Below are 144,179 nucleotides of genomic sequence, written 5' to 3'. Positions count from 1 at the left end.
CTATTTAAACAAACTGAGTGCAAATTACATTCAACATATGGCATACTAACACAAATTAGGCAAGATTGAACATAGCTATAGGTAAGTATCTTAAAATTGATAGAACCTGTAAGCTTTAAATTGTGCATGAAACTTCATTTCTACATAGACAAGAATGGGCTCTATGATACTGCATATCCAGAATAGTACGCTGATACAATTTCTCTTTTGGCTGCTGGGGAGAGAAAAAATGTCTGAATGATGGTTGTATGTATAAATAGATATCTCGACAATGAAATTAGACTGACTTGAAATCTATTGACAAAATATTGACTTAAAAATTTGATACCTCAGTCAAGCTCCACTACCCATAATAGCATGCATGACCAGATAAGATGGTAAGTCCACTATGTCTTTGACACATGCTCATTTAATATTGCATTATTATATTTATTTCTGTTTATTTTTAAGTTTGGTATTTTATTTAAAGCGTTTGGTAAATTAATTTCACATAACTGGATTGTTCCCTCCAGGTTATCTCAAAATATACATTGCAATTTGATTTTTATAACATATAAATACTTATTTCCCTTATTATAAAACAAATCTTCAAAGTATTTCCTTTCAACGAAAATTCAGTTTGTTAAGGCATCAATGGAAGTTTTTTAGCTGAAAAGAATTCGCTAATTTGCAGAACTAATAATTAACTATAGGTGGGAATAATATTAAAATAAATTTTACACATTGTTTTATGATATTATATGGCAAAAGTTGCAACTCATTGACCCAAAGATGTTACATTTGTGGAGTTTGTTCGGAGGAATTCAAATGTCTTGAGAAAATACAAGTAACACAAGTTAATTCATAATGTAGCTATGGGAAGAAGGGCTGATTCAATTTGAATGTTGAGTTTAGCTCCAGTTCACCTTCCTTTTACTGCAGCATCTGGTATCTGACGCTGTCTCATACTTGACTTCTGGGATTTTGAGTTACCCTAGTCTAAAGAGATATATGCACGTAAGGTACCCAAAATTGAGATTCTTGGACATTGTGGTACGGAATATTTACAGTAGCTGAAGGAATAAAAATAGAATGGCCGATTTCTAACATGATCCAACGAGCCATTTGCTCCGTCACCATAATATTTAAGGAATAATATAGCGCAGCGAGCCTGTGGGTAACTTTTATATATGTATAAAATGTATTACTCACCTGCTTCTCTCATATAATAAAAAGATGATGGTTTGAACTTTCCAAACTTTTTAAAATTTATCTTATATTCAACAAGCAAATTTCTGAATTAATCGTTATATCAGTAAAATACCATTTGTGGGTGTTACAACAGCTCTGTCAGCGTTACAATATTGATTTTGAGCTATTTTTTTTATCATAGTATATGACAATATTAACATTACTAATTACAAACAAAACTATATCGACAATATTTCACAACAAAATTAACATTCCTGTGAGTGAAATTTCAAGTCTGATACCGTACCTTTCTTTTGAAGATTTATTGCTCAAAACCAGTAACTGAAGGCCATGTACTGATGAATTTCTACAAAACTCCTTGCATAACTTTTTCATTTTTTATAAAAAATTATTTGTCCTTAGAAAATCGAAACCGAACTGAGTGAAAATTAAAATGTACATTCCATCAGTGTTGCTGGTTAGTTTTTATTGATTCATCCATTACTCACTCGTTATGTGAATTGGAGATAAGAAAGTACATAATGGCTTACAAAACCTTTTAGATAAACTAGGTGTTGTCATATACTCAAGACTCTTCACTGACAAATCAAAGATTACACGAGTACACTTTAAATCAAAGGTAACAACTGATTGATAAACTGGAAAATATTATCATTTTGTGTTATCTATTAATTGTGTACTCAAAACATTAGATGAAACAATCTCTTCGATTATTGTACATTTTTAATCTACCTATTGCAATGTGTTTAAGTAAACAATTTTTCTGTCTTATTATCATTACGATTCTGAACACAATTTTGGATCTTTACGAAAAATCAAGATAAACTTTTTTTGATTATTAGAAAGATGTGTGTGAATATGTGCTCACATATACTTTCATGTGACTCCCGATTATTGTTCATTTTTAATCTACCTATTTCATTGTATTTAAGTAAACATTTTTTCTGTCTTGCTATCATTAAGATTATGAACGCAATTTAGGATCTTTACAAAAAATCAAGATAAACTTTTTTGATCACTAGAAAGATGTGTGTGAATATATGCTCATATATACTTTCATGTGAATGTTTAGAGGTGGTTTTTGGGCAAGCGTTATTGCCAGGCTCAAGTTCGTACTTGAAGACATTAGTACAAAAGGGGCAGAATCCTAGGGCTACCCTTTTCTTCGCAGAGTAGAAAATGTCTTTTTGTTTGGTGGATTTCAACCAAAATTGTATTTTACCATAATTTTACCATACATTGTTATTAAGTTTCTTCCTACTCAATGAATGGATACTAATCAAAACTGGGATAACTATTTTTTAGAATCAATTAATGTTTAACAAAGAATGTTATGAAGACTTTGGCAACTAAGAATCTAAGGCTAAATTAAATAAAAATCTATTGTGTTCCTAAGGGTTCAGTTTTGGGACAATTTATCTCATTTACGTAAATAGGTTTAACACATTAATTCAAAATAATAATTAATTTTTTATTGCTGTAAGAAATTGACAAAATTGTATTTTAAATATAATTTCTAAAATATTGGCTTAAAAGGGAATGCTACATTAGTAAATCATAGGCATAGGCAGTAACAACTCCTTTTGTATTTATACAATATTGTTGCCAAGCTGAAAACTGCTGAGGTGATCATTTCAATTCTGCCCCAGCGACGCACTTTTCAAAGACAAGTCTGAAAACAAACTGTGCCAAAACCAACATATTTAACTTCTATCTCCGGCAACAGAAATATGAATACTGAATTATTGTGATGACGGAAGAAGCTATTCTATCTGAAACGAATCCACCAAGTTTCTGGGGATACACCTGGAGCGATCACACGAACAGTGTTTGGTCAAAGGTTGCCTCAAGCATTTATGTATTACGCAATTTAGCAAAGATCTGCGCATTGGAAAGAATGAAAACAGCCTACTTTGGTTCAGTATATGCATTTGGCATACGGTTTGAGATTACGGGGGAGCTGTTGTAAATACAAATTTGATAGAGTATTAAGAATACAAAAGAAAACGTTCCATCACAAATAAATAATTTAAAAATTAAAATGTAGAGAATTGTGTAAAATTGCCTTCGAGGAGCTTGGATTGCCAACCTTACCCAGCCTCTATATTCTTTATGACACCATGTAGTACCTATTCAAACGCGAACTGGTTTAAATCAGGGATATCCACCAATACGAGAGAGAAGGACAACTTCAGAACTGAACAGCAAAAACTGACTATATTCAAATACTTGCTTTCTTAAGTAGGATCAAAGATAATTAATAAGCTCTTTGGAGATACTAGACAAATTAATGAACACAAACAGTTCAAATCTCCATTAAGAAATGTTTTGTTGTCAAAGGCATTTTATTCTGTTAATGAGTTTGCAATGCCGCTGGGATGAAAATCAGCATTTCATCATTCTTTTCTGATATCCGAAACATGCATACATACTAATATGTCGTTAGGTTCACACATTAACATGTGGAATTGGCTGTGACTATTGACATAGGATTACTTTATATACAGGGTGAGGCAAACCACCTGTACAGTACGTATAGCGGCCAAACCAAACGAGGTAGATTATTCGTAACAACTTAAACCCCCCTATTTCCACCCCAAAGAATTTGGATAAATTATTTTGAAATCTCTAAAACTCCCCAAAAGGGTGGTTTTTGGAAAATTTTCAAATGTAAAGGTATGTTGAGTTATACCTCATTTTAAAGGTATTTCTTCACTGATTATTTTGATGGAAAAAGTTTGAACCTATCTTGCCGCTTATGTACAGGGTACACCAAAACGTTAAAAAATCAGGGGTTTGTGGGTAAATTTATTGTAACTACCTGCACAAACGTAAAGAGACGATATTTTTATTACAAAATAATGATGAGATGGCTTATCGAAAAATATCATCAAATGCCACCCTACCCCAAAATTTACACATTTTAAAAATACATAGAATTTTGAAATACTTAACAGCCCCAATCTAAAAAAAAAATCAAATAGCAACCTAGGTTGTGTTGTACATAATTAGAAAGGTCTTTAAAAAATAAACATTTTCTACATTTAAAGTTTGTCTCTATCTCGAATGGTTTCAAAACTGTAGTACAAAAATAGATTTTTTAAAATAATTTTACTAAGTTAGTTTGTATTAATATCAAAATCTAATGAAACAAATGGAAAACAAGTTGGACTTTTAAGTTTAATTTGTTTTTAAATAATGTAGTAAAAAACACATCAGGATTTCTATCAGTGTAACATGTTTCAAAAGCAATCTAACCGTGTTGTTCATGTTTTAACAATCCCAAATACATGAGTTGCCCCTGGAAGAACTTTGGAACCAATTCCTTAGTCTCTTATCTAATCTCTGTTATTATCGTCTCCCTATTCAGTTGTTCTTGTGACCACGTGGTATGAGGTAGATATTAATTTAAATTTTTTAAAGTACGTAGTGTTTTGTTTGTTCTAAAATGCCGTTCTCAAATGAGGAGGCATTCCACATGCTTTTATGGTGTTAGGGGAATGTTTCCAAAATTACTCAGCTGCCGCTCTTCTTTATGCCCAACGTTACCCTGACAGCAACATCACTCCAGGAACGTTTTTCAAAGACTTGCTAGTCGAGTTCGTGAAGCAGGTCATGTTCAACATGACCTCAACAAAGGAAAGGAACTCGCTAGACCCGTGAGAAGTGATAGGGCACCCGAGGTTTTGGCAGCCTTTGAACTGAATCCGCATGATTCTACACGAAGAGTAGCTGAATCATCTATATTCTGTATCTATATCTGATACCAGAATATATAGATCTACAGTATATCTATATATTCTGGTATGAGTCAAAGATCTGTTTTAAAAATCGTTCACGATCATAAAATGCACCCGTATAGGATGTCATTACATCAAGAACTCCATGGAGATGATTAACTTCATAGAATGAACTTTTGTTTGTGGGTTCGAGAAAAACTACAACAAAATCAAAACTTTCACCGTAACATTCTGTGGTGTGATGAGGCCACGTTTAGGAGTAATGGAGAAGTGAACCGTCAAGATATGAGATACTGGGCGTTTGAAAACCCACACTGGATGCGAGAAGTGGACAACCAAAAGTACTGGACACTAAATACCTGGTGCGGTATTATCGGTGACAAAATTGTAGGGCCATTCTTCTTTGACGATCGCCTAGACCGAGTAGTTTATTTATTATAGTAGAGTATTTAGTATAGTAGTAGAGTATTTATTATAGTAGTTACTTTCTCATTGGTCACTTGCCTAATTTATTGATCGAAATCCCTGAGGAAGTCTTACAACGTATGTGGTTTATGCACGATGGGGCATCAGCTCACTACGCCGAAGATTCTCGATTAATTCTAAACGAGCAATACCCTGACAGATGAATTGGAAGAGGTGGCCCTGTGAACTACCCAGCGAGATTTCCTGATTTAACGTGTATGGACTTTTACTTGTGGGGTAGAGTAAAATAACTAGTGTATAAATCAAGACCAACAACTAGAGAGGACATGATGCAGCGGATAAGGGAGGCTATAAACACGATCAGTAGAGAAGAGATAATTAGAGCTGTAGATAGCTTCACCTCAAGGATTGAACTCTGTCTGAAAAACAATGGGTTGCAGTTTGAGCAGTGGTTTTAACTCTTCATGAGGTCAGTTACTAGGTTATTGTTGGTTTTAGTTTGATAATTAATCATTGTCATATTGATAATTTACCATGATGCTGCTGTAACATGGTAGATTTGTTTTCAAAGCCAGTTTGAAGTATTTATTTTTTTTAATAATGACAGGACACTCCTTCCTTCCATGGCACTCACATCAATGATTAAATAACAACAGTTTTTCTCCTACATTTTGTGTAATTTAAGTTTAAAACTTTTTATAATTGAAAATGTACTAATTTAATAACTGGGTAATTTTCCTGTTTCTTGAGAGAACTCAGCACTTATCGTAAGACATTTAGGTTACAGTGTTTCAATACTTTTTTAAATTTTAAAAGACTTTTAAAAATTGGATACAGTATTTTTTCAATCATAAACATAAGAGACGAGTTTACTGTTGGAACTTTTTTCTTACTTGCACATTGCACTGACTTTTATAATGAATACATTGAGTAAAATTATTAAAAAATCTATTTTTGTACTACAGTTTTGAAACCATTCGAGATAGAGACAAACTTTAAATGTAGAAAATGTTTATTTTTTAAAGACCTTTCTAATGATGTACAACACAACCTAGGTTGCTATTTGATTTTTTTTTTAGATTGGGGCTGTTAAGTATTTCAAAATTCTATGTATTTTTAAAATGTGTAAATTTTGGGGTAGGGTGGCATTTGATGATATTTTTCGATAAGCCATCTCATCATTATTTTGTAATAAAAATATCGTCTCTCTACGTTTGTGCAGGTAGTTACAATAAATTTACCCACAAACCCCTGATTTTTTAACGTTTTGGTGTACCCTGTACATAAGCGGCAAGATAGGTTCAAACTTTTTCCATCAAAATAATCAGTGAAGAAATACCTTTAAAATGAGGTATAACTCAACATATCTTTACCTTTGAAAATTTTCCAAAAACCACCCCTACCCCCCAAAAACCACCTTTTTGGGGAGTTTTAGAGATTTCAAAATAATTTATCCAAATTCTTTGGGGTGGAAATAGGGGGGTTTAAGTTGTTACGAATAATCTACCTCGTTTGGTTTGGCCGCTATACGTACTGTACGGGTGGTTTGCCTCACCCTGTATTTTTAGTGTATGTTATGAACTGCTATTTCCATTACATTTTTTTCAATTTCTTTACTGCAATCAAGGAAAAATTATTATTACTAAAATGAAAACATATGTCTTGTATTAATTAATTTTCATCCTTCTTTGTGCATTCAAAGTCAAGTCAGTCAGAGACCTTCTTAAAATATTGTCTAGTGGGTACGAAGTTTCAGGAATAAGTACATTTGAATTGGAGTATTTTATAAAAAGTTTCTAATAACAAAGTGAGTACCTCACTGTATACAGTAGCCTGATCTATGAAATGAATAACAGAGTAATGAGTGCAAAATTAAACAACTATTATAATAAATGTCACATTTAATATTACAATATGAAGTAGGTGATGTAGCAGCGATGATTGAACCAGTCCAGTGTGGTTTGCAAGATTGGTGGGCGTGTGTTCACTGGCCAGGTATCACACATAGAGATAAGAGTAAAAGATTGGAAAACATCTGAAGCACCTGAAGTTTTTTATAATCAACAAGAAGAGTGCATGAAGTGACGATTATTTTACTTTGAGCCAATGTGAAAAGATAGTAGTAAAACAAATATTCTGCACTTTGTCTGTTCTTTTTCTGGAAATTAGTTTATATCTTGATTGTATTTTTTAAGAAAGTGAATGTTCATGTATAGATTAAAGTATAAAAATTAAAAAAATAAGTTTATTTTTTCCAAACGTGATAATTAACATAAGCGAAGGCCAAAGCACCTGTTATCCCTTGTCCTACTAACACAGTAATTTGCATGTGCAAACCTAAAAATGCGCTATAGAAGAAACTGACAGCTGATGCTAAACTCTGCAACAAACAAGTTAAATATTTTTAGTCATCACACATAAATAAAGAAAGCTACTTGTATAGTAAATAAATAAATATACATACACTGTGTCATTTAAAAGGCATCAGCTGTTTTGCACTATTTAACAAAATTTACAAGATTTCAAATATTTTTCAATCGTCATATCAATTCCAACAGTACTTATTTCAAAGAAATCTGTCAACATATATGCAACCAAGACCACTTTAAAGGTATGTTTGGACAAGCTGAGATGAACAAACATGTCACAGTTAAGAGGCATCAGCCGTTTGTTGCTTCTGGCTTGTGCAAGCGTATCTTTAAATTGGCCGTGCTTGTTTGTACTTTGACAGATTTCGTTTAAAAAGGTATCTTTAAAACTTTGTTTTAAATAACAAAAAAGTTTTTACAGGAGATATACTGTATCAGTTAGATATAGGTACTGTGTTTTTTATGGTATTCGACATTAAAAATTTTCAACAGATGCCATTTTAAATATTAAAGTAAATTACACAATTACTTCTTTCAGTTTTCTTTTCATTTGTCATAATCTATGTGCAAAGCTTGTGCCTAGCTTTATTAGTTCTTAAGATAACTTTTTATAAAAATAAACAAAATTGCGGCTAGCGGATAAACGACACATTTTTTTACCTATGTTTATAGAACATTTTTTGTTTGGAATCATGAGTACTATCAGCTACAGAAGTTTGTGACGCCTTGCTGTGAAAAACCTGTATATTGGTTAAGTTTAAAGTTTGTTTATAAAAAATTTTTACTTTTCTGGAACATTTTTAGCTCCACCATTTATATTCTCTTTTTTATTCTAAATCTCTATATTCTTATTTTTAATACTGAAATGACACGGTTTGGCTAAGTGGTATAAAACTTCACCAAAATATGAAGTTATTCATAATATTCATTCTGAATAACTGAGGCTGAGTTTTACTAAGGCTTATTCAAATCCCTTTTTTAAGGAAATTGAGTCTGAAGGTCGGAGATTCTCTCACATCAGTACCCTAGAAGGTAGTTTATGTACATAGTTACATGGTGGTGTAATATTAAAGATTTAACTAAGAGGTATTCGTAACATTAGTATACAGGAACCATTTGCTTCAATAGGGCAACTGACATGGATAAACTTTGTTCAAGAACTCTGACTCCAAGGGTACGTTTTTGAGGGATGGAGACATATATGCACTATGAATATTTTCTCAATGTTTGGGGGAGCCAATAATCAATTAATAGTCACCCTAGAACCCTCTTAAATCCAGACATATTTATAGCAATCACAAATAGAAACAGTATGCCTACAACCATAATTATTATACATGCAGTAATTTTAAATCATTACACACTCTCACTAAACAATCTCTAATGATTTGACAAGACACAGTCAATAGGGATTAGCATCACTAATTAAATTAGTGTGCCCTATAAATTTGTTTGGTTATAATAAATTCTATTTTAACCTCTCCTGTATGTTGTTCTGACAAGATGTCTCAACGGTAATGCCAAGGTTTACCTTATAATACCAACATTTACAATTACAGAAACGAAAAATCCGAGTTCCTAAGCTGGATAAAAGGTATGATTTTGTAAAAGCAAAATGAAAAGTTATTGTGCGCCCTAGATGCTTCGTGTTATAAAGTCTCTATGGTTATTACATATCGTAGTTGTAAAATATGTATTATTATGTTAGTTATATGTATCATATTGGTTATAAAAACCTTGTTTTGTTTTGATTGTAAATTTTAGAATCACACTGATAAATTACTTATTGTTGGGAATTTACTATAGTTTAGTGATTTGTGATGAAAGAAATATCATATAAAATGGTGACATGACTACTAAAATATTCTGACCATTCGTTATTTCTGAATGACTGAATATAGAATATAGATTAACTCACAAAACAAAAAGTGAATGTAATGAAAGCAGAAGCTGTTGCATCAGATACATCTTTCCAACCGCAGATATCAGCATTAGCATAAATATTCCATCACTGAATATAGAATATAAATTCACTCATAACACAAAAGTGAATGTAATGAAAGCAGAAGCTGTTGCATCAGATACATCTTTCCAACCACAGATATCATCATTATCATAAATATTCCATCACTGAATATAGAATATAAATTCACTCATAACACAAAAGTGAATGTAATGAATGCAGAAGCTGTTGCATCAGATACATCTTTCCAACCACAGATATCATCATTAGCATAAATATTCCATCACCTAATATAGAATATAGATTCACTCACAAAACAAAAAGTGTATATAGTGAGGGCAGAAGCTGTTGCATCAGGATAAATCTTGCCAACCACAGATATCAGCATTGGCATAAATATTCCATCACTGAGCCCAAGTAGCAGAGCTATCACCATGGCTATCCAGGATCTGCAGACAGAAAAATTAAAATTCATAAGTAATCAGATGTTCCGTTCCTGATAAACTTTTAAAATAAATTTCTTTCTTTTACATCTTGAGTTAATTTCAATAAGGGTTAAATCCCAAAAAGTATTTGCTGCACCGGAACTCGAACCTAGATCTCTTACTAGTCAGAAGAGCATGCTACCACAGTTAACAAAGTAGCTTATGATCGGAAGACCAACTAACACATGATAGCATGCTCGCCTGGCAAGTGGGTGATCAAGGTTAAAATCTTGGCAGAGCAAGTACTTTTTGTCATTCAATCTTTCTCAAAATTAAATCAGGCTATTGCCATTTATACAAATTTAATGAATGTAAAAAGACATCTTGATTAATAATGAGTTAAATCAACGCTAAAACATTATATGTGTTTTGAACATTCTAAAAGTTATATTTGTACAAGTTTTGAGTTATTAACTCACAAGAATATTATAGTTTTAGGTGATGTGTACAATACTACCCTTAATTGAGAGACATAATGTACAGGGTGAGTTTTGAATATCCCTTCTCCTAATTTTTTCTACATTTTATAGATATGAACTTCGAACTACCACATGTCATCGTTGAGTAGCAACTACTTCATTTTGATTAAGTTCATGTTTTTGATCGCTATGTTGGATCCACCTTATTTAAAATAGATCAAACATTTTAATACAAAGATTGCGTTATGAACCATGATTTCTGTATATTCCTTTGCACTGAACCCGACAGTTACTAATATGTCACATATTTAAATCTCATATGATTGTGCTGCATTGTTTTCCAATTCATTTAGGTCACTATTTTTCATGGCCATCACGATTGGTCTTAAGGATATAAGATCAGCATAAAATATTAGCTAACGCTCAGCCAAATCCCATGGAAAGACATACACGTCATTGAACTCAATTTTTCTTATATAGAAATGAAGCTTTATGCAATATTTCAAATCTATAGATCAGTTCGTTTTCAAAATATAGTGTGGACAAACAGACAGATAGACAGTATAAAAATGAAATTGCCTGTCGAGTGATAGGCTTTGTTAACGTTTAGCCAACAATAATATGTCTCTCAATAAGAAGACTCTTCGTAGAAGAGATACATAGATTTATCATAACTTTAGATTCCATACACAAACAAATTATCTGCAGTATGTCACTATTACATTGTTATAATCCTTGAAAACTTAATCTCATTGTTTACACTCCAAACATAACATTACATTTCACCACATGTAAAAACACACTTCTTCACAACCGCAGCACAACCATTACTCTTATATAAATATTCAATTTTTTGCATATACATCTTAGCCATACAACAAGTACCGGCACGTCATTAACCGCTCTAAAACCTTTATTCAATTTATGGGGTCATGGAAACCAATTATTTAAGCATATCGATTTTTTATGTTTAATACTCAATGAGGTTGTTTTGGACTATAATATGCTGCTCTTACCAATTAAAAATAACATTATTAAGGTTCATAAACCCCAGATTGATCAGAAATTAGTATGAAAAATAAATAACAATAACAGAAAGAAAGAAACAATCAGCTGAATCAATACCTATAACGTTTTGTTAGTTATAATCAATAAAAATATTTATATCATGTTTTTCTATAATTTCCAGACAGCTAAATGTGGCTAAAGCCTCACCATCAAGGCCATAATTTCCGCTGACAAGTTTTTAAGTTAGGATAAGCTCAAAATGGATCATTAACACTTAAAATGTGTAATCAATCATATCAAGTGGAATTAAAGAGGGTAGGATAGGCGAGGCTGGTCTCTACCTAGAAGTGATGATGGTGGAGTCACTCGTTGGCCCAAAGATTGAATTGTCAGCATACATTAAGTAGGAGAGAAGGAATGCAATAAAATCACTGATCATCCCTAGGAAGACAATGGCGGTACGCATCCAAGGCCTGTTTTCCAGGAAGGGATTGATCAATATCAGAAGTACCTGAGCTGTCGACAAAATTCATAAATGAAACAAAAACTAAGGCTTTATTTTGTGTATTAAATGTTTAAGAACCACCAATGCAATGTATTTACCAAAAACTTTTCTTACCCAGAACTTCACCAATTCCCGTAGAGAACCCAGTGACAGCTACCAACTGGTTGGGAGAAAACCCATCAGAGTATGTTGTAAATCCAACTGCAGCACCAAATACCCCTGACAAATAGGATATTTGCAAACCTATAATAAACATTTCACACTATATTATTCAATAGCAGATAAGTTCTTATATTAGTCCTGTCAAGCATTTGGCCTCATCTCTCGCTCAGCTGAATGGTTAGCAAAATCCATGGAGTGACATGCACCATCATTGTCGCCTGGATAAAATTGCGAGTCTATAAGTAAGTTTGTTTTAGAGATTGCATGTGAACAGACAGAGAGACAAACAGAACGAGGCTCATCTTTTTCTTTTATTATTTTTGGAATGACATTTTCTTTTAAATACCTTTTTAAGCTATTTAATACCTTAACTATATAAATAGATTTGTGTATGTGTCTTAATTATTAAGTGAAAAACTCTTTTATACAATATTTTATACTACCATTGAGGGGCTAAAAATATAGGCCTTGAAAGTGAACCTTTTGTTTTCTATACATTCTTAGGAGAACATAAACCCTAATTAATAATAATTGAAATTGGTAAAAAATAAAGAATCTAAATCTTACAGTAGTAAATAATGTTAAAATACTAAGTTAAAACATTACTTGTGGTGTCTTACAAGAGCAAGAATATAGGCAGGACAAAATTGGAGGGGGGATACAGACAGTTTTCCCCAAGTGGACAAAGAGTAAGAACCCATTTTGTTTCTTGAAAAGTTCTTGGCCCATTTCTTTGTTGAGAACGATCTTTGAACAGTACATGTCAGTAATACTGAATTATTTAAATAATAATAATCGTTTAGTAAAAAAAGTAATTGGAAAAATTAAAAGTTTGGAGGTCCGGACCTCTTGGACTCCCTTGCTGGCTACGTCCATGTACAAGAGAGAGCAAGTTAAAACAGTTATATTACCAGCTATTACTTATTAGTTTTATTTAATCTGAAACTGTAAAAAACTTTATTTCACTTCTTGGCAGAAACAACCAGCAGAATCTTCTCATAAAATTCACAAATAAAAAGTTAATTATATCAATATGAAGAGCGATTTAATGAATAAACTGATTGAGAAATACCAATCGTTTGGAAAACAGGAGCAATGGAGACTGAACAGTGTAATAAGTAAATAGGTATATTTAAATAACTTATATTAACATACCGAAAACCCATTAGGAAGGCATGCATCACAATTACACATTAGTGTATTAAGAATGAAATTGTACATCATTATTGTAGCCAGATAAACGATTTCCGATAGTATGCAAGAAATGAAATAGATTATGAACATGAAAAATGTAAATAGTTGTACTACATAAGAAACTGTACTGCGTATAAATATTGTTTTATTACATTTTCCAATAAATGTATTATAAATATAAAACACCATTCAGGGTGAATGAGATTCTTCGCGAAGTTGCAAATTGTTTAATTTAATGCAATTAATAAAAGTATTACATTTATTACATATTTCGTTACACTTTCCAATGTAAATTTTTATTTTGTGCCAGGCATTTACAAATTAAAGATATTATTTTATTTTCAGGCCACACCACAAATTTGTGGAGGGCCTGAAAATAAAAGATTTGATTTCTAAAAGCCATAAAATACAAATTTACATTGGAAAATTTTCTGTTCTTGTTATAGTATGACAAATACCATTTCTAGCCTGGCCATTAATTTGGCTTTGTTATATATTGACAATGTAAAGAAAACTGAGTAATTTTATTAATAGTTTTATTCCAAGAAATTATTCTTCTATAGTCATATGAAGAACAAACAATATCTCAGCCCTAAGAGCATTAAAAAACAATTTATTTGCCACAACAAGGCTTTCAATGATATTTTTCTTTCTATAGTTGCATTACCCTTAAGATCAATTTATGCCATTTCTTATCTATAAGATTTTTATGATTTATCTGTTGAGTCACAATTTAAATCTTATTTCATGCATTTTAGTTTATAGTGGCTATTTCTCTACTGTCCAGAAAAATACATGCTTTGTGATGACCATTTTTAAGTTTATTTTAAAACATACCCAATAATAGTATTATAATTATTTTACTAATTAAATTAAACTGTGCTTTTATGAAATGCTTTAATTTTAACTTAAATATAATTATGGGATTACTGACAATTTCTCTATGGAAACAATGTATTTATTGGAAATACAGGTATGTTGTCTTTTGAAATGATTACCTTATCTTTCCCAGATATGAACTTAGTTATAACGAGAACCCACCGCAATAAAAGAACATTGGACAAAGAATGAGCATGTGTGTGGAAGTTGCTACAGCCCAGGACTTGTGGATCGCCTGCAGGACCCCAACACGTGGCGAAGAGCGTTCTGATGCATGGACAGGAGAAGGCAGTAACAACGCTAATATAACAGCCACAACAGTCAGGCCCAGCAGCACCCATATCACCAGCAACTGGGCTGATCTGTCAATACGCGTCTTTCCCTCAAAACTGATGTAAACAAAGAGGTTCCCATAGAGCATTCTGAAAATCATAATAAAGTTGTTAGTTTAATTTTTAATCCCAAATTATTATAACGGTATACAGTATGCATTATTTAAATCAAGATGAGTTTAATTTTAGTAATATGTATTATCACATCTAAGTAATAATTTATGATAGTAATGAATGAATTTATGATAATAATGATCCAAATTGCATAATTCTTGTTCATTAAACCATATGTAGTGGAAACAACCAATACATATATGTATATATGTATAATGCACGGTTGGCTTCATGAACGCTAACCGTGCGGAAAACCAACTCATGGATAACAAAAGATATGAAATTAAAGGTAATATTAATTGTAATTTATACAATATTATTTACCAGTTGAACTCTAAACATTGTCCAAAGTTTATGGTAAAACCAATAATCCCCTTAGAATAAGGATGACTAACCATCCCTCTGACATTTCCCACAAAAAATATGTAAGTCCTTTGTCTGCACATGCTATGGCACATGAATAAAAATGTTTTGACAATTGTTGTAAATTGAAAGGAATGTATAGTAATCAAACTAATGCAGTATATTTTTCATCTTAACTTTCATAATGTGGTGATCAAGCGGCATTCTTGCCCTTAAACACGTGCAATATTGCATCGGCTTTATATGCTGAGATTTTATATTCAACGGTAAATTAAAAACCCTTTTAACCCATAGAGACAATCGTCATACTTTTCTCTTGAGATTAAAACAACTTAAAACTACTACTAAAAACTCGTGCTACTTATCAATACACAAAATTGTTGCTCAAGCCCCTTTCTCATCATACTTTAATTCAGAGTATGTAACTAGTTTAAAGTACCAAGCTTCAGGTAACAATCCATGTTCACCAAATACAAGCTCCTGTGTCCCATGTGGGACTAATTTCGTGTATATAAAGAGTACTATGTTTGCTTGTAAATTCTGAAATAAATTTGATTTGATTTATGTTAGTGGTTTTCTTGTAGTACACATCCACCTGCATTTGAATCTGTTGTTACTATAAATGGCTTGCTAAAATTAGCTAACTGAAGTATAGTGGGAATAGCTAATAGTGGGTTAATTTAGTGTTATTTCTTCTTAGTTTGTTTGACAGAGCACACATATGAACACAATCTTTAATAATTTTAGCAACAAATCCTGTAATTCCCAAAACGTTTTTAACTTGTATATCTTTTTTAGGATCTTGACATTCCTGTATACTCTCTGTTCTACTCTGACTGTATGATATATCATTGACTGCAGTGATTACTGACGCTCCTATGACTGGGGGGACTATAGTGGAATGAGTGGACAGGGAACTTAAGTACCTTTGTCAGTCCTATTATATACCACATTAAATAATAATTATTTATTATATTTAATAGTACTCAAATATTGTCCACACGTATATTTTATTGTGAAAATCACAAAAGAGTCTTTATTTTAAGCGCATACTAAACCACTCAAAATTATCTTTGGATAAATCCTTTGGGATTGTATGAATTCTAATTTTACTACTTTGTTAATCATTTGTGACCCAGACCCTCTAGAATTTTACTCTGCAAACGCACTGTCTCAACAGGTGTATTTATTTCGTCACCATCAGAGCGTGGCAGCACTAAAGGTGAGGCTGCCTTCCTTAGGAATAATGGCCAGAAGCACTAGTAGATAAAATGGTGTGAAGCATATGTAGTGTGAAGGTTTCATATACAAGACTTTACAAGGTTTGATGTGGGCTAACAAAATATACCCACTTAAGATATGCTTGGTGAAAGTTACTAAAGCCTTTTGAATGGAATTTTTGAATTAGGAAAGAACTTACGATGAATGACAGAGCCCAGAGAATATAGCAGTGTTTCTTGTGATAGTAGCAGCTGTAGAGTTGAGGATGATGTAGACTCCTTGGCAGGTCCAAATGAGGGCTGCTCCAATACCATTGCAGGCAGAGCCGAGATACAACACCCAGCTTCGCTCAGCCAGGAATGAAGCCAGGTACAAGCTGTTCTAGTTTATACAGTGATGCTGAGTAATTTGTTATAGTGTATAATTGAGTTCACTTGAATATATGTATATTATAATTATATTATGAACAAAATCCCAAACTTTTTCATTTAGATGATGGATGTGGCCAGTGAACAACATATAAATCAATTACATAACATTGATAAAACTCTGTTACAGTTTAAAGTTACTCTATCAACCTCGATTTTTCTTCAATCAACTTGAAAAATGTTTTTCAGTGATGGGCTACATGCACTAAAATAAAAATAATTGTGACACAAACGTCTTTTTATGTTTATTACCTATATATTCTAGCAGTGTGAGAAAGTCTTCACTTATGTTTGTAGTGAGAGGTCATTCATTCCTGAAAGCTAATGATGTATTTGGCCAATTTGAGAAATATTTAAAAAGTCCAGTATAATTAACAAGTCTTTTTCTGAGCACCTCTCCTGTGTATGAAAGATGGAATAAGCCGTCATAGTTAAACACTTTTAAAAACACGACAAATAAATAAATAAATAATAACTAAAACACAACATTTGATACGCCTACCACACGAATATTAAACATAATTTATTATTAAACATCAGATGCTGTGTTTCTCATATTATTTATTTATTCGCTGTGCTGTGTGTTGTGTTCGTAAACTTTAAACTATGACGACTCAAGATGGATAATTCTCGCTTTTAATATTTACTGACATCTACACAAGGAGATAACTTATTAAAAATAATTATGGTTGCCTGTAAAGTCGGTTTTACGGGCGAAGATTTTACGTGACAATGTCTTTTTCTCGGTAGAATATTTATTGATATGAATATTATTAAATTGCATATAGGAACAAGGAATTGAATGAAAATAAGAATTGCACAAATTTTAACTATAGAAATATATTTTGTTTACTAAAACATTGTACATAATTTGAAATTAATTAAAATTTGTTATTGTAAATGGTAAAGTTGAATAAAACATTTACTAAAATTGGAATTTGAAATTCTTGCTAAACACAGTTAAATTCTAACTCCGCGCGTGGTGATTGGTCGGTTTAGTTCGTTTGTTTGGTCGCACTGTTATGACAGGTTAGAGGTTATAATTTGTTATTTTAAATGTTTGACTAGCAATACGCGCTGTTTCTTCTCAATCGACTGAATTACGATTGATTGCAGAGTGATTTAAACTAATAATTTACTTAACACTATCAACATTTGTCAATAGTATGACATAACCTATAAACTCAGTTTCTCAACTTTTGTGTCAATCTAACAATTAATCAATCAATCATAGTTTACGATAATGAAATATCAGTGTACAATTATTTACCTTTATTGTTGTAGTTGTTGTAAATGACGAATCTAAGCACTCCACATTTTCACGAATAAACATAGTTATCTGCTTTATCCCGTGCGGCGGACCCACAGTTATCTGCTTTATCCCGTGCGGATCCCGTGCGGCGGACCCACTGGACGGGCATCGTAACGTTACCGGGCGTTACACTTTTTCATGAGTGACTCCGAGCCGCAACCTAATTTAAGACGTTGTCACGTCAAAATCAAAACTATAGTGGTGTTATGACTACAGTTTGAATTTTTTGACAACAATACGTTATTATCGTCGTTAGTCATTTATATATCAATAATGCTTAAATGTAAATAAAAAAGTATCATTGTAATCATAATATTAAAATCATTCTAAATTCACTATGCAAAACACAGTCCTCTAGATATACATGGAAAAACCTGACATGTCCACTTTAGACTTATATTTTAGAGGATAATAAACTTGTATATGAATATATTAGGATCAAGAACGTAGATAGGAAAAAGAATTGGGGGGGGGGGATCCAAACAACTGATATTTTCGGTAGTGAAATTTTTTGGACAGAGAGTAAGGCACAATTTTGTTCCTTAAAAAGTTCTTGTTCCGTTTCTTTGTTGAGAACGATCTTTCAGGAGTATGTCAGTAATACTGAATTGTTTACTAGAAAAGTAATTAAAACGTTTAAAAATTGATAAAGGGGTCCGAACCCCTTGGACCCCCTTGCTGGCAACGTCCTTGATTAGGATCACTCAAGATACATTAAGATGCTATTGAGAGTATATTGGTGTTCTAAAATGTAATATTTGAGAGGAGAGTAATTAAATTTTCTCGTTCTAATGAAAAAGGAGAAAAAAAATTATTGTAGTTTAAATTACCAGTTAGTCAGTATGTTTGTTAAATATAAAAAAGTAACGCACTATGACTACAATAGTAATAACTGTAACATACTCTGGTTAATTAGTGTGGATAACAAGTAGTATAATATGACTATGTACCTGAACCCAACTGCTCCCAGGGTAAGGGCACATTTTGGTCCAGTAACACTCATGACGGGAGCCACACACCACATAAATACAGCAAACGAAATGTACAATATGGATAAACTGACAAAACCATCTCCACCATACTCAGGCAGTTCACTCTGTACACTGTGCAGTATGAGTTTCTGAAATGAACAATATGATCAAAAATACAAATCATAAAAACAATACCACATTTATAAATTTGAATGATTTGTTAAACATTTGGATAAAATATAGTATAATAACGAGTTATTTGTGAAGGAAACAGGATTTTCCCGGACATTTGCCATCGTTCAGTGAAACAAGAAATCAGTAACACCACGTTTTGGAATTTTAACAACGATTTATTGTTTCACTGAACGATGGCAAATGTCAGGAAAAATCCTGTTTCCTTCACAATCCTTCCATCGTCAAAAATAACCTTCAAACAAAGAGTTATTTGTATGTAGAACACTATAATATAAATACCAAGAACTGGTACAACTTCTTTGCTTAATATGATTGTTAATGGCGATGAATGTTTTGAAGAATAATATGGTTTCAGACATTTGTTATGGTTATATGTTACTAGATGTATAACAAAACGTTTCAAGAATTTAATCTATCCTCTTCGTCAGTTATACTGCCTGAGAGGAGGAACCCCTTGCCTTTACATCAAATTGATTTCCTTGTTAGTGTCCCACTTTTGCCTGTGCTGGTGAGACTTGTGATAGTGCTCTTGAATTTTTGTGCTCGTGACTTGCATACTGTGGGTTCATTTTTTCCTATCTGGACTACAAGCATTTTCGGGTACGTTTCACGCCTCTTTTTTCTTCCTTTTTCTTTTTACCTTTTTCTTAAAATAGTTTTTATCCTAAGAAGATAGATTTAAATACTTCACTCATAAAGTTATACATCTTGTAACATATAACGATGGAAAATTTCCATTATCCTGCTATTCCTGTACAAATTATTAAATATTCAGAAAAGTATTTAGTTATTATCGTTAATTATTGGATATCAATGTGACATTTTAAAAAGTCAAAAAGTATATCCTATTACATTCCAAATTGTAGGTTTTAAATCTTGCTGTCACCCCACTTACAGTTTAAGCGTCTTGCTGAGCTTTCTGACATCCTTTTTAGAAGTTGTTCTTGTCATAGGATATTACAAAATGTTGTATTGAATCGTTCACAACTTCCTACCTTATTCATACACCCATCTTATTCATTTTGGTTCCGTTTATTTAAAAGATCTGTTTCTTTTGGTTGGAATTTTGTATGAATCATTTCAATAAGAAGTTTCATACAGTTGTTACTATAAAATGTTTTTATTATTTTTAATAAAAAAAACTGTTAATTAAAAACTCTGATAACACCGGAGTACCGGAGAATCCGAAATAACGCAATTTAACGTACGTTAGTATTGTAACCACCAATCCAACACAATAACTTACATACCTGAAAAATGTCATATGATTGTACTCAGTCTGTTTATAAAGTTGTTTATTCTAAATTTGTATTGCTGTCATCATGGTTTAATTATCCAAAAGATATTGGAATTCAGTTTTAACTATTAATTTTTACTTTTTTACCACAGAACCAATACAGTTCTTCCTCAGCCAAAAAACAACCTATGTACCAAGTTTTAAGTTTCTACGATATATGTATCAAAAGTTATTCTACGGGCAGACAGATACCGACTCGATTCTGTCGGGGTTAGTTCCAGATTGGACCAACACGAAGCAGCACCAAAATGTAAGTTTGTAAAACAAATAATCATTCAAATTTGATGTATAAAGGCAAAATTATTGACCAGAAAATATATTTACAATTTGCAGGGAATCATGTAATATTAATACAATGCCTTTACTGTGGAACGCTTTCAGTTTACACTGATTTACAAATATACTCCAGCCATAAAAAGTAAAATTCTAAAAATAATATAAAAACAGAATAAAAACAACTAAATATTGTGCTTCATGCTGAACAACTACATACCATAATACGGAACCACTTACTATTAAAAAAATATAGTAACACATAAAATAACAAACATAAAACATTAATATAATAGGTTTAAAATACAAAATAAAATACCTATACAATATAAATAACAATAAAATAAAGTTATTAAACAAAAATGTGTATTAAATGAAGTTAATATAATGATGATTTTAATTTCCTTTTAAAGCCAGTACACGCCAACCGTTAGGCTATATGAGAGGCTGTTGTACAATCTAGGTCCTAAGTAATTGAACTCTCTCTTGTCAAGTTCAAGACGAATGCTAGGAGAGTGAAGCTTGATATCCTGGCATATAAAACGCCTTAGTCTCATCTCGGAACAGAAGTCGTTTATATAGGTACTCGGGCTCTTTAACTGCCAAAGTATTATTAATCATACAGCATTTCAGTGCCCTACACTTAGCATCCATCGGTAAAATTTTGGCAGTTTCACGGCATGCGGATAAATAATTGTGTTTTGCAAATTGTAAACAAAACGCATAGCTGCATTATAATTGTCTTCTGAATGCTGTCTCCATTGCTGGAAAACAGTAATAAAACAATGACCGAACATTATACTTCAACAGCTGCTGCTTAGCCGCATCAGGCAAGGTTTTGTATCAGTACTGTAATCTCAACTTAACCAGACCTCGGAGGCAAGCACCAGTAAAGCACTCACATGATCAGTAAATGAGAGAGTGCTGTCCAGCAATACTAGTGTTTTCAGGGTGTCAGACACGAGCAGTCTCTCACTCACGAGCATCACTTGTACTAGACATTCCCTGATAGTTTGTAACAACTACTGTGTTGCTACATTAAGTGCAGCCTACTTCTTTACATTTAGCTGAAGATCAAGGCTGATCGACCATTTATGAATGCTATTTATGTTTGCTAGGATCAGTACTAATTTCAAAATGGGAACGCCCACTAATTAAAGTTTGTAGACGAATTGTAGTTGCAAATCATCTGCATATGCGAATGCCTAACGATGTAGTCAGACAAATCAGCTGTGTACAAAGTGATCGGCCTTAAAGGGCTGCTTTGAGGGATACCTCTTACTTTCTTGGAAGGTCTTGAATGTATTCATCTTGCCACCTGCCTCCTGTTCTAAGGATAGGATTAATCCAGCTCACTGCGTTGTCCCCGAATCCGAAGTAGTGTAAGTTCAACAGTAGCTAGTCATGATCGATAGAGTAAAACGGCTAAGGATAATCGAGCATTACTTGTCCATTTAATCTTTGCTGGTCTCATGTGCTTTCGAAGTTCCCTTTATTGTGCACACAATTTAGAACACACTGTATAAGGACACTACTTTAATAATGTGTTCCCTAAAAGAAACTTGTTATAGTTATTCCAAGAAGAAAAATTAATGAACGCATTACAAGACAGTTTCCTGTACATAGTAAAACCTAAAAATGTAGCATTATTTACATAGCTAGCAAGGTTATTAGGTCCTTAGATTCTTCATTGAAATAATGTGTTGAATCTTATCTAAGCTTAAGAAGAACATTAATAAGACTATATCGTAATATACCTTACCCTACAACATCATCCATACATGCATTTAAATGTATGACACTTTTACTGGTACAGAAAGAAATATTACACCATTTTGATGTAGCATAATTGCTTACTTATTAATCAAACAGAAATAAAAATTATTTAACAACCGATCGCTGTGGTACTTGTATCATCATTTATAATATCTCTCGTCTATAAAACGTTTTTGTTGCCAATGTAAGAGATAGGATTGAATTAGTTAATGGATTTCGATTCCAAATACCTCACAATTTAAAAGTATTTTTCAACAGAATGTCGCAATTAACATAGTCAAAATCCTTACTTAGATTGCATAAGATAGCACTAGTTGGAGCACATTTGTAAAACCCAGCAATAACATGCAAGCTCAGCCTATCAACTGCGTAAAGGTCGGGACACACGTACCCGCACCGCGCCCGACACGTGAGTCGGCCGAGTGTCGTGCGGGCTCGGCTCGGTTATCTTGAGGCCACACATGTCAGTACTCAGTCCGGGTGCAACAATCTCACTGTTTGACAAGAGCATATATCTTTTGGGTTTCGAAGTGACAGATACTTAAAAAATGTTCAGCAAATTAAGTATTGCTTGAGTTGAAGAATGTTAATTTTAATGCTGTTATTTTTGTTATTCGCTGTGATGCAAGGAACATTGCAATGCTACAGTAATGCTTGGTACTAGAATTTGCCATGTTGCAAGTCGTTTTATAATAATTGATAAAACACCTACTCTGAGACAGTCATTAAAACATATTCGCAATGGAAAGTAATAACTGAGATCCACTGCTTCATGAGATGATTATATATGTACAAGTAATGTATATCTTTAGATCTACTACACTTGAACTGAACCTATAAATGACACGTAATAACTTACAAATAATGACATCCTAGGAGGAAATAGTAGATCACTTTAAAAACTACATTTACTGGTTTGTGTTCCGCAGTAGGTATATACGGTATGTTAAAATAACGGATGTAAAAACAATTGAGCAATTTTTAATACTTTAAGTTATGATATTTGTAATAAAAAATTTTCAGGAACATCCTAGCATAAGTAAATAAATCAGAGATTCTATGTATAAAAATGAATATTATATCAATTAAATTTTCATGTTGCTTATTTAACTTTAAAGAAATTCTCGTAGGGATGTATTTATGTTATTTCATTTGTATTTGTAATACTTACGTACTGTAAATATTTGAAATATAATTAAATATTTTGTGAAGGAATTAAAAATTAATTAGTTTTTATTAAAAATACTGTTGTTAGGGACATTAAACTCTCATTTCCCTATATTTCTCAAATTCAGTCCCAAAGCTTCCAATAGGATTCTTCTAAAACTTTCCATGTTAAGGTATGCACTTTATTACATATGCGGGAACTCCAACAAAAACAAAAGCCATATTTATAATATGTAAAACAAATGAAAAATGTGTATTTTATTGAAATACAAAAATATATTCATTCTCTATTTTACTTTAGAAAACATTGGTAACTCTACCTATTATTATATGATACAGTTAAAATTTGCAAAATTTTCTGTAAATTAGTACAAATGATGGTACTTACCTCCAAGTTAGACAGAGTATAAAATGCAGAGTACAAAAACATAAACGTCAAATCCTAACAAAGCCGAATTGAGAACCTCTCTGTTAACTTTGGCTAATTTCATGGCGATTACTGTCGTGGGCACACTTTACTCGAGAGTGCTAAATTGAATTGTGGAAACTGATATAGTGTCGACAAGCACTTTATTGTGACAAGTAGAGATAAAAGTATTTTCACTATCGGATCACAGGAAGTGAGCCCTACACGTTTCTGAAAAAGACATTTAGATTGTTTCAGTTGAAACAATCTAAATGTCTTTATGTTTAACTACTTAGTTAAGTAGTTAAACAATTAAATCCAATCAATATAATAAACAAGTATTTTATCCTCATTTATTCAGAGTCTAGTTGGCCAATGCTTGTATCATAAAAACATTATAATTACATTACCTATATGCAGGAGATTTGTAATAAAGCTAGGCGTAAAGGCGCGTAGAAATGCAGGCATAGTAAATAATTGCAACTTAGCTGTATAAGAAATTGAGTATTATGCGAGGCTAGTGTATATTAAAAACACGTTTCTTCAATCAACTGTGCCCACACTAACTCATTGGATCATGTAACATAATTTAAAGGTTGTAGAAGTATGGAGTTTATCGCTGGTATAAGAGATTTTAAAGCTTCAAAATACAGTCAAGACCAGAATGACAGGTTTTGACTCCACATCGAACCGAAGATGCATTAATTAAACCCAATTCTTTGTCAACTTTATAACGTTTTCAGTAATTTGTTAACAAATTTACATAAATAGTTGGGTAGGGCATCAGTTGTTTTGGGTAACGCTTGGAGTTTTGTCCAGAAAGTAACTCTAAAAATCCTTTAAAAGCTGGTTCTGGTAAACGTTTTAACACCCAATACACCACACAGCAACAGAAATTTAAAACTTTTTTAATAATGGCCTAAGTCAAGAGACCACACCTTTACATATGAAAATGTCCCAAAATGACCCGCCTCCTTCAAAAAATACTCTTTACATATTTGAGTTGCTAAAAACAATTGTAACTTATTCCTTTGTCACAAAACAGGAAAGTACTGTTCACAGTCCAAATAGGTTTATTTATGCAGCACGTATGGGAGTTAGAAAAAACATGCATTATATATATAAAAAATGCATTATATATATATATAAACATGCATTATATATAAATACACTTTTAAAATTATTTTCATACGGCTACTAAACAGTGCAATACTCCTCCTTTTGTTATACCAGGAAAAGTCCACTTTATAATTTAATTACATTTTACAACGAATAGTAATAACAGTAACAATTTAAAACTAACGAATAAACAGTTTTTAAAATAAAACTATATTCCGAGACAAATTTAGTAAATACTGTTACAACAACACAATTTTTTACTAAAAGGCACTCTATTGATTCGAGTCGCATGTTAATTCTCCTAAGAGTGTGCAATTATATGTGTAAATAATTGAGTAAATAAATAAATAAAACAAGACGAACAACAATAACTAACAATAAACATCTAAATTCATAACAACAACAAAGATCAACAATAATAACAAATAATACACTTTTGAACAGTTGAAGGATTCTCCATTTTGTATTTGTTCAATTTCAGTTGTTCAGGCATTATTTATATTCTCCCAGTATACTTCACAAACAAAACTAAGAGGCATTTCGTTGTGTATTAAGAATATAGATATTTCAAAATACATATTTCATATATTCATTCCTCCCAAAGTTCTACAACCAAAAATAACGGGTTTAAAAGTCTTTTAAGTTTAACATTATTCTTGTGTCCGAAATCATTTACTTCTCCAAATTACTACATCAATAAGTACAGAAAATATGACAAAATACGCTGACGGCAGTACCCCAGAGTCAGCAAAAATAGCCAAATCTCAGAGCTTTTCTTTTTGCAGGCGAATTCAATATTCAACAGTTTATCTATTAATAGGGTCAGAAACTTTTTTCATAAATACAAGTAAGTTAATTTCCAATAATGTAGGAACTTGGAGTGGTTTATGCTAAAATGTATTATATTTGTTTTTTATCTGTTAATGTTAAACAGTTAATATTAAACCACTGGTTAACTTGTCAAAGTCCTTATCTCAAGTCAGACAAACTTCAGCTGAAGTACCAGATATTTTTGACCAATCATTTATAAAAAGGAGAAATAAAAGAGGCCCCAGGATGGACCTCTGAGGAACTCTGCTCGAAACTTTGGCTAAGGAAGAAACAGTGAAGCGCTGATATGTCCAATAGCGTAATAATAATAATAATAAAAAAACAATATACACTTACTTGGATTATAATATGGAATTGCAATAAAACAATTTTTAACAGAAAATACTGTTTTGTGATAATGTTACTAAATGTAGAAATGATAATGTTACAGCCGTGCCAAGACTATGTATGCCACGGGTGCAACCAAGCGTTATGCAATAACCAATTGTATGAAAAAAGTAGAAAAAAGGTAGAAGTGACAGGACCAAATTTATTTCATGCATTATAATTTTCTAAAAATTGAAATTTTGTGTTCAGTTTTGGAAGTGTATTTTTTGTAGGGCGTATAACTTGTTAAATTTGTTTCAAGCATGGTATTCCAATATATAGATCTGTTTTAGAAGACCCTTTTTAAAAATTGTTACTGTGAAATTTGATCAAAATTATGCAATATATGATTGTTTAACAGTATCTTTTAATTTAATTGTCCTTTATCAGGCCTGTGTCAATAAAATAATGTTAACAAGCAATTTTAAACTCTTCTAATAAGGTAGTACCCTCTATTACACTTATTTGTTCAATACAATAACGTAATTTTCACTACTTACTGTTTTTAATGTATTCCAGCAAGACATTAAATGTATTTTACAAATATAACACTGTTAGGTGACGAACACAACCATAAGATAATAATGAACTGTTGTAATACTAAATGTAAGACCTGTACTCATTGTGGGGCCATATTTCGATGAGTACATATCGTTATTGTGGGTATTGTATGTAGTAGAACAGTTACTTGTTTACTGTTGCAAAATGTATGTGGATCATAGATGCAAATTAGAAATAATGATGCCATGCATACTAAAAGACGCATTCTATTAAAGTAACTATAATTAAAATTCGATTTTCTCATTCATTTCATTTTCTTTTTTCTCTTCAATAGTGATTCATTTTGGTATGTATGATTTAAAAAAATAATATAAGATTATTGATTTGAAATTGACAGAAACCCGTATCATGCAGTACTGTTGATTCATACATATGGGGAAAACGTTTTGGAGGAGAAGGTGTCTTTTAAATTGCTAAGATTACTTTTTAACTTTGTTGTCAAATCATCACTTGAAAGTTCTAAGAACATCATAAATTGTAGTACTTCCTATGAGCTTGATAGTCTAGGCTTGTTAAAAGCTGATAAAATTATAAGAGTAAGTGAGTAAGAGTAAGATAATTTATAAGAGTTTCCTTGATGACAATTTATACTTGTAAATACTAAAATAATTGAACTTTTGGAATTACTGCAAGATATCTCTAATTAGTCTATATAGGGTGTTAGTAAAACGTGTTCTAACATTTTAGGACGTTATTGTACTATTTATTGTTTTCAAAAAAGGTTTCTGTGGACATATATTCTAAATCTCATATATTTCTGTATGCCTATATGTGTTTTCTTACGTATTTCAAATAGAACACACATACATCTTGAGGTATCAATTTTAAACTTCATCAGCTTACCACTTGTATTATCAGCATCCAGAATGAAATTAAATAAAACATAACGTTAATAATCAACATAATACCTATCAGCACTATATTTTATAAAATGTGATAATAATAATATATTTAAAATTGAAATGAAGACAACTACAAATAAAAACCCCCTAATAGAAAAAAGTATTGTATATATATATATATATATATATATTTATTTATTGTAAAAAGTGTAAATTTGTCTTATATATTTAATAGTTAACCTTAATTCCTTACGATTGAAATTAAAAGTGTAACATAATTTGAAATGGCAACAAATTTAAAAACCCTTTAATTTGTAATAGTCATATTTTAAGCATTTCAAAAACTTTAATGGGGCATTTTTTCATTGTAGATGATCAGACAGTTGATTATAAATTCGTGGCGGTAAAAAAATTGAAGAGTTTTATAAAAACCATGGTTTCTTCTACTTTTCTTAGCATTTTATTGTACAGATTACTTTGCTGCGAAAAATTTCTACTTCTACTGTAGAAAGATTGCAAAAGAGAACTTTGCAATCAAACAATTTCTTTGGAGTATAGTTTTGAAATGCAGAAATAACAAACGTAAACGTTCTTTTTTTGACGATTTTGAGATTTGTCTTAAAAATTATTTGAAATATTAATCCTAATTATTTTATTTTATTGGTCGACTTCCTTACAAAGTCTGTCTTTGAACATATATTCTTTATATTTGTAAATAATGGTTCCGAAGCCGGGAACCTCTCATTACACTTAGTCCCAGTTTTGTCCCAACCTCTCCAGTCAAATCAGGAAAGAGTAACAAGCCCTTTTGGTCAGGCTAGGGAACCCTACCAACTCCAACAGTCACCCTTCACAATATACTAGACCTATCTATCTATTCTTGGATTCCAATATTCGAACTTTACGGTTAAAGATGTACCGCTCCTGGGCATCATAGGTTTATTCAGATTAAGTGACATATTTGCTGTAACTAGTGTAAGTTCGATTCAAGAAACAACAAGAAAAAAAACAATTTTTGGGAGGGGAGGAGGTCCAGACAACTGAAATTTTTTTGTAGTAGACAAAGCGTAAGCCTCATTTTGCTCCTTAAAAAGTTCTCAACCCCTTTATTTTTTGAAAACGATCTTTTAGCAGTACTTGTCAGTAATACTGAATTATTTAAACAATAAATTATCGTTTATTAAAAAAATAATTGAAAGAATTGAAAATGTGTGGGGGAGGTCCATACCCCTTCGCTGGCTACGTCCTTCTTTAATTGGAAGGTATTACAGCCAAAAGCGCATGTGTTTGTGACACAGTTGATGTGACATCAAGTGAAAATTAATTGTTACAAAATATACAGTTATAATTCCTGTAAAAATGTAATTTTGTCCTTATGGTGATTGCCATTCTTTACATTATTATATAAGAATACAAGTTTAAATTATGCTTACTGGAAGTTTAGAAGAAAACATTCTTTTACATACAGATGCATTGTAATTATTCAGAATTCTCAATCTTACAAAAATACTTGTATATTTAAATACCTATAGTGTGGCTTGGATTATCTTTCGGTATAAGGGAAAACAAATCGGATAATTCTTAGGTTGTTTTGGAGTAAAAGAATGTAAAATACTCATGTTATCATAGTACACGTTTGTTCTATGTATGTCTCTGTGTATCTACGAGTATTATGCTTTATATATATAAAAAAAACATTATAACATATTACACCTAATTCAAGTTACAATTTTATAAATTTTCGTGAAAGCTTTTTTTAAAAGTGCATCTTTTTAAAATATTGAATATTAAATTTTATACGAATTTATCAAATACATAAATACTTGATATTAGTTCTATATGAACTAATATAGATTGTGTGTATCGATACATTTAAGATTATTAAAAAATAATTTATGCAATTCATTTCTCAAACATGTTCAGAACTGATTTATTGTGATAAAACAATAACATAAATTAATAAATCATTTAGATATATTACATAATTCCTTTCAGTTTCAAAAACACGCAATAAAGAAGAGATCTTATGTAGTTTTAAATATTATAAATCTTGGGTGGTATAAAAAGAATATTAATTTAACAAAATATATATATTTAAAATAGAATTGATTTAAATGCAAAATTGGGTAGCGTGACTAGAGTGGAGGGCCTACTCTAAGAATTATATACTAACTTAATACTACCGTTTATTACAAAAATACCTAATATTAAAGACTTGCAGTAAATTCTCACAATATACCCAGAGTTAGGCTAGGTTATGTTAAGTGAGGTTAAATTAGGATAGGTTAGGTTAGATAATTTAGTAGCCTAATCATTGGAGGTACAAAAAAGTGACTAGACATTTTTTCTAGGAAATTTAGTTTTGTCATTAAGATTCACTAATCTCTTGATTAGTTTGATTTTCACCAATGAGGATATTTCAGGAACAACACGGCTTTCCTCCCAAAATCATTGGTCTAGGCGTTGATTTTGTTTAATTATAAACAATGACCAGATATAGTTATGTACTTGCTTTCTATGATTTTTATATGTTGCTGCATGGAGATCTTTGATGTGGAAAATCTCATTGTTTAATGATAAAATATTTTATTCACTGTTGAGTAACCATAAAATAATATTTCAAGGTTTCTTGCAATTAGATGGAAGACATTTTATACGTTATTTATAGAAGGAAATTCTCTTATGATTGTTGGATAAAATATAGCCATAAACAGAAGGATAAAATAGTGAAATGTTAAGAAATGGTATTGTGCATAGATTTTCCGTACGCTTCAAATGTTAAAGAAGCTAACTTCGTAACAGAATAGATGTAGCGTATTTAATAAAACAATTTAAAGTTGCGTGAACTCATTTGTATACAAAATTGAGGAAATCGAAACGAATGATGAAATAAAATATTTCATAATATAGAGCATGTACCTGTGTACTAATAATTTAGGATGATTAGCTAAAGTTTTGTCAGACAAAATATGAATACTAATATCTTATTTTTGAAAATTTGGTATAAAGTTTTTATTTATCTCTTAGAGAAATCTACTCGCCTTTCACTCAGTGTTTAATATTTACAGTATGTCCAGTAGAGTAGGTTCTCGTTTTTAATATTCAGTAGTAGACTGCTTTGTATCTTTAAGATAATTTAGGACATTCCTATGCCAAACTCAATACTGTTCAGCTTATCAAAGTGACCGTTGTACCTATTGCCCGATTTGACGGCCGTCTCTCATTGGTGGACACATCGTCTGGTTCTGTCTGTCTGTCTGCCGTCTAGGAGCGTCTTATCAGTTGTAACATGTCGGAGCCCTTCTGGAGATGTTGTCCGACCGCGGTTACTCCAAAGTCTTGCACTGTTTTCTCTCGGGCCAAGTAGTTTATCGTACTCGTTAGCAGTGTATAGTTGTATCGTAGAAGCCGTTTTAGATGGATAGTCAGGTAGTGGTTGCTCATCCCTTTGTTCTCTCGGTAGTGGAAGTGTCGTCCCGGGTCTATGCCCTCTTTTCTCGTACTCATGGTACAGTGTCTCGAAGCTCTTGTCAGAGGTGACATGGTCCGATTGCTGTAGTCTACCCCTCGTGATGGTTTCTCTCTACACTTGTTCCTACCACGATGCCAGTGAAGATTTTCAGTGAAATTGACTCTCTTCCGTGGGTCCCACTGCAGCCCTAGAGGCCCTGGCCGAGCTGGAAGTTCAACCCTTTCAAATATAGGCAAGAACCAAGATCAGAAATATTTGATGGAGAGAAATATGTTGTTGTTTCACTTATAGCATAAATTAGAGGTTGAGTTTTGTAAATAGTTAGTAAAAATTAGTGTATCTATTCCTGGGACCTGATCATATTTTAAAAATATTTTACTTTTTCAATCGCCCTTTTTATGTTCGTTATTGATAGTTGGTGTCTTTTAAAGTAATGGAAATGTTGTAGAAATTTCTAAGCGTTATTTTTAATAAGTTTATATTCTTTTAACTAGCTGTTACCTGCGTCTTTTCAAGCTAATTTCAAAAGTCCTTGGCCTACTTAGTAAAAACACTTATCACATAATATGATGGATCACTACGAAATGTTTCAAAGGCAAGTATGTATTATAATCGAGAATTTTTGTAAAAATTGAAACTGGTGGTTTTACGATACCTCCTATACTCTTCAACGTACTCTACTCTCCCTTCAATACATAGCTGGATTCATATTTTCCACTGGAGAAGGCTGTGTTGGAAGTCCTTTAAAACTTGTGCCGCATTCTGTTTTAGCTCCTCAAAAGTTTGAAAATAAATTCCCTTCAGTCGACTTTTGATCTTGCGAAACAGCCGAAATTCACCTGATGATAAATCAGGAGGATAGGCTGAATGTTTGCAATTCTGGGACCTTCTTTTCAGCTAAAAACTCAACGGATAAGGTGCTACGGGATGGTGTATTGTCTTTGGTGCAGAATGCACGAGCTGTTTTCCTACAGTACTACCGATAGTATTTTCCAACTCACTATTTGAGCTTTGCAATAACCTGTAGGTAGTAAACTTCATTCATTGTTTGACTCTCAAAAATCCACAAAGCCATAACAAAGCCATTACTATAGAATAAAACGATTAACATGGCTTTTACTTTTGAATTCCTTTGACGCGCTTCCTTCAGTTTACGTGATAAGGGTGTTTTCCGGGGCATCGATTGTTTTTCTTTTCCAAGTTTTACTTTTTTACAAACTTTATCCAGCAAATTTTAATCTCTTCCAAGGCGATCTAAAACCACCATTTTGGAGCATATTTGATATGTTTAGTTTTTTATGTAAAATCTGTCTCACAGTTTCCTTATCAATGTTAACTTGATCAGCAATTGCTCAAATACGTAAACGACGATATTTTTCACGATCTGGTTAGTTATTTGCATATTTTGGTCGGTAGTAGAAGTACAAGCGCAACCGACCAACCAACTCGTCATCTACCACCTATTATCGGCCTTCACGAAATAAAAGTAGTATTTATTTTCCATATTATAAATGAAAAGGACACTACTTATATGACGTTCCTTACACAACTATTAACTATTAAATATTTTTAACTTGTGAGCCTAGAAAAAAAGGGATTATTAATTTTGTGTTTTGTTTTATAGCAAAAAGAAAAATTATGCCTTTTATTGTTTTTTGAAACTACGTTTATACACTCCAGCTTATTAAATAAATATTTTTGACTTTTAATACTATGCCAGAATCCAATATTATTTTTCCTCTAAATTTATTACGCTGATTACGTTTTTTAAAAAGGGTTTAACATATTTTTATATAATAATAAAACGTTTTATAACATTTTTAGTGTGCTTCTTGGTGTCTCAAGCATTCTATAATACGGGTGAGTTTATGGTATTCGACTGGGAGACCGCCCAATTAGAATAGTGACTCTGCTGTACTAAGTGGGTCGCTAAGTGAGATATATTGTTTGTATGAATGCCTGGAATTTTAGAAAACCCGTATTGACGTTTGCCATACAATGTGTCTATTGTCGCTGCAATAAAAAAGATTTTGATATCAACGTGAGATTAACCACCTTAATGTGCTCTGTCTGGCTGTTATATTTGTCATTTGAATGTTCTTAAACGTATTTCATACATTTATTACTTTATACTAGTTTATTATTTACTTCAATTGTAAATTTAATTTCATTCACATCATAACGTAATCAGTTGGCTGACAAAATATTATTTAATTTTATGTATATATGCTAATGTAACTGTTATGTTGTGTTGTATGGGTATTTATTGTTATTATTGCTATTATTAGAAATATAATGATATCATTCACCATATATTTACTCACCAGATTACGAGTATTAAAAAGTTATATTTGTTAATTTGGGATTTGCCTATATTCTAGCATTGAAATAAATAAGCAGATATAGAGGTTTATTTACTCAAGCACAGTGTAATAAAGGTATAAACAGACAAAGAGTATTAAAATAAAATCCACAATTACGGTTAATGCCCTGTGATTTTCTTTGATATTTTGTTATTTACTATACAATTTGTTTCAACTAAACACTTCTCTAGTTTTCAAATATTTCATCACATGTCCTTATACTCAAATATTTGTTTCAGTATAATTATATATAAATTAGAAATATAAATAGAAATTAATTATTTGTTTTGTAAATGGCCTTCGTGTAATTTTATGTAAACAGCGAAGAGTAGTTGATTTAGTGATAATTGTGTCCATGCTAATAAAGTAGATATGTAGCAGTATCTTTCTTTACCAACAATTATAATTCCATGCCACAATAAAAGTCTTAAACACCACACACGCGCTTACAAATTTGAAGTAAAGATATCAAAGTTACATGACTGTGTGGAAATTTTGTGTAGCTCATCCGTCACCAGGCAGTGACAGAGGCTCCTAGATCTTCTATCAGCTTCTACAAGGCAGCAGTGTGTGGATCTTGGACAGACGACATCCGTTTTCTCTGTGCACCTTACAGTAAGTTTACTGATATCCTCTCATTTTTGAAACCGTACTAATAGTTAATTTGACAACAGTGCTATTCAATCTTCAATTACCTAAAAAATGGTGCTTAAATAGTGAAAGCGATAAATATAAACAATTGTTAATGGGCCTTACACAAACAATTGTTAACAATTTGTCCTTATACGAGTAGGCCTAAGTCAAAAAGAACATAGTCAAGATTTAAATTGTTTTAAAATTTCATATTACTTATATACTGGAGATTGCATGAAAATATAGTTTATTTGGAAAGAAATTTAATGTTGGCCACCATACTGAAAGTGGTGACAAAAGTTAGAGATTTTAAAAAGGATTGACAAAAAGTAGTAGAACATTCTGTACATTTAGTCACTTTTTAGCTAAAACATTTACCATAAAAATTATCATACAATTAATGTAAACTATATAATAAATAAATATATATTATTAAATTAATAAAAGATTGAGTTTCATTGAGTAAATTAAATGTCCTTAACTAAAATGTTTCAAAACCATTTTATCATGTAAGTGTTGGAGAAAACGTAGTATGATTGTTTTGAGCATTATTTCTAGATGCATAACTGCCTAAAGCTACTATTTATTTTAGTTAGAGAGAGCTTTGACTGTAAAATAAAAATAAAAAACCGATTGCCCCATTGGATTAAAATGGTTTTAAAATCTCATATTACTTATATTTTGGAGGTTGTATGAAAATATATATTTTTTGGAAATATATTTCAAGTTGGCCACCATACTAGAAGTGGTGACAAAAAGTTAGAGATTTTAAAAAGGATTGACAAAAAGTAGTAGAAAATTCTGTACATTTAGTAACTTTTTAGCTAAAAATTAACTATAAAAATGGTGTTACAATTTATATAATAAACCTATATGATAAATAATTATCTTATAATTATTAAATTAATAAAAATGTAGTTTTTGGATCGAATTTCAATGAGTAAATTTCATTTCCTTACCTAAAATTTCTCAAAATCATTTTATCATTCTTATAATATGTCATATAAATGCTGGAGAAAATATTGTATGCTTATTTTGAGCATTATTTCTGGATGCATAATTAATTGCCCAAAGCTACTACTTTCAAGTTAAGTACATATTTACGAAGCGACCCAACTTTTTATTTTACGTAATCAGAAAAGAGCTTAGGCTCTGAAATAAAAATAAAATCCAACAAAAAACCCCATTATTGGGCTCAGGCTTTTTGGAGGTCTACAGAGAATCTTTTGTTGCGCAACAAGCATGCATGATCGTTACGTGTAAACTGTTATCATTGTCATGTGTGTTTGACGTACGTAATTATATAGACATAGCTGTATTCTACGGAACAAAGATTAGCAACTATAATCTGTGTAGTCTGACGATTCCACTATAGTGTGTAAAATATTGTCTGCTACATTGTAGACATATTGTCAGCTAGTAATAAAATAAACTAGTCGATAACTTACAAACCAAAAAAAGAAAATATATGTTAAAAACAGCACCAGGTGTAAATTAAAACATCTAAGAGATAACTGTAAGTACAAAAATCAGTTGTATAATGTATTATGATTAACACATATAAGACTCCTTTGAATGGAATATTCAGTGCAAGATTTAGACTTACGATTGATTTTTTGGAGACAAAAGACAGCTTAAAAAGTTCTATATTGTTATTCATTATGGAATTACAGTAATTAGCTAATATCCCTATCTTTAAATGTAATTTCGTGTTGTGAAAGAGGGAGCCTCTAATTCTTTAAAAGGCATATTAATAATAATTACTCTGAAATAAGAGGTGGTTATTGGAAGACGTATCCTGATCCTTTACGGTTCTTTAATATTTAAGTGTAATGACCATTGCATTAATGTACATGAAATCTAAAAATTAATCAGATTCTATTAGCACCAATCATATTGTTGGAAATCTATTCAAAATTTAACAGTTTTTGGGTAAAATCTTTGTTCTAGGTATAACTCATTCGGTGCTATAGATTAAGGCACAGTGACTTGAGCGCTCGGAATGCCATCTGTGGAATGTGAGGCTCAGGTACCTCAGATAGTAAATATTTGAACGGTAACAACCAAAATTCCGTGGCGCAGGCCTAGGATCGGACCTCAGAACTTACTAAAATAATCCTGCGGGCCTTAGTTGACCTCGTCAGCTTGAAGGATTCTTTTTTACTTCATACATAATACTATTAAAGATAGGACATATAATTCCTCCTTTGTAGATCTATTTATCAAATTTCTTTAAAGCTTAGACAAACAACAGATTGTAAGATTACGAAAGCGCCACTTTGTGTGTCTTTGTTTCTAATCTCTCTTTGTTTCTTTGTTTTATTAAATTGAATAAAGTTATTAGTAGCAACAATCGTAATAACATATTTGATAATGCTTTCAATGAATTCTCAGTAGTTAAATGTTAGTTTTGATTATTCTGACCTTTGGTTCTGTTTTCAGTTACAGAGTCATGATTACTCCTGAAGAGCGTAGTTTGAACGGGCAAGTGAGTATCATGTAAAGTTCACCACTATACACAACCATTCACAGTAAAAAATCTTTTGACTTTATTATCATATAAGATTTTACGCTGATGTGTCTTAACATCTTGGCACATATAAGTAGCACACTTAGTAGTAGTTGTTTTAATTTATAATTTTGCATTGATAAAATAATATAAATCACTAACAATGAACAATTAATAAAAAAAGATACTATAGAGAAAGTGTTTAGGATAAACAATTAATTAAAATTAATATTCTATTCGTGTATAACATTAGTAATTTTAATTGCTTTAATTTTATGGTTATTATAGTTAATTGAATCATAGTGTATTATTAAATAAAGCAGAATTTTCTATCTCTATATATTAGAAAAATATAGATCACCACGTTTCGATGATTGACACCGACCCTCTTCCTCAGGTGAAGCCGAATAAAAATATTCAACATGGGCAGAAGATTTAAACCAAAACACAAAACCAAATTTAAAAAACTGGTTAAATTCTAACCTTTGTTAGATGTATTAAAACAAACTAACTAATTTGATTTAATATGCAGTTTTAACATACTATGAATTCAATCCTTGGTACTTGTTACATTTTTATTACATTTAACGATGGTAATTGTTAGAAATCCTGCTAAAATTTTAGGTTATAATATATCGTACATATTTTACGATTATCATTACGAAATCCATTAATGTAACATACATAAAAAATCTATATCTTGTTGTTGAGAATGTCTACTTACCACTATAAAAAGAAGCCATAATTATTAATTTATAAATTCATTTTAGACTCTGAATGTTTTAGCACTTAAAGTGTAGTAGACCCATTACTTTAACGATACTACTGTATTAAGGAGTTTTCTCATAAGCGATTAGTAATTTTATATTACGATTTATTTACGTTTTCTTTGCAAAATGAACAGAAAGACAAGACACAATGCAGTGTAATGTTCTGTATATTTCCAATGAAATTACAATTTTTAATTCATGCTTCATAGTAATAAAACAAAAATAACTTAATTAACTACATAAAAAACACTTATTGTTAAAATTCTGCCGGTGTGTTTTGCTCCATTTTACTATCATAAACATGTTTTCTCACCAGGGGAGGGACCCTCAGTTCATACACTAATGTATAAGAAAATTATTCACGAAAGTTCCTTAAAAAATGAGTCCACTGATAGAAGTGACCTTGAACAGCTATGTTCATAAGCTATGCAGAGCAGCTGAGGGAGGGCATATAGACATGAACAACTAATAAAGTTGCTAGTATATTAGAAGAGCTAAGTAAATTCTGTGTCTATGATTTGTGTAATGGGTGTGATAAGTAAAGGAACGGAAACCTCCTAAGCCAAAATGAAACATGAATGGAACTTGTATTGCTTCTAACAGTTTAGTAGTATAAAAGAAATTTGTTATGTAGCAACATTAATATAAACAAAACAGGGCCGTACTCAGCTTGGGCGCTCCCCGGAAAAAGATATTCGGCGGGGCCCCTTCATGCCCTACTACCGCGTCGTTCGTGGAACGGTCCCTTCAAATAGACGTAAAATTGTCCGAAATTGAAATCTGAGTACGGGTCTGCATAAAATACATAAATTCCAAGCAAAATCAAAGATCATATTCACTCTTAATGTGTACTGAGTTGGCAAATTTAATTAATTTGAACTCGTAGTGATTTGTATCGTGGCTTTTACTATTAATACTCGTGATAGTGTCCGTAGTTGGGAAAAGAAAAAAAAATTATGGGGCAAATAAGAACTCTAACAACTGTAACAACATTCACAACTGTAACAACTCTGAGGCAACAACTGTAAGATTTGGAAGCAAAATGGTAGTTAGATATATTTAAGTAGTAGTTAATTTGGACACGATTCCAGAAAGTCCATTCTACCTCCAAGAAGGATGCTTTGCTGAAGGGAGATCTAGGGAGCGTGGGACTACTAATGTTCCTGTACATGCTGCAAGGTATACCCTTGGGTCTGGCAAGTGCGGTGCCGATGATCCTGCAGAGTAAAGGCGCCAGTTACAATGATCAGGTGAGGAATAAATTTGGAATGGATGTGATATTTTATACACCAAGTTCGTAGTTTGCGAGTATAACAGTTTTAGCACACTTTCTTTCGTTCCCAGTTTAATATAAATCGCTATCATGTGACGTTCTAGGCTATGTACAGCATCACTACTTGGCCTTTCAGCATGAAACTCCTTTGGGCTCCGATCGTCGATTCGGTCTACTCGAAGAGATTCGGCCGCCGGAAGTCATGGCTGGTTCCTATCCAGGTAAATATTGAGTCTGAATTTGTACATAGGCATTCGTCTTTTTAATGATATGCTCTATATCAAAGTAGCTGAAATTGCTTTTATTTTATGTTTGCTAAAACTCGTCACATTTTTATTTACTTCATTTCAAAATCATCAAACAAATATACTTTACTACATATGATTTTGAAACAAAACTGAATCGTCCACCGAAGCTACACATACTTCTTTAGGTGATATTAAAAACTGAAAAAAATAAAAACTAGGCTCAATTCGACATTACTAGAATTAAAATGAAAAATTATATATTTAATATATTAACCCCATCATTTGTTAAGTTCTTGATCGGGGTGTTCATGTTGGGTCTCTCGTCCTACGCTGACGCCTGGTTAGACGATCCTGCAGGACCTCGAGTGGTCATTCTCACAGTGTTCTTCTTCGTGCTCAAGACCTTGACGGCCACCCAGGATGTGGTAGTTGACGGTTGGGCGCTTACCATGCTCAGCAGGTAGGAGCTTCAGTCGCCTTAACTGTTACACAAACTGTGTCCTAATGAATTGATTTCGCTTTGTTACAACACAGTAGTTGTAGATTCTTTGACACTCGCCATAAATTTATTTCGTAAACCCTCATTCTCATATTAAATATGAAAGGATGATATTATGGTCGTGAAATTCGTTTTCGGTCGGAATAATAAAACAAATTAAAACAATTTTGGTCACAGACCTTTCTGAAGACTCATTTTGATATAATGCAATTTGATGTCTGTTGGAACAATTAAAAATAAAATGTTTCTCCATTTCTGAAAATTCATTTCGGAACCCGTTATAGAAGATACCGTTTCTGACAAGAGGAAAAAGTAAAACACACTTTTGAGTATTCCTTGAGAAATGACACGGATGCGATGCAGAAATTTGGTTCATCTTAAAATACGGCCCAAATTCAACTTTTCAAGACAGGTATTTTGAATTTTTGTAGTATGTACATGAATATGACTGTAGAGAGTGATATGTTTATTATATTAACTTATTTAATTTTCATAGAAAAAAAGTCTAGTATACAGTAATTAAAATAAATGTGTCAAGAACAGTATTTCCTTGTGTACGTACTGTAATAAGTTCTAAAATTTGTATCTTCAGCTATAAGTAGTTTGATTTAACTATAACATTTTCTACTCATCTGTATTCAATGCAGTTATTTTAAAGGGTTTTGAATTTAAAGTAAAAAATGCAACTAAAATCATGGCACCACATTATATCGGTATTATGAGATTTAGTTCTTAAAATAGTATAGAGTATTCCGTTATGCATTATTATCAGCTTACAATATTTATCTTATTAAATAACATAAATTAAAATTTTGATTCATAATTTTACTACTACAAGTAGTCAAAGTGTGAGGTCCTTACTCAATTTACTGGTTAGACTTCAGTAAAAATATCAACATGTAAAAATCAGCTATAATTGTTTATGTCTTTTGTCTTGCGATTAAAAATACCACGTGCTCAACAGAGAGAATATCGGGTACGCAGCTATCTGCAACAGCATGGGTCAAACAGCAGGTTTTATCTTGAGCTTCTACGTCTTCATCGCTCTGGAGTCTGCAGACTTCTGCAACGCATACTTGCGGTCTGAGCCTCTGCCTTACGGTGTTGTCACTCTCTCCAGTGAGTATTCCTAACCAAATTTCCGCTGTCAAAAAAATACAGTGAAAGACTGACTTAATAACAAGTTTTACCGAACTTCCGAACTTCACAGTTAAAAGTGGTTGTTTGTGCGAAGTAACAGAAACATTATTTATCGTTAGTCATTCGTTTAATTAACGCCAACTCCACCAATTGAGTTTCGGAAATATATATCATAAGATATGGTTAAACCTTCACTTGGATTGAGTCCAGTTTAAAACTAGATTATTAGAAATTAAATAGTCTTGACAAAATATTGTATCAGGTCCTGCTCTTCTTTATAGCTGTTTCTGAGAATTGATGGACAGGTAGATTGTATGATCACCTTCTGATTCAGAAATTAGCCTCTAGAGAATTTGTAATTAAACATTCAAAGAATCCTGTCACTAATAAACTTAGAATACTTAACGTTCTCTTTAATTTCAGAAATATTTATCATTGAAGGTTACTAAATAATTTGAAATTCAAAATATTTATTTATTTATCATTCAGTCAGTTACTAATGAAATTAAATAGACCGATAAAGTATCACTTATTCACTTAATTCATAACACTTTTTAATTATTGATACTGCAAACTTAAAACATAGATATGAGAAAGCTCAATTAAAATAGTTGAATGAAAATATTACGACTTTAGTGCCTTATACCTTATGTTTTAACACAATTTCTGACATTTGAAAAGAAAAAATGACACATATGAATAATGAAAAGTATTTTCTTAATGAACCATTGAAATATGGGTATATTTTGTTAATTTACTTCTCTTGAATATCATAGTAAATTTTGAACTATTTTATTGCTTCTTATTACTATGTATATTACGTTAATTTTCTAATCTATAATTTATAATTAATGTTAAATAACAGTTACTGGTTTCTTAAAAGGAGGAGTAAAATAAGATTTTTCTTGATTCAATAGAGTAATATTTTGGTCTAACTACTTTATATCAGCGCCTCCTAAAGCCCAAATTCTCTATCCAGTTATTTTATTTTATTATTTCCTATTTTATATTTTAAGTCGAGCTGCAGTAAATATTTGACATGTCCAAAAGCTTTTTCACGCCAACAATTTAAATATTTCCTTATAAAAAATAACTATAATGAAAAAATTATTTAACAATATTTTAAATTCTAGCAGTAATACAAAATGTCACATTGTGTAATATTATTATCGTTTAAATAACTTAACTTAAGGACTTAAAATAGTTCGCAAGTTAGCGTGGCTCATGAGGTAGAGTTATAGAGAAACTTTATTTGGTTAGAGTATTTAGAGTGGGAACTTTAGTTGTAAAGTTTCAAAGGTAAAAAACATACTCCAGTGAATAACATTAAAAAAACCGGATGATTCGGTCTGCAGTTTTTTGTCTTTAAATTAGTTAATTACGCATTTATATTCCATTTTGGACCATTGTTGAAGATATTCGTACATACGCATACCTTTCCCTAAAACTCTCTTACGAAAGAGTGGGAATATTCTTGGATCAAAAGGTATTGATACCCAAGTTTGAAAGTTAACCACAAACTGACTAGCAGAGCTACGGGAACTGGAGTGACATTAAAATTTAGGCAGTTTATTTCTGAGTTTAGAATTGTAAAAATTATTTACAAGCAATTACTTCCAGTGTTTGTGTCGATATCAATCGAGAATGTACAGGTTTTGGTGCTTTTTAACCAAACTGCAATTTTAAAAATTCACAACTAGTGACTCCATTGAGAGTAAATTTTATACAGTCGAGTTTTTAAATTTGATTATGTAATTACATTATAAAACTGTTTTTGAGTATGTAATTTTATAATTAAGGAGATATCGAGTTTGCTCCATTTTCCTTCAGCTCAGTGCAATGTCTGAAATCTGACACTGCCACAGACTTAAATCTAGGAATCTGGAATTCACGTCTATTTGAAAACATATATAGATGAAGACGTTCAAAACGAAATCTTCCCATCGTTTTAACATTAGAGTCACATAAACCACATAAAGCTCTAATTGGGTTCCCAGCAGCCACCAGTTTTATCTAGACAAAGAGATGTTCTCATGGAGGTGGACTAATTAATATCACGTTTTATCAAAATTTACACACGAAAAACTAACCTAAATTGTAACTGGATAGTAAATTCCCAGTTTTTCTGTGGTCCTGTAGTTTTGTGTAATTATGAATTAATTAACTCATTATTTTATTATTTTTACTGTATGAATTCCACTAGTTAGACAATGTAACGCTTTTTTTTAATTAGTTGCAACACATGTTTGGTGTGAATTAATGTTGTACCACCACCAGTTCAATATTACTCTACAATCAATATATCAGAGTGCTGCTCTCAAAGGTTTCTTGCATTACTTCGGATGGGTGTTCCTGGCAACAACCACACTTGTTTGGATACTGAAGAAGGAACGTGCACCACCACCAGACGAAGAACCTGTCCTGGGCATCCTGGAGACATACAAACAACTAGTTCGGATAATGAGACTTCCTGCGGTCCAGAAATTTGCAATTTTCATGCTAACTATGAGTGTAAGTAGAAGCATAGCAACAATATAACGACATATTAGTTTTGGAATAGTTAGTAATTAAATCATATTTATGAAATATTAAATAATTAATGTAGAAACGATATTGATCTTTCATGGAAATAATAAATATAAAGCACGATTTAAAGATATTCCTCCCTCCCTTTTGTCACATTTCTAAAGATATCGAAAATCGGAATACCACAGATCATTGTTGAGTAGCAAGTAGTAATTTTGATTCATTGAAATATAACAATATATTCCCTATAAGTTCTTTACCAAATACTCTGAAACACATTACCCTACCTCTATGTTAAGTTGGACTAAAAATATCTAAACTTACCTCAAAAAACTTAAAAACCTGCAAAACAAGAATAGACGCACCACCATTAAAAACAAAATCCAACGCACACCTACTGCTTCCCCATGAGAAATAGAAGCTAGACATACAGTTTGCGATTTTCGCCACTTGAGTGAAGCACTTAGCAAATTAAATTCTTGAAGTTTCCTCAATACCCTCGTTTCCACATTTGCAACCCTTACTCTACTAAAAAGCCTAAACTCAAAATATAATTCTCCTCATAAAATTATAGCTCGTGTAGGCTGGTAATACCGGAAGCTCGTAAACATTGATCAACGTTGAATGAGAGTAATTCTAATATTTATTTTATTAATAATTAATACGTAATATATTATATACTAATATTAATATATAAATTAATACATAATGTTACTCTTAGATAAGCAATACAGGCAATACTTTACCTGAATAATTTCTGAACCCATGGTTCGTTCTATGTGGCAGAACGAATTCGTCGTAATCAACTGAGCAAAGGTGGTTCGTAATAAATAATATTGGCTAAACGTTTCGTGAAGTTTGACATTTTACAGTAACTTATCACGACATGTATTGAATTTTATTTGTGAGGATTATCATGGAACTCTCACATGTAAGCCTATATCATATAATTTCAAAGTTATTCATTATTACAACATAACGCGGCAAATCACACAAGACTTACAAATGGTTGCTGTTTAATAAGATCAATACTGACCTTTCAATATCCACCATTTTGTAAAGGATAAACGTTTTAGGAATCAATGTAGCATCAAATAGAGCACTTTGAACAATGGTAGTGAATCTGAAAACGTTAATCCTACCAAAAAAGGTGCCGTTGAAAGGTTTAATATTGATGTTATTTAACCAGCCATCGTATTTTTGTACTGAATAAAACCTAGGAAATGTTGTTTACATCGTTATGTTCTAATAATAAAGACCTCTAGAATTATAAAAATACTAACCTACAATACAGTCAAATAGTTAAGATAGCCAGATAACACTGCAAAGTTTGTAGATGTTATCTGCTATAAAAGTAGCAGATAAAATATTAAGGTGTTTCCAAACATATTGCGCACCCTTTATCTCAGTACTTAAACTCGTAAACACGTTACGATGACATTATAATCCGAACTTGTCTTTCTTTAATATATTCCTCAAACATTTTGGCTCTTTCAAAATCCATAAAAGAAAAGTTTAAAATGTCATACAAATTAATGACGACTTGACCAAAGTGACTTGATGAAATATATTTTATTTATTTGCTTCTATATTACACAGTATTATTTGTAGGCTACCTTAAAACTAACATAATGTAGCGAAATAATTTATTAATCGTAGGTAGGTGATTTTACTTTTCATTGATAATACTGCTTGTAGCAGTTATTGAAATAGCATCACAGTTCACCGCTCTAGCGCCACTGCTCAACAATACGGTCTATGCAAACTGTTATTGCTCTCAAAGTTCCGATCACCGCCCAGAGAGAGCGTTGAAGTGCCTTTCCAGCGCTGCCAAGTCTGCCGCAAACTGCTTGATTGGGACATTCTGCCCATTTCTTTTTCTGTTGAAGCCTTAGGACTAGCCAGTCTTCAGCGGTTCAAATACAATGGATAAACGCCTCCAAGTTAACATCGTCAAGGAAGCACATAGACGCAGAACAAAGAAGAGTACTAAAATTTCTTATCATCTTGTGGATGTCAAGAATGTTTAATGAAATACAAATTGGGAAGTGATAGAAAAGTGTTGATAAGAGCTTAGACCAACTGAGAGCTTCATATCTATTGTGAGGGTTGAAAATAGCGGTCGATCACTCACACAACAGAACCAATGACGTTTCTATTACATGCCCTCAGTTATACGTTCGATTAATCAAATACGGCGTATTTTTAGGCAAGAGTTTTATATTTTGTATTTCTGGTTCTCCCACAGATTATTAAAGTCAGTGAGCACATGGTACATGGAGTGCACTATTATTAAATCGGTCACTCACATGCAACCATTGCCACCGAAAGATATTGTGCAGAATGTCCGTGAAAAGCCGAGCCTATATATATTGTTATAAAATACATTTTCTATAATTAGATCTAAAAATGTCCAGTGATTCATCCAAAGTTCTTTATACAGTGCCAATATCAGTGAAACAGAATTTTAGGAGTTTGTAGCTTACTAAGAGTCTAAATAAAAAAAAAAAAAATACTCAAATATATTTGAGTATTTTAGTCTATAATAAAAGTGTAAAAACACCAGAAAATAAAGTACTAGAAATGCAAAGCGTCTGTTATATTCGACCCTCTAAGTACGTAAGTTTATTATTGACAATTATTTATTATTCTTTCTGTGTTTCTAAGTAATCTATTTTTCTGATTTGTATCAAGATATTACTCAAATACATATTTGATTAATTTAGTGTATAATTAGTTAATGAATAAATAAGTTTATGATTGGGTATGTTTTACATATTTTTTATTTATTATGTTTTTTGTTTCTAATTAGCATATATTTAATGAATACAACATATCTTATGCACTAATGTGTTAGTCAGCAGTCGAGTCTGAAACTGTTTCCCCACCACTTCTGGATTTACAGTTATATTATCTTTGTTTAGTCATGTACTTTACACTAGCCGTTTCCTGCGGCTTCGCATGCTTTTCGTAAGCTTTGCCGGTGTTTGAGCAATTCTGGTTCAAGTGAATTATATTTCCAACATCGATGTAGAGTTTACTTTGTAACCACGATCATGAAAATCTGTTAAAAGTGTGTGTTTATAGCCACTGTACAAGTACCTTATTATAAAGCGGTCTAACACCTCAACTAGAAATTAATATAAAATTCAAATATACATAGAAGCTTAGCGCCTTCAAATAGTATTTGGCTATTAAATATATTTGTATTTGTCTCGTAATTGCAGTTTATCATGTGCAGTCGCTTTGATAACTATATTTTGCAGCGCCGCCTGGTGGCGAGTTACATCAATGAGCGTAGCATATAAACCTTCTACGTGGAAAAATAAATAAACATAAATATTTTCATCATGATCGGTCAAATAATTTCTGAGTTTATAAAGGACATACAGATAAATATTCATTTATTATACATTTATTCATTATTTTTTACACTTTATTATAATTATTATTGTTGTTAATTTAACAATATTTTTTAACATTATTCAAAATCTTTGATTTTTTAGCTTTAAAAATGCAAAATATTGTCAAACGTAATGTTTTAAGTACAAATTGGCTTTCACCTCCTGGTCTAAATGAAACCACACAATTCTTAAATAATTTAGAAAAGCCCTACCCAAAGCTCATGAATATAAGCTATTTATTGAATATAAGCTTCATGAATATAGTGCGTCTGGCATTTTTTCAGATTTAGTGAATAAAATGAACCGATAACGTATTATTTTTCTAAAAGAAAGCTCCAGATTCAAGTAATCCTTATTTTATTTCAATACTACATTTGAAATTAGTGTCTAATTTTAAATCAATTCAATTGGTATTTACTAAATGCGTTTGTTAGATCAGTTTCAGTGCCTGTGATTCCATCTCTTGGCTCAAGCTGTTGAGAGTGGGGTTAGCTCGGGAAAAGTTTGCGTTAGTCACAACGGTCATCATCCCGGTGAAACTCTCGCTTCTTCTTATCTTCAGCAAGCGCTTGACGGGCGAAGAACCGATGAATACGTTCATGAAGATCTACCGATTCAGGTACAGTAATTTTTGTGTAGAAATTAAGAAAGCAGTTTGAAAATAATTACACTTTGCTCCAATAATCACCCAACTTACATTTTTCGCATTGTGACTCTATCATCATGGGTATGAATGTGGAGCTGGCTAACCAATCGCAGCGATGCCAAAAGCTGGGATCGAATTAAGTATTACTGAACAATTTTACATTGATCTTATGGGTAGTCACGCGGGCAACGAGAATAAGCACAAAAAATAAAATTATAAACATAGTAAAACGATATGAGATTTTAACACGTAAAATTTTAACAAATGTAGCCTAACTATTCGAACACGTAGCCTACAACACAATTTTATGGTGATTTGGCGAGTAAAATTTTATAATTTAATTTAATATGTAATGAAACCCAATGTGGGGTAACCAATGCTGGAACTAAGCTTTACATGTTACTAAAATTAACAATAAAATTAATGTGAATATTTAATCTTTTTATTTAATCAGATAAAACGGTCAATGTTATTACTGGATTACTGAGTGTAAAGGAAGAATGAGTTATCGATTGTACCGTGTGTAAACATTTACTGTAGGATAAAATTTGTACTTTTCACTACCAAAAAAATATGATACCTAATTTATGAGCAAAAAATGTGAATGTAATAGACCTATGCGGCAAGATATCTCGAAAAAGATTGCATATCTACTGACTTTAAATTTTGCAAGGAACTTCTTTTCTACATACAGTAGACAAGACTGAATCCTGTCTTGGTGCATTTCCACTTTGGAATTTGCTGAGCGTCGATGAAGCCCGTCACTCAGTTTGCTGGGATTTATATTTTGTTACTGTGAACGTAATTTATTTTTCATTTAATTTTCTGTCTTTCCATCTGTGAGTAATGACATTTTGCATTAAATCTCAGCTAAGCCTGTTGCGCGACATATGGTATGCCCTATTCCTGTCCATTAAAAAAATAACAAACCCGATTGACTGCATGAAATGTAACGAAGGTTTTACTAACCAATTCACCAAATAAACCTGTTAAAATGTCGAATGAATGCTTCCAAATCTGTTTATAAATTTGTTTTTTCTATGATTATATCAATACTATCATGGTTACCTATAAGACCAATTTTAAATGTTCGCTAATGCTTAGCCAAATTCCATTGGCTGACAGCGATTATTATCGAAATAGATGTTTCTTATATACATACGAAGGTTCATTCAACATTTCAAGTTTAGAGGTTAGTTAATTTTTTTGGTATTTACCAGACAGACACAAATGAAATTTAGAAACTTAGCGAGTGATATATTTCGCTTATGCCCAGCCAATAACAGTTTGTTGTTTTTTTTTTTTAGAATGGTAATCAGTTTGTTCGCGCCTGTCTACATATGGGCTTCTCCATTCATGATACGGACGAACGAGATTCCTCTCTACTTCTATGCTCTACTGATATTGATCTACGGAAGTATACATGTAATTCTCCTTATATAATTTTTAGTCTCAGGGTTTGTTGGATATTTTCCTTGGTTTAGTGGCAAAAAAAATAATTGTTGTGTTGTTGATTTTTTTTATCACTGGTTGATTGAAAAAGTCTGGAAAATGGTACGTTTTGTGCATTATAGTGAACACACTTGGTTATATTCTGATAAAAAAATTAGAGGGAAGTTAGTTACAAAGGGGAAGTTATTATTGTGTATATTTTGCTAATTTATAACATTTTATCGAAAGTCTTAATTATGTTTATTTAAATAATTCTTATACTAGTATGAAGTTTTGGTTCGTTGGGTTTACAATACTTACTTGCTCACTCTCTCTCTCTCTGGTTTAAACTAGCTTACACTGATCGTGGGATGCTTTCATGATCAGACCCTATAAACTTTCAGTAATAAATACTCCTATATTCAAAAAAGTTACAAATTACTTCCATCAATGTTATAAATGAAGAAAAACTAACCTAATCACAACATAACCTTTTACTACTTTCGTATCTAGGCCTAAATACAACCAACACTACTAGACGACACTGTTGTTTTATGTGAATCCGTTAAGAGGTCATAACTTCTAAGTTGTCTCATTAAACATATATACTATGGTTTAATATGGATTCCACTGTCTTACTGTAGGAAACTTAAGACTTCCTCCATTTTTACATACACGAAATGCGATCAGTGTAGTGCATAACTAATGCATCAGCATAAGTGAATTTTGGTCTTCACAAAATATAATAAATAAAAAATATAATCTGGTTTTAATGTACGTTTTAATCTCGTATGTATTATCAATTTCAATGGTTTTAGTATACATATATTTTTATAAAGGATAACATTGGCGAATTTTCAAACGAAATTTCTTATGCTTACTAGACTAGTACTTATACAAAACGAGGGTTCAGAGACCAGATTAGAAAACATGAATGTGTTTTTTATAATTATACTTCTTGACAGATTATTTAATACACAGGTGTTACAATATTCCATGTTTACAGATTATTTAATACACAGGTGGCAGTATTCCATGTTTACAGATTATTTAATACGCAGGTGTCACAATATTCATGTTTACAGATTATTTAATGCACAGGTGTTAGTATTCCATGTTTACAGATTATTTAATACGCATGTGTCACAATATTCCACGTTTACAGATTATTTAATGCACAGGTGTTAGTATTCCATGTTTACAGATGATTTAATACGCAGGTGTCACAATATTCATGTTTACAGATTATTTAATACACAGGTGTCACAATATTCCATGTTTGCGGCCAAGTCTGCGTTCTTCGCTCGTTCCAGTGATCCTGCGGTGGGCGGCACCTACATGACTCTCATGAACACTCTCAACATTGTGGGGTATTCCTGGCCGAACTCTCTGGTGCTTCTGTTGGTGGACCCTCTCACATTCAAGAGTTGTTCCACAGACAGCGAAAATACTTGTGCTACCAAAGAATTAGCCGAGGTAATTTCCATTGCATTGACTTCAGTAAATTTCTTTGCGTACTCGAACGATTGTGGTTTGTATTTAGGTGCACAAGCAGTGAGTATAGGTGGTAAATTCCAAAACTGTAAGACTTTTTACATGGTTTGAAAATAAAAAGGAATACATGTCATATATATCTTTCATGATTAAAAATATTTAGTCAAAATATGACAAGTTTTAAAATGAGAGGATACATTTAATTCAAGGGATGAAACTTATATTATATATTTACTACTGGGCATAAGAAAAAAAGTTAAAAACAATGATCATGGACTTTAACCCTTAACTCTCAAACTCTGGGTGTTAAACGTAAAGAAAACTGACGTGACTTTTATATCTTGTATGGCGATCCTCTATCGATTTAACGGAAAACTAGTTTGATTAGGTAGGTGTATTCTTATACAACGGACACTGTCTTTTTCCTTCATTATGCTTGTAGTAACAAAATGTATTGTATTAATCTGGAATATTACTTGTGTGAATTTATTGATGACTAGGTTGATGGCTAATATTTGCTAACTGTTCCAGGAATGTGCAGGGGAATGTTTGACTCATGTTGATGGCTACTACGTGCTAATAGCAGCTTGTACGGTGTTCGGTCTTCTGTGGTTGAGATGGGCACTCCCCACAATCCGGGAACTCCAGAAGAAAGATCCTCAAGAGTGGAAAGTGAAGAAACGACAACAGGAGAAGTTAGAACAATCTGATTCTAGGAGAACAACAAACAAAACTGTAACACAAAAATTACTGAATGGAGCATAAATAGTTTCAAATAATTTTGGCTGTGATTAAACAAAATAAGTTAATGAGCTTGTGAGATTCCTTAGATCCACAAAGGTCTAAATACCACAATACTATAATTTGGAATATCAATATCTGTTCTGAACTTCTGAACACGGTATGAAGGTAACTGAAACATATGATATACTGCTGGCGTTCATTTCACATAGAACGTAAAGTGTATATTATTTTAAAATACTTACTGCTTGAATATTTAGCGAAGCCTCTACTACTACCAGTTCCTGATGAATGATTTTCGATTTCCGTGTGTCTGTGCGCAATTTTGTCGAACGAGTTGGCTTAGAGAGTTGAAATTTGCTGTGAAACAAATATCTGCTACCTCTAAATTGTTGTTGAACATGTTAACCATAGTTTTTTTGGAAGTCTAGATTTATATTTATCAAAAATATTACTCTGGTTACATTGATTTTAAGTGTTATATTGTCAGCTCGAAAAACATAGAGTAATATATTTATACTTGGAATTGTTTAGAGAAAGGAAGTGTTGAAACCGAACATCGCCGCTCGCACACCCACAGCAAACCATCAGGGAAGCGCGCCCCCATGGTGGCGAACGGGAAGCCGGATCAAAACTAAACTAGGTAAAATAAAGAACACCGTGGTCAGTATACTCAGGTTCATTTACTATGACATAACATAGGCCTATCCAGCGAGAGAAAAACAAAATTTTTCAACAAATTTCACACCAAAATGAACCTTCCTGTCAATATAAATATATAGGCTATAAAATAAAAATAAAAAAATAATAAAAAAAAGGTGCCTGCAGTAGTATATACCTCAAACAATCCTTGTCAGGTGCACCTGCATACAAAAAATTAGAAAAGCCATAATTTGAAACAAGAAATGCCAATTCCACCCGGTATCCTTCGGCTAAGGGCGGGCTCCTAATGAAATCCAAGAAATAATATCTAAAACTAACTTAAAATTAAATAACAAAATATAAACTATATAAATGGCAACAATAACAATAACAAATAAATAAAGAATATGAGCAGGGTATCACAGATGTTGACTAGAAGATATTGTCCATCATGGTGGCCGTCCTTCAGCAGAGCGCAAAAGCGAAGGTTCTCTGGGACCACGCATGATGGAGAGATGACAGGAGAAAATCAACTCATCTCTTGGACCTCATCAGTGAGGGGCCGTAAACTTAGCCGCACATGTCAGAAGGAAAACAGCTCAGTAAAACTAACAAAACAACTTAAATAAACAAAATTTTCAATCTGGAGCTACTCCTAACTTGTACACCACGGTTCGGACTCTTGACGCCACCCTCCCGGAAAGGCCAAACGCCTTCAAATGGTCAGTGGCCTCTGCAGCCAATAAACCACACACACACATACACTATATAAAACACACATGAGCCGGGGAGATATAGGTATTGAACCGGCTCAGACTCCCCCCCCAAAAGGAGGAACTCCCCTCTTTTAATTTCTTCAAAATGAAGAACCAAACGAAATGCCTCTCCCCCCAATGGTTGAAGAATTATAAACCGGAAACCCTGAAGTCTGCAGAAGGGAAAACCAAGAAAATCCAGTTGGAGGCAAGAAATCCCTCCAAGAGTTGCGTGGGTACAAAAGAAGAAAACAGGAACCTTGATCAGGAAGAAGGAGCAGAGGTAGATCAGGCCTCTGGACCTAAAACCCTCCCGCACCGACTAAAGAGAAATCACGGATGACTCCGGCAAGGCTTCAGATGGGATATGTGCGCCTTTCTGAAAATCTTCCCGGACTGAGGATCTCCCAGTCGGGCAGTCACCGGAGTCAGAAACTTCAAGATGCGGTGGGGACCAGTCCACCTGTAGCAAAGTTTAGCAGCTCTTTTATCCACAGCCGAACTGACTGAGTGAGCCTTGCAGTAAACTAGATCCCCCACCTGGAAGGGATTGGCAATACGACCTCGGTTGTACTTCCTCCTTACTAACTCCCTAGCCCGAATGAGATTCCGCCTGGCTGCCTCCCAAGTGGCTTTCACATTGGGAGTACCAGGAGGTGGCAGAAGATCGCTAATTTTCCAAAGGTTCGCCAAAGGGTTGTTTGGCGGAAAGCCAAATAATAACTCGAAAGGTACCGCCTTGTGACTTTCATGCTGGGCCGTATTAAAGGCAAATTGGATCCAAGGTAGTTGTTGATCCCAGGTGGTCTGATTTTCCGCATGAAAGGCAATGAGAGCAGATCGAAGATTGCGATTAAACCGTTCGGCGTGAGAAGGCTGAGGATAGAAAGGGGAAGTAGTCACATGGCGGATTCCGTGCCCAAAGCACATTCTTTTAAAGATATTGGAGACAAACTGTGAACCATTATCGGAAACTAAGGTGCCGGGGATTCCAAAGTGTTGAAAAAAAAGGTTACGAAGTGCTTGCACCGTGAGCTGCGCGGTAGCACTCCGCAATGGGAACAACCAAACAAACTTGGAGAAGGCATCCACACAAACAAGTAGGAACTTATTTCCGGACTTGCTACGCGGGAGAGGCCCAACATAGTCAATGAAAACCTTCTCCAAAGGTTTTTCCGCCACCTCAGATGACAAAAGACCCAACTTGGTATTTTGAGCGGGTTTGCTTAGCGAGCACAGTTCACAAGAACGTACTCGAGCTGCAATATCCCGGTCCATACCTTTCCAGATGAACTGATCCCTAATCTTCGCGATGGTCTTATGAATTCCTAGATGTCCGTCCACAGGAGAAGAATGAAAATACTAAAAGACCATCGGTACAAGAAAGCTTGGCAGCACTAACTTAGGTTTTCTCCGCTGCTTGTCACGGCAGCATAGAGCACCTCGGTACAGAAAATAAGGAGGGTGGGCACCTCCGTTTTTAAGCTCATTGATGATAGCAGTCAGCTCGGGATCCTTAAGTTGGTGTGGAACAATGTCCGAAAATGCCAGAGGAAAGTCTAGGAGCACGCCACAACATGGCGGCTCTGATAAATTCTGGTGGTCGTTGGGTAAGTGATACATGCGTGACAGAGTGTCCGCTATGATATTTTGGGTGCCTCGCACGTGCTGCACTGTGAACTTAAGGGCAGAAATTTGGACTACCCAGCGACCAATCTTCCCGAGCTGACGGGGGTGGGCAAGGAGCCAAGAAAGTGCCTGGTTGTCGGTTTCCAACAAAAATTCTTTATGTTCTAGGTAACGCCTGAACTTGTTAATTCCAAACACGACAGCCAAACATTCCAGCTCATAAACAGAACAACTCTTCTTCTCACAAGGGGTTAACGTGCGTGAAGCATAAGCTATGGGCTGCCGGATACCATCTACTTCTTGCGATAAAACAGCAGCAACGGCTAAGGAGGAAGCATCAGTTTGCAAGACGAACTTACGACTGAAATCAGGCATAGCCAAGACTGGAGGCTGCATCACTGCTTCTTTCAGCTGCTCAAAAGCAGTCTGTTGCGCTTCACCCCACTCAAACTTGGCACCCTTTTTCCTAAGAGAGTTCAGAGGGGCCGCCACCTCAGCAACATTGGGGATGAAACGACGATAAAAATGTATCATTCCCACAAAACGGGCAATCCCCTTGGCATCCTTAGGAGGAGGAAACTCCCTGATTGCCTGGGTTCTCTCTGGATCAATACCAACACCTCGAGAAGAGACAAGATGACCCAGAAACGATATTTCAGGCTGAGCAAAACTCACCTTTTCAGGATTGACGGTAAGGCCAGACTCTCGCAGCCTAGTTAGAACTTCCTCTAGATGAGCCAAGTGCTCCTCATAACTCTCACTGTACACAAGCAGGTCATCCAGATAGTTGAACACGAACTTAAATTTGACATCATGAAAGATAGAATCCAGGAGTCTGGTGAGTGTTTGGGCCCCCACAGCCAAGCCCATTGGCACTCGGGTGAACTGGTACAAATTCCAAGGCACACAAAAGGCAGTGAGAGGTCGAGACTCGTGTTTTAGAGGAATCTGATGGTATGCCTGATTAAGATCAAAAATGGAGAAATACTTGGCCTTACCAAACCAGTCGAAAGCAGAATGCAAATCGGGGAGAGGCACGGAGTCAATTTCTATCTGAGCATTGAGCTTTCGATAATCCAGGACCAATCTGAACTTCCCATTAGGTTTCGGCACTAGAAACGCTGGACTGGAAAAATTTGAGCAAGACGGCTCGATTACCCCACTCTTAAGTAAATCATCAATCATATTTCTCAGAATTTCCATCTTGGGCGGAGCAAGCTTATATGGATGGGAACGTACAGGACGGGTGTCTGTAAGACGAATCTCGTATTCCAAGAGATTGGTCGTGCCCAGTTTGTCAGTTAGGACTTCAGGAAAACTGGAACAAATCTGCCTTATGTCCTCAGCCTCTTTCGGCGTAAGATGTCCTAGTTGGTCAGGAGGAGTCAAGCTCTTATCTTCCATCTCTAAGGCAGCAGTCCCACGAGACTCGACATCTGAAAAGGGAACGTGCACCCGCCTGGCGAAAGCAAAGAAAACATGACTGGAGGCCAAATCCAAAATCATGCCAGTTTTTCCGATAAAATCTGCTCCCAAGATGAAAGGAAAAGTCAGGTCCTTAGCCACCAAAAAGCTCCAATCCCAAGAGAAATAATTAATTTTGATGTGAATCTGGGCACTACAGATAATAGGTAAAGGTGTGCGTGAAGCAGTCCAGCAGATAAGTGAACTAGGCTCAACCTGCCGTATTAGCCCAGAGGATTTTAGATCTTCAAAAAACGACAAAGAAATCAGGCTGCGTGCTGACCCAGAATCAACCAGGGCCTTCTGCACCACATTCCCCACAAGCACATCCAGTTGTGGGCAGGTTGAGCGGGCAGCCCTTACTCCCTGCGCAGCCAGAGCAGCAACCTCCCCTCTCGGCCAACGATGATAACTGTCCCCAAGTCTATTTCTTTCTGTTTTCTTTCTGTTCTGTATTAAACCAGCTACCTTTTTACCATCAAAATTAGGTACATATTTGCCCTCAAAATTACCTTTACGGCACGAGTCGGGCTTACTCGTCCGCAAGCTTACTAGTTTTTTTTTATTAAGTGGACAAAACGGTCTAATATGTCCCACTTGCTTGCAGCCATAACAGGTAGGAGGCTGCCTACGGGAAGGAGCAGCCGCTGGCTCAGACTGCACCGGAGCATGGACCGGCCCCGGAGGCAAGTGAGGAAGATGCCTCAACATGGCCTCCCTTTGATCATCCGCATCCTGAACCCCTCTAGAGATGATGGAGAGGCGGTCCAAATCCGCAAAAGATGCGGGACGGCTACAAAAAATCAAACGGGAGCGTTCTTCAGGTTTAATGCCCTCCAAAATAAGGCTCACCAACTCCGTTTCGCTCAAGCTCAAGCGCAACACCCGGGCTACATCCCGTATCTCCCCGACAAAATGGCTCAACGTCTCGTCTGGTGCCTGAGGACGGTAAACGCGTTCCACCCGCAAACGATCCCTAACCCGAGCAGGTACAAAGAACTCCAAGATCTCGGCGTGGAACTGGTCAAAAGTGGCACCTCTCTTAAGGCAGTCTAGAAGGCGATCAAAAAGCGGCCTTAAGGAAAACTGCGCTAAAATCTGCATAAGCATGGCATCTGTCATACCAGGAAATTCTCTTAGCTTAAAAACTTCCAGAAGGAAATGGATAAGTAAGTTAGTGTCAAGCCCATCAACTCTGGGGAAGTGTTGTAAAACACTCCCCAAAGGATGGGGCAGTTTGCCAAAGCTAGAAAAGGAAGGCACAACTATAGATGATGCCTCACCAGCCGCTTCAGGAGGGCCACTACCCATCGGAGACATAGTAACTCTGGGAGGCTCGAAAGAAAGAGCCGGTGGATGGTTAGCAAAAGTAATAGTAGTGGGAACCTCCGTTGGAGTGACAGCGGTAAATAGTACCCCCTTCTCTTTCACCGAGCGCACCTCACTCAAACCATCTAAGGCTTGTTTTAATTTGTTACTGGCCGAAAAAGCCCAACTTTTAATATCAGACTCCAAACTTGGAGCTGACATAAGTAAAACTATTCTGTCACGCCAATGTAAAAGCTGAGATGCCAATCTAGCCTTTGCTGACCCGGACATGGGAAGTGACTCAAAATTAATATCGTCTTCTAATTCTTCCATTCGGGTTTTACAAAACTCAAATTCTGTATTAATGTGGAACTCTGCATTCCAGCTGCGGTCCAACGCTATACAAGCCCGTAATTGAGCTCTTATTGCCCTCACATCTCCCTCGGGCTTCTGTCCTCTCGCCAGGACCTCAAAAACCAACTCGGGCTTGCGTAGATGTTCAGGCACCAGGGAAAACGCCATACCAAACAATTAAGACAAAATAAATACAACAATAAAACAACAAAGCGTACGCAACAATTACTTAGTAACCTAAGTGGACTCAACTCACAAAGGGCTTACACTGACGAGGTCCAAAGTGAAGAACTTAATACCTGCTACCTAATAGAAGGATACCCTGCAAATATACACTAACCTACACCAACAAACAAAACAACAACTGAGAGACAGCTGAGAGAGCAGCTAACCACGCTCTGCTACCATTGAAACCGAACATCGCCGCTCGCACACCCACAGCAAACCATCAGGGAAGCGCGCCCCCATGGTGGCGAACGGGAAGCCGGATCAAAACTAAACTAGGTAAAATAAAGAACACCGTGGTCAGTATACTCAGGTTCATTTACTATGACATAACATAGGCCTATCCAGCGAGAGAAGAACAAAATTTTTCAACAAATTTCACACCAAAATGAACCTTCCTGTCAATATAAATATATAGGCTATAAAATAAAAATAAAAAAAATAATAAAAAAAAGGTGCCTGCAGTAGTATATACCTCAAACAATCCTTGTCAGGTGCACCTGCATACAAAAAATTAGAAAAGCCATAATTTGAAACAAGAAATGCCAATTCCACCCGGTATCCTTCGGCTAAGGGCGGGCTCCTAATGAAATCCAAGAAATAACTAAATAATATCTAAAACTAACTTAAAATTAAATAACAAAATATAAACTATATAAATGGCAACAATAACAATAACAAATAAATAAAGAATATGAGCAGGGTATCACAGATGTTGACTAGAAGATATTGTCCATCATGGTGGCCGTCCTTCAGCAGAGCGCAAAAGCGAAGGTTCTCTGGGACCACGCATGATGGAGAGATGACAGGAGAAAATCAACTCATCTCTTGGACCTCATCAGTGAGGGGCCGTAAACTTAGCCGCACATGTCAGAAGGAAAACAGCTCAGTAAAACTAACAAAACAACTTAAATAAACAAAATTTTCAATCTGGAGCTACTCCTAACTTGTACACCACGGTTCGGACTCTTGACGCCACCCTCCCGGAAAGGCCAAACGCCTTCAAATGGTCAGTGGCCTCTGCAGCCAATAAACCACACACACATACACTATATAAAACACACATGAGCCGGGGAGATATAGGTATTGAACCGGCTCAGTGTATTGATCTTGCTTTTTTCCTCTCCTTGCGTGTATTATTTACCTTTTTAGCTGTTGTTTTGTTTTTAAATAATATTCCTATATATGAACCTTAACATACATAGAGAAGAAATAGTATTCAAACCATAAATCAATGTATATTAAAAAACATATGTGAATATTTTGAAAGTTATTGGCCATTAAGAGAAAGTGATTATGTGAAATTCGTGTTTAAGAACAATACAGCACAAAGAAATATTGCAACAGAACTCATTAGACACGTCAAGATAAAGTGTAAGGATGATAAAACAACAATTTATGATAGCAGGCGATTTAATTTCATCGCCTACCAACATAAAATATCAAGCATATTATTGAATATTGAATACAATATTGAAATAGTATATAAACATTGTTTTATATTAAACGAAAAATATTTCCAACAACAACAATGATTAACCATGGAATTAACAAAATCAGAAATACATCTCAAAAAAAAAGAAAAAAAAACTTCGTATATAATTGTAATTTGACCACACTATAATATTATTTAATGGGATCAATATACTGGTACAACTTCTTAACTCGCATTTAAACTATATAGCCCATATCTTGAAATTTGCAATGGAAATTGGACGGAGATAATTAAGTTAGCACTTTCGATATTACTATTGGAAAAGCTGCTATTAAACTTACATTATACACACAATAATCGTACATAAACAAGGCAGATAATTCACTAGACCTCATAACATCGTCTACCATATAAATTGGCTGCATACCACAGCATGTAGTACGTACATAAATTTCCGACTATCTCTTCAAGAATACAGTTATAAAATAAGTTAACAGCTGTTAGATAGGTACAAATTTAATATAATCAATAAACTAACTACAAATACATGAACATCCAGTTAGTAAGAATGTTACTCTTTAAAATAATAAAATGTTTGTCTCCACAGAATATGGAGATAAACTGCATAGCAGTATAGAAAAATAATAAAAAAATAAAATAATTTTATTGGCCAGAAATGTAATGAGAATCACAATACGATTTTGTCCAGTAAAACGAATAATTATTCGCAAAATTTCGTTCACAAAAGTACATAAGACTGCAAAACAATTTGATATTGGCCATTTGGAAGGTCATTCCAAAAAGAATGGAATGACTAAACTTAATCTTAGCCACAATTTTTATTCTTACTTTAAAAAATAATCACCTATATACTCTGGAAAAATATAACATTCTTAAAGTAACAAATCCCGATGATACATGAATGGAAAACCAATACTTCACACCCCATTGAATCTCAGTAGTTTAGTGAACATGTTAACACGTGCAAAATATAAACAGATAGTTGATGACTAGGCTATTGTTTGCCATTGATAAGGGCGAGGACACGTGGGAAGGCATTCCGGTACAAGAACGGGCGCCGGCAGTCACAGGGCGGACTTATTTATTCTTTGAAATTATATAGTTATTTATTATTTCGTCGTGTTCAGTTTTTTCATCTAACTTCAAACTATTCAGTTTTAGACGAAGTATAGTGATAGATAAAACACTAGGCCCCAAGTTATGATTATGAACTAATAAAAGTTCAAAACCACGGCAGTCAACTAACCAAGGATATAAAAGAACAGACTAAGACTAATAAGACTAATACGGCATGTAACCACTTTACTGATATGTAGTATTATGTTCTGGAGGCCTACCACAAAATAAATAATAAAGACTAAAAAACCCCCCAGCAACAGTGGTCTACAATGAATTTATATGATTTTTTATAAATTATATAAATATTACTGCCTCACATTAAAAAAAACCCCACTAGTCTATTACACTGTTTTATTACACAATTGTCATAATTTAGAACATTAATATCAAATTACATCGGATTGATGCGGCGTAGGGTGGGCGAGCTTCTTTTGGAAACAGAACTTTGGCTTTATTAAAAAAGTAACTCAAAGCTGAATAATAATTCAGACTTTAAGAAATAATGATTAAAAATAACAAAAAATGAAGAAAACGAATGAACACACTGAAACATCCAGAACTTACACAGAGTATCAAGACTACAATTTATTGTCATGACGAAGCCACGGCACGGTGAAAATAACTTTTCTGAAATGAAGGAAAGCTAATGAAATCGTTCTTTTACACCCTAAACTTCTAAAGAGCAGTAGAACATTCATTATAGGTTTTATCAGATGTAAGTAAACGCTAATAGTTATAAGATACAATAATAGAGAAAGAGGATGAAAGTTGGTACACGTTGACTAACATAAATTTATAGATTTCATAACTCGTGTGATAAAAACATCATCACGTTAAAAATACCTTCCCAGATCAAACAAGATAAGGCCGCAACAACATCAGCCAGTTTACAAACATATACACATAAGTCGGGTATATCTGAAGACATGTCACTGGTTTGTAAGAGTTCGTTGCCATTTGAAAACCTTCAACTCATAAGTTATCTACCCTATGGAATAGGTCGTATTTTAGCCATACTTTATGCCTATTGAATACATGTTGAAGCTCATGGTCTTTGGCTGCTCACAACACCTAGTGCATTCCAACCTGTTAGAGTTATCGGCCAATGAAAGCTTCTCATCTCTGCAAACGTATAATTTATGTTAGTCCTCAAAGCTTCTAGGTCTCTAATGGAACTGGGCCTAAAATATATATTGGCTTCTTGAAGTTATCACAAAATTCACAATCTGTAATCAGCATAAGTGATATTCTGGACCTGAGCTTCCAAAGTTTTGAAGACACTACCTATTAAACTACTTAGCTGCCTAAAGGTCCACAGTATCAGGTATATGTGAGTGCTTTTCTCCTTAGCCATCTGTGATACATGACTCGATAAAGTGACATTGTCTGTCACTCAAGTCCTACCATTATTGTTATCTTGCTTAGTTGTCGTGAGGTGAGTTACTGAACCACCTTTGCTAACAATTTCCGTTTATAAAATGGTCTTACCATATGTAGATAAGTAAATAAATAAATCAATATTTCATAAAAACCTCCCCGGTTTACGGACTAGGCTTATGAGGAATTTAGACTTTACACTTTTTCGGCAATTATCCACCAAACTTTTATGCTGTACTTGGGTGAAATTTATGATTGATCAACTTTAGTCATCTTTAGCAACACCAAATCATACATTTTAACAAAATATATACTTTATTTCACAGGTGCTCAGTAAATATTCCCGAGTATGAGTTCTGTCATAAAATGTTCTTTGGCAACTTTTATGATATTCAATCCACTCATTTACGTCCATGCCAGATAAGTAGAAGATTGGATATGCCGATAAACATTTTGGTATCATAATCCAGTATACTACAATGATGTCTCCAAGCTTAGAATCTTCTACATAAGACCTTAGTGTCATTTTAAGAATAATAGTAATTATTGAACATGAAGAGCAAAATCCACAATATTCTTTTATCCTGGAATTCTACCTCTTTGATCGTTAAGTGATTACTATTCATCAGCATTCGTCATAACAATATCTATGTGAGATTTTGTCTAATTCAGTCAAACCACCTTCTGTTAAAATACACCCTTAAAGCATAAACGCCAATATTAGTTGAAATCAAGTACCATTACCTTGGTTTGAAGTCACCTCTGCAACTAATTTCAATGTTTGCCACTTAATTGTCAGATCACCCAAACCAAGTAGTTCACCGTCACAACAACGCATAAAAATGTTACCACAAATCCTATCCACTATCCATTACCCACTTTGATATCACGGCAACATTGTGCATATCGGAATATCATTTCAATACATCATAAAAATTGATAACTAATCGTAGAAATTTTAAATTATCTTATTTGTTGCTAAATTGTACAAATAAACCTCTTTATGGTATTTACAATAACCAGTGTTTCGGAGAAGTAGAAGGAAATTAATCTTACACGCAATTGTCAGACTGAAACTACAACGTTATCTCTTTTTCAACAAACATGATTTAGTGCAAAATATTAAAGTCTTAAAAGCTTAGCACTAAAAATACAAACATTGTAATTAGGTGGAAAGACAGAAAAACGACGTAACATTTTGGTATCCGTGAGTCTAACTCCGTCCGTTGTCGTAGAGTGATAGAAAGTCATTCGCCTTCAAGGTAAGTGAGAATGACATCATCGACAAATCAAGCTATAGCTAATTTTGAAAAGACTACTTTTGTCTAATTTTGATTAAATTAAGTTTTCTCTAATTTTGAAGTAAAACTCTTAGGTTTTTAATTTGAAAACTTAATACCCGCCAGTAATACCCGCTACAAAAGCAATTTATTATGGTTGATTAATGTCTTTTATACAAATGTAGGGAGATGGTTATAATTATTTTTAGGAACGTTTTAGAAGAGGTGGAACTATTCACGTAGGAGGACTCTTTTTTTTTTTCAAAATGTACTTTAATTGATTATAATTTAAAATTAATAGATCCACCATGTGTTTTACTATTTATTTTATTACAATGAATTAAGAGTATCTAATGAGAACATCGCAACTAACACATAGTGTATGTGAACCAAAATTTAATATTTTAGAATAGATAATCTTAAGAGGACGATTTTTAAAATACACCATTGGAAAAGTTAAAAAATCCTGATTATTACCTTAACCTGATTTAACGGATTTCTATATGAAACTGTGCAAAAGTTTTGGTTCGTTCAAATGAAAATGGTCTTTTGTTTTCTCTTTACTTAAAAAACTATGTTCATTTACACACATGTCATTGTTACATATACATTAGTTTTAAATGATAAAATATTAGAATTATTTATTGGCTGAACGTTAGTGAAGCCTATTACTTGAGGAACTTGAAATATGTTGTTTTTGCCCGCCTGCCTGATAGTATGCTTGTCTTGGTGTTTATCCATCTGTCTGTCCTGCGATATCTCGACAACTGACCTATAGACTTTAAATTTTGCATGAAGCTTCATTTATATACAGGAAACTTCAAGTTTGATTGTTGTGCATGTCACTGCATAGGATTTGGATGTGTTTCAGTGACCATCTTCACATTAGACTTATTGTTATTCATGATGACAACGAGAAAATTGCAGATTACGCAAATGTAGACAAACTGAGTATAGTCATATGACATGTAACATGAACAAGTAATGTAGTACAACATGTAGCACAATGAAATGAACTATATTTGGTATTGTACATGTGACCTCATCGAAGACGGTTACGTGACAAGAGTAGCGTGCTACTACCTTGTTTTTCATATGGAAGGTGGGTAGATATAATTGTATATAAATATAAAGTCTTGGAAAAGTACTGCACTGTCAATAAAATGTGTACATCGACACAAGGCCAATACATACACAGATAAGAGACTCGAGCTAGAGATTGCTTAAAACTCCATTGACATTGAACAACGGTTATGCACCGACTGCAGTGAGGATTTAAAAACAAAGAACACATTCTAGAACGTCTGTATCTAGTCCAAACTAGGTTGAATTTTTATCATTATAATGATATGTTAGTGTCAACTTGTACCTACCTGTTAGATAAGTTTGCAGACCAAATTCTTTTAAAGCGATGAGCTAAAACTGACGCTAGCAAGATATTTCCTATGTGGAAAGATCACGAATTACCATTATGGAAAAAAATGCTCCATACCACAAACAGCCGGCCATAATGCAATGGTAGTAACGAATTTAAACGGAAAACCCTTATTTCAAGTGAATCTGTGGCGTTAAAAACTAAAACAGTTTATCTTAGAAGTTAACACTGTTTTGTCGTATGACAAGAAGCTGAGAAAATCTATCATTGCACTTAAGGTCCTTAAAGGACCTTTGTACTTGTTTCCGGAGTGATAGGATTGGTAAGGTTGCCTATAGAGCTCAATATCTCAGTACGTAATCTCAACTTCGATGAAGAAAAGGCTAGCTGTGTGATTTTGTCCTAAACAGACCAACAGATAGACGGGCAGACAGAAATGAAAGTAACAGACTCCTAGATTAATATGCTTCCGTAACGCTTAGCCAATGCTTACATTAGTTATTATAACGATAAGAATAAATGCAAAGAAGTTTTTACCAAAAGACTTGGTTTATACAGTAATATCCTTTAATGTCATGAGTAGTGTCCATCATAACATTGAAATTTCATAAACATAATTTTTTATGATAAATTCACTATTATATGAAGTTTATTCTATTAATTAATAATGTATTTTAATTTCACAGAAATTCCTTAACAACAGAATTATGGTTATACCAGAAAAGGAAGTCCTGGATGAAGAGGTAAATACTTTTTTTTAATGCATTTGACAATAATAATTTGTATATTGGATTAAATATTAACTGGAAATAGTAATAAGAACTCTTTAAAACAATTCATATGTGCCTCATATTGGTTTCCAATGTAGCTGCAACGTAGTTTATGTCTAAGAGTTTATAACTGTCGTTAAGACGAAGTGAGAGAAGAGGACGGAAGCTTGCCTTCAGCGTATAAATAAAAACGGAAACCCATTAAAAAATTCCTATCATTCTACCAGTAAAACAGGCTCTGAGTTCTGTATAAATAAGCAGTTCCGTTTTTTCCGAAGACAAAACGTGTATATATTCTATTGAAATATATGAAATAAAAATAAAACTTAGGTTCATCCTCACAGACTTTGTGATTTTGTACGAATTATTTTAAAAGCTTTTATTACTCTATTACTCTTGGCTAATGTCTATATGGGCTTTGCCTAGAGATCCAAACTGACAAACTCTCTAATCTCTTGATACGCAAATTATATATCGCTAGAGTTGACCTAGATTACTCACAAGGTGGGTTTAGTGCGTCCAAAGCTCTACAAAACGCTTTATTCTCCGACTCGTTAAAATATTGATGTTTTATTTTTTAAATTGATTCGTTCTACTCATTATTTCTTAAATTATAGAAATCCACAATTCATCTTAATCCTTATAATCAGTAGACCATACGTAAATTTTATATCATATGTTTAAAACTTCTTCTATTCATTAGATTCATTAGGTTTTTTACGATCTTTTATAATTGAAATACATGTGCTATTAGTATTTTTTACTTTATATAATGTATAATACAAAATACATAAATACATGTATACATGAAGAATAATAATACTTTATGATACTGAAAGTTATTTTCTATCGTTACAAATAAAGCCTCTTTGAAATATTAAACCATCCTAGTTCGTACAGCAATCAGTCATGAGCAGAATTGATAAACCAATTAGTGTCCAGGAGGGTTTTTGTAATAAAAAAGAATCTGTTACAGCTATCGCAAAAATGTATTAATTAAAGATTTTTCCATTAAATATTCTAAGATTCGATGGCAAAGGTGAGCATAATGGAGAAAAGTCAATTCAAATTTTTATAAGGGATATAGGGCCGTGGAAGTGTTAGCTTTGTAACTTACAATGTTAGTTTTGTGGTAGAACAGATCGTACATGATTTGTAAGGGATGAAATTGTATTGAATTTGTTACTATAAATATCATTATTTTTTAATTTAGAGATATGATAAGAATTTCACAAAATACCGGTGTTATTTACAACACAAAACTGTTTAGTTAGGCTTGAAAGAAGAAATGTAATATATTTGAAAAATATTAATAGTGGTTTAGACTTATCTGTCAAGTTTAAAAATGTTTTCATAAAATATAACCTACTTTTTGTTTAGCAAGGTTTGAGTTTTAGTGGCCATCTCATTTTGGGTTTAAGTTTAATATTTCAAATACAAATAGTTCCCGTTACCTAGGACTATCAATTAACAGCTAAGTTTAGTCAATACCATAAATTTGTAATACATTTAGTCACACAATATAATACTTAGAGTTCACTAATTTAATTTTGATATTTATGATAAATTGATATGGCATTTTCAAGCTGTTTAAGCAGCGAGTCATAATAATTTAACTCTGAATAGTAAGTTTATTGCAAATTCGAGAATCGCGTTTTGTTAATTACTTTTTAACACATTGAAAAATTACAAAAACGGACTTCACCAATAAACTCACAACCGAAAAAAAATCAAATTAAATGCTATATCACACCAACCCATTCAAATTTAATATATAACACTTAAATCCTATAAGGTAGATTTTACTTAGTCGACAAAACACAAACTAGCTAACGAAATTAAACTTGTATTTATACAAATTTTTACATTCCTCACCTCATAGACACACTTAATGTTTTGTAACAGGGACACTCTTCAGGCTATTAACTATTTTATTTTTAGCTAAAAACCTTACTGTAATTAGGGCTCAATAATAATAGTTACTTAGTATTCGGATGTGGATTAGAAAAAAATGAATAAAGGATTTTTCTGAGGGATTTTGGAACAGAAAATATACTACAAAATACAACAATTGTGAGAGGAGATTTGCGAATAAAAGTATTTTAACGCTACATCCAATATATTTGGTCCTATAACACTCTCCATTCATCTTTCAAGAAGACCTATCATATTTTCAATGGGAGGTTCCAGTTTACAAACCTATAAAATAAATTCCTTGACTAATAAAAATTCTCTGAACTCTGTTTCAGGCAGTACATCCAACTAGCAAGAAGACTCCCTACTTGAAGGGAGACCGAGCAAATGTCTGCCTACTCCTGTACCTGTACATGCTGCAAGGTATACCGTTAGGTCTGAGTATGGCGATACCCATGATCCTACAGAGTAAGGGAGCCAGTTACAATGACCAGGTTAGTAAACGCATTGTTATACAACTTACATCACCAGATTCACATAGTTTACATCTTCTATGTTTTATATATAATTAACAATCTAAACACCACAACATCTTTGGTCCATGTATTTGATCCATTCATCTAAAACATCGTGCGATCCTATGAACGATATTTCCAGACGATCTACATTACATCTTTAGTCTATATACGTATATAAAATATCCAAAATATATACAATGATATTTTTTGCAATATACAGTATAATAAATATCATGTCCATTCAGTATGAAACTAGGTTTCCTCTAATAACGGACGCTCTTTACACCATGCATGCATATCAAACTATTCTGATAATATACTTTTCAATTATATATCCAAGCAATATAAATTATAACATCATAGCCTCTAATGTATCTATGACACCTGTAGTACGCTGTTTACTCCGTACATGATTCATATACAATTTTCAAGAATAATTTTAATAGGATGGCAGTATTTTTGTTTTGTTTGAAACACTCGATTAATAGAATACACGATTAATATGTTGCTTGGCCGGTTATTCTCAATCCAATAACCAACTTATTATTTTATTTTGTTAAGATTGTTTACACTCCTAGTATATAATTAGTATTTATGTAAAAGAATAATCTCATGTATAATATTCAGATGTGTGAGATGTAGCCCTATTAGAAGAGATTTACTTCATATACATCTCTAGATAACAATGATATTTCCAGGCGATCTACGGTATAATCGTATGAATTATATTCACTGAAAGATCCAGTGAATCCCCATAATAGGCTCTTACGCTATATATTTATATGAAATCTCTAGATAACATCTTATTCCAAGCAACCTACGGTATAACCGTATGAATAATATTCACTAAAAAGATCCAGTGAATCCCCATAGTAGGCTCTTACGCTATATATTTATATGAAATCTCTAGATAACATCTTATTCAGTGATATTTCCAAGCAACCTACGGTATAACCGTATGAATAATATTCACTAAAAAGATCCAGTGAATCCCCATAGTAGGCTCTTACGCTATATATTTATATGAAATCTCTAGATAACATCTTATTCAGTGATATTTCTAAGCAACCTACGGTATAACCGTATGAATAATATTCACTAAAAAGATCCAGTGAATCCCCATAGTAGGCTCTTACGCTATATATTTATATGAAATCTCTAGATAAGATCTTATTCAGTGATATTTTCAAGCGATCTACGGTATAACCGTATGAATAATATTCACTGAAAAGATCGAGTGAATCCCCATATTAGACAATTATGATACACATTTATATGAAATCTCTAGATAATATCTGATTCAGTGATATTTCCAGGCGATCTACAGTATAACCGTATGAATAATATTCACTGAAAAGATCGAGTGAATCCCCATATCAGACAATTATGATACACATTTATATGAAATCTCTAGATAACATCTTATTTAGTGATATTTCTAAGAAATCTACGGTATAACCGTATGAATAATATTCACTGAAAAGATCGAGTGAATCCCCATATTAGACAATTATGATACACATTTATATGAAATCTCTAGATAATATCTTATTTAGTGATATTTCTAAGAAATCTACGGTATAACCGTATGAATAATATTCTCTGTGAAGATCCAGTAAACCCCTCTAGTAGACAATTATGATACACATTTATATGAAATCTCTAGATAATATCTTATTTAGTGATATTTCTAAGAGATCTACGGTATAACCGTATGAATAATATTCTCTGTGAAGATCCAGTAAACCCCTCTAGTAGACAATTATGATACACATTTATATGAAATCTCTAGATAACATCTTATTTAGTGATATTTCTAAGAGATCTACGGTATAACCGTATGAATAATATTCTCTGTGAAGATCCAGTAAACCCCTCTAGTAGACAATTATGATACACATTTATATGAAATCTCTAGATAATATCTTATTCAGTGATATTTCCAGGCGATCTACAGTATAACCACGTGGCCGTTCAGTATGAAACTCCTGTGGGCTCCAATAGTGGATGCTGTGTACTGTAAGAGATTCGGCCGTCGCAAGTCTTGGCTGGTCCCCACACAGGTAATTATTTGCCGCCAAATAACGCACCAAAAGTTTGTAGACTGAAACATAACTTAAAAATTAACTATGAAAACAAGGAAATTCTAACAAGTCTTGAATGGTTTCTGCACTGATTGTTTGTCACACCCAGGGCCATAGGCAGCTTTTACGGGCCCCCGGATTATACAATCGGTCAGACTCTCATAACTACATAGGACGATCCATGAATGGCACTCACTTTGTCAAATGATTTTTTCATGTAAAAATGAGCAAAATACTTTCTTTAATGTATGGCTATACCACGTTTATTTTCCTTAAAGCTGTGTCTTTATTGTTTCAATACATTTATTCACTAATAACCGTTTGAGACCTTGAACTACCATTTCACCAGTTACGAAAATTGCATTGGCTTTTAATCTACTTTAATTTCAATACACTTTCAAGGTTTTTGTTACTATAATAGTGCGTTAATTTAAGTGTTTTGGAAACTTTAACGCGTTTCTTCAAACCATTGTAGGGTTAGGAAAGCATTGTCTTTGTCTATCTAATTTTCTGGATAGGCTTGTGCTTTGTGTTCAGGAAGACCCTATATAACATGCTCTAAAATAAAAAAAATCTGAAGGCGAAACAGTTCAAAGTTAAGACAAAAAGAAAGTGATATTACAAACCTAGGAAAGTTTTGTCAAGAAACGTACGAAGAACTAATATTATTAGGCTAAAACACACCACTCCTTTTCAAAGTATTACGAAAGCAAAAAAATTTTCAAAATAATATTGTTAAACATTTATTTTTTAGGAAACTCAGTAACAACAATATACGTTATTGCAGTTTCACTAAATTTCCACTGGCAACCAGTGACAACAGTAAAAGTATTACGTAATCCTTATGATCATCACCTCTCGTTTAAAAGAAGTAAAATCTCTCATATAGTAAGAAATATATAGGATCTCTTTTATAATAATAGTAATAGGTCGTCTGAACTGGTATAATATTTTTTTAACCACAGTAAGAAACAATCATAAAAGGCTACCATTTCTCAACTAAGCTAAAAGGAAGCCTGGACTCCACGTAAGAGATCTGTGTCATATTGCGCCCTAGTTTTCATTGCTTTTATGTCTTCCACATTTCACATCTGTTATAAGAACAGCGCTTTAGGTGGTTCTTTTATTACCCGACTTCCTTTTCATGCGCTGCTTTTGTTTCTTTTGTACCTTTGTTGCACAGAAATTCCCCTCATTTGCTTTATAAATAACCACTTTTTTAATTTGCTTTATGTGCAATGCTTAATTTGCCTAAAATTTGCTTTACAAATTATATGCTTTAATCATAGTAAAATCAATAATTACACTTATTCTATAAATTTCCCTTAACAGAACTTTGCTATAAGTTATAATGTAAAACAAAACAAGCTTATGATTTTAATTATTGTTATAAAGTTCGAAGACTTTTTATTGTACGCTTAGACATGATGTAGGTATATAAAGTCAATTTTATGTGGATTTTGTATACAGAATCAGTCCACTTCAATTTTTTTCATAATAAGACTTAGGGAAACTACTATTAGCTTAATTAATCATAATCCCACAGCCCCAAACGATCCTCTATTTCATCCGTTAATATTTGTAGTAAAACTGGAAACCATAATAAACCCAAAAAGTTACCTAAAAATGGACACAACGAAATACAATTTAGTACACAAGTTTATCTTACTAATGTCTCAGCTAAGTTTGTTGGTCAGGATCTTACGTTTCATTCTAATATGGAGGGTGTTTAAATCTTTTAAAAAGTCACAGCTCCATTATTAACGAACTTAGAGTTCGTAATGGAGGACTCTATATTCTCCTAAACATTTCTGATTAATTGAACTCAACGTGTAAAGAAAAACGTTGTGGTGCTATAATGTCGGGAAGTGAACAGTTTTTACTGGTTCCTGTAAAATAACACAGTTTCTCCGTAAGAGTCCATAATATTTAACTGAAAAAATCCAACAATTTCAGTTATACTTACATTATTTTAGGCCGGTGTGAGCGGAATTCGAAAATTGAAGTCCGTAAGTCTTCTTAGTGTAAGTATTTATGATGAAGCCCTATGGTAATTTTGATCCGGGCGTACCAAGTTTAAAGTACATATTATTTCAGTATTCACAATTAAAAAAATTTAAAACTATCCTAAAGGTTTTGCTTCTTTAGAAGCCATTCAGTATCAAATGAATTGTATTTCAGACGCCATAGTAGAGTTTACCCGGATGCCATAATCAAATATTATGCGCATAGGTATGTCTGAAAAGCCTATTTCAGTTAAAAAGTATACGTTTTACTGTATAGTAATAATAATAATATACTTTATTTATTTCTTAAAGAGGATATACAACAAATACATATGAAAAAGATAATTTACAATGCATACCACATTAAATTTAACAAAGGACATTTAACAATTTATATTTAAAGAACACTATTCTTATTCACAATCTACTTATCTACAATCAAGAATATTTACAGAAATCGAAGAATATTTCAACCATAAATGTCTATTTCTAGCCCTTTTTATCCACTTCCGGTAAGGTATAATTAAGTGCCGTAACATTGCTTGCATTGTTGCCACGATTAATAAATAAGTAACAGAACTCTCTAAAGAAAACTTCAGTGGTTTTTCCATGTACAAAGAGGAGCTCAATTGAAATGTAACAAATAAAGTTTCTCTTTTTCTTTACCGTCTGTCTTTATATACGTTTTTTAGTTTTTATTTAAAAACAATTAAAGATCATGAACTGAAATTGAGTGCATTATTGTTCTTGTAATCGTAAGTCAAGACAAAACATATATAATACATTGTTATATCACATCTGAAGATGGGTAGCGATTGATGTTTTTTAAGCCTTAAAAGTAAAAACCAACAAATTTTGAAATTTTTGCAAAGTAATAAAACCTGCTAAATTTAATTATAAACACTTTGAGACCTAAATCATACCAATCAGTAAACAAGCCATACAGATATAAGCTTTTAATGGTTGTAATCACGGTTAATGATCCTCTAAACAAGTAAACCATGATTTCCTCGATACACAGTAGTAGCAGACATGCCAATGATACTCTCACATGTCCAATATAGGCTAGAAACTATTTGGAATTCAAAAACTAAATGTAATCCATGCTAATAAATATTTATTTATTCAGTACCTCATCGGGATCTCCATGCTGTGTCTGTCATATCGCGCTGATGCCTGGATAGACGATCCTGCAGGACCTCGTATACTTATCCTTACAATGTTTTTCTTCGTACTCAAGGTCCTGGCGGCCACTCAGGATGTGGCAGTGGACGGTTGGGTCCTCACCATGCTTAAAAGGTATGAGCGTGCTCCTGGTACTATTTCTACTTAATAGTGTTTTATGTATGTGTTTTTTCTGGTTCAAAAATTATTCTCATACCTTAATATTATTGTTTATCTCAAAAAGCTCCAGAATATAATATCTTGGAATTTACCATTCGTAACAATACTATATCTGTTTTTAAATCTGTTTATTAATATTGCCGTTTATTAATATGTTTTAAACTTCTTACTTTATTAATACACATTTGACAATGGCGCAATGTATAGGGTACAGCGGTTATCTCAAAATAACCGGATCAAGCAACGTCGAGCGTGGCTGCTGCTTGGAATGGTGATTGCTTAGCAATCTTGTTCTTGCAAGCAGGTCGCCTGGCCGGCCATTGGTGGTGGTTCGGAAGCCTCCTTAAGCCGTTGGTGTCCAGGTTGTGTTACTGAGGGCTTCTTAACCCTAAATTCGCCTGTTAAAATAAGATATCTTTACTTTGTTTTACTTACAAAATGATATTAAAAAGGCTGAAATTAACTGTATAACATATAATTAATTACATTATAACACTGTATTAATGTATAAAATACGTGAGAAAGTAATCTATATACGGTCCACTCCGTATAAAAAAATGTTTTTGGTATTTAACTTATAAGTAAGTATGGATTTCTTCTGATGCATTACTTCAAATAACTGAAAAGACTTCGTTACATATAGTGATAATTTTTATGTTACGTAAAGGTCGAGTTTTATATCCACTGATACCAGGAATGTGCAGCCCCTCTCACTAATAAACCATTTAGCAGTAATCTCTCAACTGCTTCCCCAGGAGGGCTCACTTACTGCTGATTGATCCTTTCCACTGTTTACAACAATAACCGATGCGTAGCTCACGACTGGGAAACCCCATGGATATGAATAATCGCGACCTTGAGATATTCGGGTAAAAGGGTTCATCAGTAGGTCTAGTCTACTGCGGAGGTGACGTTGGAGTGAGTGAAGCTTACTGTGTGTAAAGGCTGTGCTAGCCTAAACATATGGGACTATAAGAAATTATATGTTTTATAGTAAAGAATGAATCACAAAACAACCACACAGACCCGCGTGTCAGCGTGCTACACCTCACAGTTCTTAACAAATAAAAATGTAAATGAATCGATAACAATTAATTCTTAGTAGCTTTGTAATTGATTTACAAATGTTACTAAGGATTGCTATTATGTGATTGAAACCATTATAATCTCAGGACGTAGGAGGTTCGTGACTTGTAAACCTCTTTTCGGTAGATTAAAAATCCTTACTCTGGCGGATCTGATAGGGTATGAGATATGCTCTTTTGTTAAGGGTAATCCAAAGCTTTTTGTAAGCAATGGATACTACCGTCAGTATCCGACCAGATCAAGAGAACTGATATCTGCGGCTGCACATAGTACCAGCGCATTTGAGAGGGGTCAATACCACTTGGGTGCAAAAGCTTACAATAAATTACAGTTGGATATTAAAAATGAGCACAATTTATATTAATTTAATCAAAATCAAAATACACACTTTATTGATAATTGTTATTATTGTGTAACAGATATATTGTGTAACTTTCTTGATAATTGTTATTATTGTGTAACAGATTGTAAGTTAGATTTAGTTCTTAGTATTTAACGTGTAAAGTACGTAAATATGTATTTTGCATTTACGAATAAAGATCTTAAATTGCATGTGCATGCGCGTGCGAAACACACACAGGCACTCTTTCGTATTTACTGTTAAGCTATTTAATGGATTGTAAGTAGCCAAATAGGTATTTGTAAGTGTGTTTTCCGTATTTCAGTAAGCAAAGATGAATAATTTTTTAATAGTTGCAAATGCACTCAACGAATAGCTTTTTATCAGAGATGGACGCTACAGCATTTCTGATTCTTATAATGAGATTTATAAATTAATTTACAATTACATTCCTTAAGAGCTGTGGAACTGTAGAACACCGACGCGTATGTTTATGTTGCATTTCTCAGCACAAGAAAATATCGTTACCAACATTTCTCAATTAATTAGCTCATAGTGGTTATTTTACCAGTTAGATGTAAGAACCAATAAATGTCACAGGTTTTTAAGCTTTTTAATGACTTTTTGAAAATAATTGTAGCAATTTCCACATTTGAAAGATTTTTATTCTTATATGTACATTAATTTTTGAAAGAAAATATTAAAAATAGTTTTTTGGCCACTATATTGGATTGTTTACAAGTATAAAAACTCATTAAACGCAAAGGTTGATCAGTTTGTTAACAACATTAGTTTCAGGGATAAGGCAGGTTTCAATTCATGTTTGTTAGTTAGTAAAAATTTTCATTTTGAAATATTTAGAATAGAGTGTCGTACCAAAACCTTTTGCGAGTCCTCGGTTGTGGGGTATCGTTTGAAATGAACTTTTGTGTAGAGAAATACAAATACATTTTAAAAAATTGGATGGTATCAGCAACCCTAATTTGTGGTTGGAAAAAATAGTAAATATTCTTTTTCGGGTATATTTACCATAATTTTGAAACAGGTCAAGATAAAATCATAAAGCCAATTTTATGAAAGTTTGCTTAAAAAAGCCTGAACACTATATATCACTTGACGTATGTTGACATTTCAACTGTTCGAGATTCGAACCCGTGACCACCTTGTAAATTGAAACAGTTAAAACTGATTTTAATAGATATCCGATAGATGTTTTAGTGGGTTTGCAATTTATTTGGTTATTCTAGCTCATACTGCTCTCCTTATATAAGTAGTAGATGGGTGATCTAGGACAAGATTACTCTTGGGATTACTCAAGGGACTCTTTTTATCACTTTTTTCGTTTTCCCGACAATGACCCGAAGCAATATCACTGTCATTCGAGTACTGTTATTTTAAAATACATTTTATTGTTTCCACAAGAGTAAGACAACTCTACAGAATAATCTTTTGCAGTTTGTTAAAGTAAATATGATAAAACAATGTTTGCAAAGATTACACTAGAGACATAAATGCTATCTTATTCAAACACATGTGACATTCTAATGTCAGTTTACATCACACGTAACCTCAGATGAACTGGTGTGACGTTTGTCACGTATCTCTAGAATCTCTTGGGATATACAGACTACAGAGATTAATGTGTAGTTTGGAAAATAAAGAAAACTCGTACTTTCCTTATAAATAAATGTATTTGAGCGGTAATTTTATTAAAAATGTATTACATTTATTACGTTTTTTTTGCAAATTTAATATTATATAGAAAATGGGAAAAGCATAAACTAATTTATGAAATATTTTTGAACATTGTTGTTATTAATTTAAGTAAGTAAGTAAGGATGTGTTATTACATATTACATGTGTACATTATAAGCCTTATCTAACACTTAACCTGGGGACCAACGGCTTAAGGGTGACTTCCGAACAACCACCGGTGACTTCCGAACAACCACCAATGGCAGAGTAAGCGGGCTGCTTGCAAGGACAGGATCGCTCAGCGTTCACCCATCTAAGCAGTAGCCCCGCTCGACGTAGCTTGATGCGGATATCTTACGATAACCGCTGTACCCGCTACACTACGCCATTTGAAATTTACACCTCAACATTGCAAAAACTTCCCGTACTGTGGTTTATTTTTAATTGTTGGGGTATGTTTTGGATAACAGGGAGAACATAGGATACTCATCTACCTGCGGCACTGCAGGGCAGACGGCCGGAGTCTTCGTGGGCTTCTTCGTCTTCATGTCTCTAGAGTCTGCAGACTTCTGTAACGCCTACCTGCGGTCCGAGCCTCTGCCATACGGCATCATCACTCTCTCCAGTTAGTATGGTTGCCACTATTCGATACATACACGATACACAATTTATAAAGAAACGTCCGATGGTCAGGAAGATTCATTCACCTAACGAAATGATGAAACGTGAAATAATACGCGGATTATTGGACTAGATATATGCTCATTAGCAAAATATATGAACAGGAAACTTTCTTAGGGGACTATTTTCAGATTTAAATTATAATATTTAATGCATATATTTCAGCCTTCAGGTTTCCAGGGATTGAAATGTGAATGGACGTCAATTTGTTGACAGTTAAAGATCTTTATTCAGGGGTTAATCCATTTTCATACAGACTATACAATGTATACAAGCAGAGTATTATATTACGCCTTACGTAGCTACACATGTTTCAGGATGTCACACCTTTTTCTCCAAATATATTTCAGTTTCGACCATCGCATAGTTTATCAAACAGTTTAAAAGAAATAATTGAAGTTTTTAGATTTTTACAATTGAGAGACTTGTTTAACCTACTGTGTTCTTATAAGAACAGTACAACCTCATTTATTCGGACCACATCTTTCCGGATCTCCAGAATATCCGGATTGGATTAACTGGGCTGAACTTTGAAGAATAAAGACATTTCGCTGAGTGTCAAGCGTAATTTATTTTAATTTACACATATTTAACATTCAGAATAATAATAACAGTATGCGTAACAAATTTACAATGTTTGTAGTAGGTCTACGAAACATTGATAATTGTAAATTTGGAAGATGTAAATGATTGGGTTCAAACAAAAAATATCATAACTGAAATGACAGACCTGGAAAATATATCAGCAGAGAGATCTTCAACAGTATCTAAGGACGGTGTAACGATTCCATGTCTCATCCTGATACTACGGAGCGTTGCACCTTGACTGACTGATTGTTAATTTTGAACAGTTCGACAACTCGCAATCAGATGTTGTGACCTTGAAATATGTGTTATACCGTATTGCTCGAAGCAGGATACTAAGTTAAAAAATCAGAATGAGATTTTACGAATAAATAGGGGCAAATCCATTTATTTTTTATTTTATTTATTTTTCTATTATTAATATCATTAGCAAGAAAAAAAATGTTTCCCTTCTTTTACTGCCATATTTGTAACAATTCCTTAATATCTTTAATCAATCTATATTTTACTATATTTCCGGTTTATACTGGATTGCTTTATCCATACTATTTTCGATACCATTAATCCGAACTAATGAGGTGGTATTGTATTATTGTCTCCGGAAATCATATATTACAAATATGCGTACAGGGATAAACACAATACTGCTTACCAGTATGATTTGGAAACACCTGTTTAAACCGTGTGCTATAGAATTAAAATTAAAAGTAGCACTGCCTTTTAATAATGGAAATTTAGCATAAGTTCAGTTTGAGATGTTACATATCAAGTTCGAGCAAAATAGAAAACCTAAAAAGAATTGATCCTGTAAGATGTAAGTGTATGCAAAGCTGAGGATCCTACTTCCGCTCACAAAAGAAGGTAGAATGAAAGAGAGGTCACTGAAAAGGGAAATGGATGACAGAGAAAAGCAGGATAATGACTCATATACAGGGTGTCCAGCAACCATTCGAACAAACTTTGCCACATTGTTTAGCAGGCCAAAACTAACAAATAATGCAATATAACAGGTGCCCTATTTCACTTCGTTTAGCATCTGTCTGTCTGTATGTGTTTTTTGGGAAAAAAATTACTACTCAAAAACCACTTAAGATACAGAATTCAAACTTAACATTTATGTTAACCTAGTGTTGGTCCTTTTCAGTGAAAAAAATGAAACAAATATCTCATTGCATTTCATAATGGCGGCCGTTCAAAATTTTCAAATTGTATTAGCTTTGAAACGGCTACTTTGACAACAAATTCACCAGGATAACTTTTTTTAGCATATTTTATTACCTATTCAATAATTTTTGTTTTTAAAAAGATTGAATAATAAATAACTGAGTTACAGCACCAAACGTAAAAACAGGTTAAATCCATGCATTGCAAGTACATACAACAATGTAGTGGATTTTTACGAATAAACTTTTTAAGGTTCTTTATTAAAATACTGAACAATTATTATAACCTAAAAAAATATTACTATCATTTTTGTTCCATTTACAGTAATCAACGTGTTACACACACACAAATAAAAAAGAAACAAACTATTCACAATGCTCTTAAAAAAACAATAGCATAATATTACATGAAAACAGCTGACCAACAATCAGCAACCAAATCAGGTGTTTTAAATGAAGAAAAACTAATAAACAAACTATCAAGACATTGTTGAGCAAGTCTATGTTTTGAACGTGATTGTCACTGTTTGAATGTTCTGTTCTTCTTTGTAATTCCTGGTAGTTTTTCCTGTTAATTTAAATTTCCTTTGTTACTTTGTTTCTTGTACGATATGATCCGTTTTACTTTTGAAGAGTATGCTGATATTCACTTTGTGTACGGACTTGCTGGAGGCAATGCCAGATTAGCTAGCAGATTGTACAGAGAGCGCTTTCCAGATAGGCTGCACCCAGTTCATAGCGTCTTCAGTGCCGTTCATATTCGTCTTAGGGAAACTGGACATTTGAAAAATAATGTTGTAGAACGGGTAAAATCCGTACGGACTGTTGATTTTGAAGAAGAGGTTTTATTATTCGTAGAAGAAAACCCCTCCAGAGCGTTCGCGCTATTGCTCATAATTTGGATGTATGCAAAAGTTCTGTGTGGAAAGTGTTAAATGAAGAACGTTTGTGCCCTTACAGACATCAGAAAGTACAAGTCTTAGAACCTGCAGATTTTTCTCTCAGGGTAGACTGCTCTCGTTGGTTCCTTCACAAATTAGTTGATGAACCCGATTTTTTAAGGTATGTTCTCTTTACTGACGAAGCGTCATTTACTCGAGATGGCATATTTAATAGCCGAAACAGCCATTTATGGGCTGAAGAGAACCCTCATGAAATTGTGCAACGTCAGTTTCAGCACAGATTTTCTGTCAATATCTGGGCTGGAATAGTAGACGGATATTTGATTGGGCCACACATTATACCAAACAGACTGAACGGACCTACTTATGAAGTTTTTTGAGGGAAATCTTACCTGAGCTGTTGGAACATGTTCCTATTGAAACTAGACAAAGAAAGTGGTTCCAACACGATGGAGCACCGGCCCACTTTTCCCTGATTGCTAGACAACATTTGAATGAAGTGTATGGAGATCGTTGGATGGACGTGGAGGTCCCGTCCCTTGGCCTCCACGGTCACCTGACCTCACACCCATTGATTTTTACTTGTGGGGACACATGAAGCAATTAGTGTATACCACTCCCATACAGAATGAAATGGATCTAGTAGCTAGAGTTGACAGTAATCCTTTTGAAGGGGTGAGAGAATCGTGCTTACGACGCTTCAGAATCTGCAACGAGTTACAAGGACGCCACTTTGAGCAACGATTATGAATGTTTTACAGTAATGTAATCATTGATATCTTAATAAAAAATATCATGTTCAATAAAATTTTTCAAACACATTGAATTAATTACGTTGTTTCACACAATTGCCGTGTAAGAAAACCCTAAACCCAACCATAACGTAGCCCTATTAACATTTTTTTTAGATTTAAAAACCAGGATTCACAATTGGTTAAGAACTTTTTTTAAATTTACCTTAAAACAAATTTAAAAAATAAATATTAAATTTCAGGTTATAATATTGTTCAGTATTTTAATAAAGAATCTTAAGAAGTTTATTCGTAAAAATCCACTACATTGTTGTATGTACTTGCAATGCATGGATTTAACCTGTTTTTACGTTTGGTGCTGTAACTCAGTTATTTGTTATTCAATCTTTTTGAAACAAAAATTGTTGAATTGTTAATAAAATACAATACAAAAGTTATCCTGGTGAATTTGTTGTCAAAGTAGCCGTTTCAAAGCTAATAAAATTTGAAAATTTTGGTCGGCCGCCGTTTTGAAATGCAATGAGATATTTGTTTCATTTTTTTCACTGAAAAGGACCAAAACTAGGTTAACATAAATGTTAAGTTTGAATTCTGTATCTTAAGTGGTTTTTGAGTAGTAAATTTTTCCAAAAAACACATACAGACAGACAGACGCTAAACGAAGCGAAATAGGGCACCTGTTATATTGCATTATTTGTTAGTTTTGGCCTGCTGAACAATGTGGCAAAGTTTGTTCGAATAGTTGCTGGACACTCTGTATAATGTATCAGGCTATATTAATGTGATTAAAAATTTCGTTTCTTATCTTCAAATTTCCAGGAATTGCATGTTTACTACAGCTCCAAAAATAATAACATAAATAAATTCGTCAAAAATTAATTAAAATATTTATTAATGATACCTAAATTATTATAAAACAAAGAGTATAAAATTAATTTGTAGTTGTAAACAATACTATTATTAATATTGTCGAAATAAAAATCCAATTAGTCTACCAGATAATTTAAGATAACTTTATTTATTTATCTAATATTTTCTTAATTAATCATCTTTTCCTTTATTTAAAAGTATAATTATTCAGGGAAATGTGTATACTGTAGAGCTTATTTTAAGGTAGTTCTTAATCTCTCGATATCTCATAAGTTCTTAATCTTTTAATAGTTCAAGTTCAGTATGGATGAATTAATTACAGTACTTCGGGCGTTTTCCATCAATATTTATTAAAAAACTAGAAAAGTTAGTTTTTATAATTGGAATCTATATAATTCTTCATGGGACATAAACCAAGCAAACGCAAACATGGCAATGAATGCTTTGTGAAGCATTAAAAACCTGCTTTGTTTCAAACCTAACAAAACAAGTTTAAATACAAATGTTTTGAAATGAAATTTATTAGTGAGAGTCCTTAGGGGTGAGAAGAAGAGAAAAAAGTAAAGACTGCACAATGCGTATAAGAGAGGATGAAAAACACATTCCGAAATAAGAAACTGGATGACGATGGTTGGATGATGCCTTCAGCCATACGACTTTGCTCTTAATGTCAATGTGAAATGTATGTCCGAATACCATTAACTGAGATATTTTTGATTGATTCTATTTGTTTAGGTTCTCTAGTTAATATTGGTAGCCAGTGCTGTGTAAACTTATAAAACTCGACTTTCTTCTTACTTTACATACAGAGCCTTAATATCTTTAGGTTAGAAAAAGTTAGCATCATTGTGTACTAATCTGCTAACAATTAGTAATCACGTTATAATTAGTTGGCCAGAAAGGATGACCAGTTTTATACTTTTCCTAAGGTCTCCTTTATATTAGCGTTGTTTAATTCTCAAGTTCTGTTGTCAAGATAGAATTTGTGTGTTTTCATCTCTTTATATTGTTTCTGCTTATTTATGTGTTAAGTGATAAGAGGTAATGTACAGGTATTTATTAAAATAATGCGAATATCTAATTGGCCATGTAGAAAATTTTGTTTTATTTAATTTGCCTCTTATAAATTAAAGTTCAGTCTATTACTCAATTGGACGTTAGCCGAATTCTACAGATTGTAATAGTATTGAAATAGATAACAAGAATGTGATGGATATTTGCGTTATTAACTGTGACAAATTCAGTTCATTTTGAGAATTGAGCTTTCTTTTCTTAAATTACCTTGTGTGATCTGAGGCTCACTTTGATGATATACACTTTACGTTTCTTCATCAACGGGAGGCTCATATAAAAGAAAGGAATACAATTATATAATAGAGGAGTAAAGAAGTAAAGAAATAAAGGAATATAGATATAAAACAATAAAGAAATCAGGAAATAAACAAATATAAAAATACAAGGATAAAGAAATAGATATATAAAATGATATAGAAATAAAATAATACATAAATGAAAGTGATATAAATAAATTCATGAATCACCCACCAAATGAATAATTTTATTGATACACAGTCAAAGAATATATTACTCACACAGCCAAACTGATTTTCTATTATACTATTGATACAAGACAAATTTTATCTTCATTGCCCACAAAAACCGTTTATGTTCCTGTTCAAGGTTTCCTCCACTACTTCGGCTGGATATATTTGATAACAACGACGCTGGTGATGCTGTTCAAGAAGGAAGAGACACAGCCATCTGAGGAAGAGCCAGCCTTGGGCGTTCTGGAGACGTACAGTAAACTAATACAGATCATGCGTCTCCCGACCATGAAAACTTTTACCATATTACTGCTAACGATGAGTGTAAGTTAACCGTAAGGTGTCGTATAAAATGTATAAAAATACTCATAAACTCTACATTAGTCGATAAATTTACAGAAAGCGAATAGATATATTATTGAGATATTTAAGTATCCACGGTTTCATTCTTCCTCATTTCCAGTAAACGATAAAATAACATCATTCTTTTGACGTTACAGATTAGTTTCAGCGCATGTGATTCCATCTCCTGGCTCAAGCTAGTAAGGGCGGGGTTAGCCCGGGAAAAATTTGCTCTGGCGACAACATTGATCGTTCCTGTGAAAATAACGCTGCTTCTTATATTCAGCAGTCGGATGACAGGTGAAAGATCGTTGGATTCCTACATGAAGATCTATCCCTACAGGTACACAGAATAGACATTTTGGAATTCTAGAAACAATAATGTTAGCACTATTCTATACTGCACTAATTTAGAAAAGGTAATGTTTACTGATAATTTATTCATACCAACGTTTATTTATCGTCCATTAAAAGTTTGCAATATATAATACAATTTCATACAAGATCTTTTTAACATTAATAAATAATATTTTTTCTAGATGAAAAGACATTTCTGTTATTGATTGTAAAATCTGGTGGAGAATGCTGTTGGTGGCACGTATATATAATCTCTACAACATTGAATGAAACTTTTGATTATCAGTAAATAAAATAGTTAAAAATATTTCATAGCAATACCAGTGTGAGTATAGTATAGTAATCTCGTATACTAAACTATTAATAGCCCCAAAAATAACGTGTTGTGGATGTCTTCTGCCTTGCTGCGAATGTTATTTATGAGCCATACAAGAGATTGAGAATCAGCGGGTCCGCTCTTTGACTTTATCTGACAATCTTATTTTATTATACGAAATTGAAGTGATTTTCGTCTAAGACTGAATCTAACAGAAGACTTAGCAACAGCACAGTTCATGGCCTAATGCAGGGGTGCCCAACCTTTTTTACCCAAGGGCCACATTGTAAAGCCTTTATGGCCAGGCGGGCCAACATCCCAGGGGATTTGGAACCCCAAACAAAACGTATTGCCTGGGGTTTTTTTCCAGAAATCTTGTGCAAAATATGAGTTTTATGGTTATTTGGCCCTTGTTTCCTGATTATTGTAATTTCTTATTATTTATTAGTTGTTAGGTAAAGGTTTATAATATATTATGTTTTTAGGTTCTTTTAGTAGAAGTAAATATAAACCCAATGTATTCAAAATTAATCCTACTAGGATACTAGGACATACAAATTACCACCATAAATGACAAAAAGTGAGGTTATTTTGTTTTACATATTTTAAAATCAAAATACCAGTATTGACAAAAAGTTCAATGAGATCCTTGGAATTGCTTAGTGCTGAGAATATCTTTCCACTTAGGCTCAAACTTAGTAGTCCCAATCAATAATAAAGGTTTTAAATGTTCATCTGTAAGGGATGACCAAAATTTTGATTTGATAAAGTTCATCTTGGAAAATGCCTGCTGACATACATAAGTCGAACCGAACAACGAAACCATGGTTCGAGCAAACTTCTTTATGTTCTTGAAATCTTCCGGCAAAGCACTATAGAAAGACAACAGATCGCCTCTTTTAAGGCATTCTTGATAATTTTCCTTGTGCGTTTCATTTGTTGTTACGTCAATAATTTCAAGTTGAAGGGATGGATGCACAGTATCAATATCACATTTGAATGGATTTTGAAACATTTTGATTCTACCACACTCTTTGTCAAAATCTTCAAATCTTTTGTTAAACTGCTGACTCAATTGGCTGACGACCTTAGCAGCGAACTCAGAAGGGAACGGCACACTAGCTTCAGATACAAATTTTTGACATGTTTCAAAGTGGTCTACATTCTTATTACTTAGCTGCTTCTCAAATAGGGCCAGTTTTTTTTTCTAAAAGCATTTACGTGATGGTATGCATCGGTAACAAGAGAATTAGGTCCCTGTAGTTTTAAGTTTAAACAGTTGATATGCACTGTGATGTCAACTAAAAATGCACAACCACACCGGATTAGAAAGTACTGGCTCTTGACGACCTTGTTCTATCATAAAAATATCTATTGCTTCATGAAGTTCAAAAAATTGTTGTAAAACTTTACTGCTACTAAGCCATCGGACCTCACAATAGTAGGGCACGTCTGGGTAGTTACTGTCTATTTCTCACAAAAATGGCTTGAACTGGCGTTGTTTTTGGGAGGACGACCGTATGTAGTTTACTGTTTTCACAACAATTTCCATCACTTCTGATATTTCCAAATTTTTTCCACACAAAGCCTGCTGATGGATGATACAATGTAGTATGATGGGTTTCTCTCCACTAGTGCCTTCCACTGCTTTGTATACGTTTCCAACTACACCTGTTTTGGCACCACTCATGTTTTTACCTCCATCTGTAGTCACTCCTTTTAATTTTGTAAAATCAAGTCCGAGACCTAAAACAGTTTCCTTAATTTTAGAAAATATTTCCACACCAGTTACAGTAGTTTTCATTGAATGAACTCCAGCCAGTTCTTCGGTAATTTGAAATTCACTATTAACACCTCTTACAAACAGTAGAATCTGAGCTGCATCAGAGTTATCCGTGGATTCATCCAAAGCAATTGAAAAACATTCAAACTTTTCACAGGCTAACATTAATTGATTGTAGACGTCTTTGCCGATATCTTCGGTTCGGCGAGTCATGGTGTTACGAGACAGACTAATAGAGCCTACCAAAGAAAGTTTGTCAGGACAAAGCTCTTCAACAGCTTTCAAAATACAACTTTTGACTATTCACCATCACTAAAAGGTTTACCTTCCTTAGCTAAAATGTGAGCAATTTTGTAGCTTGCTCTTACAACAAACTCATTTGCATCATTACGTTTAGTAAATATATTTCTCTGTGATGACAAAGATGCTTTCATAGCATCTACTTTTTCTATTCTAAGTTTACCTGAAAGCTGAGCATATTTACTTTGTCCGTGTTTCGTGTCAAAATGCCTTCTGATGTTGCCTTTAACACCGCTATTGATTCGTTACAAATAAGGCACAAGGCACTGTTTCTGTTATTCACAACAAAACATTGCTCACTCCACTTCTTATTAAAAATACGACACTCATTGTCAATCTTCCTCTTTTTGGTACTACACATTGCGATATAATGTTTTTAAATAATTCGCACTATTATTAAAATTCAACTGCTGCAGTATTCAACACGTAAATACTGACACCACAAACACTCTTGTCTGCATAGAGACACACGGGCAGTAGCAATAGCACTAGGATTGCAGGGTCACGTGGCGAGTGGTGACCTTGAGTTGGGTAGGGGTTACGTCGCCGCACCGCGCGCTGTGCTGTGCTTTACGCGCGCTCTATTCGCCAGCCGGCAGCCACCACCGTAGTCAGTGAAATCTGTCTGGAACTACTTTACTTTCAACACTCATACTCCATCAAATGAATACGGCTCGTTCTACGTGAAATCGGCTGGACTGCTTGGTTCTCAAAATTTGTAGTTATTTAATATTTCAAATGCTTGTAAACAAATATGGTTGTTTTGGCAACAAGGCGGGCCACATAAAACTGACTCGCGGGCCGGATACGGCCCGCGGGCCGTAGGTTGGGCAGCCCTGGCCTAATGTAAATACAATTGTAAGGCAATATAAGCACAAGTATATTTAGGTGAATTCAGTGAGTTCTCTGGTCTTGGGTAGCAAGGATATGAGGACCAATGTAGTTACAGCTCTCACATTGAAACATTCTCAAACAAAAGGGTCTTGGCATTTTTCACGATATAGTGGGCAACGACGAAAAGGTTTCCTTTTCACCTGTTTTCACGATCCTGTTGTGATGTTTGCAGGGTTCAAAGCTAGTAAAGGTCATCATAACTGTTGTTACCGTCTAATGGGATCGAGCCATTGCCTTTAACCTATTAATTTTGGACAGTGGTACAAGTGCAGTTGTTTAACCATGATAAGGAGAACAGTAACTCATTCAGCAAGGAGAGAACTGTTTATAATTGAAACTCAGGTGTGGAAAACGTTTCTGCGCTGAATGGTGTATACATTTCTAAAGAGGATAAGTATCTTAGTAACCCAATGCGTGAAGATAAAGTTTTATCCAAAGCATCAAGCTAAAATAATAATAACATTCTCTTTGTATTAGATAATATCTTTGAAAAATGTTTCATGCACAATAGGTTAGATATCTGATAAGCTTAGTACTCGCATTTCGACTGCTTAGGGGAATTATGACTAGTGTTCTTTGGGGCAGCTATAAGAACTGTTAAAAGCAGAACAAGTTAACCATTAGATCCGAGTGGCTTTGCGAGAACAGGTAGGCAAGGAGATGTCGGATGGAGGGGAGTGAGGGTGACTAGGGAGCTGGCAAGATAAAGGTGAACAAGGGAGAAAATAAAGGTCTCAGGAGAGGAATACGCGGTGTTAGATCTCGATAAGTAAATTTAGTGGGAAAGTAAGGAATAGAGGGAGTATGTCTTAAGAGTAATAATAACATTAATGAGAGATGGGTAACCCTTCTTAACCGACAAATAAAGTAAATAGCGATAAGATAAACTAATATGTGTCCTTGCTCCTATTATAGAGCAGCAGGGAACTCCAGGTAGTATCCAGTGTATTGTAAAGTTCTTGGGTTAGAGGGAAGTTTTATTTGATGAGTCTGAGAAAAGACAACGAATCAATAATTAACTTCCGTCATTTATTCAAGGAATGGTATGAATTTCATTTAAATTGATTAGGGGTATAGATGAACTTAATGAAAAATAACTTATTATTTTATATAGGTTGGCTTTCAACTTGATTGTACCTGCCTTTATATGGGCTGCACCTCACATGTTGACAGGAAGAGACGTTCCCCCCTACTTCTATGCTTTGGTGATATTTACCTACGGGTGTCCTCAGGTATGTTTTCAATTTTATTCATACATTTATAAAAAACTGTTTAAAAAGTTAACTTTTGTTTTAATTACTTATTTTAACTACACGGAATATCCTTACACTCTGCATAACTATTGCTATTTTCCTATAATAGTCCAAATAATCATTCAATGGCTTTTGATAGTACGTTTAAATCATGAAGCTTTATATTATATGCTAAAATATCCTATTATGAACAGATGGCATCATACTTCATGATGGTGACCAGGATGGCGTTCTACGCCCACGTGAGTGACCCAGCCCTAGGAGGTACCTACATGACACTCATGAACACCTTGTCCAACCTGGGCTTTACTTGGCCCAACTCACTCGTTCTTCTGCTGGTGGATCCTCTCACGTTCAAGCAATGCTCCTCAGATGTGGAAAACACCTGCTCCAGTTCGAAATTGACAAAGGTACCTTTAGAGATTTATTCTAATTTTAAGAATAGTGATGCGGTTGGACGTTTGAAAACAAAATCTGATTTAACTTTTATATTGGTAAAACACATACCATCTATAGGTGAGAACAGGTTATTAGTAGTTACGTGGGTTACGACAATCATTCAGGTAATGTATTGTATGTACCAAGATATAACTCATTCTTGTCTATAGAGATACAGGTTTGATTTCATGATAAATTCTATAAGTCTGTTTGTTTTCGAGATATGCAGTGAGACTGACATTAATGAAATGTTTCCAGCCACTCACTAACGCTTAGCCAATAACAGTTATACTGCTCAAGTTTGTTATTTAATAATTTTTTATTTTACGTCAAAAGGTAATATCCAACAATACGGGATGTGCCAAAATCCTTTTTTCCTCCTTTCATGCAATGCTATGTGCGTTGTTACGGTTTTTGTCAGGAATAGTCACATATTATCTATTTTCACCACAAGAATATATCAGACACAGCAGTCTAGGAATCTACATTACGTCTACGTTTAGCGTCAGGTTTTTGTGTAGAGACCCGTGATTTGGTGACTTGCATTCCTTTAATTTAGTTGTATGACGATGAAAACTATTATTTATGCAAATATGAGCATCGTGTTTTGTATTTAAACCTTTGTCTGAAGGTGACTATTTTGGTGGAGGTCTAAATGAAAGGGTGTCAAAATAGTGGTTAACGATCGATTTCTGTTTTAGGAATTCTAGTAAATATAAATTTATAATAAAGGAAAATCCAGGTTGTATGTTATCACAATGTAAATTGGCAATCAGAACTAGCTTGTTTCCTTTAAAACCAGAATTGATGCAACCAATTCCATAATTAAAATAATAGTGGGTCATATAATATTACAAAAAAACTCAATCACACATTGAGTTTTGTATTCTATATCTACAAATTTCACAATCATTTTTATATGTAGTTTTATGATGAAAAATTTATAAACATTTCAAATACTTTTTATAAGTAAAATTATACTTTTAAAACTCAATGACTATTACCTCATACACATATTTAATAATACATTTATAAGTGTAGAATTTTGGTGTCCATAATTGATGACATTGTTTAAAACTTATTTACTACAATATTGAAGAATAGTTGACATAGCTAAAATTGAAAATATAACTGGAAAGGAAATTTTTGATGGGCTACTGGTGTGGGATACGTATTAATTAATTGAAATTCTAGACGTATCTTGGACAACAAATGTTTAATACTAAAAAATGCATGTTAAACAGAATTTTATAGACAATAACGTAACTTGAGGAAACAGAAACAGTAGGATTGTGCTGCAGCCCGGCGTAACTTCACATTTTAGATGAGTTGAATCTCAACAGGTCGCAGCACTAGGCGATAAGAGCATATGCACGATATGGTTCATAATGATGGAATAACCGAACGAACAATACATCGACTAACCATTCAGTTATTTCATTTGCTGGTCGGTTATTTTAGTAGAATGCATAACCAACTCATTCTTCCTGTTCAACCAGATTGACTGGCTTGATCCTCGTTTGATTGTCACTTCAAACAAATAAAATAAATCTCATGAATAGTAGGATTGCTACGGCCAATTTTCAATAGTAAAAACGGATGTTATAACCGACTATACGATCAGTTACTTCTTTCAATAGTCGGTTATTTTAGTCGAATGGATAGCGGACATTCTTTTAATTCAACCAGATTGACTGGCTTGATCCTCGTTTGATTGTCACTTCAAACAAATAAAATAAATCTCATGAATAGTACAATTAATGTAGCCAATTAATTTTGTATTATCTAATTATCTACATTTATATTGTTGATTCAGAGTATACATCATACTTACCTAGTAATGCTGTTTTATATTCTTAGATACAAATAAATTTACAATGATACATTTTCAGATTTTTAGATTGAAAACCCATTAATTCCTGAAACAATTCAATGTAACCTATAGCCTACACTAATCTTTTAATGTAATGCAAAATTGACATATTGTGGTACCTGTTATTGATTACCGTTTCATAATTAATTTGTAGAATGAAGAAAATAATTATCTTTGATAGAGTATTTTATTACAGATTATAAATGGACTTAAAATACTCGGTACATACAGTTTTAACTAAACTTATTATAGTTGTGATATTTTAAAATCATTTGATCGCTGCACGGGCATTAACCTGTGTTGAGTACAAAGGACACTTCCAATATTTAAATAAATGTTCATAAACAATGACAACTCACTGATTTTTTAATGAAACTGACTTATTAAAATAATGTCTTGGTTAATCCTAATTACAGTGATAGTGAGCAAATTTATTAATACATAATGTTTTTAAATTCTGGCCACAGTTTTTTGGAACCCAAGTGATCTAAATAACTTCGTTAGGTGAGAAATATTAATAAAGTTACTTTACGTACTGTTTAGTAAAATGTAAGGACATATGTGAATGGTAAATATTTATTAAATACTGTAACTATATTGCTAGGACCATTTAATCTATAATGAGGGGTCTCTTTCCTCAAATATCTAACTTCGTTAGGTGAGGAAAGAAAAATATTAATAAAGTAACTTTACGAATTGTTTAGTGAAATGTAAGGACATACGTGAATGGTAACTATTTAATAACTCCTGTGTGTGCAGTGCTAGGACCATTGAGTCTATAATGAGGGTCTCTATCCTCCTGGAATGCAGATGATATGTCCGTAATGCGGCAGCTTAATCTAAAGGAATTCCTTTACAGGACTGTTGCAAGGGAATGTTTGGCTAAAGTTCCCGTTAACTATGTGCTAACAGTTGTATAATCGGTGTCTGTCTATATATAGGGAAAACAAAAAAAACGGCTTTTCGAACGCCTCGGTCTGATTTATTTAGTGTTGTTTCTCTCTCTATATATGAGTTGAAGTTATGGCGTTGCAATTTTTAAGGTTTGTATGTTCTATTAGGTTGTGAAATCCTGTTGAAAGAAAAAAATCTATTGATAAGCGTATCAAAATACGGCCTTTTAAAAATTGTAAAGCAAATCGATGAGACGATGAAAGGTTGTCAACACAATAAATAGTAAAACACAAATTCTTAATACCTTACTGGCTGAGCTATATACTGATTGCCACCATTAGTAGACCCTCGATATATTCAAATATCAGTTATCTGCGACCTTCCATGTGATTTCATATTGGATATTGTGTGCTTCATGAGCATGTCATTTTTAATAAACAATCCTGAAATATAGAGTGAAATTTGTGAAGTGCCTGATGATGGAATCTTTGATTCAGAAAGGCCTTGCACAAAATAAAAAATTATATATTGGAAAATGTTGTATTCCTTTATCTAGTGATAATATAATCCTGAAATAGCTGATGGTCACTTAAAGATATTCAAAACACCTAATCTACTCCACAATAATTGGACTTCAAGGCTAAAGAAGAATGTTTTGGTTTTCTGAACTCGGAAGTTTTTATGAGTATCAAGGGAATATACAAATTTCTCTGCAACATTCCATACCATTTGAATCAATATTTCAAATATTTCACTAACACTTTAAATAGTATAAGCTATAATAGAGGAAAACTAAGCGCGTCGTAGTAATCTCAGTGAAAACACTTATGATGTAACCCTATAACAATTTTAAATCGAAAGTAGACATGTTGACGGTAAGCATTATTTCAGAGATTAAAAACCTATAAAAATGCTATTGGATCTATTTTCAGCTTTAGGCTGTGGAAAATAATTTCTTTCTCGAATCAATTATATTTCACATGCCATTATAGAGTATACCTTCTTGCCTTGTTGATCAAACGGTATAAAGACACAGTAGGTCTGGAAAGTATACTTAGTAAAAATGTGTCTACTTTCGGCCCTTTTAATCTTCTTCCGGTCTAAGTTATTTCCAATATCCCAGTCACGTATTAGTTGCTACCCCGATCAAGTAAATACGGCAGTCTGAAAAGTCTACCTTGCTCAAAATTCCGGTTTTTGCAATCTACATCCGGAGCCGTAGTAGCGCCTTCATTGTTAGTTCATTAAAAATATACGTCATTCATAAAAGTATATCTTGATGAAAAAGCGACTACTTCCGGTATTTTAGTATTGTATTGGTGTTTGCGATTTGGCCTGATAAAGAAAATCTCGTATCAGTGGATATGAAAAATCTACTTTCGCCAACACCAACATTTCCGTCCATTTTCATTTTTTTAAGATATTGTAGGTGCCATAATAGCGTTTGCACTGTCGCTATGATCGCTATGAAACACAAATACGTACGTATGGAATATCTTCTTACGTCAAAAAACGACTTATTTCGGGAAATGTCATCTACTTGCAGTATGATTACTTTCGGAGCCGTTGTAACGTTTAACTTTTTATCCCGTCCAAGAAAGTAAATGTGTACTTTTATAAAAAATATCCACTTCGGTCAAAGAGCAATTTTGCTTTTTATTGAGTGAACTCTAGATTATGCAAGAAGAGTAAACATGTGTTTATTCTGTTATTTACCGCCCGTCTATAACAAATAAGGTAAAAAAAGTATTCCAGAAAAAATTTATAGTTTATTTTCACCAATTGAATCATATTCCAAACTAAACCCTTTTCCCACATGAACGCCATATGTAGTATTTAGACTCATGAGGTTGTAATTGATATATTTCGCAAAACTGCAGAAAAAATAAACTGAAAATGGAAAATTAAATTAATAAAATTTTTTTACAGGAATGTGCAGGGGAATGTGAGACCTATTTGGACGGTTACTACGTGCTGATTGCTATATGTACGGTCTTTGGACTCCTGTGGCTGAGGTGGGCAATCCCTACCGTCAGGGAACTGCAGAATAAAGACTTCGAAGAGTGGAAAGTCAGTTCAAGACGCCAGGAGAAGTCAGAAAAGTCGCAGTTCTTATAAATACATGAAAACCCACACTGTGATGCAAAATGTACTTGATATGTAATGTAACACAATATGACTGACTCTGTAAACTGTGATACTTTTTACATTGTGAATTGATTATGACGTTATGTATTACCTTTTATTGTATTAGATACACAAAAAATAACTCATCCAGTGCTATAAATTGAGGCACGTTAATTGTGAGCGTTTGAACTACTTGTGGAGTGAGTGTTAACAAATATTTGAACAGTAAAAATAAAAGTTATTTGGCTCAGCACTAGAGTGAGACCTCAGAAGTAACAGAAATACTTCCCCGAATCTCAGCTTGAGTCCATGTCAAGGATTTATTTCTTGTGTTTGGCTGAGCTTTGGCGAAGCTGGTAGAATTTCATTTTTGTCTGTCTGTCTGTCTGTCTGTCCAAACTATATTTCGAATTAGTGACCTACAAATGTGAAATGTTTCGTGATCTTCATTTATATTTGCGGAACACTGAGTTCGATGATGGTGCAAGTCACTTCATGGGGTTTGGCTGAACGTTATCGAAAATTTTTTACATCCTTTTTATGTGTAGAAGGTATAGAAACGAGAAAATAGCTGAATAAATGAATTTGAAAACTAGATGTATAAAACCATAAGGATTTTAATAAATGACACTTTCATTGTATAACGACTTGGATTGTAGATGTTAATATTCCAGAATATTAATATTTAAATTATCAATGAGCCATCCAAGACGATATAAAATATTTTTTGATTAGTAAGTTCCGAGTGAATATTCAGTACAATTTATTACTAAATTGTTAACTATTAAATATTATCTGGTTTGTCTAAAATAAAAATCACAGTTGTAAATAAAAACAATGGATTTATTTTAAAATGGCAAATTAATAAGTTCGACGTTTCAGAATTTTCATCACTCTATTTTCCACAAAGAATTGACAAACCGTTTAGTAAATTTAAAAGTTCCTTTGGGAAGAAATAAAAAAATATTAATGAAATAAATATCAAACTAAAATCAGAGCTCCCTTCTAAAATACAATAATAAAGTTTAAAAATAAAAATCAAATACAACTTGGAAATAAATAAAATAAAAATGTTCACTTCTCACAATTCAAAAATTAAATATAAACTTCTCTTTTCACTAGTTGAACCTTAAATTTCAAGTCTTTGCAATTGAGATTACAACTTTCTCAAACAATTATTAAAGTTCAATTAATTACCAATTAATAATTCACAATAAAACAGTTCCAGTTAAATATTAATAAATTACTAAATTACCAACTTTCAATTAAAGTTATTAACTAAGTTCAATTTTAATTCCCTTTTCTTGCAAGTATGAACCAAAATTAAACTTGTATGATTCTATTGTGCTCTATTGTTCATCGAGAATCAGTTATTCAGATTGCTCTGTAGTTTCTATGAATTTAATTTTTTCCTATAAAAAAGTCAAAAAAATTAATTTAATATCAGATCTGGAAGACTATTTCAATAAAATTTGTTGCTTACCTCAAAATCCCTCGCGGAAAAAAATTAAGAAACACGGCGCACTGTAATACACTTAATTCACGAAAATTACCAAAAGAAGAGCGAAAATTATGAGTTGAAGCTTATTACTCCGTCCCTCCAAGCAATTCTGCTGGACATCCGCGGTGTTCTCTTATGGTCCAGCTGTATCAAACAAGGAGAACAATAGCCGTAACTAGACAAGTTCTAATCAATTCAAGGCAGACAACCGTCTTCCTAACAATTTAAAACTACCAGTACTGACTTGCCAAAAGATTACATGTTCGTTTTTACCCTGACTTTTCACAACCTTATTTTAAATTAAATCCCAATATTTCGTTCCCAATATTTTCATTTAATTTAAGTTTTAATTAAAAAATAAACCAATGTAGCTTTAAAAACGCTATACATTGATAGAATAAAAATAAGATATAAGAAACTGTAGTGAATGTTAAACTTTGGTTGAGATAATAAGATTGAGTTCTATGATGATGCATGTCTAACCATGGAATAAGGCCGAGTGTCATTGCTGACTGTCACTCATAAAATAGCACAATTTCTCTATTGCTTGTCGGGAGGATGTAAAATATTATTTTATTTATAATTGTATCCTTGCCTATCTGTTCGCAGGACTTCTAGAAAATTAAATGAGCTATATATGTGTAAAATTTTGCATGTAACCTTAGCGGTGCTTTTTAAGCTAAACGTGGTGTGGTGTACTTCTACATTATAATTAGTACTATCATAGGTATTTATTACATTGCGCTAAAGCGATTCTAAAAACCAGGGAAGCAACAGCCGTCAATTTTATGGAATTATGACTGTTGAATACTTTGAAAGTTCACTACAATAAACATAGTATTAGAGGGATTTGTTGTTCTCTTAGGACAAGAAGCTTATAAATTGCACTTAGTCCTGTAAGAACCTTTGCGCTGCTTCCGGAGTGACAGGATATTCAGGATGGGTAAGGTTAGGGAGAGTGCCGCTTCCTGTTGAGATCCATGAGGAAGAATTAAGGCACTACATCTCAAAGTCATGTCTCCCCGGAAGAAAGGGAGGCCAGCTCTGAACCAGCCTCTCCAGTCAAAGTAGGCAGGGGGTGGCACACCCTAGTTGAGGTTAACAGGAACCTCTGAGGTTAGGGAACAAACCCCACCAACTCCAACAGTCATCTCCCACAGTAGACTAGACCTATCGAATTGCCCATGAACCCCAGAATCTCAACATTTGCGGTTAGTGATGTGCCGCTACTGGACATCCATAAGGTTGCCCACATTGAAGTGGCACATCGGTTTTCGCTGTGCTCAGTGGTGGGTTCACCTAGTTGGTATAAACCATCCAGAAGTGATCCCTGCTGGGTTGTATTAGAGGGATACTAACAGATTTGAAAGACCTTGTAACACAGCGTGTTTTCAATCAGCTGTACAGCTATCGAATCTATTGTTATGAAAGAGATTTTTTATAATTTATACAGGAAAGTAATAGCGATATAATTTTATTGTTATATATTTAAAAGTAGATGATTTATTGTTATACATAACTGTGATTTAAAATTTTGTCATTAACCTTATTTGCTGTTATGTAAGCATTAAATACCAATGTAATGTGTATGCGTAACATGTATATTTTAAAAGTGAATGTAATATATTAGGTGCTTATTATCACATTAATTTTTAGTAAAACTTTGTATGTATTCAAATAATAAGGTTTATGTTATTTTGCAATTTGTATGTGAATATGATGTTATTTCATTAAACAGACAAGTTATTCATAGTCCTTCCTTCATAATATTTCCTATGTTTAAACAAATTGATTTCTTTGTCTCAGGAATCATAAAATGTGTACTGCATCCGAAACTATATTTCTTTTGTGATTTTTTTGCATTTTCCAGGAATATAATTTTTTAAATTATTAAAATTTATAACAATTTTAAAATGAAGGTAATTTTCATCCTCAAACTTATGTTAAGTTGCTATTATTAAGGGAATAAATTTATTTAACTTAGGAATAATTACTATCTATTAAATAAAATATAATGCATAAAGCAATGAAGAAACAGTGCTATAGTACTCGTAACACAGTAAACCTGATAATATGTCTATGCTGAGTTATTATGTAATAAAAATTCAACAAAACGTGTAGGTTTGAATTTTTTTTCTCGCATGATGAACCGTTATTCACCACACGGAGCAAAAGTGTCTTTGGCGGCTTAATTGGTCTTTCTATATTGACTTCGTCTCATTCGTAAACACGATTATTTTCCGTTACTAGTCATGAAAATACTATAATAGTACGGAAAATATTGCATGTTACATATATTTTCCGTACACAACGGAGTCATATTAGAAAAGTGTCAAAATTAATATCAAATTTTTAACAATTACAAAACTAGTTATATATAGCCTATATTTTTTTTTAATTTCATGAAACAATAGACTTTAAAATAATTCCTATAAGATTTGTTTTTCAAAACAGTAGCATTGGCCTCTAACGAATCTTCTGAGTGGAAAACAACGTCATTATCTCTTTGTTGAACACGGTAATCCCATTACGCAATATTTGTCTCAAATGCTTGATTCTACAAAAATGCCTAATGCCTTGTGTGCTTAATGTCTTGTGATGGTTATCTCACGTGAAATTACGGGAATGTTTAGTCTCACCTCAACCGACACCTGATAGAAAACTTACCAGCTTCTACCAGGTATGGGAGCATAACGTATTCAGTAAATCGACATACTTAAATAACTGTGATTAAAATGTTATTTCAATTTGGAATTAACTTTGATTTTTCAGAATATATATTACAGAAACAATTTATAAAAGATGGTACTATACTGAAGAATTCACATTTTAAAGGAATATAGCATAAAAATATTGAAGTAATCACTCAAATCGGAAACTTTGATACTGTATTCGTAGTTTAAAATTAATATCAATTGCATTTTTATAAAATAGTTTAAGTAGAGTAGATTAATAAATGAAACTATATGAATCATGAGAAGTTTCGAAGGAAACTTATTCAGTTATGGTTCTGTTGGGATCAAATTATTATTTGTTTTGAAAGAAATAAGATCAATGTTTTTAGTAAAGATAATTATTAAAAGTTTGCTATTGCAACAAAGTCATTCTAATAACTTCCGTGCATTGTAATAAAATTAATTTAAATTCACTCACAGTATGGCGATTTAATTACATTTTACTCGTTTTTTGATTATTTTATATTAATAAAAGGTGTGATACAAAAATCATAATAACCACTATGATAGGGATAAAAATAGAGGTATTACGGTATATTTTGGATAATTAACCGAAGCTTATTCAAAGTCTTAGTAAATAGGATTTATGTTATTCAATTTAAATAGATTAATTTTCAAACGTTTGCGCGTTTAAACAGCACTACATTAATTCATTAAATCAAAGATTAATAACTAAGAATAAAAAAAACTGAAACCTGTAGTGATGGTGTATTAACTTGCAGATTTTTAATAGGCAAAAATCTATTTTTTAACTTGCTTTAGTTTTTAAATTTTTAGTAAGACTAACTGTATTGTTCGGTTAGGTATCAGTCGATTATTTAATTTTGACTTTTACATCCACAGCGTTGTACCAGCTAAATCATGAGTATACCGGAACAAGAAATCCTGGCTGGAGAGGTAACTGCTACTATGTTATGTATTTTAGAACCTAAATTTGTATATTGGGTTTTATGTTTTTGCAAACAATAATAAATCAATATTGAAAATAATCCTAACGTAAAATCTAATACAATAATGTAATGTAAATCCTGTTGTTTATTATTATTGTTGCAAAGTGGATTAGTCAAACAGGATCTGGTGAGCAATGAGGTTGAGGGCTTGCATGGAGTATATAAATAAAAGCTAAGGCCTATTAAAATATCCTTTCCTCTAGTGTCAAACTAGTATTTTTAAATAGTGTTGAAGTAGGAGTGTGATCCACGTAAACGAACATACTCGTAGAGTTTTATTTGTCTTTGGAATGAAAGAGAGTTTCTATACTTTTTGCAGAGTTTATTTTAATAATTAGGAAATAAAATGTCCACAGTTTATTGACTATTAGTAAAAAGGTCATACGTTTTTGTTCTAATATAGAAGCGTTGAGTGAAGGAAAATATTGTGCCAAAATCGAAAAAATGTTGAAATTAATATTAATTATTTTCTCTATATGCTGTATATCTTTGCTTTTTAAAAAGTATCTGTCTTTTTAGGTGAAAAAAAGTTTTATTTAATCTCTTACCACACAAATTATCTCTTAATAAGGTTTTCTTAGATTATTCGAAATGACAAGGAATCAAGCATGTGACTGGTGATGAGCATGTAGTTAGAGAAACCTGTTGTATTAACTCTTTGCAATTTTTATTGTTTTATGAATATTTTATTTTTACCCTTGAGGGAATTTACAGTCAGATTTATTCTATATTTCTTAAACATTCAAGGAGTATAGAAAGAATTGGCATGGGAATTTAGTGAAACAAGTGCTGGTTAATTATGGTGAATCACATAGCTAAAATTTACCAGAATGTAATTCACGGAAGTCAGGAATTTTATTTGCTTGGGGTATTTTAAAGACTGGGAGCTCATATAGCTAGAAAGCTCCCAAATGTTAGTGGCTCCCAGATACCTGGAGCTTCCTGACTTTGGGAGTTTAGTCCTGATGTACCCAGAGGCCACGAACTCTCATTTACTAACGTTGTATTCTCAGTGGGTGGATATAGAACCCTAATTTATCATATGGGGTTACCTGTACGATAAAATTAAATTCGAATCAATATTGAAGGATCAAGAAGGATTTAAACTATATTTTGATTGAAAATAATGTCAAATCTTTCCATATTAGCTCTTGAAAATTTGTTCCCGCCTTGTATTTATCACAATTTAGCAACTTATAATTTAGCAAGCAAAAATTACTTGTCGTATGATTGCTTCGGGGATATTTGAGGATATCGAAAGATGTGCTCTGTGGGCTATGCAACTATACAATACATAACAGCGGTTAGGCGTCTTCTTTCCAGCTACCACCTAATACGGTATATGCGAGGTAGGTTGTAAAAGTTACCATTGTCGGGTGTTACAACAGTTGCCAGAGCCAAGGATTTTGGTTCGGCTGGGAATCTACTTGTGCATCACTGTGAAAACCAGGGTCCACAACGTATCTGCGTGAGAGATGCTCGACAAGAGTACTTAGGAAGAATCGAAGTCAATCCATAACATGGATGGCTAATCCCTTGGTGGCAGGGTTTGTGGTAGTTTTAATTTCGTTCACGAGCTAATAAACTACTTTCCATCAAGTATATACATGAAAAAACATTTGGATTTATAACTTTTTGAAACAAATATTTATTGCTTTATTTATCGGAAAGTGTTTGTCACGTGACACAGATTCACTATCAAACTGCAGGTGGTTACTAATAACGTTGTGATGTTGTACGAGAAACGAGGGTGGTTGGTTGACTGCATTTGCTTATGGTTCAAGATTACCTCTATTCAAATGATTACTCTACAAGGTCCGTATCCTATCCAGTGTACTGGGGAATCACACCGAGGCCAGTGTTTTAAGTGCCAGCGGCTATAATACAAGTATACTATACCTTATAAAATTGCTGTTATCTATTCCATTAGTTCCACCTGTGTTGCTGGAAATGTGAAGAAGCGAAGCACGCAGTATACAATATTCTAAAGTATATTTAGATGAAAATGCTATTGTGTCAGGAAATTCAATAGGGCTATTCAAGTTACAGACTGGTAGGCTCTCTACTTACAGGTAACATTGGATTAGGAGACTTAGTCAGCCTAGGACATCCAAAATAACAGTGGCGTATATAGAAATTTATTTTAGGTGGAGAGGGTTGACGCACAGGGTGGTTTAGGAAGCATAAAATACCCCCAAGAAATAGGGGATCAGGAATATTATTAAGCGTTAAGACCTCATAATTATGTTCTAGCTTAAAACTATCTACTGCTTGTTTTTCAAACTTAGTTGGGGGCTTAAGTCCCATGAGCTCCCACCTTATATACTCCCATCGTGTACATATAAACCAGACCAGATAGTTTAGGGACTTAGGAAAAGGTGGAGTTTGAAGTATCTAATAGCTGTAAAACGTAAAATGAACCCGTAAATGGAGGCTTCAGAATTAAAATAATTTAATGTTACAGAAAATACCCATGTTTCAATATTCCATGTGCAGTAGTGCTTGAAGCTTTTGGCTATACCCAGAACTGTCTGATTCTGTAGAGTTGAGTCCGAGTGATCCATACCCGACACAGAAAAAATTCTTCGTCCAAATTTCCATAAGCGTTAAGTTAAGACAGATACAGTATTGCCTTAATTTAAGGCCAATAGTTCACAGAGATTTGCTTAAGACAAATTCTTCGGATTGCAAGTGATCTATCGTCTTTTTGTCATATTTGGAAGGAATTCATTCTTGGTTGGAAATGATGTGTAGGCTACATATTTTGTCAATGTGAAAAATCACTAAAAGGGGAATCATACATTTCATGTCTTTGTTTTTGTCATGTACTATCGAAGTGTACTTTGCTTTGATAAATTAAACGACTTAATGAACTATTTAATAACATGAAACATACGTAGGTAGTGGGGAGCAAATATAACTTTAAGAAACCTGTCACGTTTGGTACCGTTTGGAACATCTTAAGGTTTGCTTTAGTGAAACTCAATCGTTATTTTTAAGGCAGATCTAATAAAAAAGCACATAATGCTGTCACCGTGCAAACGGCATAGTCTGTAAGCAAATAACCTAATTTATCTCACCCTGTAGGCAATGCGATGAGGAACAATTTAATATAATATGTTGATTTCACTTCTTTTTTACTCGATTGTAATTAGATATTTTAAAATTATTCATTAGTATTACAAGATGGTAGTAACTTAGTTGAATTGTTCTTGCATGTGCAAATAGTTATTTTGTTTGAATTTCTCCAATTTACTACTGTGTATTTCGATTTGGTACATATTTCGGTCACAAATTGTTGTATAGGAGCTGGTATTATCTAAATTGATTTAAATAGCAATTGATAAAAAATAGCCCTTTTTAAAAATTTTATAGTTACTTTAGTAATATTGTTTCAATTAATAATTTTTTGGTCCTTTCCTTTTACGAAGGAAGTGTCAGTGAAGAGAGGTTCAGGTACAAGCAAGTAGTCTTGAAATAATTTTTATGGTATAACATACGAGTAAATCATTGAGTTTGAAATAAATATTATTATTGAATTTTTGAGGCACGTACTAAAAGATTCGTTGGATCAAATTTCAGAGTATAGGAAAGAAAATCCTATAGCCCTTAGGACGATAATGGTCTCGTTAAAGTAATTTTCATGTAACCTTTCAACTCTCAATTCTACCTTATTTTACAGAAGAGACGTTGAAATTTTCAGAACCTCTTGTTTTTCAAGTTCGATTGATAAAAACTCCACGGTGTACGTTCCAGACTGCTCAACCGCCCTGCAAGAAGAGCGCTTCTCTGGAAGGAGACCGGGCAAATGTGTGTCTACTCATGTTCCTGTACCTGCTACAAGGTATACCCCTGGGTCTAGGGGATGCAGTACCTATGATCCTACAGAGTAAAGGTGTCAGTTACAATGATCAGGTCAGTACACACTCCTATCAAACACACATAGTTTTATATGAGTAGATTTTAACATTGCATCAAGTTTATTCTACAAATTTGTCCAAAATTTTATATTGGCCTTATTGAATTTGGTCCTATATCCATATGGTATAGAGTAAAATAATGGAAGTTCAATTAGCGGATATTTGAAATTACATAAAATTTCTAAATAATAATTAAATAAATATAATTTCCATACATCTAAAATTGTAATTTTTGGTAATTTACAGTGAAAATATAATGAACACTATTTATCCACTTATAAATCCATATACAGTAGTGTTATACAAAACTGTTATAATATCTCACTCTTTGTTGTTTCCAGGCGATCTTCAGTATAAACACATGGCCGTTCAGCGTGAAACTCCTTTGGGCCCCAATAGTAGACGCTGTGTACTCCAACAGATTCGGCCGCCGGAAATCTTGGCTTGTTCCTACTCAGGTAAATTCTGCCAACAATTTATAGAGTCAATTTTAATTATACAAGTTTAATTTTAACGGTGCAAACCATCAATCAGAAGTATTAGAAAAGTAATAACATTGTTCTTAATTCACAATGGATAGTTTCGTATAGAAATTCTAAAATAAACTATCTATTTAAAAAATTTACAAACATTGTACTAATTAATGATTTAATATAGACTTAATATAGGTAGAGCTTCTGGATTTTGTTACGCCCTTGGTTTTCCGACTTCTCAGGCTCCTAGAGCTGTTAGGCTCTAGGAGCCCCTGACTTCTAGTAGGCTGTAGGAGCTCCCCGGCTACTGTAACTTCCAATATCTGAGAGTTAACGGTCGTAGAAAGCTCACGATAATGCAGGTCTTTATTAACACGATGGTTAAACCAGCTTTAAAAATCTATTGGTCCAACCTTCCACATCTCAAGCGCCATTTCTTATCTTTATAATACTCTACCAACCCCTCATTGTATAATACCTCCAACTTCTGGAATTAATCAATTTCTCTGAACTCCAGACCACTGGCAAGTACCGGCCTTTTCATGGTATCGATCACTGACAGTTTCTAGTCTTTGGGAGCTCTCAGCCTATGATGGTTTCTAGTATCTTTCCTCCTCTAAGAGCGCTTAGCCTCTGACACCTGTAGGTCTCTGGCACCTCTCGGTCTTTGGAAGTTCATAACACCACGCACCTGGTAGATCTCGGCCTCTGTGAGCTTTCATCTCCTAAGACATCCTACCTGTGGCTGCTCTTGTAATCTAGGGGCACTCAGTCTCTAGGTTCTACCGGCCTCCGAATAGTCCCAGCCTTTGAAAGTCCCAAACCTCTTAAAGTTCCTGGAACCCTCAGCTTCTATAGGTCAAGATCAAATTTGAAGTTTATAAAAACAACATGTAGTTTTAAAAAAATCTAAAGAATACTTTCCCTTAAGAAAGAAAAAAATCGTAAGAAAAGATAGTTTTGTTGGAAATCAAATTCTGAAGTAATGAAAAGAGTTAAAAATATGAATCAGTATTTTGTACCCAAATTATTCTTTCCAGCATAGTGTGTAAACATAACTATCATAAATGAAAATTTAAGTTGACCAGATTCAGTCAATATTGCTATGGATAGATCCTATCAATGCTAGGAGTTTAAACCAGTTTGGTTACATTTAATTGATTATTTTGTAAATACGTTTCTTAATAATCAGAACATACTAGGAGACAGAATATAAAAGAAAAGATATATACAACTACTTACTTCTAGTCTTTGGCTACGTTTGTTTTATGGAACAATAATGTAAATGTAGTGTGAACACTCTCTATAGGTTATAGGTCACAACCTTGAAATTTCTGCAATTGAACCTATCCACGCTAACAAGCGATAACCTTATTCAGTTCCTCATCGGTATCTCAATGCTGTGTCTATCGTATCGCGCTGATTCCTGGATAGACGATCCTGCAGGACCTCGTATAATTCTCCTCACAGTGTTCTTCTTGGTGCTGACGGCTCTGGCAGCCAATCAGGATGTGGCACTGGACGGTTGGGCTCTCACTATGCTCAAGAGGTAGGGATATATTCTCTCTGACTGGTTAATATGCTTCATTGTGTAATTTTATCTTGTAAAAATATTTGATTCCATGATATTATTTGCAAACCTAGACACCTTGAAACATTATTTTTTGAATTATTCATTAGAATATTTAGTCTTTTCAACCAGTAAATATTGAGATTTTCTACAGATTAATTTACGTAATAGTATATTAATATTATCACTGTATTGACTCTTTAAGTCATTTTGTGACTTAGATCTCAGATAGAGAGTCGTGTCGTCTGCGTATTGAACAAGTTTAGAATAATTACAAAGTTACAACTATGAATAGTATAGTTCAAATTGTTAGCGTTAATCAAAAAGAGAGCAGGACCAAGAACGAATCCCTGAGGGACCACACTGTCCATTCTTACTTTAGGTGAGATTGAGTTTTCAATTTGGACACACTGAAATCTGCCTTCAAGAAAAGACTTCATTTACATGTGTGGCAGTACCCTAATACTGCAATGTTCAAGCTCACACAGAATGGTGTAGCATGATGGCCGCAGTCGAAGGTCTTGGATAGATCTAAGAAGACACTAAGTGAATACTCTTGTCTATCAAAGTCCTCGGCTATCAGATCCACAAACTTCTTTATTGCATCCATTGTGGAAACATGATTTCGGAAGCCAAACTGGCTAGGTGAAAATATAGTATACCGTTCCACAAAATTTAACAATCTGTTCAGTAAAAATTTTTCAAACATTTTACTGAATATAGGCAAGATTTAAATTGGTCGATAATTGCTGGTCAGGCAAGGATCTCCCTTTTTGAAGACAGGAATAACCTTTGACAACTCTAGATTTGTTGGAAAAAAATTCTATCTCAAAGGATAAATTCAAATTTAGTTAGTGGTTCTAAAAAGTGCCTATAGCAACGTTGAATCATCCACATTTAAAATCCATTAATTTCTTCCGAATTTTTGGGTTTGCACTCCCGAAATCGTTTTCTAAGACACATCGACGACAGTCTCATTTCTTAGAATCGTATTGACGCAATTAAATCATCTCATTCACTAAACTCAGTCTGTTGTTTGACGGTGCTGAATGTAGTGGTTTTTTGAACATTGTTTTCACAGACAATGTCTGATGAGTTAAAGTCGAAAGTCAAAGGTAGAATAATTACTAGTCAGGCCCGCGAAACCGTGAGTAATTTTAAAAAATTTATGAATGAAGAGGCAGACCATCAAACTGGTAATAATCCGTTGTCGAAGGCTCGTCAGAAAACCGCTGCAGCAACTGGTGTATCACAGCGAGTTGTGACTCAAATTAACGGTGAGCTTAAAAAATTGAAGGTTTCTAATCAGTGTGAGACAAGTTATACCAAAAAACCCGATAAATACGTAGAAGAGTTACTTATTTAGATTACCTCGATAAATGTACAGTGAGAAGATTAGAGTACATGTTTCACATTGAAGAACATCGAATACCGACTACAAATCTATTAAGGGAGGCGCTACGGGAAAAAATAAACTTACTGTGAGAAAAGTGTAAAGTGTATAGATACTTTAACCTGGGGTTTACTTGGCGAAGGACAGCAAACAATAAGCTATTATTAATTGAAATAAAAACAGAAATCCGAGAGCACAGTATAACATATTTGAGAGCATTGAAACATTACAGGGAGCAAGGACGCCCAATAATTAAATAAAACGGTTCTTATATGCTCTCGTCTCACTTATCGGGCCAAACTTGGTCGGATTTCTCAAATAAAGGATTACATGTGTCGAAAGTGTTGCCGAAATTTGAATCAAATTCAGTACAATTCGTCGATATCGCACCCTACGACAAGAAACAAATTGAAAAGCCTCTAACTTCAGAGAGTATGAAGTAAGATATGAAGGCGTGGCTTTCATAAAACGGAGTACCATTCAGCGACGACATGTTTTTGATTAAACTGTATAAACATGTGCAGCTATATAGATCAAGACATGCACGGTACGTCTTTGACGAAACTATTCAACTGGAGGGTCATGGTATCTTACGACTTACGAAACTAATATCCAGATCTCAATCCCATTGAGTTAATTTAGGCCAAAGTCAAAGGTTAACCTAAGAGGAACACATCCTGTTCTTTGTCATTAGCTAAAGCTCTCTGCAAAGACAAGATATATAAAGAATAGGAACAGAAAAGTTGTTAGTAAATGCAAACACACAGAGAAAATAATAAAATACTATGCAGCCTCAGAATCCTGTATTGACAATATTATTCTTTACTTCGTTCAGTGTTCTCCAATGAAGACTGTTTGATGAGTCACTGAAGAGGATGATTTGCTCTGGTTTGTTTTAAACATGTCAGAAAACGTCCTTTATGGCTCAGCGTGGTTTAAAATTGTTATTTATTAAATTCTAAATGTAAAATGATAGACCACATATCATAGAACATTTCACACCTTCCTGACCATTGACAGTCATGTTACACTTGCCACAGTTGCCAGACATTATTTCAGATAAATATATACTATAACACAATGTTGGAATGCAAGGTAAGACTTGTAAGCAGGTTACTGTTACCCGTGGCATGCATGACCTTGAGGAAGGAAAGTAAAAGTACTGACTGTGGTTGGTTTTGTTATTAATCCGTTTTATTATTTTTATTGCATACAACAATGCTATGAAAGTTTTAATATTTTATTTGCATAAAATGTCGGTAAAAACGTGAGGAACATTATTTAAGAATGAAATTTAAATAATGTTATCTTATCCAAATAGATGTGACATTGTACTGTCAGTTTTTATCCCATGTAACCTTAGACAACTAGCGTAGAGTTGATTCTCTCTTTGTTGCTTTCATACGGCATGTAGTTTAGAGATGAATAACCTTAAAACCTCGAAACAGGTTAGAACTTGCTAAAAATTAAATCTTCATTCAGTAGCTATAATTTAACAACCTTATGTTAGATAAAACTAAAAAAAATCAAACTAAATGAATGTTGTTTGCAATTTGATGTTATATTAATGTCTTTGTCTAAAATAATTAAAAAGGCTTACCTTTTTAGGTTCACTAACGAATTACAAAATTTGATGACCTTAATCTCAAAGAACTTAAAGAGCTTGGCTTACAGGTGAGCTGAAACTAGTAAGTCAGATAATTTCAGTGCAAAATAATCCGATTTGGCAGGTTATTTAGGCTCAGGTAGATTTGTATTCTTTATAAATATAATACCAGATCATAAAAATGAACTCACATGTCCTCATTATCAATAAACTACCTATAGTCTGAAAGATAGAGTTGTCTAGGCTTTTAGCTCAGAACTCTATAAATCAATAAGGCAGAGATATTTTCCTCCAAGACATTTAATTTCTTGGTGAGTACACTATTTTTGAATAATGCTCATTTAATGGGAATTAAAATGATCTATGGTTCTTGTGATTGCTCTTGTTTCTGCAGTGCATTCTCGAGAACTGTTGACGAATAGCTCGTTTTGTTCCCAAGTTTTACAATGGCGAGTTCGTTACTTTGAGCTTACTAAACATAATAACTGTGATTTTTGTAATCCAAAGGAATTGAATCCGTTCTCAAAACAGTACATTCCGTTTGCGTAACTTACATTCATGGCAAAATTGTAATAAAGTCTGTCATCTTATCAAATGATGTATCTTTAGTATTAAAATACATGATAAGACTGTGCTGAAAATTCTGTGCTTTTTGATTTGTGAAATTGTGTTTTGGGAATAAAAAAATGCAAAGTCGACTGCTGTAGAAATTCTTTTTCTTGAATGAACGAATTATTATTTTTATTTATCATTCAAATATTTAGTTGGTTTTTATAAACATGTAAACGGCGACCTTCTAAGTAAATATTTGCCAAATAACATAAAATTATACAGTTTATTATTTGTAAAAATTTTTTACCTCAAATGAATATCCAAAACATACAACTACGCTATGCTCTATCTAACAGGGAAAACATCGGTTACGCTGCTACTTGCGGCAGTGTAGGGCAGACGGCCGGTATATTCTTGGGCTTCTTCGTCTTCATGTCTCTGGAGTCTGCAGACTTCTGTAACGCCTACCTGCGGTCCGAGCCTCTGCCTTATGGCGTCCTCACTCTCTCCAGTTAGTATGGCTGTTGACATAAGATTTTTAAAGTAACTTTAAGAAGAAATAGTGATTTCCGCTTTGTCCGTATAGCATAATACAGATTGTTGATTCAATATTCCGAGAGACTTAAGCAATATGATGTCTAAGATTATGTAAATATGAAAATAGCACAACAAGATGTTTCTGGAATCTTTTCTCTAGGGAACTCCTATTTTCAGGTATTATTTCTGGACCAAAGAAAAACCAAAATATCAAATTAAAACTTTTGAAAGATTTACCCGAAGAGGCCCCCACTTTTTCTGATACTAAGTTCAAGAAAATTAATTGAGAAGCATAAGAGATAGTGATAGTGAGCTTTTAAAAAACCGATTACCTAACAATATTCACTGTCGTTGTGTAAAAGCACTGTTTGTGAGCCACGATAATCAAATTTTTTGTTTTTGTTGATTTAATCTACTGATTATAACAATAAATTGTTGAACTATAGTTATAATATCCTTACCTACTACGGCATGTAAATTTCATTTTTTAAAGCTTGTGAAAATAAAAATGTGTTTAATGTAAAAAAATAATAACTTTATATAAATCAGATTGAATCATTACATTACGTCCTGTTATTAAAGCAGAAAATAAAAATGGAATTTAGAAATGTTAGGCTAACTCTACTGACACGATACTAGATGTGTCATCAAACTGGCTGTTGAAATATTGGACTGAAACCGTTCATCTGACAGCAGAAATTGCTCTTTAAATTCAAATTTTGCATTCTCTAATGATATAAAAGATGTTGTAAATTCATTACAAGTCCTATGTAAATAAAGTGCTATTTTGAATATAATATTTTTTAGTGTGTTTTCTTTCAGTCACTATAAACCTAAATCCTGCAATAGGTAAGGATATTTGGAAATCCACAGTCCAACAATGAAATGTTATAATCAGTTGATTAGAGCAGTAAAATAAAAACAGCTGATTGTTTTTGCTCACAAACAGTGATTACATAATGAAAGTGGATATTTTTTAGTACTCAGTTTTTTACAGTGCATTATCTCCCACATTTTGCAACAGATTTGCTTAAGATCGTTATCGTTGTATTTTTAACTTTCTAACTGAAATGTAATAACTGTGAAATTTTCATTATATTTGATTTTTAAGATATTAATTTTAGTTTAAAGATTTTATGAAGTCGCCATTTTGAAAATAAAGCTCAAAAAGTATAATTTTTCTGTTATTAAGCATTTATTTTGTAAAGTTATATACAAATTCCCAATGTATTAAGGCAAGTCCTTCCTAAATAAAAAAAAAATAAGTGAAAGAAACAAATGGCATCTATTTGGATAATTATTGAGTTTATAAGATTTGAAAATGATATTTTTGTCTTATTTCAAAAAATAATATCTGAGAATATTGATAGAGAAAACACTTTGTATATAATTTTAAATTTTATGACACCTTCAATTCTCCTCCAAACATCCAATCTTAAACCTCTGAGCTGCAGGCAAATACGGTCATTGATATCAACAATGAAATAAAACATAATTGGCTCGTTAGTTAAGGGCATAGGTCAATTGTAGGCTCATTTATTTGTCTCAAACTGTTACATGGTACATTCAAAATAATTATTGAGTATAAACTTAACAGATTATTATTTTGCTCAACAAATAATTTTTGTTAAGTTGTAAAAAAAGTCATCTCATTTCAAGCCCTGGATAAATTCTCATTAAAGTTTTACGAATTAGGTTGTTGAATATACTTTCTTCATTTGTACCCGTAAAATGTCCTTAAAATAAAATTGCAAAACTACACACTTCTCTATGCCAAGGCTACGTTAAATAATTTAAGTTTCTGGCTGTATTGAAAGTAACATTTTTGAACTTTCTTAAATGAAATGATAAATTACTAGAAGTTGTCTGCATTACCTGAATTATCCTGCTGTGCTCCTTCTCAAGGTTTCCTGCACTACTTCGGCTGGGTGTTCCTAACGACAACGACACTTGTGATGCTGTTCAAGAGCGAAGCGACGCCGCCCGCTGACGAAGAGCCGACCTTGGGAATTCTGGAGACTTACAAGAAACTGATACAGATCATACGTCTCCCAGCAATGAAATCATTTTTAATATTCCTGCTAACAATGAATGTAAGGTGGTTATAAAAGTTTGAAGATATTATAATGAAATATTAGAGTAAACTATGGTTAACAACCTAACAGTAATGTTTATACAATTTTATGGATAAGATACACTTTTATTGTTGCAAAGTTCTTTCTTTTTCTCAGCACTCGCTATGGGTATTATCTGACTAAAGCCATGTGACAGGTCAGTTTCAGTGCATGTGACTCCATCTCTTGGCTCAAGCTGGTGAGAGCGGGCCTAAACAGGGAGAAGTTTTCGCTGGCCACAACAATTATCATCCCTATTAAACTTTCACTGCTTCTTTTCTTCAGCAAACGCATGACAAGCGAAAAATCGATGGAGGTCTTCACAAAAATATACCCCTTCAGGTACACACTATGAGAATATCTTAAAGCATATACGGCTTAAGCGATTCGATTAATTTAAAATTAAATACTATTGAAAATAAAAATAATAAAGGATTAAATTCTTTTGGCATTTTGGTGGAAACATACTCTTTTTATTAGTATTGAGATGTTAAATTTTATACATCTCTTGGTTGTACAGGGAATTTGATAAATCAATTTCCATCATGTTTAAAATAAAATATTTTATATTTTCTACTAAAAATTCAGACTGGAATAACAAGAAAGCTTAATTCATAATATTCTTGCCCTATAAACTATTCAAATAGAGTTCAATATATATTTCAGTGTTTCAAACACATTTCTCCAGCCGCCGCCGGATCTCTGCCTCTAAGGCTTATAGCATGTGTGCTGGAATGTTTGTAAACTCTTCCCGAAGTCTGTTTTCGAGATCCGGTAAAGGTTTTTGGCCTCTTTGGCTTTTGTGTTCTTCTTCTTTAACCCAACATACAGCTTTTATTGGGTATTAACTAATTAAACACCCTGTATATGAGTAGGATATTATACTATTGTTCGTGTAATGTGATTAATCTTGTTAATGATGAGTGTAAGTAATGCTATTGGTATTTGAGGTTCATAACAACCTTTACATTCTTCATTTTCTTTGATAAACGTAACTATCTGTAAAGAAATAAAAGAGAATAGCCAGCCATAAAACAATAGGTTTCAAGTTTTAAATGTGTCCTAGCAAACATAATCATACATAACATGACATGCGGAAGAGTTGCAGTACTTTATCTTTGCAATAAGTAATGGTCTGTCAGTTTCTCTAGGGACGTACACCCAGAGCTGCGGGTCAATTTGTGTCAGACGGAATTGCATTGAAAGTCACATATGTGATCAAAGATTAAATTTTATTGGTTAGACTTCTCAGAAGATTACATCAAGCGAAAGACATTTAGACATTTCTGAAATTAAATTATCAACTGTGTGGTCATCAAAATTGCGCATATGTTTTAAACCAACCAAATTTTAAAGGGAAGTTTCGTTAGTGTAAAAGTAAGTACCTATGCTAAAATATTTTATTCTTAAATGCACTAAACATAATACTCAACACAGGTGTTTCCTATGGGCTGCGATGGCTAAATACGTACTACAAGTTGAAGAACTGTTTGTATTCTACGTGAAACAACAGTTAAAGGTAAATCAGAGTGGCTTTTAAAATATGAAGTTGTAACCAACCCTTCAAATTATTAATATTTTAGCAAGATTAGAAGAATCAATTGGCATTAAGATTGCTTCAGCTCTCACATAAGGACATCTACAGCAGCAAAATTTTACTGATTAGGTCATTCCCAGGGATATTCCCAATGCATCAGAGCATTGCGTATTAGTATTCAAGTTAAGCTTAAAATCATCCAATCTTGATTAATATTGTAGGAGGCTGGAGTCTACTAAAAGACCATAGATATTAAAACACTGAATATACAGAAAAGGTTTGTCTCATCACTCCATTCGTATATGAAATATTAAACTTACATTCGAGATTATTGTCTAAACAAGATGTAGTTTTTATTTTAAACACATACAGTAAACGTTATCAGACAGTTCTAAATTATTATTCATATTTTTACTACACCTCATGAAATATCGTTGCAACATGTAAAACATCCAGAGATTACTTGTGTGTATCCCTACCGTATGGCGCAGTGTCTAATGTTGGAACACACAACACAGTAATCCTCTTACTATGAGCTGTGAACGTGTTAATTATTGTTAGAATTTTTTATGCACCCGAGCTGAGCAAACGTTTCTTGACTTTTACTTTCTGAGAGTTTGAACGTCAAATTTAGAAAATGGGCTTTGTTCAGAGAAGAGTAGTAAAATTAGGGATTCATTATTATAAAAAAGAACGATGGAAGTATAGCCATTTATTACCATACTGAAATTTTTGCTGCTATAATATAATTATCATTAGTGTATACAATAATATATGGACCAGCCTTTATGCAATATTAAATGACAACATGCTATATGCAACATGCAATACATCCTATTTTAATTGCTATAGATGCTATGAATACAATGGCTTACTTTTTGTGTCTAGATTAGCTTTCAACTTGGTTGTATCTGCCTTCATCTGGGCAGCTCCCCTGATGCTCGTAGGACAAGACGTTCCTCTCTATTTTTACGGTTTACTGATATTTATCTATGGATGCCCTCAGGTAAGTTCTTAGTTCATTGATATATAATTATGTAAAATATACTTGTCTAACGGTTACTCAGTAATTCTGTTCAGTATTTGGAATGATTCCTTTTAATCCAATGGAATATGTTTCCTGGAATAGATGTCATATGTCTAAAAAGTGCGTATATAAAACTTCATCTGGTGTTTTACAAGAATTGAGGTCAATACTTAAGTCACGAACCATTACGTTATCTCCTAAACCGTTATTTGTCCAGATGGCTTCGTACTTCATGAAGGCGACGAGGATAGCATTCTATGCCCGTACGAGTGACCCAACCCTGGGAAGTACCTACATGACACTCCTGGCTACTTTGTCCAATCTGGGAATGGCTTGGCCTCATTCACTGGTCCTTCTTCTGGTGGATCCCCTCACATTCAGTCAGTGCTCCACTGATCCTGAAAACACTTGCTCTAATTCAAAATGGACAAAGGTATAGTTATCTATACTCTTATACTTATGTCTCTTCTGTTCATAGAAGAAAAAAACCTATTCGATTTTTCAGATAATAGATAATGGGAAATGGAAGATTTTAATTATTGATATTCTTTTACAGGAATGTGCTGGGGAATGTGAGACTTATGTGGACGGTTACTATGTGCTGATTGCTATATGTACGGTGATCGGACTCCTGTGGCTGAGGTGGGCAATCCCTACAGTCAGGGATTTGCAGAGAAAAGATCCCCAGGAATGGAAAGTCAGTATACGGCGTCAGGAGAAGTCAGAAAATTCGCAGTTTTTATAAGCAAATAAAATATCATGTCCAGATACAGAATCTCCTCGATAAGTAATGAAATCAATGTGTCTGATTCTGTAAGGTGTGACGCGTATTGTCTTTGAATTGATTTACAGCAGATAACACAATACTGTAAATTAATGTATGTCTGAAGAGAGCGCTAGAGCTGCCATCTGTGGAGTGAGAGGTTTAGTAGCAAATACTTAAACGGTAATAATCAATGTTCAGTGGCGCGCCCTATCGTAGGACGTCACAATTCACTGAAATAATCCCTTACGATTGCTACTATTTTTAAATTTTTATGATGAATTATTAAGAACAATTCTTAAGAACCCAACATACTTCTTCAACGAGCTTTATACCTACTATAACAAATCCTTGTTATTAGTGCTCTTTTGCATTTTTCTCTTCACCAGACAAGTAATAGTAGTATCTTGATAATGACACACAATTAAGAGTTAGTACTATTAAAGGAAGATAACGTATTTTACAATTGTTCTTAAGTTTTTTTATTAAACTTATTTCCTGTTGTAGACCACTAGATGAATGGATGATTTGTTTGTGTTAAATGTAAGGTATAAATAAAAATATTATTTTGCTGAAAATGAATTTATTATATTACTTAATAATAAAAGTTCCTCGTATCTATTCTAAGATTCTATTCTGTATGTAAGTCTGCAATTGATATTAAAAAATTGTTTTCCCTACATACATGTTATACTTCTTACGCCTTTTCTTTATTATTTCCCATATTTAAATAAGTTAATATCTCTATGCTAAGGATAGTTATTGTGTAATATATATTAAAGAATCTACCCCTTTTTTATATGTTTGTATTTTACAAACTCGTAGAATGTATAGTGTTCCCTTCATGTGTGTTCCAATGTACAATTGAAAATGTAGATTCTTTCCTTTTTACAAAATGGGATTAATTATGTTCCTTGTCCTTTCTCTTTATTCGGTTTTTCCTTCGGAATAAAGTAATTTATTTCTCTTAAAAATAGTATTGTTTTTTAATAAATAATCTACAGTTTTTTAAACTAGCATAAATGAATATTTTTGCTGCGGCTTTGAATTTACAGTTTTGAGAAAATCTACAAAATCTCTAAATTAATATAGATTTTTTTGATAAGACACATTTTATTACTACAGGATTATTATCGCTATAGGTGATGAGATTTTATTAAAGTATTTTATGATACGTATAATGAGTAGTCGTGGAAAGTAGAAGAATTATAGAAAAAACTGCTTAGTCTACCATAGCAAAACTGCTTACTATAGTATGTTTTATATTTTAAATGTAATTGCCATGAACTTATTATTATAACTGATAAAATTCATGCATTGAAAATGAATACCAAGTACGACTATAACAATCTACATATATTCACGTTCTAAATTATAACTATGTATTAGAACTATACTTTCTTGATTGGGGCAGAAAATCAAACTTAAATGAGCGACGGAAAGTTAATATCGAACAAAAAGTACTACTACGCGTGCTGAAATACATGAAATAAGAAATGGTTGTGGCTTGACATTTGATTCTCTTAGCCATAAGAATAATTCATACTAAAATAATAATGTATATACTTCATACAAGCCTGTTTCCGTTCATCATAGTACACAATCAAGTATTTTTACCTAACAATTCTGCAGACTTCCCTATTTTCCCTCACACTGGCCTAAGATATTCCATGTATTCTTCTTCTCCTATGGGGCGGGCTATTGCCATGGACTTTGGATACTCAAGGGCCTTTTGCGCACCCTGGAAGCACACTATGAGCCGACCAGTCTACGGTTTCAGCAGTTATAAAAAACCGACGAAAAAAACCGATCAGGTCCCCAGAGAAAATGTTCCACCCTTTTCCAGACTACCAAAGATGGCGTATCACTCCTTTGCTATTGCAGGACAGTCAGAGATCAGGTATCCAGCAGTTTCCTCCTGCTCGCCTCACATTCTACAGAGCCAAAGTCAAAGTCAAAGTCTTTATTGCAACAAAAAACAAGTCGGTAACTCATACAGTTGACGTCAAGTTGCTACAAGGCATTACACAACAAATAATAGTTAATACTACTTATGTCTTTACAGATAAATCTTCACTTAGAGTTAAAATAGAGTTCAAGTAATGAAATCAATTCTTCATATAAAATTAAAACTAACAATTAACAAATGGGAGCATAGATAAAGCTGAGTACAACAATTGAAGGTAGTCAATATTTGATGGACAAAACTAATTAAGACTTAAAATTCCATTTAAGGTAATGCACAATGATAATAGAAAGTAAAAACATACATTTAAAAGATCCTTTATATACACAGAATTTAAAATAGTTAATTAATATGTCAAATAAGGCAAGGTCATCAATTAATAAAAGTAAAAATTCCATTATATACAAAACATTCAAAATTGTTAAAACAGTAATATCACAGATAAGGCAAGGTCATCAATTAAAGCTAATGTCAATGGTTGAAAGATCTAAAAACTCATTTACACTGTAAAAAGGATTCCTCAGTAGCCAGCTGTACAATTTTGTTTTAAAACATTTAAAATCAATATCACAAGCATTTCTAGGAAGTTTGTTGAACATATTTAAGCCTACGTAAGAATAAGAGTGTTGTGTCTTGCTAAGCCTAACATGAGGTAAATCAAGTAAATCTCTGTATCTGGTGTTGTAGTTGTGAATGTCATTCCTAAACAAGGAAGAATCAATCCTCAACTTAACTCTAACTAGACAATGAAATATGTACAAATTAAAAACTGTGGGTATTTGTTCACTTATAAACAATGGTCTACAGTGAGCTCTATAATTAGAGTAAGTAATTATTCTGATTGCTTTTTTTTGGAGTAACAGAATGTTTTTTGTACTGGTACTACAACCCCAGAGCAGTATACCATAAGAGATTATACAATGAAAAAAGGAAAAATAGGCCATTCTTAAATATATTTTTGGGATACACTTTTTCAAATTACGCAAAAGATATATTACTCTAGAAAGCCTGCTACACACACCCTGAATGTGAGGACCCCATGAGAGTTTTGAATCAATGTTGATTCCTAATAGCTTGACATTATCGCTAAAGCCTATATCTTGTGAACCAAGTTCTAGAGAGCTAAGAGTGAAAAGAACAGATTGCGTTTTATTACCATTTAACAAAAGGCCATTACTATCAAACCAGTTTTCACATTCCTTAAGACTGTTGTCAATTTGGTTAAAAAGAGTACTTACATTAGAATTACTACAAAACAATGTTGTATCGTCAGCATACATAATTGACTTACATATAGAAATGTTTTTGGGAGGTCGTTTATAATGACTAGAAAGAGAAAAGGGCCAAGGACTGAGCCCTGTGGTACTCCACTCTCTACCCCTGCCACCTCCTTGCAGAAGAGCGGATCCTTCCGAAGGATACCAAGATGCTTTCACAGATGACCATGTCCCGTAATCAGACCCATAACCCAAGAAGACATCAATCTACTTATCTGATATCTGAGAGAGGGTTAGACGCCACCTTAGGGGAAGGCGACTGCCCTTTTGCTCATTCTCAGACCCGGATGCAGACTCCACATTTTCTATGATCAGCGTGAATTTCGAAACAGCCACAAAGGATTCAAGCCTAAAAATGCCACAGTAAGGTTGAGGTCTCATCATGTTACACGCTGAGACTTAGTTGGCAGTCCCATGATCGAACATACCACATCTCCATGTTTTGTGGTTACTTCAATATATACTTTGGTAAGCGTTTCGAGTACAAACGAATATTTAAATGGAAAAGAAAAGATTTCTTGTAAATGTAACAAGTGGTAAAAGTGGAGACGCACCAATGAAGGCAGGTACGAGTAGTGGCGTCAGTGACAGTCAAGGTCAAAATAAAATCCCGTGCGACACGGCAAGTGTAACCAATCGTTCTCCAAGTCCAAGTGGACCAAGCGTAGCAAAAGTGCTCAAGTATGATGACAGTTATTTATCACAACGTTTTACAAAACAATCATAAATGGCCAAGAACGGCCCCAGTATGTCTAGCCGCAATCTTGACATTAAACATGGAAATATCATAAGAACCCAGAGAGTTTTATTGAACAAAAAAATGTTATTTCCAACATTACAAGTGTTGGAAATAACAACAAACTTCAAAGGCTTTGTTGGCATCTTATCAGATTTCTCCCAGAATCGCTCAGAAGAAAACCTCACACTATTGGAGAAGACTTGTAATTACCAGCAGCAATTAGCATAGTTTCAAATGGGTTTGGAGAACCCATGAGTCAACATTTGAAGGAAAAAACAATTTCAAATTATGCGGTATCAAGACGTTTAAGCAACATTTTGGAAGATCTTCACGGGCAATTAATGGAAAAGGTTAAAATTCTCATTTTGCCACACAAGTTTATGAAGCTAGCAATCTTTATAGAGTTGCTTATTTAATATGTTACGTAAGATTCGTCGATAGTAAAGCGATGAGGGAAGAGTTGCTTTTTTGTGAGACGTTTTTAGCCGATACCATTGGTGAAACCATTTTCCGAATGATTAATACATTTTTGCAAGATATGACATATCTTAGATCAAATGTACAGGAATGTACACAGATAGAGCTTGAGCTATGTCAGTCAAGAACACTGGACTTCGAAGGTTGATAAAAAAAGGTAGCTTCAGAAGCTAGATTGACACAGTGCATAATTCATAGAGAAGCTTCAGCAGCAAAAGGTATGACCCCGAAACTTGATGAAATGTTACATGTGGGTGTTAAAACAGTTAATGTCACTAAAGGGCAGCCTTTAAAGTCTCGAGTGTTTAAGATTCTCTATGAAGATATAGGCTCAGAACACATACATTTACTGTTTCATACTGAAGCTCGCTGGTTATTGAGAGAACAGCTTTGGCAAGAATATTTGAGCTTAGACATGAAGTCCTTGCATTTTTGCTTGACGAAGACTACGAAAACTCAACGTTTTTCACTGATTCAGATTTATTGCTGCGATTAGCGTACATGGCAGATATATTCCGAGAAAAATACAGAAGTCCTTACAGAAAAAAGATGCAAACCTGCAATGGACTAAAAAGATGAAATGCTGTGTAAAGAAGCTAAGTTTGTACAAGTGACAATATTAAGCTATTTCCTAATCTTAAAATTATAATTGAAGAATGAATCTCAAAACTATTCCAACGAATCCAAAGAAATGTTTTCTTAAACAAGTGGGAATCCTTAAACAAATAACACGTAGGCTACTTAACAAAATTAAAACCAAAAAACAAACAACAGGAAACCAAGAATGTGATATATATAAAATTGACTGTGAATGCAAGTAGACGTATATCTGCCAAACATCAAGACCTGTGGAAATTAGGCTAAAAGAACATATTTATAATTGTAAGAAAGAAAACATTGAAAAATCTAAATTTGTTGAATATGAAGTAAAGAAAAATTATCATATAAATTTTGAATCATCTAGTGTAGTTTTTAAAGAAACTTCCTGGACTAAAATAAATAAAATTGAAAGTGCATGTATGGCAGTTTTAAAAGAAAGTTGTATTTCCCAACCTTCCGTAAATGTCAGTGATATTTTTATACCATTAGTAAAAGAAGAAATCCATTCCAAAATTATGAATTGCAAACCATATTTTTCTAAATAATTCTTCTATAATTTATTAGTTTTTGATCTTCACAATTAGTTTTAAATTTTATTCTATTTTGTCATGTTTTTTTTTCTATTTTACACACATATTTTTTCTGTAAACAATATATAACTGATGATGCCGTAACCGGCGAAAGCGCTTTTGAAATAAATTAAATGTTGAAATATGAAAAATGTCTTTTCCAGAAAAAAATTAAAGCCTAAGAATGAAGGAGCTAAAATATCAAAGACAAATTTACTACATAACTACTGAAGATTAAACAGTTGTAATATACATCTTAGTCATTTGTTTACTGAAGAAAAACTCAATTATGTCACCAGAAATACTTTGGAGCGGAAAAAATTTACAGAGGCTATACTATACACTGTAGGAAAATAGGCGTCTCAGAGCTATGCAGGAGTATACGAGTATATTCTTGATCGGGGCATTAATGCAAAATAAACTTAACTGAAAATGTACGATATTCGACTTAAAAATTCCTCCTAGCTGACCTGATATGGTTTAATTGTTACTGAAGTAGTTTATCATGAAATATTGATTTGAAGTTCGAATTATTTCATGGTACTTGATGGCCGTGTACATCTAAAATGGATCTCAAGATCGAAATATTTTTCAGTGACTATCTCCTAACTCTGGAATGTTAAGAATACCGTTAAAAAAATATGGCAACAGTGTAACTTTTCTTCAATAGAAAATTGCTTGCGGAGCCACGGGTAACTTTCAGAAATACATAGCAGTTTTATACATTCTGATAAGGATTTGAATAATTATAGAAAAGAGAAAAATGGCAGTATTATCTATTTATCAACAACAAAATCCCATTGCACACTAATTAAGTCATAAATACGCTTTAATCTACAACATACAGGTTTATAAAAAAGAAGGTAAACACACGTGCAACATTATCTAACTTTAATCTAAGTTCATTGTTCATCTAGAAGTGACAAAAACCTGAGCAGCTTCCAACAGGTATGGTAGAATAATATTTTCACTAGACAGACATATACCAACAATAAATGTAAAAAGTTTTATTTTACGTAATCTTTGGTTACTCAGACCATTAATACCTGTTACAGATTTAATAAATCATGGATGGTACAAAATCAGAAGCTATACTTTTTTAAGGAAGTTTTCAAAGGAGTGTAGAAGTTGTCATTCAAAGAAATAATATTTTGAAAACAATATTTTGATACTGTATTGTACTGAATCAATATCAATTAAGTAATTTTCAATAAAGTGCATTTTACAAGATCGGTTGAAATAGAATAGGATAATAAATTAAGATCTCATTTATAAATTTTAGAAGTGAAATTTCAAATGTAGCTAATTTTTTATAACCTATTTAGTACTAAATTTAAATTGTATTAGACAAAAACAAAAAATCTTTTAGAAAATCGTTAAGACATTAATATTGTAATGTATTTAATAAGGAAATTTAAAAATATCTACGTATTTCAGTACATAAGAGGTACGGTTACATATCAAATGTTGTAGATATTAAAAGTTGTAATCACTTTTGATTAATACAGATTATCAAAACCTGTGATACCATAATAACTATTACCACCATAGGAGTGATAAAAATACACAAATTATGGAACGAATTTACAGGAAAGTAGTATATATAGCAAAATACATTTAGTTGTATTGCTAAAGAAAAAAAATGTACTAAATAAGTCGCAATAAATTGTGTGCATGGTGTTCAAATTGAATTAAAAATTAAATAATATTTTATAATTTTATTTGAAGGCACTTTATGGGTATTTTAAAACAGGGATTAATTCGTAGGAATACAAGTTAGTACAAGAGCTGATTTTAATAGACTGCAGGATCCAAGGATGATTAAGTAACTTGCAGTTTGTGTATAGGCAAAAAGTCCCTTTGGATATTTTACCTTTATACTACCTCTGGAAGACTGTATGTAGTGTCATGCCACCTTAAAGTATCACTCTAATAATTAATTATGCCTTTTACATCTACAGCATTGTTTCAGCCAAAGAATCATGATACTACGAGAACAGGAAGTCTCAGACGGAGAGGTAAACGCTAGTTTAATTATGCTACTATCAGTGCCAGTATACATTCTAATGCATCATTCTAATATGAATGCTTCATTTCACCTTCAGCTTAGTGTAGCGTCTGAAATATGACACTTTACAGTCTCGAATACAAAAATGTGTAGTCAACGTTTGCCCTGGAGAGATCCAAAAAGTCAGTGACGAATCTCAAAACGAACTCTGTGCATAGTTTCGACATCAGAAGCACCTAAACTATGAAATAAAATGTAATATAGATCAAATTTGTTTTCTTTTCTTTTATCGGGTGCAATACGATGTTTTACACACAAAAGTGGGGCAACAGAGCTTTCTGCCCATAACGATTTGACCTTCTTCCTCGCCAATTTTTTCATCTCTTCAGATGGTCGATGACTACAGATTTCAAGATTCAAGTTATCGTAGTTCTAAACCAAAGACTTCTATAAACCGGAATATCAATTGATAACGACATTTGTTAAATACCAAATTCGAAGCACAACAAAACATTAAACAATTGTATCAACAAGACTTGCCAACATACGCTCATCTGTCCAAGAAAGATCAGCTGATTGTATTACACATCAAACCACTAATTTTTGGATGCTATCCTAATAATAACGTGGCTACGTCAAACGATTATTGATAGCATCAGTTTTCAGAGGCTGTACTAAGCAGAAGGTAGAATGGAGCTAAACTCAAAATTCGCAGTGAATCAACCCTTCCCACCATAATTACATGACTGTAATGTAAATCTTACTGTTAATAATTTTTGTGGTAAAGTGGTTTAGGCGATCATGATATGGTGAATGAGGAGATTGAGGACTTTTAAAGACTGTATAATAAAAATTTAGACACGTTTATTCCCATCTACTATTCAAACTAACATTGTGTTCCATACAAACAAACAGTTATGCCTTATTCGTCACAGAAAAGTTAAATATAAAGTTTTATTGTTAATGCACTATGTGTGTAAGAAAAATGAACCAAAAAAAGCGTTTATTCCATATAGGTCTAAAAGTTAATAGTTACGTAAGCAAAATGGTTAGGGGGTGGGATTGGCTAGAGTAGTTCCAAAGTGATGCCTGTAAACCTAATATTGGCAATAATGTGTAATATGAAATATATAACACACTGTAGGTCGTACAGAACTATTTTTATATAGTATTGTATTCACTTCTTTTTACCTAAATTCCACTAGTTATTTTGATAATTATTATTTGTTGACATTACTAGGTAAAACTTTCGACTAATTTACAGTTGCATACATATATTGATTAGTTTTAAAATGAATAATTTATTACATATTTAAATCACGCAGTCACTGTCTATAAATTGCAACGGTTTACAATTATATTACTCATATTACTAAATGTTGAATATTCAGCTTCTGTTTATAACTGGAACATTTTCAAGTATCACTGCAGAAAATTCCCATTCATGAAGGGTCACGGCCTCATCTCAATCACGATAAGTTGTTTTTAAACCATGTTTAACTAATACAAGAGTTATTTATCTTACACAGACAAACATCTCAAATTAGTGCTAAATAAATATTTCAGGTTTGCTCTATTCGTAGTGGGTAACATTAATTTTTTTACAGATTTGCTGTGTCGATTATCTTTAACGACTTTTTAAGTTAACTAACTACCTTTGACACTTAAAAGGAATAACCATATAACAATAATATTTTATTTAGTACTTAAATTTGACGGAGAAAATGGTAAGCGCCACTTTTATGAGGTTTAAGTGCGAGCAATATATGAAATTTTTTTCTACAAGTAATTGCGTTAACGAAAATACAATATTATTGAATGTTAATGGTGCATCTTACTAATTAAATGGATTTAATTCCAGTATATGGGACAAAATCTAATCCTTATGGCGAATATTATATTTGGAAAATTTCACCATTACATGATTTTACGTACACAAGATTAAAAATCATGATATAGCATTAATTTTTTGAATTACTCGTAGGAAATTCTCATTAACTAACCACTGTTGGTAAATTAACTTACATGCTTTGTACATATAATTAAAATTTTAATAAAATATTTAGTAACATTGTGGAATATACTTTTCACAAGGCATTTACTTTGAACTATCAGGCTTGTTAGTGGATTGAGAAAAATTGTTTGTGCACAATACATGTGAGTTTTAGTGATCAACTGTTTTAAACACTTTCGCTGGAACTTTGGATGGTTGTAAAGAAGAGTAATATTTTACATTTTATACCAAATATATAAACACAAAATAATAGTGTTTTACACCTAAAATATCAATACCAAATTTAAAGTTTTAATAATACAAATGCCGTTTACTATCTTTCAACAATTTTACCTTATACTATATAAGAGAGATGGCAATTTTAAGACCTAATCAACCTTCTAAATTGTATAGCAAAGTTTCCTTGGTTTTCTTTCCAGGCAGTTCAACCGACCTGCAAGAAGACCGCTTCCCTGGAGGGAGACCGGGCAAACGTATATCTTCTGATTTTCTTATACCTGCTACAAGGTGTCGTCTTGGGTCTAGGGGAATCAGTACCTATGGTCTTACAGAGTAAAGGAGTCAGTTACAATGATCAGGTCAGTGAAAGAGCTTAAATAAACAAATTTAAGTTTTTATATAATTAATTAGCAGTTCAAACTTCACTACACGTTCATATCACACATGCATCTAAAATCTTCTTACGATCTCATTAAATTATATATTAGAGCAATCTAAAGCAAAACATGCATTAATATCTTAAGAGTTCCTATAGCAGATGATTTAATCCACTGAGTTCTATAATATTTAGAAACAATATCTCATTCAATATAATTTGAAGGCAATAATAGGCTTGGATTTGGACATTTTCAGTGTAACTCCTGAATTCTTTCTAGATTTATGGTGATATAAAAGATAGACTTTAAGGAACAGTTAGAAGGGAAGGGTTCATAGAATATTACCAATTCAACGCCTTTGTTCTGGCTTCATGGCTGTCTTCATTCAGGGGGAGGGGGTTTCCAGCTCTTTCAGGGCTTCTAGGGCTGGAGCGGGATCTATGGAAGAACGGGCCACTGACGAAACCTCTATCTTGTCACAAGAACAGTCACTAACACCGGGGTAGGACGCAAGTTTTGAGAGAATCCATCTGTCTATCTCACACGAGACAAAGGGGACAGACAGGGGACGGAACCCATGACCACGAAGCCTAGATGGATGCTGAGAAAATGTGGCATATAGGTCACAGTGGTAGGGTGGCCACTTTTAGAGCGATAGAGAGGGTCATTATTCAGAGTGGTGCGTGCAACGGCGTCGGGCTGTGTAGACGTAGGCTAGATGCTTGAAAGGGAGGCCTTTGATCATGAGGGTCATTAGGTGTACAATGGAGTAAACTGGGATACCTTCTCTGACATATGGCACAAGAGGCGTTAGAGTCACATTGAGATAAATAAAACGGTTGTGTTCCTTCATCATATTGTGATGTTTGCGAGTTATATTTAATGCAAGTGACTTCTTGCGAGAGCTCCACGGGGTGGGTCAAGAACGGTTTGGGACTAGAATAGGAACCTTTGTTTTCTTGAAGCACTATGTGCAGATTATCATCCTCAAGCAAGAGCATTCAGTGTTGGGGCACTGTATAATTTCCTGAACAGAGCGGGGTATATTAATCTCACCATCTGCATCGTTGGTGTGAGCCAAGAGTGTTCCAGTTTTTCAACAAGATTTCGCATCAGATGTGGAGAGGGGAGAGGGTTGTTTGCAATAATATCGCCCTGCATGTCTTTAAGAGCTTCTTTATGTTCAAAGAACGATTTGACAAAGGCACAAGTAGCTTGACACCTGAATATGACTCACTAAGGAAATCTAGTAGGTGATAAAGTTGCAGAGTGTTGAGGTGTCTAGAGTTATGAGCAATAGATTATACGCTATTAGGGGCAATGAGATTTTAGATTGAGTGGTTTGCCCGATAAGACACTTAAACGTAGTTACGTTAGGTGCACTAGAATTCCGGTGTATAGTATACCCAATAAAGTAACAAATGAGATTCATTGTAGTCGGGATTAGTAACGTGCTTTGAGTCTAATTTAGGAAGCTTGACGTTCAAAGAGCAGATGGCAGGAGGCTCGTGGTATCCCTAAGAATGTAGAGAGGGGGACTGATGTATATGATATGTGAACACTTATGTAGACTTATATATATATTGAAAATTTATTTGATCTAAATCTTGAGATAACACTGCAGAGTCCGTGGTTTCATTTGATTCAAAAAGACGTTCAAACATGGTCTCAGTGGCACTGCGCCTCTTAGAGATTTCGGCATTGTAAGTCTTGAGTGTACGATGTTGCAATTGAGTAAGAAGAGGGAAGTTTAATTTTCGAGACAAGTTAACTGATTTTTGTAGGTCACACTGTAATAGAGTCAGTTGACTCACAGTATAATTTGATCTTCGGTTTAAGATGCATATTGAGTGACGTATTTTATTGTACGAGCTGTTACAATAATTGGTATTGTTGGATTGACTATGTTAAAATCCTGTGGCTCCTAATAGTAAAATACACATAGATGTATACAATTTGTATAATATATCACTCCGTGTTATGTGTAGGCGATCTTCAGTATAACCGCATGGCCATACAGCGTGAAACTCCTTTGGGCCCCAATAGTGGACGCTGTTTACTCTAGTAGATTCGGCCGCCGGAAATCTTGGCTGGTCCCTGCGCAGGTAAATTCTGCCCATAATTAATAAGAAATAAATTTAATGTTTTTAACATAACAATTCAGTCTATGAAAAAACATGCAAACAAAGTCAGTGTAAAAATAGACGAATTCGTATAGAATGCACTAACAATACCAACTTTTGTTTTTGTAACTTTTGAAGCGTTACGTTGTGTAAATATACTATATATTGTGTAAAAACTTAAAATCATATACGTTCCATTTACGAATAATTAATTACAATAAAATAAGTTACCAATAATATGTGGTAGCAGAACAGCAATATTATATTTTTTATCGAAAGGAGGAACTACTATAATAGTCTACCACTTCACAGTTATAGAAGTCTACAACTTCACAACCATAGAGGTCTAGCACTTCACAACCATAGAAGTCTACCACTTCACAGTTATAGAAGTCTACAACTTCACAACCCAACAAGAGAAATACTCTGTGATTGGGATCTAGTGTCAGATTGAACCCTTGCTTTCTCTTAAATAATAACATTTTTTATGAGGTCCCGCAGGGGACATAGTTGTAACCAGTAATTTTTAATGTATACATGAATGAATTATTATATAAATAAATATAATATAACTTTAATAACAAAAAGATTAATAAATTAAAAAATACAAATTAAACTACATATTTTGCTTAGTAGGATGACTAAATTCTTATATTTTTATAATAGCGGGTTATTCAATATGGCGAATCAACCGTAGGGTAAAGGAAAGGTGTTAAGGTTTTCGTTGGTCATTGTTGGTCAAACTTGAGTTTTAAAAGCGAGTTCCTCGTCATCTTAGGGAGCCGATGGTGAGGTATTGTGAAAGGATGATTTGCAGGGATTTTGAACGACTTAACCTTTTTTCGAAGTGAATGGCTTACATTATACCTCTTACGAGTCTAAGATGACTAACGTGTACAGACATTCCGTAGCTCAAAGTAAATTACAGAATAATTTTAATAGCATATGTGTGTACACTGCAAAGGTTTCAATGTCTTAAGCATTACGTTTAGAAATTGCGATGCAATGCGTCTTACTGCGATTAAAATTCCTGCGTCCGTTCAGCGAAATCTAAAAATCTAACAGAAATGTATCAAATTAATATTATGGCTATTTGTTTGCATTAAAATACATGTATGAATGTGTAATAAAGCATGAGAAAAAAATTAGGGATATCTATTAACAGTAGTTTGATATGGTCGGAACACATTGTTCCATACATCACAAAATTGTATGCAAGATATTAAATGTCAAGTTGTAGAACGTTTTAGATATGTACATTGCACATACACGTAATGGTTTACAGAGCTTTAGTTTAGTTCCTGATAAGATACAACGCAGGAGTTTTGGGTACTGCACTTAACAGTATAAGTCGTCTATTTAACATAAAAAATAAACATGAAGAATATGACTTAAGATACTAGATTTAAGATAATGCTTTTTATTTGCCAACAATCAATTGTTATTGTTAGACCGATCAACAAAGGACAATGTTTATGTAGGAAATGAGCCACTTTGTATTGTATAAGCACACTATGCAGTTTTACCTTATATCGAATAGTTTCCTTTAAGAAACAAATTGGTTACACACTTTTAGCTTGGCACACGGAAAAACGCCGTTAGACAAAGAAACTAAAGTCAAATCAGATTCAGCCAATCCTATTGACAGATCTCGTCAATCACCGAAACCGAATTTAGTCTCAGTTCCTTTGTTAGTGATGTTTTAAAAATTAAGTAAATATTAACAGACCGGCGAATAAAGAACAGAAATAGACTGATTATTTAGTCTTTGACTTCTTTTTGTTTATGAAACGATATCTCAAAAGTTGTAGTGAGCATTTTGGAACTCTATGTACAGGCCGGAGTCTTGAAATTTATAAAACTAAATATACCCTTTCTAATATACAGTTTAATTTAGTATATCATCGGCATCACAATGCTGTGTCTCTCGTATCGAGCAAATGCCTGGATAGACGATCCTGCAGGACCTCGTATAGTACTCCTCACAGTGTTCTTCTTCCTGCTCACGTTCCTGGCAGCCACTCAAGATGTGGCACTGGACGGTTGGGCCATCACCATGCTCAAGAGGTAGGAATATATTCTCTAGAACTATTTAGTAGGCTTCACTGTGTATCCTTATTTGGTAAAAAACATTGATTCCGTGATATTATTGCAAACCTAAACACCTGTTTCGAACTATTATTTTGCAAATTATTCGTGATATATTAGGTTAGTTTAATGCCTGTTTAATTTCTAATACTTTAAATTACTTTACGCTAGATAAGAATAACAAAAACAAACAATTACGCTGTATTAGAAATGTAGCCTCGATAAGTGTTTGATATAATATAAATAATAATACACCTTCTAACATCAAACTGAATTTGATGATGTCTTCAATCAAAATATGCCTAATTTTTAAATAACACCGGCCATACATACCCAAACATCGAAATTTAAAAAAAATCTCGCAATTTTAAACACATGCAAAAAAGTCACCTATTGCCAACTTTAGAAATTTAAATAAGTGCCAAAATTAATCCTATTCTACTTTTAAATGACAAAGGTTTTCTAAAAAAAATATATTATTCGATACACTCTTAACCGATGTAAATTGATCACATATAAAATTAAATAGAAAAATTTATTCACCAAGGTAGTTAAAAACATATGTATATTTAATTTAAATTATTTATTTACTTTGTTGACAAGTATCTGAAGATTAATTCATTAAATTCGAAATCTAAATTGTACAATACATAAACAGTGGTAAAAGGTTTATTATTGTATATTAATTAAGCTGTGTTCTATGTAACAGGGAAAATATCGGTTACGCGGCTACTTGCGGTAGTGTAGGGCAGACGATCGGTATCTCCGTGGGCTTCTTCGTCTTCATGTCTCTAGAGTCTGCAGACTTCTGTAACGCCTACCTGCGGTCCGAGCCTCAGCCATATGGCATCATCACTCTCTCCAGTTAGTATGACCATTAAAGCTATAAGATATTTAAAGTAACTTTATGAAGCACTAGAAATTACTGCTTTATCATTAGCATATTTTAAAAGTTAGTTTGTTTCACTATTATTTGACAGAATATTTCTCGATTTTAAAGAATATTTCTTTTCACACACCTACAATTTCCCTCCTAACGACCAGTAGTAATGATCTGATCCCTATGAGAAAACTTTAATCTTTAATCAACCTAGGTTATTTATAATTTCCTCTTAGCCTGGTTTAATTATACTTAATGGAAATACTGTATTATACGATTTAAATAAAAGTTCACTGAAAGGAGTGAAAACACCGCAAAGGTTATTAATTTTTTTATAAAGTTTCCAATTATGTCGAGATAATTATCCGAACTGTATATTCTATTGAAAGGGATAGAAATGAATTTTTGCTCTGCAAGACAAGAAACAATGTATGAAACGAAAGAATAAGAATTAAGGAAATAAATGGATGGGTCCGTTTCAAGCCTGGAGATTGTGTTTTAGAAATCAAAGAGAAAATCTTTGGGTTGATACTGACTGATCAAACATCGCAGATTACTATGTCTTACATAATTCGTATGTTTCTTGGTGAATAGATTTTTTAGACAAATTTACTTTAACATTTTAAGAGTTTGGTTGATAATACTACTTTCCCAAGCTTTCAAACCAAAAACTTTGAAACGTTTCCAGCCACAGAATGTCCTTGAGATAAAAATTATTTACCTTTAATAGCTTTCTATTCCGAGGTCCAGATATGTTCCATATTTTAAGTTTGTTGCTTTATTGAAATGCAAATAATTGAACTTTTTCAAAAGCAATTATAAATTATCTGTTTTATCGAAATTATCCTGATGTGTTCCTTCTCCAGGTTTCCTTAACTACTTCGGGTGGATATTCCTGACGACAACGACACTCGTAATGCTTTTCAAGAGCGAAGAGACGCTGTTCACAGACGAAGAGCATTCTTTGGGAGTTCTGGATACTTACAAGAAACTAATAAGGATCATTCGCCTCCCAGCCATCAAAACATTTTCCATATTCCTACTAACAATGAGTGTAAGATTAATGTAAATCTCTAAGTTTTAAGTATAACATATATAAATACAAGATAAGGGTACACTATACCACGTATCGCGTAAAAGGATTTGTCAAGGATGCAAACAAAACTTCAAACCCTTAGCTCATTTCATTCTCGAAATCCGTTGCAGATGGATATACATATAGATTTATTGCAGAAATTAGATTCTTTCGATAGGTGAAAGAGGAATTGTAATAGACTTCAATGGTGGTCAGCAAATCTTCGTGGTTGGACATGAACCATAATAGAAATTATTCTTGTCAATTTAGAAACTATTTTTAATTCAATATTTAAAATCTACATATTATTTTTCTCTAGCCATCTTTCCACAATATACATTCACATGATGTTCATTCAGTTAAACCTGCTCAAGCAATGCTCAAGTATTAAAAGATTCAATGAGCCAAGGAAGATACAAAAACACAAGAGTGCACTGAAATCAAATCTTAACTATGACTTGTCACTCTATATTTGATTTCTTACCCTCTAAATAAAAGTCTTTGTCAAATTTTAAAATGCAAAGTGAAATAGCAAGACAACGTGAATTGAACGATATTTGTAACTATTTTGAAGCTGACCTTGACTCTCATAAGCTTTCTACATTACTTGAGCTAGCTGAAGATAAAAATGTTAAAAGATTTCGTGACCTAACTGCAGTCATACAAAATGATTCTCAAGAGAACAAGAAATGTCTAAGACGAACGTAATTTGGCCTTACTAATTTCGTCATCAACAAGTAAATATTACATTTCATTATTAGGCTAGAAATGACCTTTATTGAGGGGAAATTCATGTATATCTCAGTCGGCTGGCATAACTTTTCATCTGTCTGCCTAGTAAATTTCATCTGAAGAATAAAATTACCTATAGACTTGAGGTTATTCCTACAACCTCAACTGCACGTGGTTTGGCGTATCCCTATATTGTATTAATACAATTCTCTTACTCTTGTAAAGTTCTTTATCTTTAATTTTTTAGCAAGCACTATAGCCATTAACTGACTAAAGCCATGTGACAGATCAGTTTCAGTGCATGTGACGCCATTTCCTGGCTCAAGCTGGTGAGGTTGGGGCTAGACAGAGAGAAATTTGCGTTGGCCACTACAGTGATCATTCCTGTTAAAGTTTCACTGCTTCTTTTCTTCAGGAAACGCATGACAGGCGAAAAGTCGATGGGCGTCTTCATGAAGATTTACCCTGTCAGGTACATAAAGTTACAATACCTCAAATTATGTTATGTTTTAAGAATAAATAAGTAAATTGTTTTATAAAGCGTAACATACCATTAGTTTCAAAATAAAAAAAGTTCGATAGCAAATTTTTCTATGTCCATTTGAATTTTTTTAGTTACATATTTATTATGCATTCTATATCTATTTTATACATATTTTATAAAATAGATATAGAAAATATATATCACCGAGTCCCGACGGTGCAAGTATTTTTTTGCGATTCAATATTTATTGAAATTAAATTAGGCTATTGCCACTTATATAAATTTAGTGAATGTTTATAATATATATATATATATATATATATATATATATATATATATATATATATATATATATATATACTAGCTGTTTCCCGCGGCTTCGCACGCTTTTCGTAAGTTTTGCCCGCGTATGAGCATTTCTGGTTGAAGTAAATTATATTTCCAACCCCGATGTAGATTTTACCTTGATGTCACGATCAAGAAAATATGTCAAAAATGTATTGTACATGCATAATGTATTTTATTACAAAGTGGTCTACCACTCAACCTTTAAGTTCAACCAAAAATTTAGTTTAGACAATTATACATCATAACTTAGCGCCTTCAAATAGTGTTTCACTGTTTAATATACGTATCTATCTCGTAATTGCAGGTTATACTGTGCAGGCGCTTTGAAAACTTTTCTTCATTTTATTCGTTTATATTCACGACATAAGCGAATAATTCAGATAATAACTATCCTATATTCTAAGTTAGACTAAATTACGGATACATGTGAAATTTGATTGAAATTGGTTCAGTCGTTTTGGAGTTTATTGGCAACATACATCGTGAATCAAGATTTTTATATATATACTAGCTGTTTCCCGCGGCTTCGCACGCTTTTCGTAAGTTTTGCCCGCGTATGAGCATTTCTGGTTGAAGTAAATTATATTTCCAACCCCGATGTAGATTTTACCTTGATGTCACGATCAAGAAAATATGTCAAAAATGTATTGTACATGCATAATGTATTTTATTACAAAGTGGTCTACCACTCAACCTTTAAGTTCAACCAAAATTTAGTTTAGACAATTATACATCATAACTTAGCGCCTTCAAACAGTGTTTCACTGTTTAATATACGTATCTATCTCGTAATTGCAGGTTATAATGTGCAGGCGCTTTGAAAACTTTTCTTCATTTTATTCGTTTATATTCACGACATAAGCGAATAATTCAGATAATAACTATCCTATCTTCTAAGTTAGACTAAATTACGGATACATGTGAAATTTGATTGAAATTGGTTCAGTCGTTTTGGAGTTTATTGGCAACATACATAGTGACTCAAGATTTTTATATATATAAGATATATATATATATATATATATATATATTTATTAGTATATTTTACTACAGTTACCCGTATCTTTGCATGCAATTTCATTTTGAAAATCAGGGACAACATGAGCATACTCTTTCAAAATATTATTCTAAAGCTCTGAGATAGAGGTGATACTCGCTGAAAGAGATTGAGATTCCAATCTTTAAATCTATTTTAAATTTAGATGGGGCCCTAGATTAAGAGATTAAGCTAAGCTTTTAACTGATAATGGATTTAATATAAATAACATAATATGAATAAACCTTTAACACTTTTTAACCTTTTATTTTTCTTTCTTTATTCTTTATTTCGAAATTTTTCGTAAGAAAAATAAAAGTTTAAAAAGTGTTAATGGTTTATTCATATTATGTTATTTATATTTATAAAACACTTTTCAAGGCTACATCTCTAACATGATAATGGATTGTTACGGGATGTTTCACGACCAGTGGGGCCTATATGTAAACCAAAGTCCTTAGGAGAGTACGTGTAGATTTCTGTACAGTCGTGATCTTAGGTACACAAGATACCATTCGATTCTTTTACAATAGTATAGATTATTAGTAAATTATCACCTGTTTGTAACTATTGTGTTAAGTTTACACTGTGTATTAGTACACAAGGCCATGAAAATAGTATGCATTTCTATTTTTTAATAATAATGAAAACTTAAAATATCTGCAATTAATTATAAATTGAATCGGGTAGGCCGATCACAGATCGGTCTAGGCCATCAAGGTTTGATTCTCATTTAGAGTTCGGTCCAGAGATAGCGCAGGTTCCAATGTATATTTTACTCACAGTTTATTTCAATTGTACTCCTAGAACCGCTTAAAGATATGTTTATAAAACTTGTATGAATATGGTACCTAAACCCTAAAACCGCCCTAGATCCAACATTTAAATATGAGGCGGCTTGTGGAAACGATAAGAGTCTCAAGAAAGCTACAATTGTAATTTGGAACAAGAATTTATGTTATAAATATCCAGGCTAAGTTTTTGGCCACCTCGATACGTCAATTTCTTTCCAAATGATGGCCCCTTGAACTAAAAAAACTTAACTCTGCATTGTATTCATACTTCAGCCTTCACATAATTTACCTACTTCTTAGGATTGAGCCGGAGGGACTATTCATTAGTACTGTAGTGTTGTACTGTATCGATTCCCCCTTTATTCTGTTTGATAAGGTTCTCGCACAGATCATTGACCCAGGAGTACTGGCAGAATGAGGCTAAAATGGGAGAGGATCAGCATTAAAAAAAACGCATTTAATAAACACAACTTGACTCGTATGCAATACTTAGTTTGAGAAATAAAAATCAATGTTAAATAAATGTAGAAATGTAATAATCAATGTTAAAATTTATATATTTTTAATGTTTGATAATGTTTACTTTCCACACTGGAGTTACTCGAACGATTCTTGGCTTCCTCTAGCTAAGGTATTGTTTGTGGCTGTGTATTTAGTAGAAGAAAATAAATAGTAATTACTCATATTGGATTTGTAATGTTTTGATGCGAGATGATAATCTCCGCAATGCTGTAAAATTTGGAAAATTATTCTAGGTAAACTTAGAACAGAATATTTAATTTTGTGTTTTTGGCGTTATTTTATTGAATTTTGTTGCTATCATAATATTTTAAACACTGGGCAAACTACAGATAACTATTACAGTAGTATGTGCTTATAATTAATTTAAGTAATAATATTAATTCAATTTTAACTGTTAATGATATTACAGTATAGATGAATAAATTTCAACAGCATACCCTTTTATTTAGGTTAGCCTTCAACTTGGTTGCGTCTGTCTTTATATGGTCCACTCCTCAAATGTTAATGGGACTTGATGTTCCTTTGTACTTCTATGGACTACTGATACTTATATATGGATGCATTCAGGTACGTTTTAAATTTTTATTGCAAAATATTTAATGAGGATAACTAAGACGACATATTGAATGCAGGATGTTTTCACACTGATTCTGTTTAATGTTTGAAAGATGAGGTTTTTTGTTCAAACCATCTATTTTTATCCCAAACAATATCTCTAGCCACTCCAAAACTATAAGCTTTGTACAACATGTACAGCGAAAAATTCATTATTTTAAAAACATTTTGGGCTTAAGTCCCTAACTCTTTTCTTTATTTGCCTAACAGATGGCGTATTACTTCATGGCAGCCACCAGATTGGCGTTCTATGCGCGTACGAGTGACCCAGCCCTAGGAGGTACATACATGACACTCATGAACACCTTGTCCAACCTGGGCATGGCTTGGCCCAACTCACTGGTACTTCTGCTAGTGGATCCTCTCACGTTCAGCCAATGCTCCACAGATGCGGAAAACACCTGCTCAAATTCCAAATGGGCCAAGGTACATTTATCCACCAAACACTTAAACTTTGTAGGTTTGAAGTTTGAATATTTTTTAAATATTTCTATTTACTAAACTATTCGGTTTTTGAAGAGACTCATAACCAGACGCAAAAAGTTTCATCAGTGTAAGTTTTCCGCCTACTTGAAGCAAAAATTGAGGTGATGCAGGTTAATTAAAGCAAGAAAATAGCCTAAATATCTACAAGATAAATCTATAATCGTCAATTTTGTAAGCTTTCAATTTGTAATGAAACTCAATGTAAAGATTTTGTTTATCCCTCAATTCATTTTCCATATAACACTCTGAGTTACAGCTTTTGCTGATACTGAGGTATATCCTATAGAGAGCCATACACCAGCATTGAACTCTGCCTTATCTATATAAAATAATCTGATACGACGACGTATTATATGTATTACAGTGATTGAGCAAAGTTGGTTTATTCTGTGTTTTTCGTGTTGCCTTCGTGGTTGTCAAAAATAGCAATGTACAAATTTTCGGTAACTTTGAGCAAAATCCATTAGAGTGACATATATGATCGTCGAACTCTAAGTTCCTCATGTAGAAATGAGTCTTCATGCAACCTTTCAAGTCTTTACGTCAGTTTGTTTTGAAACATCTTGCTGTCAAACAGAGAGAAAAGTTAAACTCTGTATGTACAGTGTTCGGACTCCCCTGGATAAGGGCGATCCTTACCATTCCGTAAATGTATATAATGCTCGTATTTCCTGGAAAGTGGATAAATAATTTATTAAAACTCTTTTACAGGAATGTGCAGGGGAATGTGAGACCTATGTGGACGGTTACTATGTGCTAATTGCTATATGTACGGTGTTCGGACTCCTGTGGCTAAGGTGGGCGATCCCTACTATCCGAGAACTGCAGAGCAAAGATCCCCAGGAGTGGAAAGTCAGTTCAGGAAGTCAGAAGAAGTTTGAAAAATCTCAGTTCTTGAAGTAAATTAAGTTTTGTATTGTGATGTAAAATGGTCTTGATAAATAATGAAGTAAATATGATTAAACGCTCCACGGGTTCACATCTCAGAGTGCGAATGGATTCCAAAGTTACAGTAATGTATGGTCCTGGTTTGATTTTAAGAATGGGCGTGACATCACTTGTCATTAATATTTAACATCTCGTACTTCTTGAACAGATAAGTAACGGTATTATAATTGTGTTGAGGTCAACAATTTATGTTATTTATTTCTGTGTAGAAATTACTCAATGTAATGTTCTTGAACATTTTCATACTTACCTTTTTAATATTGTAAAAGGTTTAGATATATTGAAAATGTATTTGTGTGGCTTTAAGAATTAGGCTAATAATATTATCAAGCATTGTCTTTAAGTATTAAGTATTATTTTATAAAATAATAAAATATACTTTTTATATCTACATCTTACAGATCATTCATATAATATAAATAAGTATTCAAAAAAAAGGTTCCTTTGTTTTAGGATTGCCAGTTACATTATTATAATATATTATTTTTATAGTTTAAGCGGCGATACCTCATTCTTAATATTTTGTATATTTGAAGAAATGTCTTCATAGGCACTTTCATGTACGTTCATAAAGAAGTATATTCGCAAGAATTTATTTTTAAGTAGTTAAAATGTATTTCTGTAAATAATGAATTCAGTCTGTTGTCTTCAATACCTTATTTCAAAACCAACAAAGCTTCATAATGCATTATCACATACTTGATTTTGTCAGAGTCAGTAAGCCTTAAGTAATTTAAATATTTACATATTAATGTTACCTATTATGTTTAAGATCCATTTTGCTCTCCATTTTCACGGCTCCTTCCCACGTTGTTCCTTCTCTTAATAATAACAATACATTTTTCTTAAAGAAGTATATTACGTGTAATTCTGATTTTTACTTTAATTTAACGTTCTATTTAATTAAATAGACAGTCTCTACTATAGTTGATACCAATACATCACTGTCTTCGGGACTAAGGTAATTCAGATACTGATAAAATTATCGTAAGAACTCTGTGCGTACAGTGAAAAAATTTTTTTATTTTATTACAATATGAATTTTTATCTCTTAAGGTCTGACTAACAGTATGCTTAATCTATTTCAGAAGTATATTTAGAATTGAATGATACAACAGTGGTCAGTGAAATAAATAAGTAACTTTTATAATTTAATATTTTGAAGTTAAAAATATCTAAATGGGAAATGCAGCTGCTTCATATTTAATATATTTTATTGTTATTAGAAGTATACAGATTGTCCACTTCTGTTGAACTAAATTGAGTTCCTAGATGTAGATATTTATTTTTCGCGATGATTGGTGAAAAAAAACGTGAAATAAGTGTAATAACATGGTATTTTCGAAAAATTGAACTACATGTGTCTTATGTTGTCTCCGAAGATGTTGCAGATGGCTTTGTTTGGCATTTAAAATTTAAATAAAATTTGGTGATTGCCCTCATTACGTATCACACTATGCACATATTTAATGCCATTTACAAGAAAACATTATCAATAACATTCATTTAGTTCTTAGAAATACGATAGAATGAGTTTCTTGTTAACAGGTTTGTGAAATAAACGTATATGGTCATTCCAAGAAAAACTGTAATAGAAACTTATCTAAAAATTCATAGAGAGCCAGTTCTTGAAGTCAACTATCATTTATATGAATAAGTAAAGTTAGTATCAACTCAATTTATTAATACGATTAAAAATAATGAGTTAATTGCTTGTATCACAAATAATTAGTTTATGTAATTATAAACAGATTTAAATTTAATTGTTATTCTCACATTATATGAATGTAGCCTATAAAGCATTAATATTAGAGCTATGGATGGTGTTATGTGAAAATATTAAAAGGGGATCCAAAGAGAGAACCTTGTGGAACTCTATATTATACTTTTTAATATTTGAAACATTTTTGCATATTTCAGCACAGAGAGATTTCGGGGTTAAATAAGGTTGAATTATTTTATATAAATACTTGTAAATACATAGTATTTTACTATTATGTTTTTTAATAATACTATTTATTACGGGAAAAATTGCTTAATTTAAATAAATTGGTTATATAGAAATTAAAATTGGATGAAGTAAAGACTAAATGAAATAAACAATTGAGGTAAAGCACGTAACTGTCATTTGTAGGACGCCTGACAGTGAAACCACTTTGTCACATTTACAACAGAGAGAGTGCACCATATATCTCAGTCAGACACAGCATGTCATATATCACCAAGTACCTTTCCAAACTGGTATACTAGTGTGTAATGAAATAATACCGTATATGACTGTATTTAATATAGATTCAGACATGAGTTTGTTTACTTTATCAATCTGTTATTCAGATTTATTATGAAAATTTAATACTTATTCAGTAATGAATCGTTGTGATTGAATGAAAGGTATCCTTCAATCCTGTCTCATAATGTTAAAAGACTTGAATAGCGTCTTAAACTTCAATTTATTCTATTACATCTGGACGATTCTATATTTTTGATTTGCATTTATCAAGTAATTCGTTTAGAATTTCGACCCAGAATATAAGAAGATATTACTTTTTGGTTTGATTATTAAAAAAATTGTCACATTTTATTATTAGGTCTAACTGATTTTAATAAAAATTAGTTCAAAAAATGATTGTGTGTTTGTGGATGATTAACTTTACATAATTTGATCGTGACTGAACAAGTAATAAGTGAATATTATTCCCTTTATACTGTTAAAATAATCATGCCTATTATTAAAATCTATGCAATTAAATACGAGCTGATTTATTAGTTTGAAAATACAATAGATTGATAAATATATTTGAGTAAATATTGTCTGCAATATAGAATTAAAATATTGTATCTCTTAACAGGCTTCAAAAACACAGACGCATTTAATTTGAGCTAACCAGTTGGAACAGCATAAGGCGCAATTTTTAATGTGAAAATAATTAAAGGGTATTTACATTTTGTTCAATTGAAATACTAAAAGTGAAATGTTTTCGGGCAACAAATATATGTCATTGGAGGCCTTTGTTGAAATTGGGGTTTCATAAAGAGATAAAACGCTTCTAACCGAAGCACTAACATTTGTTGATTCAATAACCTCGGTGGATTACGCATTCAATGACGGTTTGACGTAAATAAACCCACGTGAGACGGTGAGAGGAATGACATTTGACATTACACGGTTTGGTGACTCGATACTCGGTGAGGTTACAGATTATACTCACTGATTTTACATTGATATTACGAGATATATGTATTTAGTGATTTACTAAACATAAATTATATGATATAAAAAATAAAAAGTTGTATTTCAAGGCGTACGTCTGTAGATCAACTTATAAAAAAAAATTAAGTTCCTTAAAGAAAGTACAAGGTTTTTATAGCGTTATAATGTTTTTTATCGTGCTTTGTTAGATTTTATATCTAAACTTTTTAGTTATAAATGTTGGTAAACAATTATTTTGGAAATAAAATTCACCATCCAATATTTTGAAAATGAAGGTTTTTTTGAAAGGTTTATAGTACTATAGGGTTTATTATTTTTTAAACGCGTAATTAACGTTTTACATTATATTTTCAGTGTCATTTGTTGAAGAAAATATTACAAAATAGGTACGAAACTCTTAGGTGTTATCTACCATGCATCAATGGCCTATTCTGAACTAATAGTATTGTTCCCTGGTCTTTCAGGAAATCACTGTATACGATTATTTTTTGATAAAGCCATTAAGTCTGATTTTTGTAGGTTTAATACAATTTTGAAATTCAATTCAGTACTTAATCCATGCTTTGATTTAATTTAATTCATACAAGTTCTATAGCATGTGACAATTTATTGGTACAACTTATAACGCTTTTCCATTAAGGAAGGAAATGGTTTCTCTGATGTTAGTAAGTCGCACCCTGTTTTATAATCTTTCCTAAATGAGTGCTCTCTTATCTCAACATGTATAATTCACTTTTATTTCTAAAATACCTATAGCCTATATTGTAAGGTATTAAAGCAGTTATTTAATTTAATACAGTCGGGAGCATAGGAGGAACTGCATAAAACCAACAATATGATAGGTAATAAATAAAATGTTAATTTTTAACTTGGTTAAACTTCTACTACACCTTTTATTCAGAAAGAATACGTTAATCTATAGAATTCTCCGATAATTTAATCCTGAAATTTAGATATAAAAACACATTATGCGTGAAATACACGTGTGTTTCTTAATTAGAGTTTCCTACTAGGAAAAATAAATTTTAATTGTGTATATCAAGTCGATCGCGGGAAAACGGTCAAAACCAAAATATATGTTTATTCATCTTCCCGTAAATAAAACCCGTGGTGTTTCGCTATTATGCCTTATTCATGGAGTCATATTATGCTGCATTAATAATTTAGTAGAATAAGACAGTTTTGTGTTTAAAAACACTTTAGCATAAAATTTAATCTTTGTTATTACATATAAACTTTGAGAGAAATTGGCCTAGAGGAGTCTTACAACTCTTACTTGGTGGGAAGAATTCCTTCCATCCCATTTTTCGAAATATATATGTAATTGAGATAGATTTTAGAACATTAATTCACTATGGAATAAACCTTAATATTGGTTTCTGTCTATCTGTCCACACGAACAATATCTGGAAAACAAACTAATTTATGGATTAAAATGTTTGCATGGCGCTTCTTTTCTACATTGGAAACGCTGAGTTTCGTGATGTAACATGTTACATACACCATGTAGATTTAGCTGAGAGTCAGCAAACATATTAATTGGTATAATGGGTAACAGTAATTGCAATGAAAAAATGTGCTATCATGCAGTAATGGTATACTAGCAGTAAGTATACAACTTAAGCGAAGCTTTTTATGCAATATATGGTGGAGTGTACTCTTACGTTGTTTATCTAATATACAAATAAAAATTCTACTCATTTTTATATAGATACAAATACACGCATAAAGAATATCGTGGAAACAAAGTTTCAATATATAATTATATAATATATATATATATAAGTAGATATGAATATGGCGGTTTCTAGCTCACTTTTGGGACAGACAGAAAATCAAGGGAAAATACTGTTTTAAAGGACAATAAACGAATCTGTAAAATCAAACAGTAAGGCGGTTCTAGCTCACTTTTGGACAGACGGTTAAATCAATGAAAAATACTGTTTAAAGGACAATAAACGAATCTGTAAACTCACGAAATGAAAAATTACCGAATCTATAGCTGTTTGCTTCTACTTTCCTTGAGCTGTCAAATCAATCTATTTGAAATGTCTGCTACGACGAAAAATCTTCTACTCTACAAAATTGATAGTAACACAGTCTTTATCTTTAATAGTCTTCTTTCCAGTAACAACCAAGTGTAATTTTTCATTTTTGTTTAATTCTTTAATCTTTTTTCTCATCCAAACAGTCAAAAATCTGTTCGGTAAGTGTACTTTACAATCTTCCAACTCGGCAATTATTGTAAACCCGAATTTATCTTTCATTTTCTCCAAATTCAAGATTCTATATCTCTTTTTTTTTCTTCCCAATTCCACTAATTTCTTATATTCTTTGAATCTTAGTTCACCAAACCTTATTCAACTCTTGTAACAGCGCCGCCATTTATTATAGAAAAATCTTTTAACTAAATTTAGTTTAAAAGATTTTTCTATAATAAATAGAACAATCTGAAAACATTTGACCAGAAATTGTGCTGATTTGTGTCAAGTTGTCACAAAAATCACCACTTCTCAAAATTTTAGTTTACAAATTTTTGCTCTTTAAATATGGAGCGGAAAAAAGATAGAGTGCCCATACTGCAAAAAAGACATTTTTGAACATCACTATACTCGACATTACAATTCGAAAAAAATCATTTGAAGAACAAAGAAATTTATAATAAAGAATTGAATTATTTAAGACAATGGGCTAAGGAGAATCAGATCGATGGTCACGAGAAGATGTACAATATAGAAAAATTGCGTGAATTAAAGAAAAACTTTAAGGAAGATAAACAAGATCTCAATCTATTTAATGATGAAAAAAATTCAATCAATCGCTGAAAAAATTGTCCATAGAAACAAAACGATAAAACTAAGTCTGAAATGATCGAAGAAATTGATAAAAACTCTTAACGAAAAACCTGAAAAATATCATAGATGTAGAAGTTTTATCCTCTATACATGGTCTTTTCAAACAATACATTTTAACGAATTTAAACGAAAATTTCATGTCAATTTACAAATATCTATCAATTATGAGGCCAGAGATTAAAAGTTTAATAGAAAAATTTCAAAGAAACCGTTAAAAAATATGAAAGGTTATTTATCTTTAGAATGCGAATACGAACGAACTTTAGTGAACGGTGAACCACAAACTTGTCCTATGTATTTTACTATAAAAGCGGATGAAATCTTCGATGTGAACGACTTTATTACTAAGCAATTTAATAAATTAACACATCGAGAACAAACGAATCATCCAAATAAAGGTTCTGGATGGACATTAAAACGCTGCAAACAACTAGTTTTGAGCCTTAATAAACACGAATTTATGAACGCAGGATCATATATCGATTTACCACAAGAGATCAAAGTAAAGAAAGCTTGTGTAAAATATCAAAAATAAAGATGATTTCTGTTTTGTTTATTCTATCCGATGTGCTATGGGAAAACCCGAAAAGAATGCTGACAGAGCAAAGCAATACGGAGAAATTTGTAAATGACGAGATATTTTCGGGCTTTGAGTATCCAATGTCTTTAAAAGATATACAATTATTTGAGAAACGCAGCTCCAATTCCAAGTACAAATATCCAAAAATGTCTATAAATATCTATACTTATGACGAAAAACTCAACATTGTTCCATTACAAATTTCCGAAGTTTATAATGCCGAGTTAGAAATCGATTTATTGTATGTTAAACAAGAAGACAAATCTCATTATGTGTGGCTGATAACAGATTTAAATAGATTAGTGAGTTCTCAGTTATCTAAACACGAACATAAAAAATTGCTATGTAGAAGATGTTTAAGCCATTTCTACAAATCTGGAGATTTAGCAGATCATTTAGAAATTTGCAAGCAACATGAAGTATGCAAACCTATTATGCCATTTCCAGGTCAAACAACTAAATTTACTAATTATCAAAAGAAGTTTAGCCATCCGTACGTTATTTATATGGATTTTGAGAGCATATTAGAAAAAATTCCGACATGCAAGAACAATCCACAAAGATCGACTACAACCAAGATTCAGAAGCACATTCCTTATGGTTTTTACTCTATATTTAGTGTCAAATGTGACCAATCGTATGTACAAGCGATATGTTTATCGAGCAAAAAATGAAGAAGATTTGCCAACTGTTCCTGCAAAATTGTTTGAAGAACTCAATAAATTATCGAAATACATAGCTACAAAATATAATTCTAAGAACAAAAAACCTATGAAATTAACTGAAGAAGAAGAAATTTCATATCAAAATTCAAAACGTTTTGTCATATCTGTGAATGGTCTGCTTATGATGTTGGGTCAATTCGGTATGGTTTTACTCCTGATAGTTGGAAAGATAAGAGTTATAATAAAGTGAGAGATCATTGTCATTTAACCGGCAAGTTTCGAGGCGCAGCTCATGCATGTTGCAATCTAAATTTGAAATTTCCTCAGAATATTCCCGTTTTTCTGCCACAATATGTCAAATTACGATACTCATTTGTACATAAAAGGAATTGGCTAAAACAATATGGAAATGTTGATTTGATTGCAAACACCGATGAAAAATATATAAATTATTCTGTAAATTCTGGATATGGCTATGAATTCGAAGGTGATAAGCCAAGAAAATTCATCAAGTTTTCGTTTGTAGACACGTTCAGATTCATGGCCTCGTCTATAGAAAAGTTAGCTAAAAATCTAAAGAGAGAAGACTTCAAACATACAAATCATTTTATACAAGATGGAAGAATATTGAATGAGATAATAGAAAGACAGCCAAATGACGACGACGAGATTTTTAAAATTTTATCTGGAAAAGGAATATTTCCCTATGAATTTATCGACAGTATTGAAAAACTTGATTACACAGAAGAATTGAGAATTCAAGATTTCTATTCACTTTTGACAGATGAGAGCATATCTGAGAAAGATTTTCAACACTACTTAAATGTTTGGAACAAATTAAAAGAGAAAAATCTAGGAAATAATTACTCTGATCTCTATAACATTCAAGATGTTCTATTGCTCGCTGATTATCTTTGAAAATTTTAGGAATATT

The 144,179-nt window shown here is 33.0% G+C and overlaps 5 protein-coding genes across 7 annotated transcripts; 4 read left to right on the top strand and 1 right to left on the bottom strand.

The window, feature by feature from the left end:
• Window positions 1–7,220: 7,220 nt before the first annotated feature.
• On the bottom strand, window positions 7,221–24,318 carry LOC124366596 (UNC93-like protein MFSD11). Of its 2 annotated transcripts, XM_046823192.1 has the most exons (8): window positions 24,179–24,318; window positions 19,062–19,231; window positions 16,571–16,747; window positions 14,504–14,763; window positions 12,221–12,349; window positions 11,943–12,117; window positions 10,003–10,138; window positions 7,223–7,737 (listed from the first exon to the last, which is right to left on the bottom strand). In XM_046823192.1, the coding sequence occupies exons 1-8, from the start codon at window positions 24,218–24,220 to the stop codon at window positions 7,603–7,605; spliced, it is 1,224 nt and encodes a 407-aa protein (XP_046679148.1). In that variant the 5' UTR covers window positions 24,221–24,318; the 3' UTR covers window positions 7,223–7,602. The 2 variants fall into 2 exon arrangements, with proteins under 2 accessions (XP_046679150.1, XP_046679148.1); XM_046823194.1 differs by lacking the exon at window positions 12,221–12,349 and having other exon boundaries at window positions 7,221–7,737.
• Window positions 24,319–34,198: 9,880 nt separating this feature from the next.
• LOC124366232 (acetyl-coenzyme A transporter 1-like) lies at window positions 34,199–51,136 on the top strand. The gene is made up of 11 exons (XM_046822624.1): window positions 34,199–34,365; window positions 36,826–36,871; window positions 38,754–38,912; window positions 39,040–39,156; window positions 39,474–39,643; window positions 40,647–40,801; window positions 43,146–43,333; window positions 47,187–47,371; window positions 48,706–48,823; window positions 50,090–50,305; window positions 50,855–51,136. Exons 2-11 carry the CDS (start codon window positions 36,836–36,838, stop codon window positions 51,086–51,088), a joined length of 1,578 nt encoding a protein of 525 aa, XP_046678580.1. The 5' UTR covers window positions 34,199–34,365; window positions 36,826–36,835; the 3' UTR covers window positions 51,089–51,136.
• Window positions 51,137–62,554: 11,418 nt separating this feature from the next.
• On the top strand, window positions 62,555–92,987 carry LOC124366231 (acetyl-coenzyme A transporter 1-like). Its single transcript, XM_046822623.1, has 11 exons — window positions 62,555–62,655; window positions 64,735–64,791; window positions 67,068–67,226; window positions 69,197–69,313; window positions 72,470–72,639; window positions 76,276–76,430; window positions 82,439–82,626; window positions 82,803–82,987; window positions 87,409–87,526; window positions 87,742–87,957; window positions 92,682–92,987. The coding sequence occupies exons 2-11, from the start codon at window positions 64,756–64,758 to the stop codon at window positions 92,868–92,870; spliced, it is 1,533 nt and encodes a 510-aa protein (XP_046678579.1). The 5' UTR covers window positions 62,555–62,655; window positions 64,735–64,755; the 3' UTR covers window positions 92,871–92,987.
• A 3,975-nt stretch (window positions 92,988–96,962) lies between these two features.
• LOC124366230 (acetyl-coenzyme A transporter 1-like) lies at window positions 96,963–114,139 on the top strand. 2 transcript variants are annotated; one of them, XM_046822621.1, is made up of 11 exons: window positions 97,001–97,060; window positions 97,959–98,012; window positions 101,822–101,980; window positions 102,327–102,443; window positions 103,838–104,007; window positions 107,936–108,090; window positions 110,022–110,209; window positions 110,388–110,572; window positions 112,656–112,773; window positions 113,012–113,227; window positions 113,351–114,139. In XM_046822621.1, the coding sequence occupies exons 2-11, from the start codon at window positions 97,977–97,979 to the stop codon at window positions 113,537–113,539; spliced, it is 1,533 nt and encodes a 510-aa protein (XP_046678577.1). In that variant the 5' UTR covers window positions 97,001–97,060; window positions 97,959–97,976; the 3' UTR covers window positions 113,540–114,139. The 2 variants fall into 2 exon arrangements, with proteins under 2 accessions (XP_046678578.1, XP_046678577.1); XM_046822622.1 differs by lacking the exon at window positions 97,959–98,012 and having other exon boundaries at window positions 96,963–97,060.
• A 7,005-nt stretch (window positions 114,140–121,144) lies between these two features.
• Window positions 121,145–136,790, top strand: LOC124366229 (acetyl-coenzyme A transporter 1-like). The gene is made up of 10 exons (XM_046822620.1): window positions 121,145–121,203; window positions 123,627–123,785; window positions 125,792–125,908; window positions 127,824–127,993; window positions 128,724–128,878; window positions 129,761–129,948; window positions 130,989–131,173; window positions 134,335–134,452; window positions 134,711–134,926; window positions 135,698–136,790. Exons 1-10 carry the CDS (start codon window positions 121,168–121,170, stop codon window positions 135,887–135,889), a joined length of 1,536 nt encoding a protein of 511 aa, XP_046678576.1. The 5' UTR covers window positions 121,145–121,167; the 3' UTR covers window positions 135,890–136,790.
• Window positions 136,791–144,179: the final 7,389 nt, after the last annotated feature.

Source organism: Homalodisca vitripennis, chromosome 7 (genome assembly GCF_021130785.1).
Source record: "Homalodisca vitripennis isolate AUS2020 chromosome 7, UT_GWSS_2.1, whole genome shotgun sequence".
Taxonomy (NCBI): Eukaryota; Metazoa; Arthropoda; class Insecta; order Hemiptera; family Cicadellidae; genus Homalodisca; species Homalodisca vitripennis.
This window is presented reverse-complemented; position numbering and strand designations above follow the sequence as displayed.

Excerpts from the sequence above, each read along its gene's own strand:
- LOC124366596 (XM_046823192.1), bottom strand. The coding sequence starts at position 24,220 with ATGTTTTTGTACTCTGCATTTTATACTCTGTCTAACTTGGAG. Across the intron at positions 19,232-24,178 it reads ATACTCTGTCTAACTTGGAG|AAACTCATACTGCACAGTGT; the intron begins GTAAGTACCATC and ends TGTTCATTTCAG. Across the intron at positions 7,738-10,002 it reads CTATATACACTTTTTGTTTT|AGTTTAGCATCAGCTGTCAG; the intron begins GTGAGTGAATCT and ends TGTTTGTTGCAG.
- LOC124366232 (XM_046822624.1), top strand. The coding sequence starts at position 36,836 with ATGATTACTCCTGAAGAGCGTAGTTTGAACGGGCAA. Across the intron at positions 38,913-39,039 it reads GCGCCAGTTACAATGATCAG|GCTATGTACAGCATCACTAC; the intron begins GTGAGGAATAAA and ends GTGACGTTCTAG. Across the intron at positions 39,157-39,473 it reads CATGGCTGGTTCCTATCCAG|TTCTTGATCGGGGTGTTCAT; the intron begins GTAAATATTGAG and ends TCATTTGTTAAG.
- LOC124366231 (XM_046822623.1), top strand. The coding sequence starts at position 64,756 with ATGGTTATACCAGAAAAGGAAGTCCTGGATGAAGAG. Across the intron at positions 82,627-82,802 it reads TATTACTGCTAACGATGAGT|ATTAGTTTCAGCGCATGTGA; the intron begins GTAAGTTAACCG and ends TTGACGTTACAG. Across the intron at positions 82,988-87,408 it reads ATGAAGATCTATCCCTACAG|GTTGGCTTTCAACTTGATTG; the intron begins GTACACAGAATA and ends TATTTTATATAG.
- LOC124366230 (XM_046822621.1), top strand. The coding sequence starts at position 97,977 with ATGAGTATACCGGAACAAGAAATCCTGGCTGGAGAG. Across the intron at positions 102,444-103,837 it reads CTTGGCTTGTTCCTACTCAG|TTCCTCATCGGTATCTCAAT; the intron begins GTAAATTCTGCC and ends AACCTTATTCAG. Across the intron at positions 110,573-112,655 it reads ACAAAAATATACCCCTTCAG|ATTAGCTTTCAACTTGGTTG; the intron begins GTACACACTATG and ends TTTTGTGTCTAG.
- LOC124366229 (XM_046822620.1), top strand. The coding sequence starts at position 121,168 with ATGATACTACGAGAACAGGAAGTCTCAGACGGAGAG. Across the intron at positions 121,204-123,626 it reads AGGAAGTCTCAGACGGAGAG|GCAGTTCAACCGACCTGCAA; the intron begins GTAAACGCTAGT and ends TTTTCTTTCCAG. Across the intron at positions 128,879-129,760 it reads TGGCATCATCACTCTCTCCA|GTTTCCTTAACTACTTCGGG; the intron begins GTTAGTATGACC and ends TTCCTTCTCCAG.